General features: G+C 38.5%; 1 long non-coding RNA gene across 1 annotated transcript; it reads left to right on the top strand.

The window, feature by feature from the left end:
• Positions 1 to 30751: 30751 nt before the first annotated feature.
• Positions 30752 to 94138, top strand: LOC114228130 (uncharacterized). Its single transcript, XR_003614307.2, has 4 exons — positions 30752 to 30842; positions 58878 to 59054; positions 82558 to 82648; positions 93983 to 94138. It is a non-coding gene; the product is annotated as an uncharacterized LOC114228130 (long non-coding RNA).
• Positions 94139 to 133282: the final 39144 nt, after the last annotated feature.

Genomic DNA, 133282 nt, shown 5'->3' with positions numbered 1-133282 from the left:
TCAAGAGGGATAATATTATCGGTTATCCCTTAGATTTTTATAGTGTGGTTTTTCATTCAGGATATTTTTTCCATCTTGCTGTGAGATTCCTGACCCATAGTCTATTAGCAAGGAAAAGGCATTTATGCTACTTATTTATGTCTTGTAACTCCTACAAATTGAAACCTCTCCCCTTCTTAACCTTGTCTCTCTGTCTGAGTCCCAAAACAGATAGATTCTAGGCCTTGATGGTGTTAAGTAACTGTAAGGAATTTCAGGGGGTTATCTCCAGCAATCTGTCTTTTGGGGGCTGTAGTGCAAAGGCCAAAGCCCGGTATTATAAAGGCCCTCTTGGAGGACTAAGGAGGAAGATACCAATTATGATAAAGGAGCCATAAAACTTTTAACCTCAACAGCATTTTTAACTTTGAAAAAGAAAAAATATGAAAACAGCATTAATTTTTTAAAAATTCCTAAAATAATGTATACATGGTTTAAAATTTCAAAACAAGTAACCTTGATAGCTCATTATGAGATGAATAGGAAAGGCTACGAATGCATGGTGAGAAACATTACCATATGTCTGTTTGAGAAACTAAAACAATGTGTCTGTCCATCGACTCATTGCAGTTCATATATTTTCCAAGCGAAAGCAGTGTGATTGCCTTTAGTGGTAAACAGAGTTGCTTTAACTCATCCCTAGTTTAGATGGGGAAAGAGTGTAGCTCTTGATGGCCTTTAAAGCAGCACAGCTGTTAGATGTTTCGGGGATTACTATTTCAACAGGATTTGCACAGGATGTGTCTCTGTTTATAGATATTGATAAGTTTCCTCATGCATTCTGTAACAGTTCATCAAATTAATTTTGATTTTTAAATTTAAGATTAGCATGAAGGGACATGAAATATTTCCAATAGCTAGATCTATAGAAGATATTTGTGTATGATATTGATAGATTGACAAAGACTTGGGAGAAGTCCTATGAGTACATCCCAGCCTTAGTGCTTGGTATAATTCAAGGAGGACAAGAGTTTTCCATCTTCAGAAAACATGGAAGTAATGATCTATACACATATGCATTAATAAGGAAAGCATTTTCCTTTTTGCTGTTGGTGGTTTGAGATGAAACCTTAATACGAGCATTATTAATCTTTTTTTTTAATTTAGCAATATTGTACAAATGCTGTTTCCTTTTGATTATTCTGTAAATATTAATCACATGTCACTTCAATGACTAGGCTTTTTATCATTATATTAAATGACATACATGCATTGATAATTATAATTATATATCTGTATTTTATTTTAAAAAGTGCTTAAGAAATTATATATTAAAGTGTGTTACTAAACCCTTTTATGACTTTAGAGGGTAATCATTTAAAAGGTCTATAAGTGTTGCTCCAAAATAAGCACACACATAGCATACCCCAAACACAAATTTTGTAGCTTTCCATTAGAAGGCATGGAGGAATGACCTTTTTTTCCTTTTTCATGTGTTAAATATAATTTCTTGGTGCTCTGACCATTCCATTGAAGGTGAAGCCCTGACAGAGGTTGAACACATGCAGATTCACATGTGAGGAAGGCAGTGTGGTATGTTTTCTTTCAGGTCCAGGGGAGAAGGGCAAAGATACAAGAATGAGCTGCTTGTACCACTGACCAGTGATGACAGATCACTTCTAGACCTTCTGACGAGAAAACATTCCAAGGGACATTGTGATGAGGTGAGGTTGCTGCTATCACAACCAGCCACATTTTGAAAATTAACACTCGCTTCCATACAAGCTCCCTCCCAGAGGTCAACAGCTTTTCACAAGTGTGGCACCCAGTTGCTGACCCCTATTTCTGGAATGTAGGGGGTCAGGAGACTTCAGTGGCTCCCAGAGGAGGTTGGGGCACAGAGTTGCTGATATAGCAAAGGATCACTATTTACATTAATTTACACTCACCACATTAGTTAAGGAAAATTTTGAACAAAAGGAACCTCACTTTAAAATTGAATTCCTCTTGAGACATCACTCCTCATATTTAGACCTATCAGCAACTTACCCTTTAATATGAAATAGATAAAAGAGAAGCTTTATAGGTAGCTGGAGGTTTTATTAGGATAAAAGAGTAATATTTGGAATAGGGTAATTCTGGGAAGATCTGAATAGGGGGAAGAAGGTGTAAGAAGAGAGATTTCTAACCAAACCGGGTATAAAGCCATTAAAAGTCATAATTTCATGAGCTTCTTTCAGGAGTCATGGTAGAGTCGGAGGATGCTACTTTAACGCGCTAATTGGATAAGTCTGTAAAGAATCTTTTATTTCAAATAAAACCATGCTGAGTTTCCTCCTGGGGTATTTATGGACCATCTCCATGGAGGTTTTCTTAAGCCTTCCATTGGAAAGAAAATAATTTTATTAAATTACTAGAGGCCCGGTACATGAAAATTCAGCACTGGAGGGGGGGTCCCTCAGCCCAGCCTGCCCCCTCTCACAGTCCGGGAGCCCTTAGGGGCAGGAGGCGACCTGGCAATCAGGGGTAGGCGATGTCCCCATCACACCTCTGCTGCTGCCACTGCTGGCAGAGCAAGCCTCAGCCGGCCCTGGTTACCTGCACTTCAGGCCGGCCCTGGGCAGCTGGGGGGCTGAGGAGACTGGGGGACTCTGGAGGCAGGTGCACGGAGTGACCGGACCCGTCTGGGGGCGGGCCCATCTGTGCCGCACACCTGCCACCCCGGGAGGGGGGGGATGAGGGGACTGGGCACCGCCATCTTGTGGCTGTGGGCACTGCCATCTTTGAGGGCATGGTGGTCAATTAGCATATTCCCTCCTTATTGGCTGTGGTCACCACCATCTTTGTGAGGGTGTGACAGTCAATTAGCACATTCCCTCTTTACTAGATAGGATTACTACATTGTGTTTTAATCTTGTTGATTACCATTCTTTATAAGAGGTTCTTAGATAAGCTGAGAGTGAACAGTTAATAATGTAGACATACATGGTTGCAGCCTTCTAGGAGCTCAAGCTTAAAAACATTGTAAGTGCTATAACTGAACAAATAATATATATTCAAGTATAGAAACATCTAACAAATATATAAACTTAGTTTCCATCTACATGCTGATAGATTTTCAAATAATAAAGGAATTTTGGTATGGAGAGAACATCATTTCCTTGGGAATTAGGACACTTGGTTTCAAACCATGGATTTCCCAATATGATTTTGGACAAAAGCTTAGCCACTTTAGGTCTCAGATTTTTTTGTGTGTGAAAGGAGTAGCTGGGATGAAAACCTTTATTATTTCTTCCAGTTTCAAATTCATATGACCTTAGTATAAAAATAATATTCAGCTTAATAGTAGGAAAATAATTTTATAAAAATATACCTTTTGGAATACGGAATATATGTATTTACAAAGAATATAACACCACTAGGCTTATTTTATTTATTTGTATTTATTTGTTTGTTTTTTGTTAATCCTCACCTGAGCATGTTTTTTCCATTGATTTTTAGAGAGTGGAAGGGAGGGGGAGAGACAGAGAGAGAAACATTGGTTACCTCCCGCACGTGCCTGCAACCAAGGTATGCCCTTGACAGGAATCAAACCTGAGACCCTTCAGTCCATGGCTGATGCTCTAACCCCGTGATCGGCAAACTGTGGCTCGCGAGCCACATGCTGCTCTTTGGCCCCTTGAGTGTGGCTCTTCCACAAAATACCACGGCCTGGGCGAGTCTATTTTGAAGAAGTGGTGTTAGAAGAAGTTTAAATTTAAAAAATTTGGCTCTCAAAAGAAATTTCAATCGTTGTACTGTTGATATTTGGCTCTGTTGACTAATGAGTTTGCCGACCACTGCTCTAACCATTGAGCAACCTAGCTAGGGCACCACAAGGCTTATTTTAAATGTATTGGCCTATTTATAATTGATATTTTAAATGGAACTGTGCATTATTTAGTTACACTATGTAGGACATATTGTAATTTAGTATTTAAAGGAAGCTGAACTTAATATATTTCCTTCCTTTAGTGAATGAGAAAAGATTAATAAAATTGTTTTCATGATGCTCTTAATTGCATAGCATAAAATTATTTTACTTTGGATAATAAGTATGGCATCTAATAAAATATCTAGAGATAATTCCAAGTTCATTCAAAAATTCATTTAAATCTTCATCAAGAAAAACACTTGTGTTTGTCATTTGGAAAGGTTTTTATTCATGCTGAAGCTCAGATACAATAAAATGAAATAATTGATTACTCTGCATTTCTCTGTTTTTATACAAAGCTGAATCAATTTACATTCTATGTCCCTGTTTTAAATTATACTAATACTAGTAGCCCTGCACATGAATCCGTGCGCCAGTAGCTCGCCACCGCCCTGAAGTAGCTCTCTGCCCTCGTGTAGTTCACTCCTCCACCCCTCCTGTAGCTCTCCGCCACCCACTTGTAGCTCGCTGCCCCACACTCCTGCTGATCTGTGATCCGGTAGTTACGCGGTCGGTCGTTAACGCTTCACGGTGTAACGACCATTTGCATATTGCATCTTTATTATATAGGATGCCCAATAGAATAACTTAAGTCCAATACATTTTTCTAAATCACAGCTTTATTGAGATATAACTCACAAACTATGAAATTCACTTATTTATAGTGAACAATTCAATGGTTTTTAGTATAGTCAGAGTTGTACAACCATTGCCATAATCAATTCTAGAACATTTTCATCACCCTGCAAAAAACTCCGTATCCATTAACAGTCACACTCCATTTTCCCTCCACCCTGCTTTACCGCAAAATCTTAGGCAATCACTGGTCTACTTTTTGTCTAGATTTACCTCTTCTGGACATCTCATGTAAATGGAATCATACAATATGTGGTTCTTTGTAAGTGGCTTCCTTCACTTAGCATACTGTTTTTAAATGTTCACACATTGTAGAACTTATCAGTATTTAATTTCTTTTTATCATTGAATAATATTCCATTTTAGGTATATAACACATTTTATTTACCCATTTATCAACTGATGGACATTTGGGTTGTTCCCCACCCTGTTTTTTTTTGGCCATTATGAATAATGCTGCTGAAAACATTGGTGTACAAGTTTTGTGTGGACATATGTTTTCATTTCTCTTGGGTATATGCTTAGGAATGATATTTCTGGGTCCTATCATAATGTTTTGTGGAAATTACAGACTGTTTTCCAAAGTGGTGGTACCATTCTACATCCTTAACTGCAATATGCGAGAGCTCGGATTTCTCCATGTCCTTACTAACAGTTGTTACTATCAGTTTTGTTTTTTTATTTTTATCCTAGCCATCTTAGAGGGAATGAAATGGTATTTCACTATGGTTTTGATTTGCATTTTCCTGACGATATTATTTTCCTGATGATGTAGAGCATCTTTTCATGTGCTTCATTGGCCATTTGTATATCTCCTTTAGAGGAAGGAATCAGATCCTTCACCCATTTTTCTTTGGGTTGTCTTTATCATTGAGGTATGAGTTCTTTATATATTCTAGATACAAGTCTCATCAGATATGATTTGCATAACATCTTCTTCCATTAGGTGGCCTGTCTTTTAATTTATTGATGATTTCCTTTGCATCACCAAAGTTTATAATTTTAAAGAGATCCAATTTATTTCTTTTGTGGCTTGTGCTTTTGGTATGAGGGTCAAGATAGTTCTATGGACTTTTTGAGTTTGAGTTTTCATTTTTAGTAGAAGTAACAACAACAGAAGTGCACTTTAAAAGTGATTTTCAGGTGTATAAGTTTAATAGTACTTGATAAATTACCCCTCCTCCCAACACACCTGAAATGTTCTTGGATAAATAATTATACATTTTTCAGTGTCTTGAAAGGAAGGTAAAAGGATCTGAAAGCATCATCAAATTTTTATTACCATAGAAAAAGTTGGCACTTTCAATATTTATTCAATCAATAAATACTTATTGAGAATCTATTTGCTTGGCATTATTTTAGACATTTGGGGTACAGGAGTGAGAAAAACTTTTGGTGTCTTTAAATACCTTGTAAAAGTTGAAATGCTGTTTTCCTGGAAAAAACCTTCATAATGTAATATATCACAGTTGGCAAGGAAAAAGTGTTGCCTCTCGGCTTCTCTGTGAGTTGGTGCCCTCACCCTTATTACGATGTTACACATCCCAGATGGTCACTGCAAAATGCTTGCTCCTGTGCCAAGATACAACAGGGATGCATTATCGCCTTAACTCTGAGTTTGCTTTGTGGGTTTTTTTTTGGAAACCCTAACATCATTTAAATGCAATTTTCTCAATTTGGCTCTGTTTACGGAACTGTAATAAGATATTTCTCTATTAATAGCAGGAAGGAAAACCTTGCTTGTTTAGGGTTTTGGAAAACACATGCACATTTTTGTTAAAGGTATTTGGTGAAATGGATTGCAGAGATTTGCAGATTCTGGTTTATTAATTTGCCTAAATGCATTTCAGGGTAAAATTAGTTGAATCGTATGTTTTAAAAAACAAAATAGCAGCTCTCACTCAGAACAATAAAGAGAGGCATTTCAGTCAAGGGACTTTGCATAGTTCCAGTAGTCCCTTGCCTCAGGGAAGCTTGGCTCAGAATGAATGAACATCATGGTGGGTTCCTTGTAGCTTCTGCCCATTTTATTTTCTGAATTTGATGACTTTGTTGTGTGGGGAAGACAGGAACTAGAAGCTGTATACTAGTATATGTGAATGTCTGTCGTGTACTCAGTTTTACTTTGAGAATCCTGGCAGGGAAACAGAAATATAACAATTTAGAGCTAGAAGACCCTGAGAGATCAAGTAGGAGAGTTGTGTGTGGAGAAGCAAATGACCTTCAGAGGTAACAATTTTGACTCATCTACAAGCTTCAGGCAAGATATTCAGCAAATTCAGTGATAGTCTCCACTAATCACATTAAACATTTTCAAGCTTCCTTGTCTTTGTTTTTCCCTCTGGTCTGAATGTCCTTCAAACCTACATTCTCATCTTTTTGAGGACTTACTCAAATCTTTCCCAGTTTCCATTTCTTCCACCTTACTTTCCCCAGGGAAATACATTCTCCCTCTAAAATGTTGTCACAGCACTCTGTACATGCCTGTCTTGAAAGAAATGTATCTCAATATAAACTTTTCATGCAAGTCAACCAGCCCAGCTATAATGGGAGATCCATACGGAGGGAGCTGTATCTTGTTTATGTTTGCCACAGCATATGCTAAAGATAAAAAGTGATTCTTGAAAGAATGGATACATGGATAAATGTGTGAATAAATGCATTCTTATATATATTTTATTTATTTCAGAGGAAGAGAGAGGGAAGGAGAGAGATAGAAACATCAATGATGAGAGAGGATCACTGATCAGCTGCCTCCTGCATGCCCCACACTGGAGATTGAATCTGCAGCCCAGGCATATGGCCTGACCAGGAATCAAACCGTGTAGAGTGATGCTCAACCACTGAATCATGCTGGCCAGGCCAATGCATTTTTTTAAAATAAAATTCTTTATTGTTTAAAGTATTACATTGCATTTTTAAAATGAGTAAATTTTGTAGACTCAGGATGGAACCTCAAATTGGGTAGCTCTGAAGGTTTTGCTTGGTTAGTTGCCAATTTGCCATTATCAGTAGAGAAATAAGAATGTAGCTTCCTCATGAAAAGATGAGAAAGTGCCTCTCTCTCTCTCTCTCTCTGCCCGCTAAGTCTTATAAACAGAAAATTGTGGTTGGCATCCAAATAAGATGCTTCTCCCACAAACTGTAGGTATTTTATTATGAAGATCTTCGAAAGCTGTTAGGATGTTCTGTGAATTCAAAGGGGAAATACCCCTAAGGCAAAAATGTATTACATGCAACTTGGAGATTATTTAATTTAGGGAGCTTCAACAGGCTAAGCTATAGTTTCAGTAATTGACTGTTTCTGTTGCAGGCACCCCCCTACAGTCTAGAAATAATAGGAAGACATCCTAGGACATCTAGCTATACGTTGGGCATTCACAGATACATTTTTATTGCAGTGAGATAGAGTGATAGAGAAGCTCAGGCTTCATAAGAGATGGGCATATTGCATCATGGGAGTTATGGGCCCAGTGGATCTAAATGGGTTGTTGTATTAGGTTACAAACATTGTCACTTCTAGGTTATTAGTTGTATATTTGTTCAAGAGAGTTGATATTGCAATCAATACTTTATCTAGAAAACATTGCTTATTTTATAATACAGACAAGGACCTAGAGATCTCTTCATTTCCCATGGATTAGGGGTACTCTGTCAGGAAAAAAAAGATTTTTCTCTCTTGGTGGAGACCCAAGGCACCTTGGAGAAAACCTTTGTTATGAGAAAGCCCATAAGGTTGGCTGTTGACCCAGCAGCTGGTGCCATCTTTGGGGTGAGCAGCTTGGATAAGTGAGGCATGGCACATTGGGACACACATGCTCCTTCTCGCTATCCATTTCTTTTCCCCTGGATACAAGAGAGTACTTTGGCTTGATTTTTATTCAGATTCTAGTGGTAATATCCATCTAAAAGGTTGGGGTACAATAGGCATAGGCTCAGGAAAGGGAGTATACATAAACTAGAGGCCCCATGGATTCTTAGAGTATCTTTTACTATAGTTCTCCTTTGGGGAAACCAGATCAAAATCTCTCCATATTGATAAAACAGTATTTTGTTTCTACTTTTTTTCTTCTTCCATGTGTGGTTGATGCATCTGTCAGAACTCCAGGGAGAAGGGTGTGAATGCTACTCTAAGCTCCTAACATGTGTTTGTTTATTTACATGAAGCACAATCATTCATGCACCCCTGCATTTAGCATTTGTTAAGCACTTGCCACATGCCACATGTTGATGGGGATGTGGTGATGAGCAAGAGAAAGTTGTTCTTTTGGGGGTGCTCAGAGCTTCATCAGAGGGTCACAGGTGCGAACACGTAGTTACGACACAATGCAATAAATGTTAAAATAGAGGAGGTAGTACCGGGAGTGGTGAGAAATTGGAGGACATGACTAAGGTTATATGGGAAGAAGAAAGAAATCAAGGAAAGCTGTGAAGATGAGACTGTTTAACCAAGACCAGGGAGTCCCGGTGAAAGTGGGGGATGAGTATTCTAGAATAGAATTCTCCAATAGACCAATGGAACTTTTTGCAAGAGTGTAAGTTTTTCTATCTGCACTATCCAATTCAGTAGCCACATGTGGCTATTGTGCACTTCAAATGAAACTAATGTGATTAAGGGACTGCATTTAAAATTTTATTTAATATTAAATTTAAATAGCTGTATGTGACTAGTAACTACTGTGTTGAACCGTGAAGCTTTAGAAAAACTCTGCAAAGCAGAAAGTAATGTGTGTCCTTAGAGAGTTATGTATAACGGGTAATAGGGAGAATGAATACACACTTCACCCATGGTGCGGATAATGCTCCTGGGGGTTATGATGAGTAGGCAAGTGACTCTGTGGTCTCACGAAAACTGACTAATGCTGCGTGACTCTGCCAGGCAACTCATTTATGATGTACGAGGGGCCCAGTGCACAAATTCGTACACCTTGAAAGGAACTGTGGGCCGTGAGGCTGCGGTAGGCACAGGGGTGGGTCTTGGCCCATCCTCTGTGCCCCTGCCCGGCCCCTCCCGCCGCAGCCCCCGGTCCCCTGTCTGCTGGCAGCCCCCCTCCCACCACCGCCACTCCCACGCACTGACTGCGCAAGCCCCACTCACATCTGCTGACGGCGCCAAGCGATTGGGGCCAGCACCGGGCACAGGCGCCAGGTGTGAGTAGGGCTGGCGCCAGCAGCAGGTACAAGTGCTGGGGAAGGACTGTGGTGTGCGGGAGCAAAGAATTTTCAGTAAACACCAGAGGCTTGCCCCGATGACAGTGACCAGCACCTCACCTTGGTCTGGTGCCCCCGCTCATCTGCTCCACCATCCAACCACAGCTGATGCCCGCCATATTCCGCGCATGGCCCCTGGTGGTCAGCACATGTCATAGCAACCGGTTATTCAGTTGTTTGGTTGTTCAGTTGTTCCACCATTCAGTCTATTTGCATGGTAGGGTTTTATATATATATAGATATATTTATTAATCACCTATGCGAGAGATTTTCAACCAGTGTGTCACAGCACACTAGTGTACTTCTAGAATTTTTTAAACATGCTATACCTGACTATTTAGACAGGGGCAGTGACCTCTTTTCCCTTAAATTATCAAATGAAAAAATGACAACATCCAACCCAATAGCCATCCAATGTGAATGAATCAAAAGTATACCTTTTGTTTTTGGTCATATTTGGCAAACGCTATAACATTTTTTGGTGTGTCACAGAACTATAGTACTTAGTTTATGTGTGCCACGGGATGAGACAGGTTGAAAATGGCTGACCTGTGCAATTCTCCTTTGTCCTCCACATACTTGGTCCTGCCACACAACCATCCAGGATGATCCAGGCCTCAGACTACTCCCTTCTGTCAGGCAGAGGCCAAGATAGTCCTTTCTGGGGAGATTACATGTCTCAATTCCCTTTGACAAGGTTTTCTTTGGGAAGAGCAGTTAATTCTGAAGCAGGGAAGACCATCTACAGTATCAGTGGCTACCTTCCTGCTGAGGCAACTCTGACACCCTGGCCCCTTTCTTCTTTCCCTACTCCTCACTTTCTCCTTGCAGCAGCCAACATTGAACTACAGGATAAAATGTTGTCTGGTGGCCTGGCCACCATGGCTCAGTGGTTGAGTGTCGATCTATGAACCAGGAGGTTAAAGTTTGATTCCCAATCAAGGCACATGCCCAGGTTGCAGGCTTGACCCCCAGTAGAGGGCATGCAGGAGGCAGCCGATCAATGATTCTCTCTCTCATCATTGATGTTTCTATCTCTCTCTCTCCCCCTCTTCCTCTCTGAAATCAATATATAATATATATATATATATATATATATATATATATATTCATACATATACATATATATACACACATATACATGCATACACACACTAGAGGCCCGGTGCACGGAATTCGTGCATGGTGGGTGGTGTCCCACAGCCCAGCCTGCACCCTCTCTAATCTGGGACCCCTTGAGGGATGTCTGACCTCCCGTTTAGGCCCGATCCCTTGTCAAACTAAAGCTTAGATAATCATTGATTTGTGAATGTGATTCTTTCTCTTGCCTTACCCCCATTAAATGAATTAGAAGACAATACCTCCCAGGGAAATATGGGGGAAATCAATGCAGAATTTCCCCCATATCAGGGATTAAAAAAAAAACAGCTAGAGTCTATGCGGTATTTCATAGCACATACTGCATATTCACATACATTTTTTTCACTTAGTCTTTACCACAATACTGAGATGCCTTTCCCTCTCACTTCTTGAGGAAACTGAGGCTCACAAAAGTTAAGGACTTGCCCACAATCATCCGGCCATTAGGTGACAAGCTGTGGCACAGCTTAAGCCTCTGATGCCCAAATGGTGTCTGGAAGCATGGAAGGAAGCAGAGTGAGCAATAGAAATGACGGCGGGGAAATCGTGATTGGGAGGGGAGGGGAGTAGAAAAGAGGAGAAGGAAGAGAAAAGGAGAAAGAAGGTGCTCCTTGCCGATTTTATTAATTAAAATGAGAAGCTCTTGCCAGGGAAAGCAATTGGTTGTCAGGACCAATCACCAAAAGATACCCTTCAACACAACTTCCCTTCTTCCCTACTGCTTCCTGTGAACAGCTCCCTACCATGAATGGGTGGCTTGGGAGGATTAAGACTTGGTAAGAGATAATATGAGGCATATTAAATACTTTGTAAGAGTTTTTGTGTATTGTTTTTTTTTTTTTTTGAGCAAAAATCGATTTCTAATAGGCAATGCCAAATCAGAAGTGGTTTGAGCACTCCACAGACAGGAGCTTGGGGACAGACTTTTCTAGAGAAAAGACAGGGAAGTAAAGTAAGAGAATAATTGATTATCTAAAGCATAACTGGCTGTTTGTGATTGGCTGTCCTTAGACTTTGGATTTCATAACTTGAAACATTTATAGGCTTAGATTTTAGTTTGCTTATATAGGTGAACACAGCATTAGAACCCCCTCAATCTAATGGTTTTCTTGTTTAATTGATTTAACAGAATTTTCTATTAGAGATTAGTAAAAGGAGAAATGAAATTGTCAGCTTTCCCTCCTTTGACCCCCCTGGGAAATGTGTACAAAAGTCAAAATGCTATGGGAAATTATTTCTAATAGTCATGTCTTCATTTGAGAATTATTTTTTCTATACCTCTTAAAAGATGAGCAAATATGTTGACATAATGAAGATCAAGAGACGAATGATATCAACTTGTTCCTTGAAGAAAAAGTTTACTTTATACCAAAGTTTACTCAACTTTTTTTATGTAATAAGTTTTTATTAATTTTTTTTTGAGAGAGAGAAGAAGGGAGAGGGATAGATAGAAACATCAATGGGAGAGGATCATCAATCAGCTGCCTGCTGCACACCCCCTACTGGGGATCAAGCCTGCAACCCAGGCATGTGCCCTGACCAGTAACCTCTTGGTTCATGGGATGACATTCAACCACTCAAGGAAAATCCTACCAGTTTGAGATCTAAATCTTATGATTATTGCTGTCATTGCCTGATATTCTTTTAGCATGAATTGTGATCCCGAAGTTCCTTTACATATTTTAATCTCCAAAATACAAACAAATATTATCCTATATAATAAAGAGGTAATATGCAAATTGACCATCACTCCAACACACAAGATGGCTGCCCCCATGTGGTCAAAGATGGCTGCCCCCATATGGACACAAGATGGCCACCACAAGATGGCCTGCAAGGGAGAGCAGTTGGGGGTGATCAGGCCTTCAGGGGAGGGCAGTTAGGGGTGACCAGGCCAGCAGAGGAGGGCAATTGAGGGCAACCAGGCCTGCAAGGGAGGACAATTGTGGGGGACCCAGGCCTGTAGGGGAGGGCAGTTAGGGGCAATTGGGCTGGCAGGGGAGTGGTTAGGCATAGATCAGGCTGGCAGGGGAGTGGTTAGGGGGTGATCAGGCTGGCAGGCAGAAGCGGTTAGGGGCAATCAGGCAGGCAAGGAGGAGAGTGGTTGGGAGCTAGCAGTCCTGGATTGTGAGAGGGATCCAAAATTGGAGAGTGTGCAGGCTAGGCTGAGGGACACACACACACACACACCCGTGCACGAATTTTGTGCACCGGGCCTCTAGTTTAGTATAATCTTATAAATATGCATTATATAAGACTGACCTACCCAGGGCCACCCAGCTGGAAAGGAGCAAAAGCAGTATTTGAACTCAAGTCCATCTGATTCCAGAACTGCTTTTACAACAATTGTGTTATGAAACATAATGCTAGGCAATAAAAGGAAAATAGATAAATTGGACTTTATCAAATTAAAAACTTGTGTGCATCAAAGGTCACCATCAACAGAGTGAAAAGGCAACCTATAGACTGGGAGAAAATATTTTCAAATCATATATTTGATAAGGATTAATATCCAGAATATATAAAGAACTCCCACAACTGAGCAGCAGCAACAACAAATAAAAATACAACCCAATTAAAAAATGGACAAATGTCACAAATAGCCATTTCGCCAAGAAGATATACAAATGGCCAATAATTACATCAAAAGATGTTCTACATCACTACTTATTAGACATGCAAATCAATATCAGAATGAGATGCCATTTCACATCCATTAAAATGGATATCAGACAAAAAAAAAGAAAATGTATTGGTGAGGATGTGGAGAAATTGAAACCCTTGTGCATTGTAAGTTACAGTGGTGCATCCACTGTGGAAAACAGTATGGTGGTACAATAAATAAAAAGAAAGAACTATCATGTAATCCAGACATTTCATTTCTGAATATATATAAAAAAGAATTGAAAATAGAGATTTGAACAGATTTCTTTAGCCATGTTCACAGCAACATTATTCACAATAGCCAAAAGGTAGAGTGAGCCCACTCTCCATTGACAAATGAGCAGATAAACAAAATGTGGTTTAAACATACAATGAAATATTATTCAACCTTAAAACAGAATGAAATTATGATACATACTACAACATGAATGAACCTTGAAAACATGCTAAGTGAAATAAGCCAGACACAAAAGTACAAATCTTGTATGATTCCATTTACATGAGTTACCTAAAGTAGTCAAATTCAAAGAGACAGAGAGTGGAGTGGTAGTTGCTAGGAGCTAAAGAGGGAGATATGGGAAATTAGTGTTTAATGGGTACAGAGTTTTAGTTTGGGAAGATGAGTAGTTCTGGACATGGATGCTAATTGTACAACCATGTGAATATACTAAATCCCTCAGAACTGTACTCTAAAATGGTTAATTTTGTGTTATACATATTTTTCCAAAATTAAAAATTAAAAAGTGTAATGTTAGTATGTTCATAGCACTGTAGTAATTCTAGTAAAAAAAAAAGACTAAAAATCATCCCGATAGCTTTCAGAAAAATAAATCTTACCATCGTTTATGCATTTATTAGTTCAATCTTTAACAAACATTTATTGAACATCATTTATGAATAAGGCATCATTCAAGTCACAGAACTGCCCTGCATGATCTAGCAGAGGAAACAGACAATCAAATAATAACCCTAATAAATATAAAGTCACCATAGTTGTCCATGAATAGTACTATGAGAGCATGTACTAGGGGGGATGTGATTAAAGGAAGGACACTCTTGGCCTTGGTTTCAAGTTTAAACCATAAACACATACACTTGTGTACTAGACACACTATACTGCTGCCCCTCATTTAACATGAGTTGCACTGGTTTTTCAAGTTCTTCGTTTCTGAAAGCCAAGTATATTTGTGATACTGCTTTACTACAAAAGACGGGGGAATGCTTCTTGTGAAACCTCTAGAGGATGACATTAAAAACATAAGCCTGATACACTAATGAGCCTGATGCACAAATGCAACTGGTTTGGGTCTCATCTGTCATCTAACTAGCAAGCAATCAATTCTTCTGGCATCATTCTATCAACATTATTTAGTAAATCTCTATGGCCATATCTATTAGGCCTTAAGTAAGAAAAAAGGGAAGAGTATTCTATATACAGGCAAGGGGATATTTCATCATTTCTATAATTGAATGTTGCTCACCTATAAAAACCCAAGTAATTCATATTTTATTTATTTTTTTGTTTTTGTGTGTGTGAGGTGCGGGGAGATGTGAGATAGAAACATCTATCAGTTGCCTCCTGTATTTGCTCTGACTGGTGACCAAACTCACAACCTAGGTATGGACCCTGACTGTAAATCGAGCCCACAGCCTTTTGGTGTATGGGATGATGCTCCAACCAACTGACCCACCCAGCCAGGGCCCAAGTGATTCATATTTTAAAACAATCATTAAAAAAAAGGAAGTACATACATTTTATCCAAGCAATCCCTGGTTAGAAGGGAGAGCAGGGGACAACTTACTATTTACCAAAGACAAGGAAGTCCCTTAGGAGTGTATTACTGGGGCCCAAAATAAACTGAGGGCACACGCTCTTCAATACTCTCAGTTTGTATATTTACTTTCATATTGAATTTTTTGGAATCGAAGATGTCCATTTTTTGAACCACTAAGGAAGAAAACATGATGCTAATTATACTTGAGGCAAGGCTTTGTGTATCATTCTGTGCAACACATGAACCAATCACACAAGTCTTTCATTGCTTTGCAATTTCTTCTGCATTCCTGATTGCATTGTTTGATATGCAGTAGGCTGTCCTTCTGCACATGTCTCCAACCATCTATATGGTGACTTCTTTTACTTGTTTGGTCCCATAAAACACTTGGTTATTGCTCATAAGAAAAGGTGGGACTGATGCCATTCCTCCAATGATGACCTCACTGATGTCAGATTTATGCTCCATCTTTTTCTCTCCATGTCTTTGTATGTGCACAATAGCCTTTTGTCTCAATGCTCTATCCTGATGTAATCTTCTTAAACACATTTTATTTTGTGGTTAAACTCAACCCCTGTTGCACTGACAGGGCAAAAAACTCAAAGGCAGTGATTAAAATAGGGCCAGCATGACTGAATGGGCACACAGCGTGCATGAGACAATGACCTCATCATAGATGATGCCTGTGTACTGCAGTGACTGTGAGATGTCATTGACTCTAAGGTGCATTTCTGTTTGGAAGATTTTAAAAATGTAACGTTACATAGCCTCGGATCTTTAATATGTGGCATATTATAATTTACTTAAAATATTCTGTAGAATATTTGTGGAAAGATGTACCCAATTGGGAGTTAAATGGAAATGAAATTAAATGTGATATCTGATCTCAATTTACTTGTCCCACATGTTCTCCCTCCACTTTGCCTCTCAATCTCACCAAGACTTTCCTCTCCTTCTGAGAAAGCAGAGGATTTGAGGGTACCTTCGCGGGGTTGTCATGAACATAAACCTGTTGCCAGACTTTTGCTCAGTGAGAGAAGTACCTACAGTCAGTGCTGAACAGCTTTTCCTTCCTGCTCTGTGAACACTTGGCAGAAGCATTGATGACAGTTGCAAGAATGTGATGCACAGCAGTATTCTTTACAGCAGTGTAATCTGTGTCATCAAATCCCCAGAAACCATGATTAATAGCAGCACTTGAGTTTGTTCTCAAGTTGTATATTTGGTAGTGATGAACTTTGATCTACGGTTTCACTTTAAAGAATCGCTACGACGCAAACTTTGCCTGTAATCCTTCCATCTAATTTAAGCTCCACATGGATACCGTGTAGGGAAACATTTCATGCCATTGCTGTAAGCTGTGTGTTTATTACACCGTTGTAAGCACTTTGATAAGGGGAGCGGAGTGTGCCACGTCTAGGCACTGAGTAGTCAGTTGTCACACAGAGCACTCTCATCACCCAGAAGTGGCCAGTGCAAGGCTTTCATTAGAAACATGGAATGGAAAAGTAACTCTGCAGGCATTTAGGAGTCAGTGACTTAGTCTCAGATAATGTTGTTTTCTTGCATTTAGTGAGATGGGCTCAATTAGTATTTTCTCATGCTCCTCACTTCATCCTTCTCCCTCCCCATTTCAATGTAGAAACTACTCTTTACATTCTCTTTATAATTTCTTTTTCTAGAGCATCGCTGCTTATTTAGAAATATAAAAAGAGCCACATATGATGTAGTTTTAATTTTCTGGTGACCCCATTAAAAAGAAACAGGGGAGATTAATTTTAGTAAAATATTTTATTTAACCCAATATACCCTAAATGTCATAATTTCAACCTGTAATTAATATAAAAATTATTCATAGGAGATTTTATGTTTTGGGAAGACTAAGTCTTTGAACTCCATTGTCTATTTTATGTCAGTAGCACGCCTCAACTTGGATGCTAAATTTTCCAACTTTTAGTGTAAAACAATAAATTTGTGTTTACTGAAAAAATATTTTACATCGCTTATTTTTAAATTTAAAGTTCAATTCATTAAGGTTGAGTAAAATTAAAAATCTAGTTCTGCACTCACATTACCCACATTTGAAATGTTCAATAGCCACCAGTGTCTAGGGGCTGCCATTCCAAAGAGGAGTGTCTTTCATGCTCCATGAAAATGGTTACTGGTTTATGATAAATAAGCATTAGGTATATCTGGTATGCTAGATTTGCATGCGTTTTGGAAAGAAGATATAATATGAGATTGGGTTTTGTATTTATTGGTCACTATAATAGAAGCAGAGGGTTCAGGGTAGGGCAAGTGATATGGAAACAAATGAAATTACTCAGAGAAATGTGGACACGAGTGGGCTGGCCAGTGGAGCCGTTCCCTACGGCTGGTTCCCTACCCCTTGGACAGGAAGTTTTCCAGGATGGCCTGTCTTTGGCTTCTCTCTCTGCCACATGGTTTTAGATACAATCCAGGTTTTCTGAGAGTGTCTCACGCCAAGGTTTCCAGGCTGGAGGATAAGACAGTAACTTCTTCTGATGAAATGGGACCAGCCTGCGTGATACAGCAAGTTGATTAGTGATGTTCAAAGTACTAAACTACCATCATCTGTAAGTCGCAGGAAGTGAGTCTCCATAAAGAATGTTGAGCGAATGGAAATCCAATAAAAAGTAAAGTTGAGTTGGCATTAGAAAGGGGGTGGGGGGAAGGGGAGCCTATCAAAAAGGGGAAGCTGGACCTCTTGTCTGTTTAGCTGACCCATCATAAACTTCAAAAAAATTCTTCTGGGCCCCGACACCCTCTTTCCTTCTGAAGTGAAAATAGGTTGGATAAGGAGGATTATCGCTGTGGCTTCTAGAGATCATGCTTTCTTTCTGCTGTTACTGAATTTATAAGAAGAAAAGAAAAATGTGCTGTTCCCCAAATGACTCATTTATGGGAGTCCACATTGGGATTATTCTGCAGGCCCTGAAGCCTGGGAACCTGAGCTGCTGTCCCAGGGACTGTCACTGTTAGAGACTGGAACAAATGTGATGGCTAAGATTATGATCCTATAAAAGTTGTTCTTTAATTCCTCCTGCTCTGTTGGCATATTTGACTTGTGTGTATATATGTGTGTGTGTGTGTGTGTGTGTGTGTGTGTGTGTGTGTGTGTGTGTGTGTGTTTCCACTCACAAAGAAGTGTGGTCATTGACCTTTTGAAAACAATACTTTTTTTCTAAATCCTTAGAAATTTGGTCTTCATGTTGATTGTATAATAGGTAAGTCTCTGTTTTTCTGAGTAAACAGCCCAGGGTTTCTTAGCCCACTTCCTTTCTATCAAGCAATGAGGAGTCAGCTTTTTCTGGCACTGTTAGCATCTGTGGTGTCAAATGAAGACAGAGCGCTGGGAGGTTTCCCTTTTTCTTTCTTCTTTATCCCTTTTCCCAAACTCTTCCCTAATGTTGATCTGAGGTTGTGAGTTGAGTCTACTAAGGGCTGTCACACTTCTGCCGTTACGGGCTTTGGAGAGAGGGGGGTGGGGCGGGATTTCTCTAGGGATAAGGATTCTGTTTGGAAATGGTATAGCTAATGCTTATAATCACAACTGCTCTTTATTAGGCACTTACTATTTTTCAAATATTCTATTAAGTCCGTTATCTACTTTAAATAATGCAATCCATGTAACTGTGCCGGGAGGGAAGTAATATTTCCCATTTTATAGATGAGGAAACTGATACTCAGTGAGATTAAATAATTTACCAAAGTCACACAGTTAGTGAATGCTCAAGCCAGGACTCACACCAGGTCTGATTCATCCGCAGCCCACTTTATCAAGCATTAAGTGTTGGTAGGTATTGCTAAGTGAGCGTCTTAAACTTCAGGTTCCTCAGCCCCAGTGCCTTCCTCTACCCAGTGCTTCTCTCCAGGCTCCATGCTTCCTTTGCCTTTTCTAATTTGCATGTACAACAGGCCCTTTGGGTTCTGCTCCTGCTTGTGTTTTGGGGGTGGAAAGCTTCCAAGCTTTATAATACATAAAAAATCAGGAAACGAAGCTTATCTTGATGAAAAGATACACACAAAATGTTGGAAAAGCAAGGGAGTCAGGAAGTGCAGGGCAGAGTTTGGCCAAATGGGGCTGAGAAGAGAAGGATGCAGAAATGAGAGGAAAGTTTTGGTTTTCACATCTGATGGTTTCAGTTCTAAAATAACACCTTTCATGTATGTGTATGTAGGGGGCAGTGCTGTGGACATGCATATGTGTGTTTTAAAGACGCAAATATTTATATAATGCTTTCTATGTGCCAAGTAAAATTCTAAATGCATCCTATGTATTAACACATTTGCTCCTAACAACACGCTCTGTGATAGGTTCTTATTCTTACTATTAGTATCATCCCCATAGAGGTGGACGCCGAGTATTGAGAGGTTGCACAATGTGCCCGAGGTCACACAATCTGTAAGAGGCAAAGTCAGGATTTGCACCCAAGGGTTCTGGCTTCAGAAACCGGGTTCTTCAGCCCTGCCATCCCGTCACCTGGTCTATGTTAGTGAACCTCAGGGTTTCCAAAGCACCTTGTAAATGCTTTCCAAAGCATCTCGGCAGCAAGTGGGGCGCAGGGAGCTGGCAAGCAGCCAGGCTGCGGTTCAGTCCCGGGTCTTCTCTCTGCCCAGGACACTTTCTACTGTATGTAGCACACGGTAATTTCACCATAATACTTGTTGAATAAATGTATATTCTAGAAAGGGAAAAGGTTTTTTAAACATCGTGATACTGGGAATTGGGACTGGGATACTGGGAATATATATTCTTAATTCTCAGTTGTAGGACACAGTCTCCTCACTCCCTCACCACACATGCGCGCGCACACACACTCACACACACACACACACACACACACACACACACACTGCACTATTTAGTTTCCAATTTGAACAATATCCAAAACCAACTGATAGGTGTCAAGTTCTTGCACAGATGCACCCCTTGAGAGATTCTTGCTGAGAAAGAATAAGTAGTTTTCATGGATTGGTGAGAGGTATTTCTTATTTTAGACCCTTTTCAGGATCACCTGCCCAGACCCCAGCGCAAACCCACTGAGCTAGCAAAGTGGATGGAGAACGACTGTCCCAGAGTGTCCCTCAGATTCCCCCGCTGAGTGGGGCCCTCCACAGTGACCGAGGAAGAAATGTGTGAGCCAAAACACATGAGCTCTTGAATGCAGCCTGTTTCTTTCCCCACAGCTCTGTAAAATCAAAGTTTGAGGCACCGCAGGAGCTCTTTTAAAATGTCCTGGCCAGCTTGCTGCAGCCCAGATGTTGTTCCAGTCACTGCGCTGCAAGCTCCAATAATCGCATGACTTGCACCGCTCGGCTGCAGACCCGCTTGCCTCCACTGGCACTGCTCCGTAGATGTTACAGATGCCACAACTCATTTCTTTGAAGTCAGTGTGTTTTTTAAAAAAACACCCCTTTCGACAGATTTGACCCAACTTCTCATTATATAAGCTGATCTGTTGGAACATCTGTCACCATTGCGGCTTCGGCCCCCATCCTCCACTGAAGTATAATAACTTGACATTAATAAATAATGAGGCGGTGGTGAGTTTAACGCACATATTATGAGGCATTGGGGCTAAAATGGCAAGCTTTCATCTTTCAGGAAGACCGAAAGCCTAGATTAAGCAAACAAGGGAAACGCAGCGAGGGCCCAGATGAAAACTTCCAACTATGGCTTGCGTAAAAAAATTATAATGTATCTCCCGTAATTGACTGTCTCTTAATAGTACAGATTGACACAAGGTTAATGGGAAGGACTGGAGCTTCATAGCTGGAGACATATTAACACAGTCACTTCCATTCTGCACCCTCTTGGCTACTACATCTCTCAATGCCCTCTTCTGCCCAGAGAAACCATTTTCTTAGCAGAAAAATATTATAATTCATTCTCATTATGACCTGCACCATAAGGAATAATGCCGTAGCGGTATGATGCACTTAGCTAACACCAGCGCGTGGGGACTCGTTGGTGTTGTGAATGCTTGAGCACTCCTTATTCTTTCTTCTTGTGTACCTGCTATGTGAATACCTTCTGGGCATGTGCTAGTGACTGCCCCTTGGTGCAAACAGAAAAGATGGCGAATCTAGTTATGCTTTAGTGTGAAATCCAAAGTTTTTGAAATTCAAATATATTTCCATTTATTAATGGCCAAAGTTAACCTAAAATCAAGGCAAATACATGTAGTTAGAAATATGTCAAATGGGATATGGTTCTAGCTTTTATTCTTTAGTACACACACACACACACACACACACACACACACACACACATATCTGTGCACTCTTACCCTGTACTTATGTGTCCAGATCCTGCCTGTCTTTTGCTCTATGAAAACTCTCTAATAACAGAAATAGCACCTGTCTGGTTTAGCCTGTACAGCTCCAACATTGTGTCATGCATGTGGATGCTTAATAAATATTTAATGACAAAGGAAACAGTGCCGTAAGTGAGGATGGCTGCTATTACTCCCACTTCAGAGATGAATGGAAGGGTAGAGATGAATGGTTTGAAGCCCACACAGTGAGTCAGTTGCAAAATGCAGGTTGGAAGGCTGAGTCCCTAGACTGGGCCTGTGTTTTTCAGATTTCTGCACAGAACCCTTATCTTTGGTGTTGGATTAGAAGCATGCTAAAATTAAAACAAACACACAAACAACCCACAGATCTCTGGGAGCTTACATTATAAAGAGGAGATGGTGCAGAAGCCAAAACTAAGAGTACCAAAAAGTGAGACCTGCCCAACTCAGTAGATACTGGTGACAAAGTGGAAAAAGATGAGAAGTTTATCTGCTGGTGCCAGCCCCAGAGAGACTTCCCTTAGTTCCTTCGAGGCACACTTTCACATAGTTCACTGTGGTTATGCAAAAGCTTCCTTTCCTTCTCCCAGAAACAGTTCAGCATTGCTTGCCAGAGTTCTTCGAGAATGCGACTTAATAGAGGCTGTAGACCGGGTCACTACATCCTCCCCCAGGAGTTCACCTGAAAGTGATTGTAGATAATTTTTTAAATACTCCATACTTGCATTTAGTTTCCATTTTATTGCAAGTTCTCAAGTAGAAACTGATTTATTTCAGTCCCTTCAGACTGATGCTGCATGTAATTTTTTCTTGACTCAACACAAAGGTATCAGTCCCCTTAATGTGACTGGACGCAAGCTGCTTGCTAAAATGCTGGGTAATTTTGATATTCATTTATATCCCCAAACTAAGTTTATTTTAATTGGAATAGTTGAGTTGTCAGTGTTCTGGTAACTTAATCTATTTGGTATAGCACCTTCTGTTTCTTAGCAATTCTTTTTTTTTTTTTTAATATATTTTATTGATTTTTTACAGAGAGGAAGGGAGAGGGATAGAGAGCTAGAAACATTGATGAGAGAGAATCATCGACCAGCTGCCTCCTGCACACCCCCTACCAGGGATGTGCCCGCAGCCAATGTACATGCCCTTGACTGGAATCGAACCTGGGACCTTTCAGTCCGCAGGCCGACGCTCTATCCATTGAGCCAAACCGGTTTCGGCTGTTTCTTAGCAATTCTTAACTTGGCCGCAGAACTCAGAAAAGAGAGCAAAAATATTATAAAAGATATTTATATTTGGATGTAATAATTTGGGATAGTTTATATCCTACCTGTCTAGGGTTGACTTGTAACAAAATCCTACATAATTTCATATGCTATGAGGCAGAACTTAGCCTTGCACCATTGACATTTTTGTCTAATTTCTGTTATGGAAATACATGTAATCACTTTGCACTATTGGCTTTAGGCCCTTTAGATGTCAACCCAATAACCATTATTCTTTTCTTCCTTCCTATCAGAACTTCAATTTTGTTTGGGGAATTATTTACCTTCTGTAACTCCCTTGCAGCTCTTGGGGACTATTTAATATCTATATATATTCTCTCTATATAAAATACTAAGTGACCAACCATATGTCTGTCCGACTGTCCAACTGACCGGCTGGTACATATGATGCGCACTGGCAATCTATATATATAAAAGCCTAAGTGACCGAACGACCAAACGACTAGCCAACTGGTTGCTATGACATGCATTGACCACCAGGGGGCAGACCACTCAACGCAGGAGCTGCCCCCTGGTGGTCAGTGTGCTCCCATGGCCAACTTCCCATGGTTTCTCCTCCCAGCCAGCTGGCGCCCCCTCCCGATGGGGCCCGATAGGGACTGGGCGAGATGGCCCTGATAGGTCCCAATTGCCGGCCAGGCTGAGGGACTCCACTCTCATGATTTCGTGCACCGGGCCTCTAGTATAGATATAATCCTAGAGATGGAAGAGTCATTTTGTGAGCCTCAAAATCGAGACACAGTAAAGATAAGTTGAAAATTGAGGATTTGAGCCAGATGAGATGGCCTTGTATATGAGAGCACGAACTCTGGACATTTTTCAGTGGGTCAGGTAGAGCCACTGATAGATTTGAGCATAAAAGTTGTAAAAGTGGCTTGTGGGGTCAGTTGTATGTAAGGAAGGTTCTCTGTAATAATGGAGATTGGAGGCAGGGCTGTGAGGAGGCTGGGCTTTAAAAAACAACAACAGCTCTCTAAAATAGATTCCTGAACCATATTATAATGAATTACTGAGTCAGTTTTGGGATTCATTTGATGTGAAATTGAATGTTAATAGAATCTGGACTCTGACTTTTAGGTAGAGATGAACGATTTAGCTGAATAGCCAGTGTATATGGATGTCCTGTTTTTCCTTCCTGCTTTCCCCTTCCTCTGCTCTCTCTACCATCCACCCTCCCTCCCTTCCTCCATCCCTCTCAACCTCCCTCCCTTCTTCCTTTTAACCATTCCATTTGTGGCTTTATTCCAGTCCAAGAATGATCAACTTTGGGGAACTTAGAGGTTTTATCATGTATGCGTGCATGTATGTGTGTGTGAGTGTGTATGTCTTTGTGTGCATGCACACATTTAGCCATTTAACTAAGGTAAAATCAATGGAGAGGGCACATTGAAGGACTATTATCCAGAGCAATAGTGGCTTATGTGAAGTTTCTCATTAAATCAATTTGCAGCTCCTACATTCTTCTTTGGCTGCATGATATTAGGAAACTCATTGTTAGAGGGAACCATAATCCCTCAGTGGTGAAAGTTTGGCAAGCTAACTGATAGATCTTGTGTTCTACTTTCTAATGCTCCAATTTGGTCTGGAGTACATTTTTGATGGGAAATAGCCTGGATGTGCATAAACTAAACTGAATACTACTTCCTGCCCTCCCTCCAGATTAAGGAAAATCAATTAAAAAAAATTTGTTTTGCCTGCAGTATATTTGGAAGACATTCAGCTCCTTCTTGGTGAGCATTCAGCTGATTGCTATTTGGGAGGTGGGGTTGGGAAGTGAGAATGTTTGCTATTGCCCTTTCTGTAGACAGTCAGAAACAAACAAACCAAGAAAATCTATAGGCTCCTAACAGATGGGTTTTAAAAAGTAGGTCATGTTTTGAGCCCACCAACTTTGATGACATCCCTGTAACAGAAACTGGATTCTTAAGTGTCAGGACAATACAAATGAGGTTCTAAAATGGTCTCTGGATCTGTTACAGCTTCCAAGTACAGCTGGGAAAAAAGTTGTGGAGGGAGGTCTCTAAGGAATCTGGAAAGTAAAAACCATGCTGGAAAGCCCTGAATTCATTGTTCTGTCTTCTTATTCCCCCTTGATAGAAGATACTGGGATAGACTCAGTCCTAAAGGAATTAAGATGATACAGAGATTTTAGGAGGGGGGGAGGGAGGTTGTGTGTGTGTGTGTGTGTATCAAAGTGAGGATCAATTTTTTCTTTTTTAGTGAGAAACTTAAAGCATATGGAGGCTAAAGAACTAAGCAAAGAGGTTGCTGCTGCTTTGTTTTAACATGGTCTGTTTCTGGTAACTGAAAGCTAGAAGGTAAGGTGTGTGGCCTGTCAGGAGGGAAGAAATCCACCCATCTTCCTTTTGGCCTGGTGTGTTGCAGGGAACCATTTTTGATAATAGAATTATGTACAGATTAAGTTAATGAGCTTGAAGCTCAGAGGAAAAGGATTATAGATCTATGAGAACTCACAAGACTAAGATAAACTGCCTATTTTCAACTCTACAGCGCTGGAGAGGGAAATAAAATACTTTCTTAGATCCAAATATCTGTGGTTTCCCAGGCTTCACGCCTCATTGCTGTGTGAGAACAACAATTGGAAACCAGGAGGCACATTTATACATCAACACGGTTTTGCCTCCAGCAGAATGAAGGACGAAATGGCCTCCCCAGATTACCTCTTATTGATTGTTTGGCTGACCCAAATGCTAGTCCACCAGAAATCTGTTTCCTAAGCTTAACTCTCACAAAATGTTGCTGGGTTAGAAATACTTTTCCATTACTTTGTATCTTTTCTAAAGTGTACTTGCTTTTCATCCCTTCCTCATGATCCATCAATGTCTGAGATACATAAATGTATTTTCTTTATAGCTTTTTCATCTTGACTATAAGTTTTGATTGATACAGAAATTTAGCATTACAGGCTATTTACCAGGCCCTATTAACACTTTTTGCCTATATGTTGATATTTGTACTATAAACTTTCAAAATTGATTCTTCAATAGAATAGGTCCACACTTATGAAGATGCATGATTTTGTGTCATCAATTCTATCATTCCCTTCCCAGTCAACCTAATGGATGTTGAGCATTTCATGTTCATACTGGGTGAGGAAAGAAGGGGACAAGACAATACAATACTACTAATAATGATTATATTTAATTAAAAATATATATATATACCATATATTGATGATGTTTGAATATACTGGAATTATTCTTAATCAACTTCACCCTGCCTCTTTCCTTTTATATAAAACTCTTGTGTGGGACAGAGGTTTATCTGGTTTACCTATTATTCAATTGAATAGAAATAGAATGGCTCATCTTTGATAATCCTAAAGTATTTCTGCAATTATGTTAATTGCTCTTGAACTACAGACAACAATAAAAATTATTAACATGAAGAGGTTAGCAAGAAAATCACATGCCTAGCATACAGACAGCTTCTGGGCAAACTCAAATAATCTATCCATAGCACATATCTTGGGACTTTTTATTAAGAGAAAGAACTTAGAATGAGGGTTTGAGGATTGATGTTCAACTTACTGGAGCATCATTCTGAAATAGCTCTTTAGGAAGAATAAAAATGTTGTAAGACAACTAATTTTACCCCAACTTTCAACAGGAGATATGTATTTTGTTTTTCAACTTCATATAGATTCTTTCAGCTTTCCTATTCTTAGAAATACAAAATAGAAGTGACCTATTGTTTTGTTTTACCATAGTCAGTCACATTGTACTTCAATGCTGTCTATGTGGACAGGGCCTGTATTAGGTGAGATAAAGACACAAATGCACATATACATCAACACACAAACACACACAGTTCAGTGGTTTCAGCACACATAAAAATAGATTCATATTGAGTGGTGAAGTGTACCAAGGCCTGGATTGACCCAGAATGTAGGCTAATCAAAATGGTGCCTGTATGTTTCACCAAACTCCAAAAGACTGGAGTAAGAGAAATCTAAGAGATCTTTTAACCCAGTATTAATCAAAACTTCTTAAAAACATAATATATGTAATATTTACAGCAAACCATAATTGGGAGAAAAACAGTATATAATAAGAATTATGTTTAACAACCCACACACAACCAAATAACTGAAACAGAAGTCTCATAAAGCAATATGTGAGAATGTATCTTTTATCCTATCCTATCTTATCCTATCCATTCCTATCCTATCCTATCCTATCCTATCCTATCCTATCCTATCCTATCCTATCTTTTTAAAAATTGCCAGTTGCAACCCACTAAGCTGATATTATGTCCCTCTAATGGTGATAACTCACAGTTTGGAAAATAGTTTTCTACCTTATTTACTAGAAGAGAAAACTGAAGCCCAGAGACCTCAAAAGAGTTATCCAAAGTCACCGGGTGACTGCAGAGCTAGGACCAGAGCTCAGGTCTCCTGGTCCAGAGGGTTATGTTTTCCCCTGGGCTCATTTGCACCTCCTTGACTCCCTGGGAATAGGAATAAATGTAAGGAGGTCACATACACTCTGCCCCACCTTCCCTATTCAGCCTCTGCCTGGCAAAGGGTGCTGGAGAATGAGGCCCTTCAGAGCCGGTTGGGCTCTCCTGATGAATGCTAAGTGGTTCCTCATCAGACCCCCTGCTCCAGGAATGCAGGGACATGAAGACAGGCCGGCTGCATTTTTCCTAAGCTGGAGAATTTAGTCTCAAGGCAAACTAAATTGTAGCACAGAATGTGAGGTGAGTTTGCCCTAGCCCCTTCATTTATCTTCCTTTAATCAAACAGATGGAACGTTTTCATTGGAAAGAGGAGATTGTTATCCTTGGCTTTCTGGTGTCTCCAGCAGTATTTTTCTTAGGAATGTGTTAATAGCTGCAAAAATTTTAACACGTCTTCAAGTGCCTCTCATGTTAGGAGATTCTTCTCAGTTGTGGGAAAGTGGTTGTCAGTTTGTCTGGTATTTAAACGAAATCAAATGTTTCTGACAGGTAGATTAGGCTCTTACTTCAAATGTCCTGTCTTTACTGAATGTGCAGCTGGAACCTTCAGAGGGAGAAATTTTTTTCTTGCCAACTCTGATTCCTTCAGTCCTCATTCACTCTCTAGGCAGTTAAGCCCCCAAAATGGTTAACTTCAGAGCTGGTGTAGGAAAAGATTTGGGAGTTTTTGATTTCAAGATCGTGTGTTGTTTGGCCCTTGTGTGGAGAGCAAATTTGCCTGCCGAACAAACTTCTTTATTTTATGTGTTATTTGAAGACACAAGAACATTTAAGTAACAAATAAGAAATATATTATGTAGAAGTCAGTTCCAGAAGATGTTGAGAGCCAAATGTACACACACACACACACACACACACACACACACACACACACACACACAAAAGAGGAGGTTCCTAAATACAGCCATTCAAGTTTTTGTTACCCCTCCAAAATGTATTTATTTAATGGAATCAAAAGATTGGGTGGGGTGGATCCTGAATTCATCCAAGGTTACAAATGCCTATGTATTCCATTGAAAGACAGATTGTCCTCTTTGGACATAACAGAATAATAATTGGCCTTCTGTGTGCCTACAGCATGTTCCTACTCATAGTGCCTTAACAATGAATGCTGTGGGAAGATGCATAAATGTTTCCAAATGGATTTAAAAAAAATTTTGTGGGTCAACCTGGGCAGTTTTTTTGGCCTCTGCTGAACTCACTCCTCCCTTTTCACCTTGTGGTAGGTTGACTGATGAGTAGGTGATCCAGGATGGCATCATGTACATGTGTGATAGGCTGTTGGAGAAGGTGATGCTGGCAACTGGATCATGTTTTTCTAATCATGCAGCAAGCTAGCTCCGGCTTCTTAGGGAAGATGCAGGGTTCCAAGAGCAGGAAGAGAAAGCAAGCTCCAATTCCAAAGGGCTTCTTGTATTGTAATTGCTGTTGTTCCATAGGCCACAACGAGTCACATGGCCAACTCCCTGAGTCAGTGTGGGAGGGGACTACCAGACATTGGATACAAAGAGGTGTGAACAAATTGGGGGCCATTACTGTAAAAGTCTGCCACACCTGGTGAAAGATAATACAGTGGTATCCTCCAATTAATGTGTGCTTTTAGTTCCAACTGCTTTAACCCATGTTCTCAAATGAGGGTTATAGGAGAATTTGTTCAATTACAGAATGTGAACAAAATTTATAGACAACCTAGTCTTGCCTTGTCATAAAATGAATTATAAATTTAGTTTTTTAAAAAAATCTTTATTGTTGAAAGTATTACATATGTCCTCCCCCCCCCCCCCCCCCTCCCCGCATTGACCCCTTCTAGCCTGCCTCTCTCCCCAGGCCTTCACCACACTATGGTGTGTGTGTCCATGGGTTATGCATATGTGCATACAAGTTTTGACTTGATAGGTATTGAATACCTACTAGTACAAGCCCCTAGGCTTGATGGTAGGGATATCAAGATGACTGGGAAATGGTCCTTGCCCTCAAGGAATTCACATTGTAGTAGGGCAGTTAGGCATATCCAAGTCAGGTCTGATAAGTCCTGTCATTGAGATAAGAAACCAGTTTATTGAGTTCAACTGGTTGAAATAAAAGCATAAAATTATTTCTTTTAATAATGTATCACTCAACTGTATTCTGTCCAAGCTGCCTTTCCTGCTGTGTATCTACTTTCTGGAAGACTAACCTGATTCTCTCCCTGCATGCTTTTTAAGTTACCAGAACAGTCTTGTGTGATGTTCAATACTCAGCCCCGTTCATTTTAGAACAATCATCACCTCCTATTTGGGTTAAAGCTCTTCTCCTCCCACTCCCCCACTGTAGGCTTGTGGTTGGGCTCTAGCAACGCAAAGTGGAAGCAAGTGCAGTCGGTTCTGACACCGGGAATTCCCTCTCCAGGGCTCTCACTCCTCTCGTGTGGGCTGCAGAAGAGGGAGAGAGGAGAAAATCTTCTATCATTTCACAGGGCAAGGCAGCAGTTCTCACTTTGGTTGGTGGTAAACTATTGTTCTAGTTGATGGTCTTTGGGCATGATGGAGAAAGCAGTGTACTAATGAGCCCCTGTTCATCTCATGCAATTCTATATACGAATCTATAGTCTCTTTTGAGTTTGGGCCACATCTTCCAGCCAATACCGAGGTGGTGGAACCCCACTACATTCCTTTATTTTATGCCCTTATGTGTCCCCCAACAATCTCCTCATCCTGTGGCAATCCCAGAAAGACTATTTCAAATCTCACTTTCTCATTAATGTCGATGCTGGGTCTTTATGTCCACATGGAATCTATTGTATATAACTTTGAGAATGCCCCAAAAATGCTCTTTGTGCCCCCTCCACCTAGCAGTCCTTTACCATGCCATTTCCTTTCTCATTTCAGAAGTTAGGGTCACATATTATGTTCAACCAGGAAACAAAATGCTAGTCTGTTTTTTCTATGAGCATCGTCACATTTTAAGAGTAATTCTCTGAGGCCTCCATCCTCCACTCTTCTTTCTTCGTGAATATTGAGGATATTACAAGGCCCCTCTCCTTTTCCCCAAGATCTTCCTTAGAATCACTGAGTGGTGGTGGTGCTGGTGGCAGTGTCTGTGTTTGGTCAGTTTTGGTGTCTCTCACTATGAAAGGTGTGTGGTGTCAGCCTCCAGTCCCTAGTGATTCCTTAGAGTTTTTGATACTTAGACTCCCCACCCCCACCCCCTTAGGTATGGACTCTAATTACAATAGGGACAATAGGAACAATGGAACAATAGGAAAAATTCTGTCTTATAACAGATCTGAGTCCAGTGCTACAGTAACACAAGGGGAATCTTGTTTTTTCCTTGGAGGCTGGGGAAGATCTCACAGAGGAGGTGATATTTCTCTGGTGACTTTTCAAAGCCCAAGGTGAGCTCATTTATGTTTAGACTATATCTCAGCAAACCAATATTACGAAAAGAATAAATCACAGGGCAGTGATCGGAATGTGGATATCCCAACAGTGCACATAAGGCAATCGGTTTTATACTTTATTATTCTTTCCTTTTGTCCAAGCTGCTTTCTCTCAATTGTCTTTTGTCTTGAGCTCCTTTTCCTTTTCTTTCCTTCTTCTTCTCCACTTCACGTCCTCTCTAACTTCATTACATTCAGTTCTTTTCTCTTGACTTTTCTCATCTATTGGGTGGGGCCCCATTTTTACCTGGGGTCCTAGCTCAGCTCCCAGGAGGTGGTTTGCAGGATTAAAGTGTTTGCTGAGGACTGAGAGCATAGAGCATGCGTGTCCCAAAGATTTGTTTATCCAAGTGGGATCACTTTGCCCTGAGTGGAGAACAATCCAGCAAAGCCATTTTTTCCCCTTTGTGCCTTCTTGAGAGGAGTTTTCTCTATGCTGTTCCATACTCTAGTGTCAATACTGTTCCCATGACCACATCCCCTATATTCTTGTTCTATCAAGATAGGCAGGAAATAGGGTGGAATGAATGAAATTCTTCCCCTGAGCAAGATTCTACCACTCATTAAGGGCTTTAATTTGTATGTGCCCTTTGCAAGTTAAGCAAAGTATTGCCCAGAAAGTGAGCTTTAGCCGGCAGTTCTGAGGACGGCAGTTCTGAGGGATCTGAGGACAGTGTTCATAAGCTCAGTAAGAATGAAATGTAGGCTTTTGGCTGCTGGACAGTAAGCTCTTTGAGTGCAATTTTTATCTTTTTTTTTTTGGTTTTAGTTTATTTTTTTCACTTAGTTTATAAGTGAATTCACATGGTATTTGTCTTTCTGCATTTTTAATCTTTATTTTATTCCAAGAACTGACCAAATGTCTTATACCTGGTATATGCTCAGTAAATGTTTAAATAAATAAAAAATCCTGAATGAATTGTTATAGATCTAAATCTTATTTATATCTTGTAGCTGTGTTCTTCCTGGATGACTTTGCCTCAGGCTATTCAAATTGACAGCTTGGAAAGTGGATTTCTGATGTGGCCATTTCATCACTTTAGTCAGAAAGCAGGTTGCACATGGACATGCACATCAGTGCCTCCTATTTCAAGACCAGAGTTGGTCCAAAGAGAGAAAAACATCTCTGAATCAAGTGTTTGATCCTAATCCAGAGATGCATCCTAATCCAGAGATGCAGCCCATCCTAAAATGGGCTCTTGGCTCATTCTGTATCCCTGAGTGATACAGAAACAAACAAAAGAAATGTGCATTTTAAAAAGTGTTCATGCATCCACTAGTTCCCTTGCAAACTGGCTCCAGAACCTATTACAGCAACTTATGTGGCCTTGGGCAGGCCAGGAAATAGTTTTAATTTGCTCAGGCCCTAAATTATAGACTATGCATTTGCAACTGTTCTGAACTAGTCAGCAAAGTCATAGTTTTCAACAAGTTTTAAAAGAGGCATTTTAGTTCACAGGTTAGAGTGTTTTAGATTATGTTGTTGCAAAATAAAACAAATTTAGGTTTTTCCTCCCCCGAGGAGTGGTAAACTTGAGCAATATCCAAAAAAAGAAATGAATAATGCTCATCCTGTATTAAATTGCTCATCAGAACACATAATTATTTTTCTTTTCCTTTCTTTCTCTCTCTCTCTCTCTCTCTCTTTCTTCTCTTTCTTTCTTTCTTTCTTTCTTTCTTTCTTTCTTTCTTTCTTTCTTTCTTTCTTCCTTCCTTCCTTCCTTCCTTCCTTCCTTCCTTCCTTCCTTTCTTTCTTTCTTTCTTTCTTTCTTTCTTTCTTTCTTTCTTTCTTTCTTTCTTTCTTTCTTTCTTTCTTTCTTTCTTTCTTTCTTTCTTTCACTATCGGTTGCAACAGGTACTCAAACTGGCCCAACAGAGTCTGGAGTGGACGGTGATCTTTGTGAGAGATATATTGGGCAAAATCCATCTCACAAAAACTGGAATCCAGTTGTTAGACATATGGTTTTAATTAAAGTGCTGAAAGATGTGCAACTAGAGCAAACAGATTGTAGCACTTTGAATTGAATAACTGAGTGCTTTATGTGTTAGGCTCCTCACAGTTGCATTCAAACCCTTTGCTACACATATGTATAATGTACCTGTAAGCCTTTTAAAACTTTGTGGTCTCTGAAATTCATCTTGTGTTCTAACATCTCACCTTTTTTAGTACCTGGTAAGTGTTTGTTGAATGCATGTATGAACTTCCTTCAGCAATGTGTTGAACAGGTTTGTTCCGCTGAAAACTATTCCTGCAATTCCAGGCATTTCCACCAGGTGGACAAGGAAGCCGCTGCAGTTTGGTTAGCTTTAGGTGAAGTATCTGAAAAGGGAAATAAAAACATGAATGAGGCCGGTTATTATTTTTTTGAAAAACTGCACTACTCATTAATATGTTTCTATAAATTATATATGTTGTTAAGAGGTGAAATAAACACAGAGAAGGTCTATAGCAAGATTATTTAAAAAACATAATATTTAGGCATTGTATGTTAACTCTTACTCAACCTGTACAATAACCACTAACTTTATTATGGTTTCCTCCTTTTCCTCTCAAGATATTTTACAAAGTAAGTACTAGCTTTGGCTTATCTACAAGCAAATTATTCTGAGATTATTTACAAGATGCTTTTAACTTTAAAATTAAAACTTCTCCAGCAATTTCCCCTGCTTGTTCTAAGACCCTTTACTTCCCAATTACTACTTAAGGGCATTTCTTCACTCAGCCTCTACTTTCAGATTTTGCTACTTTCTCTCTATTTATTCTCTCCTAAAGGAACACCAGAGTTTTTGTTTTCAATAATACTCTAAACTTTCAAAACACTGTTAAAAATGATAGCCTTTTGTTTGTTAAGCCTGTGAACTATGTCTTCTGAATATATTTTAAAGAGAGGGGAAAAGTCTCTAAATAGACATTATTCTTTTCCATGTAAAATTCCAAAAGTGATTTCATTAAAGAATATTAATAGATCCTCTAGCATTATCTATATGTTGTTTGATTGTAGGTTATCCATGGAATAAATGAGATGGCTTTACTTTCTGTATATCAGGCATTAGACCATAATATCATTCTGTACTAAAATATGTCAAATAAAAAGGTCTTCTTGTGATCAAGTCACAATATTTTAAGACTTAATTTAAAATTTTGTGTTTAATCTAAGTGCCCACAATATTTCAGGAATTTTATTAGGTTCTGGGGACATAAGACAAAGTTCAGGCTCCCTTGGAATTTACAATCTAGTGGAAAATGAGTAATAGAAAAATGGGTATAATAATAACCTCACAGTGAAGTGTTCAGGATTAAAATGAGATAGCTGATATGATAAATGCTTTGCAAACTCTATAACATTAATTGAATACTTCCTCTGCCATCTTAAAACAATTTCTTGCCTTTTTAATAATTCATAGGAGTTTCTTACATATTTCAAATAAATTCTAATTGGTTTTAGAAGAATCAAGTATTTTCTATCAGTCTGTCAGTGATTTGTTACCTCAGTGATTTGTTTCCAAAAAGCAGCTACTGAATAGTCCACTGTTGTGATGCTACATACATCATCCAGCAAGTTGAATTATATATTTATGAGTTCTTTTGTTTCATTTTTCTTTTAATCTGTTCTTGTGCCAATAATATATTGTATTTATTATCATGACTTTAGAAGGTGTCTGAATATCTAGTAATAATAATATTTTTTACTCAAAAATTTTCCATGAATATTAGAATCACTTTGTCAAGTTCTCCCACAAAAAAACTAAATATAATTTTTTATTTTACAGTTTTATTAAGATATAATTAACTTACAATAACTACACATGCTTAAAGTACATTTGATAATTTTTGACATTTTTATAAGGAGTTGTATACAACAAGCACCTCAATCAAAATAATAAATGTATCCATCATTCCCCAAAGTTTTCTTGTGCTCCATTATAATTGCTCTCTCCCAATGCTTCTGCTACTCCTCCGAATTCCAGGCAATCACTGACCTGATTCCTATTAAGATTGGTTAGTTTGTGTTTTTTAGACTTTTTAAAAATACAAAAGAAGTTAAACATGTGCTCTTTTTTTAATGGGTTCTATCACTTAGCAGTTATTTTGGGGTTTCTCTCTGTTGCCGTGTATATCAGTAATTCATTCCTTTTTATTGCTAGATAGTATTCATTTGTACAGATATACCACCAGTTGCAAAGTAAACACCTGTTGAAGGACATTTGAGTTGTTTTAAGTCTTTGGTTTTTTACAAATACAGTCTTTGTATGGACAGATACTTTCATTTCTTTTGGTTAAATAACTAGAAGTGGAATGGCTGGGTCTTAATGGGTAACTTTCTTAAAACTGCCAAATTGATGAAAAAAGGGTTGCACCATTTTATATTCATTCCCACCAGCAGTGTATGAGAATGACTTTAAATTTGAAAAAAATTAAATCAGAAAGAATGAATGGATCTGACTGCTTAATCATCTCATCCATGAACATGGTATACTGGTATCTTTTCTTTACTTCTAGATTTCTTTTATATCTTTCAATGGAGTTAATTTTTATTTTAGTATAAATAAAGCATTTTCAGTTTCCTAGATATTTTATTAATTTTGTTGCATATTGTATTTTCCAGTTGCTTATTGCTGATAAGGCATATTTTTGCAAATTGATCTTACCATATTTTCTGGTGTATGAGATGACTTTTTAACCCAGGAAAATCTTCTATACACTCAGTCGTCTTATACACCGGAAAATAAAGTATATCTGGCAACATTATTGAACTCTAATGCCTGTTGATTTCATTTGGAGTCCTATATAGAGTTAATATCTGCATATCTACAAATACCTACTATTAGTTTTTCTTGTCTCATTATATTTGTGAGGATCTCTTTTGTTTCCATGTTTTATAGTAAGTAATAATAAGCATCCTTTTCTTATTCTTGACTTTAATGATAATATTTCTAAAATTTTCCTATTATGTCATTTGGACTTTTGGTCTACATTTTTGGGTAGATTGCCTTTGTCATGTTAAGAACATTCTGTTCAGTTCCTATTTTTGTGAGTTTTTTTTTAATAAACTATAAATATCTGCTGAGATTTATTAAATATTTATTTGTCTATTAAAATAATCATGGGATTTCCTCTCTTTTTTTTCAGTAATATGCCAAATATCTTGATAGATTTTCTCATGTTAAACCTTGAATTCTTAGAATTATTTTTAATGTATTGTTGGACTTAGTTACCTAATATTTATTTTAGAATTCTTACACCTAACTTCCCAAGTAAAATTGGCTTACATTTTCTCTTCTTAATTTAAAATGAATAGTTAGTTTTGGAATACATTTTATACTAATTTTATAAGGTAAATCAGGCAGATTTCCTTTTTTTTGCAATAACTTGAATAAAATAGAAAATTTCTGTTTCTTAAATGTTTAATAGAATTCACCTTTTAAACAAATTGTGTTTGGCTCTTTTGTAGGTGGGGAAATAATTTTTTAAAATCACTTTGTGTCTGTAGAGATTATTGGTATATGTATTCAATTGTTAAAATTTCTCCTTGTCCCAATTATGACATTTTATAGTTTTTGTAGAAATGTATCCAATTTTTTCTGAGCTTTCATATTTATGAGCATGTAGTCATTTATAATATTCTTTTGTGATTTCAAGAGTCTATTTATAGTTATCTTTCATTTTTATTATGCATTTATTTACAGCTTATTTATTGTAATGGCTGGTCTTATATAAAAGTTTATCATATTGATTTTTGTAAGAACCAGTTTTAGTTTTATTAATCTTTTGTTATTGTTTACTTCATTGATTACTACTATTTTCTTTTTATGTTATTCTTTACTGTTTGTTTGGAGGGAGGATAGCATTTTTGGGAGTGCCTTACTCTACAAAAAACTTGAATTTATTGTTTTCAGTTTTATTTTATGATAAAAGCATTTGAATGTTTAAATTTTCTATCTGTTTTTTTTACAAGTTTGACATATAGTGCTTTCTTGTTTTTCAGTTTTCCATATTTTATATTTTCTTTTTTAAAATATATTTCTTTATTGATTTCAGAGAGGAAGGAAGAGGGGGAGATAGAGAATCAAACCTGGGACCCTTCAGTCCGCAGGCTGATGTTCTATCCACTGAGCCAAACCGGCTAGAGCTATATTTTCTGAATATCCTTTATAACATAAAATTTATGTTGTAGTATTTTTTCTAAATTTCTGGATTATTTTAATGATCCTTTGTTATTGATTTCTAATTTTATTGCCCGAAGGTCAAAGAATATAGTCTGTATGAATTCAATACTATATAATTTATTCAGGCTTTACATATTTTCTAGTACAATTTTGTGAATGTTTTTTCCTCAAAAAGAATATGTTTCTCTGTTTATTAGTTGTTTAACTTATTGATAATGAAATATATTTTCTTTATTTGTTTGATCTATCACATTCTAAGAGAGATGTATTGAACTTCCAAATCTCTATATTATTAACCAAGTAATTTATTTTCATACTTCTGCCTCTTAAATACATATATATGTACATATATGTATATATATGTTATGTATTTTATATTACCAATTTATTTTTATTTTCTAGTACATAATATCTTCCTTTATACCTTATAATGCTTATCTTAAACTCTACTTTTTTATATTAAAATAGCACAGCTTTTTTTTGCTAATATTGACCATTAATATTTATCATATTTGCTATATTAGGAATTTCTCTATCTCATTTTTAAATATCAAACTGTTTAACTTACAAAATTTTATATATTTTAGTGTACTATTTGACGAGTTTTGAAAAATGTATTGCCTATGTAATGACAACTCTAATTAAGATACAGATCTTTTTTTCACCCCAGAAAGTTTTCTCATACCCCTTTGTAAACATCTATTTCCCACCATAGCCCCCACTCGCACTGCCCTCAGCAAAATGATCTGATTTATATTACTATACACTAGTTTTGCCTGTTCTAGAGCTTTTGTGCTGGCTTCTCTGATCAATATGACATTTTTGAGATCTATGCTATGGGCATGGACTGTCTATTCTTTGGCTGTATTATATAGAGGAAAATTATTGCCTTATGAGGATATATTTAAATTTTTCAAAGCAGCAGGATTTGTGCACTGGTGGGGGCCATGGGCTGCGGGGATCGGCCCACTGCGGGAGCACCACTTATCCCGGTTAGCCGAGTGGCTGTGGACCTGCCCTCTGAGCGGCTGCTGAATGAGGAAATTAGTCTGAGCTGATATTTCAGGGTAATGTCTTGGGTAAAGGCGTGTTCCGTGTCCTGGAGGAAGCTGGTGGAGAGCTTTGCATCCCAAAGCCACTCGGTGAATGGCCTTGATGTGTGATGCCAGGTCGGTGACACCATCAGGGATGTTCAGGGCAGCCATGCTCCAGGACCCTCAGCCATTAGGACAGCCTCCCTGGGCGGGTCCACAGTCACATCCCCTCTTGCCATCTGCCTATGCCAGCTCTTTCTAGAACACATCTTAGAAGTCCTGCATCAGCTGGTGGGGTCAGGTCAGAGTCTGGATTGTCTCAGGTATTTGATAGGTGCAGAGACTCAGCCTCACCCTGGGCCTGCTAGCAGCTGCTCCCACTGTGGGAACAGCCGCTCATCCCAGACAGCCAAGTGGTGCTCCCACTGTGGGAGCGCACTGACCACCAGGGGGCAGCTCCTGTGTTGAGCATCTGCCCCCTGGTGGTCAGTGTGCATCATAGCGACCGGTCATTCCACTGTTCGGTCACTGGGCTTTTATATATAGAGAGGAAGTGGGTGAGGAGGTGGTCAAATACATACTTGGTGCACAGCACATTTTTGACTTGGATGTTCTCTAAATGGAACATGATATAGAAAGAGAACATGAATTTTAGAATAGACAGACCTGAGTTCTGATCTTAACTCAACTGCATGATCTGGGTGACCCAAAGAAAGTTGTTTAACCTCTATCAACCCTGGCAATATATACTGGCAAGAATATTGTTAGGTTAAGTTAAATAATATTTGGAAAGAACTTGACACTTGGTGCTAAAATGCTACTATGTTGAATTAATATAATAAATTAACATAATTTTAAAAAATAATGTCTAATGCTTATATGTTTGTTAAATTTTTAAACATTACAATTTATTACTTTCAAGATGCATGGTCCCTAAAACTAGATTGTAAACCTATTTCAAAATAATAGACCTTGAGAAATTGGTAATTTAGAGTTAGCATATTAATTTCCCATGCATGAATGGGTATTTCTATAATAATGAAACTAAATTTATTCTAAAACTTAATTAGATATGTTATTGTCCATGCTATTAATTTACTTAGCAAAGCTTCTTCCCATATATTTGCAGTGATAACTCTCAGCCTTGTCTTATCCAAATGATTACTGATGAGGGCCTAGTAAATCACTGAGCTTTTTCCACTTTGCTGAAGTGAACTATCCACATGGGGCCAGTTTTTCATTTATTGTAGAAACTGATGTTTCTTCCTTGGCAAAGGACTTATTAAAAATATATGAGAACATTGTTGGAGATCATTTCTACCTGATGCCAGAAATCTTGATTGCTTTTTCCCCATCTAAGTATATTTACTCTCTTCCCTGAGCTCAGACCACCCGCCCCCCTCCAATCCTATTGCTTTGGCATAAATAAAATGATAATAACAATGGCCGACATTTGTTGAGTTCTTTTTATGTGCATTATTCAAAAGTACTTTACATACATCATTTCCTTTAATTATTGGAAAACCCTCTGCAGCAGGTACTACTAGTATCCCTATTTTCCAGAAGAAACAACTGAGGCATAGAAAGGTGCAATAATTTATCCAAGGTCAGGCTATCTGTATCAGAACCTAGATTTATAATAACAATAACTAACATGTATTGAGAGTTACTACATGCCAGGCATTAAGTGCATTTCTTACGTTATTATTATCTTCTCAACAGCACTATGACACAGGTACTATCATTTAACAAATGAGAGTGCTGCAGAGGGGTAAATAACTTGCCCACGTTACACAGATAGTAAGAGAAGGGGCTGGCATCAGGCTGGCTCCAAAACCTGTGCTATGTTGCCACTTGATGTTGTCTCTCAACCCGGCAAGAGTATTGACCAAGCACTTAGTGTGTGTACAGTATTCTGAGGACCAGAGAAGAAACATAGCTTTGCTTTCTTTATTCAATGAACCTACTGACTTAGAGAAGTAAAATAAAGACAAATGAAAACGTTCGGTCAAAGGGAGGGTGATGAACTCTTAGAGAAACTGGAAGAGTTTAGAGAAGAAGAGATGGATATGGGCTGGATGATTCTGTGACATCTCAATGAGCTAGGTGTGGCTGGGGCTGGACCTTTAGGAACTCTGAGTGATGAGGAGGAAGGAAGAGAGAGAACATTCTGGAATGTGGAATAACCTATGAACTCTCCAAAAACAATCTGTTTCCAATTCCAGGGTTAACACTCATTTATCTTGGCATTTTTCCTCATTAGGGGAAAAAAGAATCAGCCTTTCAATATTGTGCTCTATAGCCCTTTCTAGTAAGATTAAATTAACTCTGTACAGAGTTTTTCGAAAATCTTCCAATTCTTCATTCCATCAGAGTAAAAATATTTCATGTCCTATGACATTAACTAGGAAAGCTAATTTCCTTTGCCTTTAATTTTGGCAATACTTTCCTTTACATAAATAATGACAGGAAGAATAAAAATTCCTTGTGACACTTCAAATATAAATTCGATTAAAATGACATCTCTTTATGCACACAGTACATTTATATGTTTTGGATCAAAGACTTCTTTTGGCAGAATAAAAGAGAATTAGCAGGTTGGTTTAATGGAGAGTCATCTGTTTTTAAAAGCTTATAATAGAAGATGGTTTTTCCTTTAATAACACCTAACTGGAAGATAGATTAGTTTAATAACAGATTCACTCAGCATGTTCAAAACTGACCTAATGATCGTCCTCCTCAAACCTGTTCCTTCTCCTGTGCTCTCTCAGGTGGCTGCCTCTCCAGTTGCTGGCTCCTGAAGCAGAGCCTGCCCCTCTCCCTCACTCTCCACACCCACCAACCACCAGGGCCTCTTGGTTTTCTCAGATTATCTCTCAAATGCCTAGAGAGGCCCAGTCGGTCAAATAAAACAGGCCAGAGGGACATGGCCAGGTGGAGAGGGCATGTCTGTCTAAAGAAGAGAGCATGTGTTTCTTACAGCCAGGCAAAGTGTGATGCCGCATTGTGCCTCAGTACCGCGGATCTGGTATTTCCAAAGAGGAAATGGAAATTTCGATTTTATGTGAATTCTCTAGATTTTAAATTGTTGACAATGAAGTCAGGCAAAACAAGCTTACATTGCATAGTTCAAACAAAACATTTATGACAAGGTTGGATTTGCAAGCTGTCAGTTTGTCTTTTTTTCTGATACAATCCTTTCCTTTCTCTGTTCCTGTTCCAATTTAGATCTGTATTATCATTTGTCTAATCTATTACAGCAGCTTCCTAACTGATCTCCTTGACTTGTCTTGTTCCCACTAAACCATTCTTCATCCTCGCTCCTGAGAGTTTGATCGTGTTACTTCACTGTTAAAAAGATAAACTAAAACAAAATACTCTCAATGATTGCCATTGCCCCCAGGTTAATTCTAGACTCTCAGGCCTACCTGGGCCTTCCAGGTTTAACATAATGTAGACCCTCTCATCATTCCTGTGCTCTGTCCTTGTGGTTTCTCCAGCCATAACATTGGTTTCCACACACTGGGCCACGCATGATTCTCAGAAAAACATATCAGTTGCTTTTCTGTATTGCATGTGTTGGTCTCTCGGCACATAATGTCCCTCTCAAGTCCTGCTTATTCTGCTCAATTAAAATACAATTTTTCCAAGAAGCTCAGTTCTGGGTATAGTGTGTGCTTAATAAATTATTGTTGAATGCATGACCAGCCAATAATTCTTCAACCCTGCTTCAGGTCAACCACTACTGCTGTAGTCAAAACTAATCTCTTCATGTTTGTTCATACTATTAGTTTAGCACCTGTCACTCTGATTATGGTTAGAGGTACAATGTGAACGTTTATTTCCTGTATTGAATTGTGATCTTTCTCTATTCACAGATCATAGGGCAATGCTTAACACATGTTAATACTACATAAATACTGGGGAATATCAAGGTCTGGTTTATGATCCAAGAGTTCACTCTATTTCTTTTTGGAAGGATGGATTGTAGGGGGAAAAGGTAGAAGCAGCAAGACTGGGTACAAGGATATTGTGGTGAGAGATGAAAATAATTTTGGCAAAGGAGGTAGCAGTGAAGAGGGCAAGAAGTGGTCAGAATCACACTATGTTAGAAGTAGAGCTAGCAGAACTGCTTGATGGTTTGAAGATGGGATGTGAGTGGAAAAGGGGGATTAAGGATGACTTCTGGGTTTGTGGCCTGAGCAACTAGATGGATGGTGGTGCCATTTATCAAGAGGGAGAAGACTTAGCGACAGTGAGTTAGGGGAGAAGAATGAGAATTGATCATTCTTTTTTGTCTATGTTAAGTATACAGTGAAAATTAGACAACTGGAATTGTCAAGCAGCAGTTGGATATATGAATCTGAAGCTTAAGAGATTGGTCATGCAAAAAATATAGTTTTGGGAGTCACTAGTTTTGAGATATTATTGAAAGGCATGGACTGGGTCAGAATACCCAAGGAAAGAATTACAGAGAGAAGAAAGTCGAGAGTAGAGCCCTTGGGCACTCCCAGATTAAGACTTATGATTACTGAGGAAAAGCCAGCAAAAAGACTAAGAAGGAGGGTCGGTGAGGTGGGAGGACAAGCCAGCAATAGCAGCGTCGTGGAAGGCGATGGCATAAAATGTTCAGAGTAGGATGGAGTGATGAACTACATCTGATACGTCTAGAGGCTAAGAAAAGATAAACTGATGTTGATTCTGACAAGATGTGTTTATTTGTGACCTTGGTAAATGCAATTTCATGAAAAACTTAGAAATAAAAGCCCAAATGGGGTGGTTTAAGTGAAGAACAGGAGATGAGGAAAGTGGGCTTTGCTAAGAAAAGGAAAAATTATTTGAGATTTTGAACAATATTTGAATGGAAAACACATAAACTCTGCCCCACTTACTGTCAAAACATCTCACAATTCACACAAATCTTTATATAGGACTATGTCAGTATTTATTCCAAACATGAATTATCCATATTTCACTTTTATGAAACTTGCATGTTGGGAGACCCAGACTTGTAGACCACACATCTTAATCATTTCCAAACGAATTGACAACAAAAGCTTAAGACACAAACATAATTTTGAAGCATTCTTAAATTTTGCTTCGAACAATGCGTGAGAAATTATTAGTATATAAACTCCAGAAAGACAGTTTTATTAAATGTCTTACATGCTTAAACTTAAGCAATGGTCTCTTTCAGTCAGTATGGTACTTTTTTTCAGTTTATCTTTATTCTGGTTTCTCTGTTCTTTTCTTGGCAGCATTGTTTATATCATAAGATACAGACCCAACATGCCCTTTGCCCCTCCAACCAGATAGTTGCCGTTTTGATCTGCCAATCAAACTCAAGGGTCTGCCCTCAAAGTTGAGACAACTGATCATAGTTTGGACACTTGGGCAGTGTCAACTAATTTTAGTCTTCAAGGCTGGGATGATGGGAGCAGTGACTGGCAAGGCACTTGTCCAAGGCCCAGCAAGGGTTACGACTGTCCTTATGGTTAACAACTGCACAAATAGAAACAGGCTGAGTTTGTGAACGTAGTTTCAACAAATTATTTGAAGTATGAGGATACTTCCTATCTGTATTTATTATTCCAGCTCTTGGCATAACGAGGATGAAAAACTCTGTTTACTTTAAGCTTTTCCCATTAAAGGATCAGTGATGCTTTTACTTCCCCACTCTCTGTGTACATAACATCCATATGCCTGGTCTAAGACACTCCCCAAACAACCCTGCGCTCCCACCCCAACATGAGGTCTGCATAAGAGCAAGTCTCATCGGCTTTACCTTTCCGCCTTCATTCATTTTTGGGAGAATAGGGAAGGAAAGAGCGAAACGCTACCTTGAAATTGGAATACATGCATTAAAAAACAAATATAGGAAGTGAACGTTTCAGACTCTTGGCAAGTCTTTCCCCTCCTCTGTGAAATGCTTCTTTTGTGAAGGAGCCCACCCAGGACTTTAGACAATGCAGTGTGAGTGAGTGTCTAGCAATCTTTGCAAAATGTTCTGGATGGGAATGAAATAGCCTGTTCACTACCTTTCAGTTGCCTTACGTGTTGGGCACTGGCAGCACGGGATGACAGACAAAGAGCTGTATTCAGGTTTTACTGCCCCTTTTGCTTGGCATGCTCCCACCTGACTGCTATTGGTTTGGAGGCTGGCGAAATGTCGACATGTCAAGGTTTTATTGGGTCTGGAGTTGCCAATATGAAGCAGCTTCCCGGTTTTCCAGGTTTTGTGCCCAGAGTCTCAGTAGTTCAGTCTTAACCCACAATTTTCAGGGTCCCTAAGTGTGTCCCTCATGGCAATGATGGCCCCTCATCTATTCTCAGTTGGAAATTGACCAGCTTTTATACTTGGCTGAAGGAATATTTAAATAAACTCAAGGTACTAAGAATGTTGACCCTTACAAATAAAAAAAGTCAAAATGTGATTGGTGAAAATTACATTTTAAATCTTTAATTTTTAATTACAAAAGATAACAAATACTCATTGCAAAATTTTAGAAAATATAGTAACACATCAAACAAAAGATTCCCTTTGTCTCAATCCCACTCTGCTACTAGCACCTTAGAGGTTATCCTTGCAAAGATTTTATTCTCCTTATATAATCCCATATATTTGTAATTATATGTATACATACTCATATTCTAGTCTTTAAAAGATAGAATTGTAGTATCATCTGCTCTGCAAATTTGCTTATTTTTACTTAAAGTTGTCATAAACATTTTTCAATGACATACATAGCATGTCAGAGATAGATAAAAGCTATTTGTTCAGTATTTTGGTTATAGTGCTATACAAATGTACAAATGAATGTGAGATAGAGACCTGGAACATTCATATTCATTCACAAACATTTACTGAGTCTCTTCTATGTGCTGGGCAGAGATGAATCAGCTTGATTTTTCAGTTGGAGGAATTATCTATTCACTTTGTACTATGAAGGATGAGAATTTAACTCTCTAGTTACTTCCAACACACCACACACACACACACACACACACACACACACACACACACACACTCAGACATACACACAGACTCTCACTCACACTTCACACATCTCAAAATAGTTATATAACTTTTGTTAAATCAGTATTCAAGTTTTCCATTATTATAATCATGTGGCTATTGCTCACAGCTGAGCCACACGTTATGCTTTGATTGCCTATAATTTCTCTCCTTGGTTTTGGAGGGTAACTGTATGAGGTCAGTAAGAGCAGCAGGCTGCCAGATTCATAGCCCACGTCACCCATTTACTAACTGGGGTGGCCATGGGCAAGAAATTTAACCTCTTTGTGCCTCAACTTATTTAGAATAGTTCCTACTTTACAGAAATTCTGTAAGGATCCAGTGAGTCACTATATATAAAATGCTTAAAACAGTACAAACACTGAACATTATATAAAAGTTTGTTATTGTCATCATTTAGCCTCCAAAGAAAGGGCATAAGAGAGATAATTTAAAAAAAAAATCTTACCTTTATTTTCCACCCTTGCTTGATTAATAGTTGCCTGTACACAGAAATCTAGGTTGAAAATTATTTTTCCCCCTTAGAATTTGAAAGCATTTCTCTGTTACCTTTTGTTTAGTAGAGTTTCTTTCTATGAACTCCAGTGTTATCCCATGTGCTCTCTTTTGTATGTAACTGTTTTTATTTCTGTTTACTTTTATCTGTTTAGTTTTGTTTTGTTCATCTCTCTGAAATTTTTAGTATCTTCTCCCAATATCTGGTTGATCTACTATTTCATGATATTATGCCTAAATATTATGTCACAGCTATTTAGGGCACTTGGTGGAGAATAACATCTTTTAGTTTGGAGAAATTCTCTTTTTTTAAAATTATGTATTTTCCTTTAGTTTTTCTGTTTGTTCTTTTTGGAACATCTGTTAGTTACATATGATCTCCCCTTGATAAAACCTCTTATATTTCTTATCTTTTGCTTCCTGCTTTCCATCTCTTTGTCTTTTTGTTTTAATTTTGGGGCATTTCCTCAACTTTACTTTCCAACTCTGTGAAGGTTTCTATTGCAGTTTTTATTTTAATATTTTTTAAATTTCAATAAGTTTATTCCCTGAATGAGCCTCATTATTTTTCAGCAACCCTATTGTTTCACGACAGTAATATTTTATCTTATCTACAAAAGTCAGTGTTTTACAATGGTCTCAGCTCTGTCCATTGCCGTTTCCTCCAATTCTGTGTTTAGTTTTATTTGTTCAGATCTCTGTCTTTCATGTGAGAGGCTTCTCCGGAGAATAAACGAACACCTTCCTGGAGGAGGGAGGACTGAGAATAGCCTCAGATAGACTTGTAACCAATCGTGCTGTTCTCACTTCTGCCCCTGACCTTGGCTTCCATAGATACCTCAAACCTCCAGTTCTTGGGCCTGTTGCAGTTCAGTGGCATTCATTGCTTATATCTTGATGGCTTCCTCTCCTATAGACATATAGATTTCTGAGTTTCCCACTCTGTTAAATCAGTTTTCATTTTTCCTTCTTCAATTTTTGTTGATGTTTATATTTGCTTTCATCTTCTCTGTTTTCTGTGTCCCTGTGGGTTATACTTATTTTATTTTTGTTTTAATCTCATTTTAGCAGAGTTTCAGGAGGGACTAGAAGGAAACATATGTGTTCAGTCTGTCATGTCTAACCTGAACTGTACAATATTTTCAATAGATATTTTTAAAATTCCGAATACTCACTAGATGCCTACTTGTATACTAAGCCCTTGGGTAAGAAGCTGCTTCTTGAAGTTTTGTCACTTACAACTATTATTTGAAATATGTTTCAGTCTTCATTAAAACAAAGTGCTAAGGATTTCTGCCAAGCAATAAATATGTTCAATAAATGATTTCTTTTGGCCTGTTGAAGTTATTGAATGTGTTTAAAAAGGAAAATTTAAACAGTATTATGTCATAAAATTTTCGTAAGTCAGATTATAATAGAGGGTTTTTTCTTTTAGGTCTTCATGCTTGTGAGTGGGTATGTGGGTGACTATGGGTATTTCTATTTGCAAGTATATGTATGTGAATGTATATGTGTGTGTGCACACATGTGTGTGTACTTGTGTGACTGTGTCTATGCATGTCTGTGTTTATGGCACAGATAGAAAACAACTCCGCTGACGACTCTAACACCAAGGTAATATCTCCATGGTCCTATTTCTCCGCTTATAAAACCAGAACTACCATTCATCTTGTAGATATCAAAATGCATCCTAATATAAAACACTTGGGAATAGCTCTATTAGACATAAACTGCTGCCTATAAAACTGGGATTAATGAAACATTAGAAGCAAAGGTGTTTTCGCTCGTGAGGCTTATGTTCCACTCAGGCAGGATTACTGGGTCTGGATTTGTTCTTGCTTCCTGGAATTATACTGCTTTTCCACCTGAGAACCCAGTCACCAGCTAAAGAATGATGCCGGTGAGCTACCTCAGCGTTGCCTTTGTTCTTTGCCCAGAGGGCTGGTGGCAAAAAGGAAAGAAATTGGAGAGCAGCTCATCTTTAGTCCTAAAGGCCCTCCAGGGACATCATTATAAAAATTAAATAAAAGGGAATAAGTGAAACTTCCTTTAAAACCTCGATATGCAACTTCAGGAATGTTCACATAACTAAGCAGCTATCTAGTCTGCCTTGAGAGATATAAATAAAAGACTTCTTTCAACCTGATATCACAACGTTTTAGATAGCAAATATGCCATCCTTCAGCCCGAAGTAAAGAAACACTTACTTCATTCAACAGTTAAGCAAGCTGCTATCTGGCCCTCATTATATCCGTGATTTACAAGGACTATACAGGCCTGTGTTGCCCACGTCAGAGACCACCAATATAAAATGCAGCAAATGGGATTTTTATCTTTCAGCACGCCCCAGAGTTGTTGCACAAGATACACTTCTCAGTCTGCATATAATCAATCTAATGTAAACCATTATCTCTGCCCCAAAGACTAAGCTGAAAGCTCCTATGCTCAGGATCATACTTAAACATGTCTGACATTCACAGCTCCCTGGATTCCTTGCAAAACCCTTGGCCATGCAAGATGTTCCACATGGAGACAAAGCTGGGCTGGATGTGAGAATTAAAAGGACACTATCTCATGAGGAGTTTGTTGACAAGCTGGGGAGTGAACATTTCACCAAAAATCAAAGGGTGATTTGTTCCCAAGCTTCCAAATTAACCGGTAAATACTGGCCTATCAGGAGTGGGATTACCCTTAAAGTTCAAGTTGAAGGACAATACTCTTTGTTTCTTAAAATTAAAATATACACACGGAGGCCTCGTATTGTCTTTGTTTGTTGGCAATATTATTTAATGATTCAGAAAGATGATTAAATGTAAGCCTCTTTAAAACGTAACAAGAATGATAATTTTTGGCAAAGGCCAGAATGGTGGGCAGCTTATGCTACCATTTTGGCTTTGTATATTTTTTATGCATTATTTTCCTTTTTAAAGTCCTTATTTAAAAACCTTCTTCAGGGTGAATGTTCAACACCTTTTCTCACCTCTAATTCTTAGTATACTCTCATCCCTTCTATTACTGTGCTCATTTCCCCTAAGGTAACGAGCTTTGATAATTACATTATCGCATCCATTGCATCTATATCTAACTTTCACCAGCACTCACTTTGTAATGAAAGGATAAACATTTGATTTCAACAGTAAATGGCAAGTGAGGCCTGTGGTTCCAGCACAGTGCCAGGGAAGCCAGGCCACATATTCCATGTCCCTCCGGCAATTAGCTTGTCCATGAACTGCTGGGACAGGATCTCTGGTCTCAGAAATGCACTCACATAGACACAAGAGAATCCAAAAACGTGTGTGTGTGTGCACGTGTGAGTGCATGTGTGCATGCATGAGTGTGTGTGTGTGTGTGTGTGTGTGTGTGTCTGTGTGTGTGGTGGGTGTATAAAACTTATAAATGAAATTACTAAAATTTTGTGTACTCAATATGTGCCTTCTTTTGAAAAAAATAAGTGATAGCACATTACTTTTAAAATCAATTTAGTTCACTTAAAGATTGAAAATGTAAAGGGAGAAATTGGTCACTACCATAGTTTATCTGTTTCATATAGAGCACCTGGGTTCATGTTGATACCATAAACATTAAGAAAAGGATTATTTTAAAGAATGAAAAGGGAGTAGATGAAATATATTAAGTTTCTACAGATGCCGGGAATGTTAAATCAAAGAATTCAACATAAGTGAGATAGTGAAATTGTTCAAGTACAACACTTAACACCTGTGAAAAAAATACTTTACATTTTTCCAATAATCTGAAAAAAGTAACTTTTCAAATAACTTGTATCAATTCCATTGTCTCCTGGGCATAACAAAAATAGACCCCACAAAACCTCTTTGGCACTTGTTTTCTGCAGCCTTGAAGAGTCGTGACCACCGTGGGTAAGTAAAAATGCCACAATATTTATTCCCAAATAGTTAAACTTGTTCTGGCCAGCTTCTATTTTGGGAAATTGCATGTTGCCAACATAAAGAATTTCTCACATCATTTCTGTTATAAAAGCTATTCTTCATTTCCTGCCCTGAAGTAGAACTGTGCTTTCATTTTTTTTTTAATTTTTACCCATGAAACTGGCTGTCTTGTACTGAGTAGGAGGAGTCAGTGATTTCTTTATTTTGAGGCCATTTTTCAGACAGTAAGCTGCCAAATCCATTTGAGTATTTTCCAAGAACCAACATTCTTATACTTCACCTTGTAGCTGTCTAAGAGATATCCCAGAAACTTCATTTATTGGGTACAATAAAACTCATGGCTTCAACATAATTCTTTTCCTATAAAAGTAAAGGTATGTAGTAAGGCAAGACATACTGGGAACAGCAAATATGTGGATAAAAGGCTCACAGAAACTTCTCCTTCTCTTTTCACTCCATTATAGGCATCATTTGTTAGAAAACCATCATTGCTGGGATGCTCAATGGGACCACGGCTAGATTGTGACAATTACAACTCAATTTTGGGTTATTGAAGTCTCAGTGTATATTGTGCTGATAGAGCTAAGAATGAAAAATAATTTCTGTCCCAACCCAAACTGCCCAGCCACTGTGAAGTTGTGTTCCCCTTTAATGGCTGAATCCCAGTGGCCTGATGGAAGCAAGCTGGGAACATCAAACTGAGGCAGAGGGTAGGCAGCCTTTATCCCAGGATCAGTACTCATAAACCTGTTGCAGTGCTAAGACTGTCCCTAACATTTCTGAGGCCCTAGCAAGACTACAAATGGAGGTCCATATACTATATGTCTAAGTATTTAAAATATATAAAGTTAATAAACCAATACATCATATACTGCTCTATCTTCCTACTTTGACAAGAATAGCTTCATGGTGACATGGAAGTTGTAGACTTTGTGGAATTAATTTACACTATAATGTGAAAGGTAGATTTGAGGGAGTGGCTTTTAATGGGAAGGGGTGGGGATGTATCGAAAAGTCTTGGTAAATGATGCAGAGTGGAGATATAGAAATAAATACTGGGACAAGTATGATACTTTGTTATTTTGTCAACTGCTAGTTTTGCTGTACTACTCAGAATTAAATGTCAGACATGGAAAGACCTCTACAGATCTTTTTCCAGAGGTCTCCTTTGGACCATGGTTTAAATTAGGCCCTCAGGTATGTTTACTTTTTGGCTAGCTCAAATTCTAGTCTTTCCACTCACTTCTCTTACTGCTTTCCTCTGGGTTGCTGGTTCCAGGCAAATTAGACAGCTCCTTCTTCTCCAAGCCACACTGTTCCCTTCACTGCCTGGAGTTCTTTCTTACCCACTACTTCTCTATGTCAAATCTTCCAACTTCCCCCCTACCCATTCCTCTCATATTCAGTTTGAATAGGGAGAGCAAAAAGCTGGTTTTTCCTCCAGGCTTTCCTTGACCAGCCCAGAATTGACTTCTTTCTCTTTGTAATCCTAAGCCACTTTCTGTTTCTCTATACTGCCTTACCCTGTTGATCCTCATGTATTTGTCTTAAATTCTTGCTAGACTCATTGCTTCCAGTGGTGCACTCTAGGTACACCCCCTAGATCACCCTCTATAGTTCCAGGAACATATGTATGTACAGAGAACATGTTTTAAAATTAAAGATGAATAAATAGTGAAAGTTGGTGTTTGACCTTCAGAACCTCATCTTCTAGTTGAGGAGAAATGCTAAAACTCAAGGCCGTATAGAATTAAAACTTTGTTTCATCATCACTACTGTTATCACATGTGATTAAAACTGGTTGGAATGTCTATGTTTGGGATTTGAGAAGGAGAAGGTCTCTGAGGGCTGCCATGATGGGAAGGCTTCATGAAGGAACTGGTACATGAAGTTGACCTTGGAGGATAGAACTCAGCACATAGTAATAATATAGCAGCAGCTAATACTTATTGAAAACATACTTTGTGCCTTTCACTGTATCAAGCCCTTAACATTCCTGCCTGATTTTATTTAATTTTCATAATATTTTATTTTTATTCCCTTTTAATTTTTGAGGAAACAGATACTTAATGACTACTTTAGCGGTAGTCATTCACTATTCCAAGGTCAGGGAAGAGATGGAATTTGAACTGCTATTTTATGTTGCTTTCAGGAGTAAGTGCTAATAAATAGGAGGACAAGGATGGTTTGATGAAAAAATAAGCAATGAGATAATAGCTAAAGGGAAGGAGAGGCCAAGATTTGGGACATTGTAGTGAACCACAACACTAGACTATGAGATGACTGGCTTTCAAGTCACAGAGGGTTTACAATGGGAAGATTAGGGAGCAAAGCTTTATTCCTGACACAAAAAGATATTAACTGTGGATTCTTATTCAACCCTCACCACTGGGGACTCTGAACCACTGCTTTTACTCTCAGGCTCAATTAGAACTCCCAGTGGGATCAGGGATTTCAGGTGTTCATTTCATTACAGTTAAATTCCAAAATTCAGGGCCTAAGAAATTCTAAAAAGATTCTAATGGAGTGTCGTGTGAATGGCAGCTAATAGAACTTCTACTACTAACTGTTGACGACCACCATTACCTCACTTTCACAAAGAACTTTATAAGCATTATCGAATTCTACAAATATTAATGATAGCAATAATCACTATTAAGTTTTGAAAAGTACATTATATTTGTATCAAGTTTGTCATTTTCAAGAGAAAAGTTGCTTTTTTTGTTTTGATTATTGTTCAATTTTATATTCTCCTTTGTATGTTATGATTTCACCATGCTGGGTTCCTCTGGTCACTCTCCTCATTGCCCAACAGTATGTGTTAATATAAAGTTATGTACTAAAAAAATAACTGTCACCACAAATCCACCAGCCAATACCATAAGCAAGAAAACATTATTTGTTACTATGGTAACTAAGAACCACTCTTGTTTCAAATATATATTGTTGGACTTACCAAACCATCCTTTCTCTTTTCTTTAACAAATGCTTTAAAAAAAAAACCCCACCTAGAATAATGCTAAGGTATCCCCGGATCCTTGACATATCTTTGGGAAAGTAACACACTGTATACAAATGCAAGTAAAACTTCAGGTTACAAGCAGTATTTATTGTACAAGGAGAGAAAAGTACAGTCATTTCATTTTTCCAAGTTTGCCCTGTGGCATCTTGTTAAAGGGCATCTGGTTATTTCTGTCATTGCATTCCACATTTCTGATGGATGACTTAACATGTGTCTACTTTGAACATTTCAAACTTGGAAAAGTAAACTGCTGTAAGTTACCCAGCACCTACCCATCCATCATGGGGCGAGGCAGTTGTGTTTCACAGTATCATCTCTTTCAGAGCACTGCCAGACGCTGGGGCATGGTGTGCAGCTGGGGAAAACAGATAACAAAGGTTTCCTATAAAGTGCCAGTTGATAATGCACCTTTAATTATGTTTTCAGTTTAATGTGTCAGATTCTTTAAAAGTGTCCAAATTTAGAGGAGAAATGTGATGGAATTAGATTTAAAAATTGTGACACTCCACATGATTCGTTTTGGTATAGATTCATATTTATCTGCTCTTAATTTGGGACCAAGATTTAAAAGAGAAAAATCATGACAGTCAAATACATACATTCAGGATGTGAAGTGAATGGAGATTTAGGGGATAATGATTAAAGAGTAAAAAGAGAAAACAACTTTGGGGAAATAAAGAGGAAAATATTGGAAAGGAAAACTAGATTTATGCCTTGAATTCTTTATCAATATTAATGATAGGTAACACTTATTGAGGGTCAGGTACTAGTTTAAATGCTTTGCAGGCAATATTTTATTTAATCCTCACAAGAGTTCTCTAATCATTATCTCTTTTTGATATATAAGAAGACCCAAGCAGAGGGAGATCAAAGAATTCATCTTGATTCACACAGTTAGCAAGTGATGGAGATGGGGGCAAACACACATGGCTGAATGATGGCAGCTCCACTCACAATCACTACCTAACACCACCTTAGGGCTCCTCAGAAGAAAGTCCGCTTCCTAAAAGAAATGGTTTTCTATGGTCCCAGGCTCTGGAGTAGGATCATTTGCCCCATACATGGGAAAAACCAAAAACTGCTCTTCTGGAGCTGGACCTAATGTCTCAGGCCAGGACAGACAAAGAATGACTTCTGTGTGGACAGCCAGGGTCTCTGATGCTGAAAGTGGCTAACAAGGGTGTTCACTGGTTGTTGCTTAAAATCTCCAGAGCGCTCAAAAGAAATGTGTGTGACCCCTTCAGGGCAGAGGCCACTTTGCATGGAGAAAAGACAGGAGATAAGCTCTTTTGTGATGCAAATTTTTAAAAATAAAAAACTACTTCAGCAATCTTGAAATCATAGATATAAAACTTCTCATATAAATAAGGAAGCAAATGCAAACTTCTCCTCTCTTCATAGCAGCTCCTCCCCCCTCCCCTTGATTGGATCATAGTATAGCTATGTACCTACTACAGAGTAGGTCAAAACTATAAGAGACTATTTCCTGTAAATGCATTTCCCCCTTACTTTGAGGGTTTTTTGGAGTTCCTACGCATGGAAACTATGTACTCATACTCGCAGACCCACATTTGAGTTTATTGCTCTGTAGTTTATAAAATTCTTGCTCAGGACAATTTTGTTAAGAACATTACATATTATCTCCCACTTCCCCCGGTTTCATCTTCTGCTGCTTCCTTTTTCCCTTTCCATATATATTTTAAGGTAAGGAAGTAAAGCAACATAATACAACACAATAAACTCGCAAGGATTTCCCATTGGCTTTTTTTGGTTGGTTCTTTGTTTTTTGGTGTGTTTTTTAAATCCTCACCCAAGGATATTTTTCCATTGGTTTTTAGAGAGAGTGGAAAGACAGAGAAAAATATCAGTGTGAGAGAAATACATTGATTGGTTGCCTCCTGCACGAGCCCCGACCAGGGCCTGGGCCAGGGAGGAGCCTGCAATTGAGGAACGTGCCCCTGACTGGAATTGAACCTGGGATCCTTCAGTCCACGGCTGAAGCTCTAACCACTGAGCAAAACTGGCTAGGGTTCACAAAGGCTTTGAAGTGAGACACAAAAGTTTGAATTTTAGCTCTGCCCTTCCTAGCTCTGGGACCACAGGAAATGTCAGTTTGCTTATCTGCTAAATGGGGCAGTTGTGAGGAATATTTAAGAAAATCTACAGAAAACCTGAACATGTATGTGCCCTGCACAAAGAAGATACTCAATGAATGACACATATGTAATACCTTAATCACTAAAGAAATTTTTAAAAAATGACTGTCCATTAGTAAGGAAGTTAGGGGCCAAACTGCATTTGGATCTCAACACCTCCACATTTGCAGGCTCCTGCTAAACCCCATGAGGCTTGTTTTCCTAAACAAAGCAATGTATTGGGGGTGATGGGTTAATGACAAGTCTTCTGACAGTGCTGCAGCATTAAAATTTCTTTCTTCCTACATCTTTTTCCATTTTGTCTTGACAAGCGCTGCCTCCCAAGTGATGAGTAGGTAGCACATGATCTATGAAAGAGCAGGCTCTCCATTTCTCTCACCACTGCATTTCTCTGGAGGAGCTGAGGAAAAGTTGGTGTTTTCAGGCAGGGTAATTAATATTGAGACACAGCCACTGCTTCAATCACCTGCATATCAATCAACTTCTGCAAGGCCACAGTTCAATTAATTGATGACACCCCGGAGACACCCAAAGCAGTTAACAAGTCTCTAGAACTTAGTGAAAAAACAAGCTGCAAAATCCAATCTCCCATAAATTCCCTTTGCGGCCCATCTCCAAATTTATCCTTCTACACCAATATTTCTTCTGTTAAGAAATATTTTGCAAGAAGAAAGCAGAGAAGCCAAGTACTGAAAAGTCACAGCGTCTCAAAAGGAAGCAATAATACCTTTTATCTATGACCATCAATGAATGCCATTTGGTTTTAAATCCTAAACTAATCAATTTTTAAGAAAAAGCGTATCTTATCTTGGAAGTTTCATAAAGTAGCACTCTTCTTGCCAGCATGCATTTTAGTGTGTCAGCAAGTCAGAGTTCATGTTGTTAAATATGGTTTGTTGAAAAGCTGGAGCACAATGTGCCATGACTGTAAAATGGCCTGAGGTATTATGGAGAGAGTAGCCTAGAGAAGATGTGGTGTGACAGTAGTGATGTTGGAATGAGGTTTGCTCAAGTATTTAAACAAGGAGGCTGTTAGACTGGGGTGGCTTTAATGTCTTGGTAGCCTATGTAAGCAAACCAGAATCTAAGCTAGAGTCATTGTACTTGAATCTAAGAAAGTAATAACTTAATAACAACCAATCACAAACAGCCAAGGCTTTCCCAAATAATACAACTGTTTAAGCTATAGCCAATCAAATAATTTCTTTGTGTTGCTTCAGCATCTTCTTTATACAACCCTTGCCCTAAGCTACTGTCAGTAGAGCACTACTAAACTCTTCTGGTTTGACACTCATTATCTAATTGGAATTGATGTTTGATCAAATAAACTTCACAATTTTAATGTGCCAGTTTATCTTTTAACAATTCATTTATATCACTTGGCTGGGGTGGGGAGGGAAACTGGGTACATCAATGCTGTTCTCTGGTCACAGAATCTGAATCCAAAGTACTTTGCTGGAACTTCCTTTATGACAATCTTTCTGGAAAACTCCAAAGGGTCTAGAGGTAGGGCTTCTTTTGCAGGTGGAAATTATTATAAAGGAAGAGGACTTATGGTCCAGGGTCAAGTACAGTTTGGTTCTTTCTTTTCCATTAGCCTGACCAGCATCTCTAGGTAATAGCTTTCACAAGACTCAACATAGTAACCACACACACTTGATGGGATCATCTCCATATCTGTACCTGGGGGAAAACTGGGGAACTTTCCTTGCATTCACCTCTCCTCCCACCCTACAGCACAGCCTTCAACCTGCTGTTTTTCTGTCTCATAAATATTTTGTTTATTGGTCTATGTGATGTTGGCCTGTCTGACCCTCACCTATGATATAAGCCCCTTGAGGTTAGGGTTAATGTCTTTTCTATTCTTTATTTAACCAAGTGCTCAGAACCATAAACAGAGCTTACTATCAGTTTTTCCCAAAGTTCTTTCAGGGTTTCCATGTAGGTAGCATATTTTATTCTTCAACTTGTATTTTAATTTTATTCCTAGTTTAAGAGAGAATACTCTTCATAGACTCATTTGGTCTGTCACCAATTTTGGATCCACACTGCCATATAAACAAAGCCAATTTTTCTAATCCCCAATAAAGTAAACTTAAGTACAAAAAAGTTCAATGTGCTTCAGCTTACACTGAAATATATAAATACTTCTGTGTCTCATAAAAAAACCAGCACTAGGCATGTTATAAGCCATTTGGATTTGGCATCATTCATTTTAGTGTTAGTGTTTCATTTAGAGACAGATTTTTGAAAAATAGAACCATGACAAGACACCTTTTATAAATCAAAGCCATGATGTCACAAAACTATGGAATTGTGAAATCCAGTAAGAGGTCAATGGGCAGTGGTGAGCCATATGTGGACTTTCAAAATGTAATGAGGGTACCTCAGGTTCCATGCCATGTTTCTATCCTGGGCCCCACTAGGAAAAGCCCTTCAGAACCAAGGTGAAATCCAATAATTTCATCTGTGACTTTTAGAATAGGCATTTTGTGAGTTTAACTAAAATAAAATATATTTCTTCCATTTTTTATTTATTATAAATCATGGAAATATTTAATATACCCAGACTTATATTACATAACAACTGCTAATTAACCTTTGGCTAAAAAAATATTTTGAGTTATACCACTTGTCCACTTTTCAGTCAAAATTTTTTTTTTCAATATAACATCCTCTTTACCCCAAAGCCCACTAAATAAACATGCTAGAAGTCATATATTGACATTATGATTTCAAGCAAAGACCCATTCACCAATTTACTTGGCAACAGCAGTTTCTAATCGGAGATGTCATATGGAACAAATTTGAATTGTATGCCCTAAGTAGATGAACCCAAAATGTTTTGCTTTGCAAACACAGATCAAATGAAAGGGACAAAAAAGGAGTATCGTCTATGATTCTGCCATTTATTGTGCATTGAGCTATTTCCATGTGTTTCAAAGCCCTCTTGTGCTTAGCATTTATTTTGTTCCAAAGATGTGTTTCTGTTCTATAACATATTTTTGTGTGCAGTGTGGTAGTTTGTTGCAGTAATCATTCCAATTTGTTCAGACTTTCCTTGGACGGCACCTGTAGGGAGTCTCCTTCCGCATCGAGAGCCTGGGTATGTGACTTGCTCTGTGCAATGGTACAATAGCAAATATATTGTAACAAGAGGCTTGGGAAGCATCTGCACATTGGGGCTTGCCCTCTTCTGCTGTCTTTGGAACCCAGAGACCTCCTGGAGAATGAGAGACACAACACATGGAGCAGAGATGAACCATCCTAGCTGATACGTTCTAGATCAATGGTTCCCAAAATGTGGTCCCCAGAACCAGCAACAGCAGTATCACATGTGAACTAGTTACAAATGCAAATTGCACATTCTCCAGCTTAACCCTAGTACTACTGAATCCTTAACTATGGAGATTAACATAGCAATTTGTGTTTTAAGGAGCTCTCTAGGTTCCCTAAGACATGAGAGAACCACTACTCTAGACCAGTGGTCGGCAAACCGCGGCTCGCGAGCCACATGCGACCAACACCCCCACTTCTTCTAACGCCACTTCTTCCAAATAGACTCGCCCAGGCTGAAAACCGACTTCTGCGCATGGGCCACGAAGTTTCAGTCGCACTGTACGTGCGACTTTCATTTGTCATTTAATTTCACCTGAGTAGGCACCAGAAAGTAGTGCCTCTTTGATTTGGCAATGATACATGGAAGTGAATGAGACCCCACCCTAGGGAAAAAGAGAAAAGAAAACACACGTGGTATTTTGTGGAAGAGCCACACTCAAAGGGCCAAAGAGCCACAGGTGGCTCGCGAGCCGCGGTTTGCCGATCACTGGCTCTAGACCAACCATCCTGCCAATTGCCAAACAAACGAGTGAGGTCCACCTAGACCAGGAGGAGGCAAGGAACACAGCCACACCCATGTGCCTACTATTGTGCTGGCTGCTTTCTACTACAACAGTAGAGCTGAGTAGTTGTAACAGAGACAATATGACCTGCAAAGCCTAAACGGATTTAGTTTGTGATCCTTTACAGAAAAAGTTTACCCACTGCTATCCGTACCAACCAGTTCCAGCTGAGTCATTAGCTAACAACAGGAATCGGCTGGTCTGGAAAAAAACACCAGCTTAATTAACCCACAGAATCATTAGAAATAACAACTGTTTGTTATTTTAAGCCACTCAAATCTGGAGTGTTTCGTCTGCATCAAAACGTGCAAGATAACAATGAATGCACAAAAACTGTTGCCTTTTGTGCAAGTGGATCACAGACTGTCACCACCTTCCAGGAAATGACTCCTTTGAACTTAGCTTCAACCTTCCCACCTACAATCAAGGCTTCCCTTTCTCCTTTGGTGAGTACAATAAACCTTCATTACATTATGTGTGGCATTCAAACTGCATTCATTTAATTTTAAATTATTGTTATTTATAGAAAACATTTTATCATTGATTTGATCTATTTTTCTGTCTGCAAAAAGTCTTTTGGTATCTTGAGTTGGGATGGAACATACCACTTTTCCCATTAAAATTAATGAAAATATTTTTGTAATTTAATGTCTTTTCACTTAGGAGCAGGGTTTGCAGAAATGAAGTTGTTAAAGATATAAAATCTGGAAACATAAGATGTTAGTGGCTATGTCTGTGTAGGGAGATTATGATTGCTTTTAGTTTTTGCATGTTTGTTTTTAATTTTCCCATTTAAAAAATAATTAAGACATTATTTTGAAATACAGATCTCTCCCTGACCCCCCCCCCAAACAGATATATACACATTTGTCTTAGAATTTTTATTTAGACTAAGTTGTGTTTTGTGTTCCAAAATATTGTATATGCAATATTAAATGGCTAATACCTCCAGGTTTTATCTTACTACTTTATTATTTATTGAGCTTGGGGTATTGTGGTGGTGGGAGATTTAATTTGATATAAAGTGGATAATTTCATTTACCATTTAATTTCACCCGATTAGGCACCAGAAAGTAGTGCCTCTTTGATTTGGCAATGATACATGGAAGTGAATGAGACCCCACCCTAGGGAAAAAGAGAAAAGAAAACACATTCCCTAGTTGACTGTGTTATCCAGCTCCAAGGAAAATGGAAAAGGAAGAAATGGGCTTTAATGGGCATAGGAGGGTCATAGCAAAATACATTTGACTGGAGAGGGAAGCGCAGGTACAAACCATTGCCAGGATAGGGGTGAAAAAATTTCTGCATCCTTTTACACTTAGATTAGACTGCTATCCACTTGGTACTGTTAGAGGAAGAGCCTGCCAGAGGCAGAGGAACGGAGAGTATGACCCCTTGAATCTTCCAACCTTGCAATTTTGTGAAAAGAAACCAGAGTGTGAGCTTTCATAAATAAATTTCCTCCCTTTGTTTCAAGTTAAATGTAGTGACTCCTAATTATTCAAGGAAGTGTGTGAGCAACTGAGACTGAGATGCATTCCCATGCATGGGCGGGTACCTGCAGAGGATTTAACAAGGCAGCGTCTCTGTGCAAGCATTACTGGAGAGATAGCTGGTTGCATCAGCCAGCCTGCTCAAACATGCCATGAGTCCAATCAGATTGTACCAACCAATTTCAGAAAGTCCAGTTAAACCTTGTAAACTCTGGCAGCAATAGATGTGGTGTGTGAGGTTTAATGCTAGAGGTTATACGAAATCACATTCTGTACCACTCTTGAAATGCATGCAAGTGGAAAGGAAACCTAAAATTTTCAATTAAATTAGAAAAAAATATAAGCAACTTATTCAGAAACCTTTAAGATAAGGCCAGCCTCCTTCTGCTTTGGTAAGGTTATATGATTTTTATGAGGCAGAAGATCTCATCAGTTTGCTAGTACCCCAGATGTGGATCCTTGGGCCTGATTCAGAGAAAATGCCTGGAAGGAGTCCAAATTCCAAGCTGGGGAAATAGCAGGGATTGCTTTCTCCTGACTATGTTCAGTGTTTTTAGTATAAATCACTTATCAGCCAGAGGTCCTTGTAACTTATGTACTAAGGTATTTTTTGTATGTAGAAAAAAAGTATCAGGGGAATAATGAACTAATCTCTTTCATAAAACTCTGGTATTCAAAGCTCTTTTGGACACAGTTGCCGATGATTTTCACCACCCAAGATGAGGTGACCAAGCAAGTCTATTGGTCCTAATGGCCTCACATCCTTAGAGCTAAGATGACAGCTATCACTAACATACGAAATCTTCTATTGCTACAGTATACCCTGAGTTATCATTATTTATGAAAATAAATTCCAAGGGTTTTATTTGATTAACAATAATATTTCTGGGCTTAATATTTGTGTGAAATTACCTGGGACTATTCCAAGAATACCCTAGATACTCTTCTTTTCCTGGAAATGACTTTTCTCAGTTTTTCTTAGGCACCTACTTACGCTAAGATTACTGGGGGCTCTTGGGCTAGCAGGGATCCATTTATTGGTTGTTCTGATCTACAAACAAAGCTTCTTCTCTGAAACAATCTCCAGCCTTCCTAAGAAGAGTGTCTTGTGGTGAACTTCACAAATCTCATCAACATGATAGAGTGGTGAGTAAATCACTGCTAGCAGGTGCCTGGTAGACCCAGCCAGGTACCTCTCAAAAGCCAATTGCAATGGTTATGTATCTCTAACTGAAGGCAGGAGCAGACCTACTGCTTGGCTGAGAAAGAAGGAAGGATGCAAATGAGCATCTGACCTCAGGCTTGGTGTCCTGGAAGTGCCTTCATACTGATTCAGCACTGCTCTGAAGGTCTCCCCTGATCAGTCCTGACTGGTGTTAATTCATTTAGGCAAAACAAACCCAGGGCCAGCTCTCTTTCTCTCAAATCTTTATTGTTGAAAGTATTACATAGGTCCTCCTTTTTTCCCCATTAACCTCTTCCAGCCCACTCCCATCCCCCACCCAGGCCCTCACCACCCCATTGTCTGTGTCCACAGGTTATGCATATATGCATACAAGTTCATTTGTTGATCTCTTCCCACCCACCCTCCCCTGCCTTCCCTCTGAGTCTCTTTCTCATTGCAGGTGGAAAAGTCTACTGTAGTAGACTTCTTTGTGGGAGCACTGTGTCCTGTATCATAAAGAATATTAGGCATTATCTAAGGAAGAAGGAAAAAAAGAGGTCTTGAAAAAGTGCAAGTTCATGCAAATGGAAGGGCTAACTCTAAAAGAAACTCCAATTCCAGTGCTCTCTGTCTAATGTCCATACTACCTTCATCATGGGTTTAGAGTAGAACTATGGCCCAAGTAGACATGAGATCCTTAGGCACCTACCATGTACAAGGCATGTTGTTTGTTAACAGAAAGTTACAAGAACCAGGCCCAGGTCTCAAGGAGAGGGACTAAGGGTGATGGCTAATGGTAGTGGGAGTTTGAAGGAAAGATGGAATTGGACAAGATGGGAGAATTAGTGACCTCTTAATATGTGAGGACGTGTTTCTCTCAGGTAGAGAGAGGGCACTTTGAGCTTGAGTTTCAAAGGTGCCTATAAAAGCCTTATGGTTTGGCTCTTTGCTTTAGTCTTGCCTTTAATTTTATGAAAAATTCCTTCTGTAGCCCATGATGACAGAGAGGGTGATTATTGATCCATTTACTGAGTAACTCTTTGGGTTTGCCCATTCACATTTGAGTGGCTTTAGAACAGGAAAATGGAACAAATCCCAAATCACTTGACTTAATTTCCAGCAAATCAGTTATTAGAATATTCACGTTTATTGGCTTATGCAATAAATTTCTTCTGCCTTTAATGACTTAAAATTCCTTCAGGTGCCTGGTATTTTCTATTTGTATTTCCAGTGACATGCTGTCTTTCTCTGGATTATTCTAAATCTCCTCTGGACCGAGTCAAGGATGGTTCCATATGAATAGGTCAGTTATTGGTTACAAATTGAAAATAGCTCTTTTATGTGAAGACAAACATTTTACACTATTCCTCTCTGCCAGGGCTGCTATCTACTGGATAGCAGCTGTACACTGGACAATTGAGCAAGCTATACACTGGGCAAGTCCACAGGCATTGCAGGGGTTATATAATGCTGCAGCCCTAGAAGCAATTTATAAAATTGAAATGGCTCTATTAACTTCTAATTAGCAAACACCTCACGATAAACCATAGAGTGGCCTTCCCAGACTGTCTTCTAATACTCCTCTACTTTAACTATACATATTATATAGAAAGGCTGGGGCAGGAAAAGGTGGTGACCTGTACAGGTCTATCAGTTAAGATTTGATCAGGGACACAGGATCACTCTGAGTGATAAAGAATAAAGGAGCTAATATCAAGATTAGATCTCACATAGTAATGGAAGTTGATGAAGAATTCTATGGAAGACAGTTTTCTCTGTATCTGGTGTGAACCTGAAGTCACTGCAGGCTAGTGGGTCCAGTTGTTGGATTAAAATAACAGACATGAAGTGAAGGAGAGCGAGGACACACCAGAACCTGCGAGGATAAACTAGAATCTACCTAGACAAATTGGGACCTGCATCTGTCTCTCACCACCTTCAACCTCAATACCTGGGAGACTTGAAAATGAAGCCAGTGCCTTCACCATACAATTGCATAGGCAATGGGCCCAGGACTTGGAAAAATAGGAGATCCAGCAGGAGGAGCTGCGAGCTCAACTGTTGCCCAATGAGTAAGCACACGGGGCACAACAGGTGGAAGCTGCAACTGCACCTGGGGTTCTGCACCAACCTCCAGGTGTAGCACCTGCTTCAATTTTGTCTTCTAAATATTGTGCAAATTTCTCTTGTGGCCCTTCCTTAATAAGGAGCCCTATAGCATAGAAATTTTGTGAAGACCCAGGTACTAACTTTATATTTTTTGTTAGAGAGGTAAAAACTAGGTGGCACAAGTATAAATATGTAAACTTGTTGTTCTCACTAAATGATCGAGTTATAGTAAGAGAATAACTGATTTGAGTAAATATGTGTTAATGGTATATTTTTATTTTTAAAATTGCCATTCTATTCACCTTCAAAATGGAGCCAGAGCTTAATGTTCCTATGATTCTCAATTCTATCTTAAAATCAAAACATTAGAGAGACCTCAAAAATTCATCCTGAGCACTCCTTTGTCACTTGCTCTGAGCCAGATTACTCTCAGCAAACACATGTTGATAGACCATCGTTCCACATTCTGCAGCTACAAAGATGATCAAAACACAGTCCCCGGCCCCCTGACATTCAGCCAGTGCCCAGAGAAGGCAAGTGATTGGACTCACTCAGGGTTGGGCTCTGCCAGGCAAGCAGTTACAAGGGGATGAAAGGATGGTTTGGTGCCTTGATCCATGTCCCAGATAAATTTTATATGCCTCACTCTGGAAGTTCATTACCAACATCTCAACAAACACTGAATTTCAAAATGAAATATCTTTTTTTCTCTAACCTCTGGACAAATTGTAAATGTCCTTTCCTAAAATACAAAAGAATGGACAACTAAATGCCAAGATTTCTTGCTGAGCTTTAAGATTACTTGTTTCTAAAACACTTGGGTTTTGGAGGAAAATGTTCTCATATGCAATACTTTGTAGTAGTTCTAGCCGTTTTGTAACTTGGACCTTCTTTAGAATCTAAAGAAAACTGTATCCAGGTGTTTACAAAAATTGCCAAAGGAATTCAGTGATGAAGTCCAGGGTAAGACCCTTTAATGACATTAATTGGTATTTTTGCCTCTAACATTAACTGTCTTTCCAACAGCATGGTGATTTCATTTTGGGGAATAGCCTCTCACCCCTTTTGGGTTCTTTTGGTGGGGAAGCAACCAAGCTGTAGTCACAAGGTCCAAGCTAGAACAATCGGATTTTTTCTCTCCCTGAAAAAAAATTAGCTAAGTTACAGAGATGACAATGGAGAAATGTGGTAGGTGAAATAGCTAGAAAGCATTCTTTTCTCACAATCGGTAAAGAAAATGTACATTTTTTTTTACTTTGAAATAGTTTTATTGGCTCATAAGACCTTTGCATATAAAAAAATACCCCAGAACACTATGCAGTATTAAATCACAATTACATTTTTCACCAATTAAAACTACCCAGAATATACATTTTAAAGGGAAAAAATCCTACAGAACTGAATTCTTTTAAAAAAATATATATTTTATTGCTTTTTTACAGAGAGGAAGGGAGAAGGATAGAGAGCTAGAAACATCGATGAGAGAGAAACATCGACCAGCTGCCTCCTGCACACCCACTACGGGGGATGTGCCCGCAACCAAGGTACATGCCCTTGACCGGAATCGAACCTGGGACCTTTCAGTCCGTAGGCCGACGCTCTATCCACTGAGCCAAACTGGTTTCGGCCAGAACTGAATTCTGAAATGACATTATGATTTAAATACTATGACAAAATAGATAATTCCTTATAACATTAATTCATTGCACAAAGCTGCCAGACACTTCCACACGCAGAGTGCAAATGAACGCAATTCAACATTACACTCTTAGCTGAAGTAGCTGTGCCTCCACTTAAGAAACTCTCAAATTTCTGGCACAAAAAGTTGGGCTCTTTTAACTTTTACCAGGAAACCAACTTCACAATCCATTTACTCTCTTTCTGGCCATTCCTATTAAAGAAGAAGAAGAAAGAAAGTAACATCCTTCTGCTGTCATAGCCTCAAAGAGTCAGCATCGCCTCTGCTTGAAGAAATCCACTCCTCTCAATTAATATTAAGTTTTAAGAATTATAAGTTTGAAATAATCATTCATTTCCTCATTTGACAAACGACTATTGAACGCCTACCCTGTACCAAGCAGTCCCTCCAGGGAGGAACTCAACCAGTAAAGGGACAATTGTAATCCAACATGCTAAGTTGTGCTGGAGGAAAAGAGGTGCTATGGGAGCTCAGAGTAGGGGCAGGAACTAGGTGCTCATAGCTCAGATATAAAAGATTGAATTAAGTAGCAACCTTCTGAGTCCAGTTTATGGGAAAACGTAGGCGGCAGGCATTACAAAGATAAAAGATGAAGCCCAGGGACCAGACTCAAGGGGAACGCCCAGGAAGGTAACAATGGCTGGACATTGAAAGTGAAGAAATAGGTGAAGGCAAAGAGGAAAACAGCAGTTCTCAGGCTTTACTATGCAGGAGAATCTGGGAAGCTCATTTAAAATGCAGCTTCCTGAATCTTGCTCCCCAAAGTTCTGACACTCTGGGGCAATGTCGAGAAGCTGCAGTTTTCAGCAGTCCAAGTGGCTGATCAGGATGATGCCTTCTGGTCTCACTTTGAGAAACACCTCGTGTTGTCAAAAGTCCCTGTCACAGTATGGTCTTCTCTGCTGGCCCACTTAATCCAGATCTTTCCAATAATCATATTTACCCATCTTTTCCTAGCACTGAAGTGAATAGATTTTTCATACATTTCTTTTAAAAGAATGCTTTCTTTAAAAAAAAATCTTCAAACATCTAGAAGACATGATGTGTTGGTGTCTGAGGCTGTTGCTAGCACCCCTCCATCCTTTGCTGCCTTGCCCTGTCCTAGAAGAGCAGGCTCCGTGAAACCCAGATGTGGGCTGCCCCTTGGGTAACTCGGATGCTATCAACAGGATAGCAATTGTGACCTTTGTCCCAGAGAGTCCATTTCTCAGCTCATATTCCCTTTTCCCTAAGTACCTTCTGTGACCTCTTTGAAGCATGTGAAAATCTCTCTGTAAGTAAAGTAGGCTAGTGTCCTGGCTTTGATTGGACATTGGACCAATGGAAGGCATACTGTGAAGCAGTAGCTTCCCACAGCAAGGGCAGATGCTAAAGTATGATTTATAGTGACACCGCTCTCTTCTGTAGTTACAGCCCTCTTTCCCTGAGCAGCAGGTTAGACATGTCTTATTAACACTGACAATTTTAGCACTTCCTTCCTCATGTCATAAGAGCAACTTCTCTAAGGTTTCTTGTTACGGAACAAGCAGAAGATATTGACTGCTGAATCTCGCTTTCTCGGGGCTGTCCATTAATTACACTGATGGAGCAAACTTGGTGAAGCTTAAGATTCAAATACGTTTTAAAACATGCTGCTTTTTAAATGTGCTTTGAATGCATCAGATCTGTATTTCAAGAGACACTTGACTTTAAAAAATAAGCAAAAATGGATTTATTCAGGAATAGCAGAGAATTGCAATTCAGGACGTGAGAGCTATGGTAAAATTACAGGCAAGTCCAGAGAACAGAGAAGGGGAATGTTCCTTTATAAAGGAAAGGGGAAATTGGAGCTGTTATAAACAAAGAGTCCATTGGAGGAAACTGAATTTAAAGTGTACTGGCGTTTCATTGGCTGGGCTGTTACAGGGGGAAGAGAAGATTTTTCTTTCTCTGTTGGGTAGTAAGTAGAGTAGAAAATACCTTCCAATTGGAGAGGTAAGGCACTGTCTCTTCCTGTTTGGGGCAACTGATGATGAGTGATAGGACGGGCATAAGTGCTCCCTCTACAAGCCCCCCTGACCCCAATCTTAGTTGAAGTTTCTTTTATTAATTTTCATGACTTTAGTTTTAAAAATGCATGAGCCATTGTAAACACACACACACACACACACACACACACACACAACACACACACACACGTGTAAGGAGAATTATATAATAAACCCCCTTAGACTCATTACTCAAATTCAAGAATTACCAAATTTTTATATTTTACTTGTTTCTTTTGATTGTTTTTGTCCTATTTTGCTTTACTAAAACATTTGAAAACAAATCCTGCCTCCCATGTTGTTTCACCGTTACATATATTGAGAATGTCTTTTTTAAAATGGGCATTTTCCTGACTAACTACAGTGTCATTATCACTTTTAACAACAATAATTCATTGTGGCCCTAGTATCTGGTCCATAATTAAAATTCCTGAAATGTCTCAAAATTTCTTTTTGCAATTGGTTGGTTTAAATCAGGATCATAATGAGATCCACATTGTAGGAACTTCATTTTTAGTGAGTGATTTTATTTTTTATGTTATTTTTATTTTATTATTTTTAAAAATTAATTATTTATTATTGAAAGTATTACACATGTCCCCTTTTCCTCCCATTGTCCTCTCCCAGCCTGCCCCCACCCCCTAGCCCAGGCCTTCACCCTCCTATTGTCTGTGTTCATTGGTTATGCTTATATGCATATAAGTTCTTTGGTTGATCTCTTACCACTCCCCCTCCCACCTCCACTCCCCTGCCTTCCCTCTGAGGTTTGATGGTCTGTTTGATGCTTCTATGTCTTTGGATCTATTTTTGTTCATCAGTTTATTTCCACAAATAAGTGAGATCATGTGATATTTATCTTTTTCTGATTGGCTTATTTCACTTAGCATATGCTCTCCAGGTCCATCCATGTTGTTGCAAATGGTAAGAACTCCTCTTTTTTTTTTTTTACCACAGCGTAGTATTCCATTGTGTAGATGTACCACGGTTTTTTAACCCACTCATCTGCTGATGGGCACTTAGGCTGTTTCCAAATCTTAGCTATTGTAAATTGTGCTGCTATGAACATAGGGGTGCATATATCCTTTCTGATTGGTGTTTCTAGTTTCTTGGAATATATTCCTAGAAGTGGGATCACTGGGTCAAATGGGAGTTCCATTTTTAGTTTTTTGAGGAAACTCCATTGTGTTCTCTACAGTGGCTGCACCAGTCTGCATTCCCACCAGCAGTGCACGAGGGTTCCTTTTTCTCTGCATCCTTGCCAGCACTTGTTATTTGTTGATATGTTGATGATAGGCATTCTGACATGTGTGAGATGGTACATCATTGTCGTTTTGATTTGCATCTCTTGGATGATTAGTGACTTTGAGCAGGTTTTCATATGTATCTTGGCCTTCTGTCTGTCTGCTTTTGAGAAGTGTCTATTTAGGTCCTTTGCCCATTTTGTGATTGGATTGTTTAATCTTCCTTTTGTTAAGTTGTATGAGTTCCCTGTAAATGTTGGAGATTAAACCCTTATTGATGTAACATTGGCAAATATGTTCTCCCAGGTAGTGGGCTTTCTTATTGTTTTGTTGATGGTTTCTTTTCCTGTGCAGAAGCTTTGTATTTTGATGTAGTCCCATTTGTTTATTTTCTCCTTAGTTTCCATTGTCCTAGGAGATATATTGGTAAACATATTGCTACGAGATATGTCTGATATTTTGCTGCCTATGGATTCTTCTAAGATACTTAGTGAGTGATTTTAGAGTTGGCTTTATGAAAGTAGCCAATCTAATCTTAAGGTTTCATTTTTCTGAAGAAAGCACAGAGTACTGCATCAGTTCTTTCTGCTGCCTTCTATTCTCTTTCTGCCACAAAGCTTGGGATCAAGAAAGACAACCACTTTTTCTCATGCCATCCTGCATATCATGTCTGTGAGGCTTAATTCTGAAGACAGAATTGATATGAAGTCAAATGAAACCACTTTCCCAGGGCACCCAGAACCTTATTTGCAGTTTTTATGATGAAAATGGAGGGAGTTGGATGGGAGGTTTGTTGTTGACTCTGTATCCTGTGTAGAACCTTAGCAGCTATTCCCTATAACCCTCTCCCTCCACCACATTTCGCAGGGCAGTACAAACCTGATGTTCTCTTTATTAGGTTACACTCTTCAGAAAAACTCTGGATTGCCATCCTGTTCAGACATGCCTAAAGTCAGTGTCAGGATGACATAGCACCAGAGTCAGTTCTCCTTGATTCAAGTACTGACCCTGTCCTCACTAACTGTACTAGAAAACTACTCAATGTCTTTGAAGTTCAATGTCCATATGTGCAAAATGGGTATGTTAGAGGTTACTTTGTGAGGATAAAAGTGGGGTAACCTATGAACCACCTTGAGGCACACTGCATTGTGGGCACATAAATGCTACTTTCTTCCTCTTCCTCTCCCTCCCTCTTAAACTGCTAAAAAAAAAAAAAAAAAATTGGAAGCCTTTCACAACTTCTTACAAAATGTATTTTGTGGCCCTGGCTGCTATGGCTCAAGCACTAAAAGGCTGCAGGTTTGATTCCCAGTCAGGGTACATGGCCAAGTTGCTGGCTGGGTAGGGGGTGTGCAGGAGGCAGCACATTGATATTTATATCTCTCTCCCTTACTCTGTCTCTAAAAAACAATAAAAATATATATTTAAAAAGTATTTTGTGGTCCTTAACCTACTTTGGAGCACTTTATTTTAGGCATTTCTCTTCACTGTTTCTTTCCCCTGGAAAAGTTACCTTAAAATTGGCAACATTGACATGTAAATGGAACTGCAGTTACTGGTTTGGGGAGATAATAAATGTAGACGTGTGGATGGTTTAGAGACGATTTACATGCTGGTTTAACAGACAAGCCTCCCGAGGCCTCTTTATATCCACACTGGCCAACTGCAGCTTAATCTGACAAGGATAATGTGCAGAATGTAAATATTACCATTTGCTCCATGTCATCTCAGATCAGACACTAATTTGCAAATGTAATTTATCATGTCTAAAGAAAACCAAAATGACAGCTCTTACCAGTATTTGGTATTTTTGTGTTAACAATAGTTCATTTATGATTGTTATTGTTTCAGGCAGAAAATATGTCTCAATATGTTCTGCTGACAATGTGGGCTTTTGCAGCCCAAACCTCTTCTAGGCTTTTCAATCTTCTTCCTGTTGCATGCCATTACCTACATTACCAATGGCTGGTCTTTGGATTGTTGGCTCCCCTTCATTACACTTTTCATGCAGTTGAAGGAATTGTTCTGATAATATTCCAAGTTCTGGGATCTGTTTTACCAGTGGACTGGGTGGCCAATGTGAAGACTGAGGGCCCCATTTGATCTAAAGTGCATTTTGCCGGTTTTCACTAAGGATCTCCATCACAAAGAAAATATCTAGAGCAACAAAATTAGCGAAAAACTAGCCAAAGCCAAATTATAGATGAATTATAGGCCAGTGTGTGATACTGAGCTTCAAGGACTTGCCAAAAGTAAGCTGGCCAATAAACCACAATATCCAACTTGTCAGGTTCTTATGGACCATAGAAGACTAAATCTCTCCCCAAAGCAAAACTATCTGCATAAAAGGAGAGGGTTTATGCACTCGTTGGTTTGGCTCAGTGGATAGAGCCTCGGCCGGAGGACTGAAGGGTTCCTGGTTCGATTCCAGTCAAGGGCACAGACCTTGGTTGCAGCCTTGATCCCCAGCCCTGGTTGGGGCATGTGAGGGAGGCAACCAATAGATGTGTCTCTCTCACATTGATATTTTTCTCTGTGTGTCTCTCCCCCTCCCTTTCACTCTCTCTAAAATAAAAAAATTCAATGGAAAAATATTCTGGTAAGGATTAATGGGAAAAGAGAGGGGGGGTTCACTATGTGTTTTATAGTAAGTCATTTTCATTAGTTCACAATTTGTTATTCCTTCTTTCCCCTCTTCAAGACTATTGTAAGGTTAGCACAAGACTCTACTTTGGCAAGTTGATAATCCCTTTTATCTTTGTAAGACCACTGCGGTGCATTGCCCGACAGTCTGTAGTGAGATCAGTATGTCCTCGCATGGCTGCTGGTGAGTTAGAAGGATGCCAGGAAAGAGGGAGGGGAGCCAATCACCACTGGCCCTGACGGTCAGCATTTCAGAGAGGAGACCTGCCAATCCCAATAAAAACTCATGGCATTTCAGAAGAACTTCAGGATCTTTCTGCCTCATTTCTCACACAGAAAAGTAGAGAGATACAAGTATCCCCAGCAGGAAAGAATAGGTTGTTGCTTATCTTTAATGGAGAACAATGTCCCACCACAGAACTTACACCAGGTCTTGTGCTTCTCCCCATGGTGAAGGCACCGGAGATAAGGATAGAAAGTGTCTGGAGGGACCCAGGCCTGCAGATAACACTTTTGTTATCCTGATTGGAAAAGCCTGTACAGCTGCTTTGATTCAGTAAAGCTGAATTTCCAAGGTTCCCTTGACCTTTACTTAAACTGCCTTTGAGACAGACTATTTTTGTTATCGCCTGATGAGCTAGAAGGAGCTTATACGTTAATTACAGTGTGAATAAATCATTAAAAAGTGCAAGGTTACTGATGTGGAGTTCTGAGCTGAGAATTATCACCTGGTTGATGGCAACAATGTAAACACTGTTCAAAGAGCCAGAAGTTGGATTTTGTATATTTCCTGCTGATTCCTTAACTGCTGTGGGCTCTGGTTGTTTCAGACTTGCATTTGGAAGACTCGGTAGTATTAACCCAACTTATGTGAAGCTCTTCTGTGTCCTTGCATGAAAAGGCTTAGCTTTGGAGGGGGTTGAATTTTAGTCCTGAACATCAGTGTCCACGGGGGCTTTCCTTAGAGCCTGGCAATGGTTTTTTAAATGAAGTTGATACCACCATCACCATCAATGAGCAGAAACAAAACTTCCACGTAACACCACAAGGCGAAGGATGGAGGAACATGGTAAAATGCAGATTACAGCGAAATAGAGAGAGATTTCAACTTTACATTTCTGCCAAACATAACTGAAATTCAGTCCCTTTATTAGCCTTAGTGGGGTAGCTTGTTGTAAAGGATATAATTTGAAATCCACTCAAGAGTATTTGGGATTTGTGCCATTGATTATGCATTCAACCTCAATTTATTGTTAAAAGATGTATGTTACATAGTCTTCCTGATGTGCTATTATTTGTTAGACCTATATTACCCTCAGTTATGTAAAAATAAAACTCAAACCTCCCAAGTATGAATTTTCCCTTAAATGATATTATATTCCAATCATCAATCATGTTACAGATTCCAATCCTTTTACATTTTATAGATTTCTTCCATAGCTGTTTAATTCCCACAACAAACACATATTGAGTGTCTGTGCCTCAGTTCCCTCTGAAAAATGGAGATAGAAATAATATCTACCTTGGCGTGTTTTGAGTTTTAAATGAGCTAAAATCTTTAGAGTACTTAGAAAAATATCTACAACATAGTAAGTGCTATAGATGTTAGGAATTTTTATTATTTATTCTTTGCCCAGCACCATTGCCAGGCAGGGTAGGGGTGGGCTGCAGATATTAAAAATCATAAATCCTGAATACTTTTCTCTGTGATCTACCTTGGTGGGATACCAATAAATGTGAAATAAGTAGGGATCATGACCTGGAACCAGCTGATTATTGTAAGAAGCTGAGGAGCAGCACCTGGGAGTGGGGAATTACTCTCAGTTGTATATTTAGGAAAGGCCTCTTAAAAGGAAGATACAGGATTTTTCTAAGGGATGGGCTGGATTGAAAAGGAAAGGACAGGGATGCTGCAGACCTGGTAGCACAGAGTCAAAGGCTTTGTATCAAGGCTGAATGTGGCATTTTTAAGGTCAGAGAGAAGCCCTAGTTGAGTGGGGAGTGCATTGGGGGTGGGAGTACAGGTTAGGCCAGGAAGTAATGGGGGAGAAGATTCTTTGGATAGGCATGTTGTGAGACTTTGCACGCCAAATTGAGGAATTTGGACTCAAGCCTAAAGACAGTGGAGAGCTATTCAGAGAATTTTGAGCAAGAAAGAAACCAGATAATAATAGTCATTTAAGAAAGTTACCGTGTGAAATGAGAGACCCTAGAGGGAGGTGCAAAGATATATGGGTAAGTGAAGGCACAAAGGGATCAGGGTGTAGATTTTAAAAATTATATTATGGGATTAATGATGACCTCTTTTCTAAAAATTTCTTAGGTCTATGTCTTTGAGACCACCCTGTAACTTATATAAATTATTGTCCAGATCTTACAGATGAAGAACTTTAGGTAAACAGTTTAAATAATAAAGTCATACTTAAACATATTCATTAGATATTTATTGAGTGCCTGCCATTTTTCTGGGTATATGTTACGTCCAGTGATGAAAGAGAAGCAAGAGTATTTACAAAGTCCAAGAAAAATTATGATGTGAGTGTAGACAATGGGTATTTGTGAAATGCTTTGGAAAGAGTGATTGAGTAAAAGAATGAATGGACCACATAACTTATAATGCTTTGGAACAATTCCATATCAAAAATAAGAAAGCATGCCTTTAGGTTTCTAATTCATCAAGTATGCACACACTGTTCATAGTTCTAGCCAATTCAGACCACAATAGGTCAAGTGTATCTACTTGGAGAGTATATTAGTTTTCTGTTGTTGTTGTAACAAATCACTACAAACTTTGTGACTTCAAACAACAAACATGTAGTATTACCTCACAGACTCAGGTCAGAAGTCTAATATGGAACTCACGGGTCTGAAGACTAGGTGTTCCCAGGCCTGCATTCCTTTCTGGAGGCTCCAGGGAAGAATCTGTTTCCTTGCTCATTTAAGTTGTTGGCAGAATTCAGTTTCTTGTGATTGTAGGATTGAAGATTTACAATCTGGCTGTCAGCTGAGAACTGTTCCCAGCTTCTAGAGGCTATGCATTCCTTGGCTCGTGGTGCCTTTCATTCTCCTCAAAGCCAGCATTGGCGGGTTGAGTCCTTCTCACACTTTGAATTGCTTCTACCTCTTCTTCCATCACATCTCTTGGACTGATTGATTTTTCCACATTTTAGGAGTCGTATGAGTACATCGGGCCCACCCAGATAATCCAAGATAATCTGCCTATTTTAAAGTCATTTGATTAGTAAACTTAATCACATCTGCTAAGTCCCCTGTGACTGTCACCTAACATCCTCACAGATTTTGGGGATTAGAGTGGGAACATCCATGGGGATCCATTATTCTGCCTTCTACAGAGTGGAATGAGCATAACATTTAATGGTTACGATTAGGAGTTAGATGCTTCTTTCATTTAGGATTGCTGAAGGCATGTTTCTTAACTTCATGTCTTTTTCCTATCCATAGGCTATATCATATTTGAGGGAGAAAAAAGACAGAAGCACAAAAGCATATATTGCAAATATGAGGTTTTATGGAACAGGCAGAATGTCCTTTGTGTGAAGATTTTTATGTTCAGGTCAAATATTTTCTGCTAAAGTCATTGCTTTGTACTAGCCACTGTGGAGATATACAAAGAAGAACCCTTTCTCTCAAGTTGACAAATTACTAGATGTGATTATTTGGGCAGATAAATTACTACAGTACAAAGAAGTCCTTCCTATGTTATTATGCTGCCATAATGGAAGTACAAAGTACTGTGGAGAACAGAGGATGGAGAGGTTTTATTTCATCTGAGTATTTCATTTGGGTATTGAAGAATAGGTAAGATTTCAACAGAGAAGGAAAGAGGCATTTTGTTGGAGTAAGATTGGCCAAATAAAGTTCAGAGCTGGAAGATTATTATTGTGTATCTTCAAGTACTTGGAATTCCTTCAGACTGAAAAAAGGTAGGTAAAAAGGGTTATTAGGATAAAAAATGAAGTGTTATACAAATTTGGAAAACCCCTGAAAGGGTCACATTTGTCAGGAATAAGACCTTGGACTCCCCCCACCCCCGCCCCAATAGAAAATTGGGAGACACCAAATGCACTTGAACAGAGAAAGAACACAGTCAGTGCCAGGCATCAGGAAGTTACCAGAGACCATAACAAGCCAAGTAGAGAGGAGGAAGAGCCTAGAAGTGGGGAGACCTGCCAGAAAGCATTTCTTATAGGTCAGGAGAGAGATAATAAATGAATTTCTAACTAGAATGAAGACGGTGTGAACTTAAGTAAAGAGTAAATGAGAGGGACACTGAGGACAGAGAATAAAGAGGAATGTGGCAGTGACGAGAGGTGAAACAGACTGAGAGAAATATTGTATTCAAGGTTTAGAGCCTGGACAGGAAGCCCTAGTAGAACTGAGATGCCATGAATAGAAAGAGGGAAGTCAGGAGGAGGTAAAGTTTGGGTGGAGGTGCAAAATGGAGAGATTGGTTTTGATAAGTCTGAGAAGCTGGTAGAAAATTCAAGTGGAGATTTTCAGTGTAAAGGAAAGTCTCAGCAGAGATGAGATGAGGGCCAAGGAGAAGAATATCCACAGTTATGGGGTGAGAACAAACAGATGATCAAAGAAAATGGAGGCAATTCATTGTGGGCACAATGGCATGGGTATCTTATCTAAGATGCTAGGAAGGCACGGAAGAGAAAAGCAGAGGTTATATGTTAACATCTATCTCCATATTATATTTATAACTCCCCTTGTGGTTGGCAGGAACCTTTGGGGAGGAAAGAGTCAGGGTATAAGACCAATTTAAAGGATACTTTTTTTGTTGTTGTTGCTATTGGGAAAGCATTCTAAGAGTAGAAGTTAACTAGGGGAGATAGACTAGTGGATTATTGACAATGTCATGGCAAGTAGTTTAAAGTCATTTTGGTGAGATGGGAGATTTTAACTCTTTAATTTTATTTATCCTTTAAAACCTCATTTTAAAGTGATTTAAAAATATATTGGTTTTAAAGAGAAAGGAAGGGAGAGGGAAAAGAACAACAATTATTGTTCTACTTATTTTTGCATTCATTGGCTAATTCTTATATGTGGCCTCCCTGGAGACTGAACCTGCATCCTTGGTATATCAGGACAATGCCATAACCAACTGAACTACCAAGTCAGGGGCTTTAACACAGGGCCTTTAGACTTCCTAAAAGGATAAGTACATGTTTTGTTTTAGACTAGAAATTTTAGCTGTAGGAATCATATGTATGTGAATCTCCAATTTATATTCTATTTTTAAGTAACTTGTACTATACATAAGCGTAAAATGCCTAGCCCTGAATATTAACTGACAAGGCTATGGATTTGCCCATGGCATCACATCTGAGAGAACATTTTTCTAATTATTAGTAGGAGGCCGGAGGCACCACCTGAGCCAAAAGGCTTCATGAGATTCACTGGCGTTGGACTGCAGACTGCTCTTCTGAAATTAGTGAGCGTGAAAGGAATGATGTGCTGTGAGCCCCCATCTACTGTTTATCTGGGAGGGCCCAGCAGATAGTGAGCTTGACAGTGAAATTCTAACCCCCAAACTCACGAGATGCCAGCGTTTCCCTGCCTGGCTGGGACTGCCGGGTGGCTCTTCTTACTTCATAAGGGAGTGACTGGTATTTGAGCACTGATAACAGCAATCTCAGTGGTGGGGCTGAGTCAGGGAGGACATTCCAGAAAAGCAAAAGGCTGGGAAGACCTGGGCCTGCGTGAGGACAGAGGTGCAGGACCTCACTCCAGCTGCCAGTGTGCGGGCAGGAGGGCAAGGCACCATGTGGGGATGGCAGGCACATTTTCTGGAGGAAGACCAAGCACTCATGAGCTTATGTTTTAAATAGGACTGGTGAGAAGCAGAAGGAAATATGTTTGGGCTCTGGCCTAGAATCACACTAAATTTCACAGAGGAATTTTTCAGGTCACTGATGGGCAGCTGGAACGGAGACCCCAGGCTACAGAAATGCTGCTTGGAAACTGTTGTCTCTTGAAAAATGAGATCTATATGAATAATCAACAGGATCACCAAAAGGAAAAATGAAATATTCCCCCAAGCGTTCTCACAACACTACCCCTATGCTGTGTTGACTTTTCACAAGCAGTTATGTTTCTGTCCCTAGTAACTAAAAACTATAGAACAATCCACAGTGACCAAACCTTCATTAGAGAAAAAAAATTTAAAAAATGTAAGTTAAAACGCTGCTTACATTTTCCCCGTGGGTTAGGTTAGACCTGAATCTGTAGGGGAGGGAACATCACGACAGAAGAAAGTGAAGGTTGTTGTAGTTAAAGAAAGCAAAAACAAAAAATAGCAAGTCCAACATTTAGTGAATGTGTTTCTAAATTCTAGCTTCATTTGTCGTCTTTAGAAGAATTTTAAAGACATTGTAAACCAAGCATGTCAAAATCAAAGGCTAACATGGGCCAAAAAAACAAGGCATGCGGCCCGCAGGCTGCGAGTTTGACATGCTTGTTGTAAACCCCTAAGGCCATCAGCAAGAGATACAACCGTGCTCTCTGTACACAAGCAGTGACAGGAGGGAGAAGCTGAGGCTGGGGCCGAGTGAGATGTGGCACATGGACTCGGAGGAGTTCAAATCAGCTCAGTGGACCACACCACAGACTGAGAAATGCCTAAGAGATGGAACAAATTTTAATCTTGTGCCATCATTAATGCCGTAGTGATAGAACATCTCTAACAATGTTACACACTCCAGGGTTGCACATGTGTTATCTTTCTGAGTAGTACTTAACCTTATCCTCTGATGACACCATAGTGTTCATTGACAAATTGTACAACTGGCTTGGGATTCCCAGAGGCTGCACATCACCCACCCCTCTTCCCCGCCCCCCCGCCACCCCCTTCCTTTCAACGTCCCAGGATGAGCCTGCTCCATTCCAGTGACTTGGGAATTTAGTCACAATTACTTTCCCTAATCACTTTACAGAGTTTCTTTGTGCGTGTGTTGTTGTTTTTTTTTACAGTGAAAATTTTTTAATATTTAGAATTAGCCAGCTGAACTCAGTTTAGATGATCCCAATTTTGTTGGCAACATTCAAAGCACCATGGTCAGGAGTCAGTCAAACTTATGCCTTCTTCTCTCCATCAGGCCTGATTGGGGTGTTGACCTCGGCCCCGTCAATGTCATAGAGCTTCTTCACAGCCCGTTTGATCTGGTGCTTGTTGGCCTTGACATCCACAATGAACAAGTGTATTGTTGTCTTCCATCTTGATGGCTGACTCAGAGTCAGCGGGAACTTGATGAGGGCACAGTGGTCGAGCTTGTTTTTCCTGGGGTGCCCTTTCAAGGATATTTGGATTGCCTCACAGCTGCAGTGTCGTGGGCTGTTGGAAGGTGGGTGGCTTACTATTTCTTTTTTGTGGCTGTGGACACCTTTCAGCACTGCTTCCTTTGCCTTCAGAGCTCTCCTTTGGCTTTGGCTTTGGGAAGGGCAGGGGCTTCCTTCTTCGCTTTCCGCAGCATCTTTGCAAAAAGCACTTTCCAGAGTTTCTTGTCTCTTTTACTAGTAATTTTGTAGCTGAAAGTGTATGACTTTCACTGACATGGGGCTTGGCACATGTCAAACACGCATGGATTGCATAACTGTTGAATGGCTTCATGGTGCTTCATTCTCCAGAATTTCTCAGAGAGGCAGCAGGCATTTGCTTTTAATATGTCAGCCACTTAAGTTTCTGGGCCATATTGTTTCCCTGAAATATTTATACTAATGACAAAGGAATAAAGTTAAATTCCTTATTTATAACATTTATATTATTACATTTTTACTAGACTCATTAATTTTCTCGTGTTGATAATGTTTATGCTGCCTTTCCTGAAATCTGCACCCATTTCTCAGAGAGGTTTGGTAAATACTCCCTTATTTGCTATGAAACTCAAACCCAAGGCCAGACGTGGTTTATCCACCAATCAGGTTTAGTAACTTCTCCTTAGATCTCCTCGTGTCCGTATAACACACCATGAGAGACATTTCCTAGGCAATTACTCTGTTTCTAGGACTAGATTCAATTAAAATGCTTTTGCATGGAAGCACTGAGGATAGAGCTTTAGTTAAGTTGATTTCCCAGATAAAAGAAAGGATGTTAGAGATGTTTGGTTTATACTTGTGTTAGCCCTATATCAAAAATATTTGTAATATTAAAAAAATACACAAAACAGATTTTACATATATTTGCCTGCTTTACCAAAGAAAATGAGAATCTTATTTACATGAGAAGGAAAAAATAGAGAATTTTTAATTCTTTAGAGCAGAAAGCATGTTTTGATTGTGGATTGGTATGAATTGCTGAATTAATCTTAAAATAATTATAATAACAATTTCTATTATGTATTAACCATTTACCTTCTGCTAGGCATCATGCTCAAGAACTGAGTGTTCATATCATCTAAGGATTGTATGTATTCTATGTCATTGAATTTGTACAGTGATCATGAACTAGGTAGCATTATTTTCATTCTACATTGAGGACACTGGAGTTTGGGAGGAGACTTGACTGAGTATTATAAATGGCAGAGCTGTCTGAATGAAGACCCATCCATCCCAGAGCCTCTTCTACCATAGATTGCTGCTTTAGAAGCAAATGACTTAGAAGATACAAAGCTATATGTATGAATAATTCAGTGTACATTCTTTTTGGCCAAAATGAGTTTAGAAACTTATTGGTGGAAGGGTATCTTATTATTAAAGAAATTGTCAGACCATTTCTTTCTTTTGCAACTAGGAAGGTATTTGAGAAATAAACATTTCTTTTCATCCCACACTGGGATTCTTTCCTTATGGTTTCAAGAAATATCATTTCTTGTTTCTTTGAGCAAGAGAAAGGGAATGGTAGTTGGCAGGTTTGCAGCTAGGTCAGTGGTCGGCAAACTGCAGCTCGCGAGCCACATGCGGCTCTTTGGCCCCTTGAGTGTGACTCTTCCACAAAATACCACGTGTGGGCGCGCAAGTACAGTGTGGTTGAAACTTCGTGGCCCATTCGCAGAAGTCGGTTTTCGGCTCTCAAAAGAAGTTTCAATCGTTGTACTGTTGATATTTGGCTCTGTTGGCTAATGAGTTTGCCGACCACTGAGCTAGGTGAATTAATCAGTGGGATGTAGTGGCTGCTCGGCTGCAGATGACTCCTGCAAGGCTATTATAGTGCAGAGAATCTGCTGGTGAACTTCCTGCTCCATACTTAGTGAAGGTGATCTCTCTGTCTCCTTCCCCAACTGGGTCCACTACCTGGAGCAGAGGTGAGACCCTCCCCAGTAAGTGCGGAGCCAGAGTATTACATTCTCTTTGATTCTAATTTCTATAGGAGGGCCTTACTTTGTTTGAAATAGATAAATTTCTGAAAAGTTGAGTTTAATCACATTTGGGCTTATTGATTCATATTTGAAATTTAGTTTGCTGATTTACTGTTTTCATTTGTCTTCTTAGCATTTTAAATAATAAAATTGCAAGGAAGTTAGTATCTATGGATACTAAGATACTTAAATTAATTAAAGACAGAGTCAAGGAATGCTTTGGTAATTGCTTTTATGTGAGCCTTATGTAAGGTGAATAACCTTTAATTTTTTAAAGCTCATTTTTCACTTAGAAAGATATCTTAAAACAGAATGTATCTATATTAGAATTACACAGAACATAATTACTAACACATTCTCCTTACTTCTTAGTTTCCTCTTCTGTAAAAAAGTAGGCTACATAAGTCACAAGATTGTTGAGAGGATTAGATAAACTATAATGTGGTCAGTACTGGGTCCTTGAGGGGAAATCAATATGTGATTGTTCTTCATGGTAATCAGCTTGGAATACAGAAATCTCTGCTGGAAAGTACAGAGGTCTTCAATTTTGGTTTCAATTCCAGCTTCAACTAACTCTCTGTGTGACCTCTGTTACTTCATCTTTAAAATGGGAATGACAATGAACTTGACTATAATTTAAAGGACTGGACCAAATATCTTTAGAGGTTTGTTCTAGTTTTAAATTTATCATCTGTACCAAAAAAAAAAAAAGGGTTATTTCAATTAAATAGTTTAATTTAGTAATAATCAGCTGCTTGACTAAATCCAGTACTTGTTTTTTAACCCGTTTATATATCCAATTTCATGCATGCTCATATACATGGATGATCCTCTTGTGTTTTTTTCTTAGTGGCATTTTTCTTAAGAACTTTATTCCTTTAAAATTAATTGTATTTCTTTCTCTGTTTCTCATTCCTTCCTCCCCCCCCCCCCCCCCCCGCCCCAAGAAGGCTGACTTAAAAAATGAGTTTGGCATCTCAGCAAGCTTTGGAGTTGCAATTAATTCTGTGCCCTTGCTCGTTGACTAGGAGCCCTCATTTCTTTCTCACCATCCTTTCCCTCCTGATAGATTTGCCCTCCTAATACTCTTTAACCCTTTGGGCTTAACTTATCTTCCTTGGCTCCTTTGCTTCTCTTATCTCTATCCAGTTAGCCTTAACTGATGTAATTTGTTTTCCTTGGGTTTCCTCCTTCTCTGTAAAGACATTCACTCTGAATATTTCTCACCTCTCACATTAGTCTTTGTCAGCTGAATCTCAGTCTAACATACTTTTCACGAACATTCATAGTCAAGTTCAGGCTTTTCTCATAGTTCTGGATTTTCATTTCTCTTTGCAGAGTGTCATGTTATACTCGACAAACCTAACTCCTGCTAATATGTTTTAGATGCTATTTCTCATTTTCTGATATAGAATTGGTCCGGTATCAGGTTTGGGCTGAGAAGTTTATCTCAATTTTGAGTAAATATTCTCCCCAGTGACTTGGCATGTACACTATTGAGCTAGAATTGAGATCTATTTTATGTCTACATTCTGGTCTACCTTGCAGTCTCATCTTGGGCAGGTCACCATATCTCTATGATCTTCAGTAAAATACAAGATGGGATATATCATTATTCTTCAGATCTAGACACCTAAACATTCTTTAAAACAACAGATGGGGTCTAAGATAAATTCTAAATTTTATTTATAAGATTTCATAGACAATCTCCAACTTTCCTTTAGGTTAGAAATAATTTCAAGTCATTATGGGTTGGAGACTTTGGGTCAGAAGCTTAGACTATATATATTTACATGTATCTTAGATGAAAAACATTGGCAAATATAGGTAATTATATTTCACATATACAGTTCAGTTGAAAAACTTTTTCCAAACCCATGGCCCATGGCTGAGATGAGGGGAGGAGATAAATGGAATATTGGCTCAGGAGTAGTGGGGAACTGCTGGGCTAGATGGTCCCAGAGGTCTCTGCTGGTTATTTGGTTTTGTGAGTACATGGCTCATTTGGGGCAGGCTGGAATTTATCTATGGAGGAAGCTGTCAGCTCTCAGGATCTTGACTCTGAGGTTGAGTGGTGGGATGGTAGGCAGGAGGCTTTTCTTTAAGAAAGGGTCAATTGTCATCCTTTCCTTTCACAACAGGCTTGACCTCACACAGGCTAGTACAGTCCATGGGAATTTATTGAATACTCTGGAGTTAAATGTAAAGAAAATGTTGCTTCAAGCACATTTTGACCTTGTATTTTCTTTCAGTTTTCAAGCTACCAGGAAAACAACCCAGGGAGAAAGTTTTTTTACTGCAAGTTCTGTTGATTGGGTTGACAAGACTTTGAAAAGTTACAAGGTAACCACAGAGTCTGATATGAGCTATAGCCTGGAATTCAATGCCATATGGTTTCTCAGGAAATCTTAAAATTGTAGGGCAAAAACTTTTGACTCATCTTGAGAACAAGGTGCCATAGATCTTATTAATGGCCTTATGAAACTTCATCTTGGAGTAAAACAAGAAGGCAGAGCAAAATGATGATGTTTTCCATTTTTTAATTTTTAGAAAACTAAAATAAATGATCAGATAACATTGAACTGGTGACATCCATATAGCGTATACATATTTGCAACATAAAGCCAAGAGTCTACGTGATAATTATATAATACTGAAGGCCCAGTGCACAAAATTCATGCACAGGTAGGATCTCTAGACTTGGCCAGTGATCAGGGCCAATCAGGGCCTTCTGGCTGCCGCTGGGGCCTTCCTTCATTCTGCGCCACCCCCTGGTGGTCAGTGCACATCATAGCAAGCAATAGAACTCCTGGTCTTCTGGTCGAACTCTCGAGGGGACACTTTGCATATTAGCCATATATATATATATATATATATATATATATATATATATATATATATAGAAAGTCTTTATATTAACATGAAAATGATAGAATGTTCTACGACATAATTTCCAAACATATTTCTGAAAACTAAAGGAAGTATATGGAAGTGTCATAATGAATAGCACCAAACGTTAAAGGTAAAAATGAAGATATTCATTTAAATATCTATTACCATAATACAGAGGTTAAGAGTAAGGAAGGCCTGCCCTAGCCGGTTTGGCTCAGTGATAGAGCATTGGCCTGCAGATTGAAGGGTCCCGGTTTCAATTCCTCTCAAGGACACATGCCCAGGTTTCCGGCTTGATCCCTAGTAGGGGGCATGCAGGAGGCAGCTGATCAATGATTCTCTCTCATCATTGATGCTTCTATCTCTCTCTCCCTCTCCCTTCCTATCTGAAATAAATAAAAACATATTTTTTTAAAAAAGAGTAAGGAAGGCGCTATAAAGAGAATACCTGGGTACAAATCCCAGCTTCATGACTGATGAGTATATGACTTTGAACAAGTTGCCTATTATTCTGTGCCTCAGTTTTTTCACATGGTAAAATGGGGAATATATTAGCAATAGTGCCAACTTCATAGATGTGTTAAATTAAATGATAAATACATATAAAGCACTTAATACCTGGCACAGAGTATGTACTCTATAAATAGAGCTGTGTTGACTATGCAAATCTTTGAACAATCAGAGAAATTACCGAAGATCCACTGATGAAATATAAGTTTTTAGGAATAATTAAAGTCAAATGACCTGTTTCTGTGGGCAACACCAGCTTCTCTCAAGCAATCATATTTAAAAATCATTTGAAAATGTTGAACAACAAATATTTTGTTATATTAACCAACACATTTGTCTAAATATATATAGAGATTTTAATATTGAACTGAATTTGTTTGGAATCATTTAGCTGTTTCCTGCCACAAGCAACATATGAAATACCAACATGATAGATATGTACAAAATACCAATAGAGTAAAATGAAAACCTGATGTTACTGAGCCAAAAATAAACAAGCTAAGAAAATATATAGATATCAAAGTTTTCATGTATAATTTCTCTACAAAATTTTTGTAGGCTGTAAATATGCCTGTTTTAATTAAAAGGACACTATATGTATTAATAATCATCTTACTAGTTATTCATGCAAATGAAATTACTGATCACTATGGTCTAGTGCCTGGAATTACAATTTGTTTTCCTGTTTCTGGAATTACAATGTTTCTATTGCTCTTTTGGACCTCTAAAAAATTATATCCAATATATCTATAATCATGGATCTTCTCTACTTAGGGTTTATATCTGACACAGTAATATTCATTCATCCATCCACACATCCATCTATCCATCCAATATATGAATATCCACTACGTGCCAGGCACATGGGAATATAATAGGTATGTCGATATGACAGACATTCCCTACCTTAATGGGTCTTACAGTTAAAGGGGAAGATTAAAATATCAAAATTTTATAAATAATCAGATAATTATGATGCTATAAAGGAAAAGTCCAAGTGTTATGAAGTTTATTTTCATTGAGATTGGGAAAGGCTTCACTGAAGAAGTGACATTAAATTAAGCCCTACAGAAGAATGAGGAGTCAGTGAGGTGAAGGGTGCAGAGCAGGGAGGAAGACGAAGAGGAGAGAAAAGCATTTCAGGAAAAGGAACATGTGTGAGGGTGCTGAACTGAGAAGGAACCACAAAGCCATATGGCTGCATGTAGTGAGTGGTGGGAAAGTGGTTCAAGGTACGGCCTTGAGGGCCATGTTAGGAATTTTAAATGGTTCTAGAAGCAATGGGAGGTATGATGATCTAAGTGGGGCTGGTCTTTATCAGGCTAATGGTTTACAGGGGTCACCTTGGTCGTTGAAAGACAATTTAGAGGCCATGGTAAGAGATAAAGTAGGGAGAGAAGTAGGGAGAGAAGTGAAGAGGCTAGTTTTGCAAACCAAGGACAAGACTTGGGGGATTGACTGGATGTGGAAATAAAGAGAAAGGGGGCATCAGGTTGACTTAGCTTTCTTCACGAGAGGCTGAGGGGTGGTTCTGTCATTTACTGAGGTGAAGAGTGTTTGTGCAGAAGAAGGTTTGGAGGGATGATCAAGGGTTCCATGTCAACATGATGGTGAGATGCCCAAGTGGATCTGCAAAGTAGACAGCTGAATATGGGTTTAGATCTCTAGGTTGGTAAATAGCCAGATGGAATAAGGTCTGAAACGTTCACTGGAAGTAGTTACTTAAAAAGTACTAAAGGCCCTGATGAGAGAAGTTTTACTGGAAATGGTGGTTTGACAAAATTGGCAAGGTATGATAATTTAAGTTAATCACAATTTTTAGAGTAAGAAAGGAAAACTAAATTATCCTTTCTAGAGTTTGTTGCCCATTTTAAAAGTCTGGGAAAATGCTCATATTTCTTATCTCTTTTTATAACATTTTAAAAATTAAATTTATTGGAGTGATTAATAAGATTATATAAATTTCAAGTGTACGATTTATAATACAGCTTCTGTATATTGTACTGTGTGCTCATCACCCATAGTCTAATCTCCTTCCATCACCATATATTTGACCGCCTTTATTTACCCTCTTTAGCCTCCTCCCAACCCTTCTTCCCTTCTGGTAATCTCCATACTGTTGTCTGTGTCTGTGAGTTTGTTTGTATAGCACATTTTCATTCCATCCAATTTAGTGTGCAGCTAATTCTAAACTTTGAAGGTGTGGATCTTGAACCATTTAAACTGTACTCTGTTTTATTTTATTCCCATTGTTATTTAATTGGGGCTTTGCTGTTTCTTATGCTGAAGTTATACCTTCCAGATTTGATGGCCAGGTTAATGGCTTCCTTTTATTCATGGGGGTTTCAAACTCAAAGTCACGGTCAGATATGTCCTCAATGGTTTAAGAAAGCCCACTTAGAGAAGTCAGGGGAACTTTACTGCCAGCTAGGGCTTGCATACCCATATAAAGGGTCAGCGGGTTCTCAGCATCAGCTGTTTGCTGACATCATGCTGAAATCTGGGCCTCCCTCATGTTGCCAGACTCTTAATTTTAAGAGGAGCCAGATATCTCTATTTTCATACGAACAGACTTTTAAAAATTTTGCAAGTAAATATTTTGTTAAACCCTCACAGCCAAAAAGAAAAAAACAAAACAAAAATAAAACATGTCTGCTGGAGTGATTTGGCTGATAGGCTGTCAGTTTGCTCACCCATGTTTAGTATTTCCATACAGCATCTCATTTACGGCTCTAAAGAGAGCTTACTCATCGGTACAATCACCCCACACTCTGCCAGTGGGTAACAGTCAGTGCTCAGTCTCTTAAAACGTTCGAAGTTTTTGATAACCGTGTAAAACAAACCTTGTCACATTCCTCTGTAATCAGGAATTTTACTCTGTTGAAAAACGCCTTGGTGATGATGAAACCTAAATGCTCTTACAGTCCATCTCCCTGGGACTGACTATCAAAATGTGTCTCCCCCCCATTCAACCCCCCCGGCCCCCGGCTGCCCTAGCTCAGCCACACTCAGCTGCCCTTCCAGTAGTCACCAGGAGCAGGGGACGCTTTCCTGTTCCTGGGGACGCAGAGTGTTGAGACAGTTTCTTCCGAAAACCCATAAAACAAATGATTTCTTTTTTATAGTGTTCTCAGACTAAAAAAGAAATTGCATAGCCCGAGTCTTGCTTTAGGCCAATTTGGAAAAATTGCTTTCACCTTTTCCCCTTCTGGCCTTCTCTCCCCCACACGTGTTCTGGTTATGGTTCTCTTCACTTTAGGAAAGTGGTGATAACACTGTGTATCTTACAACCCACTAGCACTTGACTGGTCCTCCAGAGGGTCACGGAGGAAATAGGTGTTTGATTAAATGTGTGTCTGAAAACACTGGAAGCCTTTGAAAGATAGTGTCAGAGGGCTGGACTTGTGCTTCTAGGGAAGCTTGTTGCAACAGGCCATGTACTTTCTCCTTTCATCAACTTCCTTTAATGACGTGATAGCATTTCTAGAAGTTCATTTAGGCGAACCATATGAGTAAGGTTTTGAACAAAATCGAGGCTATTTTTCCTCCCTTTCAGAAGATGATGTCTGTAGGACTTGCTAATTAGAGAGTAGAGCAACAAAGAGATGCCTGAGTCAAAACTGAAGACTAAAAGGTTGATTTGGAAAGGTTCACAACTTAGTCACCCTGTTTAAAACACAATGGACAAAACCTCTTTCAGGCCTCTCCAGAAACAACAGTTATATACACGAGTCAAGCTGAAGGCTCATTCTCCTCAGTTTGTTGGGCATAATGGGGTAATAGCCTAGATGGTCATCAGACGGTTTCTGTTTTCATGGTTGATTCTAAAGATCTCAGGTGGATTCAGAACTTCTTTGGACAAGTGTTTGAATCCTCTGTTCACACAAAGCACAATTTACCAACAGCAAAGACTTATTTTTCAAAAGGGAAGCAATGATTTTTCTATTGAAAAAAAAACACACCAAAAAACCCTCAACTTAGAATTAAAAGAACTGAGTTGGAAATCTGGAAATGAAATCCTTGTTAGCTGTGTGTCCTTGGGCTCCTTATCTAACCTTTAGAAGTCTGTTTATATATATGCTGTATGTGTAATCTTGGCATAGTAATTCCTGACAGGATTGTTGTGAGGATTAAATGAGGCAATAATTATGAAAGTGCCTAGTTCAGGGCTTGGGGAAAAAAGTACACATTCAATAAATGCATATTCATCAATTTATTCATTTATATGCCAAACAAACAGTATTTCTAAGCATAAGCAGTCAATATTTGACCTTAATGAGTAACATAAGTTATTTACTGCACTTCAATTCCTTTCCATAGGAATAGATTTCCATCGTTATTGTAAGAAGGCTCCTTCCTTAAGAATTATCCTCCCTTCTTGATGCTCCATGCTCTTGTCTTCCTTCCATTTGCTCTAAGTGTTTATTTTGTTTTTTTTTTTAATCTTAAAACTACTGATAAATATCAAATTAGTTTTATATCTCCTGGATATACTTTCATTTTCAGGGAAGTCATTGCTCAGTGCACCTTTTAGAGGGTCTTCCAACTCCTCTGACCAGGACTGTCTTAACAATGAGCTGTGCCATCATTCCTGGACCTGGGAGGGTGGGAAAGTGCCCAAGCCATCCTCACCAAGTCTGGGTATTCTCTTTGAAAGATTTTCAGGAATGCTGGTGCCATACTCTTCTTCAAGAGCGATTCCAATGTTTCAATTTCCTGATAGACACGTTTCCTTTGTATCTTAGATGGTTGTCCCAAGCTTGTCCTGGTTACTGAGTGTTTAACGCCTATTGATTGGATCACATTTAGTTGAATTTTAGATACATAGGATTCCTAGGTTCATTTACCTACAGATATGTTCTGCTTCAATTGAATTATTTACTACTTTGTGTTTCATGCTCTGATAGAAAGTGGCCCTGTTTTCTTCTCTGTTCCCATGCCCCCATCTGAGTGGGGACATAGAGAAGGGTGCCCTTTATTACCCATCTTGGGTGGTGACAGTACAGGGTACACTTCGCTGCTTCTTGTCATCACGCTTCAAGAGTCATTTTGCTGGTGTTGAGGTCAGAAATCAGATACCAAAGTGACAACTGTGAGCTTTAGAGTTGCTTATGGGTGTGTTTTTTCTTTGTTTGTTTTTCAATCTTTAAAATCTCCTCTCAATCAGCACCTTCTACTTTTATTTTTGTTATTTTAAAAACTCTTGTAACCATTTACCAATGGATCCCAATTCTATATAACCTTTTGACTATGCAAAAATATGTGAAAAATGAATACAAAACAGTGACTATTTAAAAGTTAGGGATGTTTTTCAAAAGTAGAGAAAAATAAGAAATAACCTTTCTGCCTTTATTTCATGGCACATTTCCATCCAGGAATTCTCTGATGTGTATGGTGACATGTTAAGAACATAGTACAGATGAGTTCAAACACCATTCATGGCAAAAGAGTAGGAAGACTGAACTATACGTTTTCACCTCTGTTCCCCTCCTCTCTAAAATAACCTACCTAATAATTTCTGTATTAGTCAAAGAATTTTTTTCTTTATCTTTATTATCTTCATTTTCATAACATGGCAGAAATGATACAGTTAAAAAATCTTTCTGATAATAACTATCTAACTTTTTGGTAATCACAGAAGCTCATGAACATTTATTGAGAACCAATAGGTACAAGGCATTGCACTATGGGGAATACAAAGACAGTGGGGCCCTGTCTTCAAGCAACTTATGATCTTCTTGGGAAGATGTGAAACACAATATATAAACTCCTGGCAGGAGATGTTTTTATAGACCTGAGGATGAATAAAAGTTTGGTGGGCTGAGGTAAATAGATATTCCAGGTAAAATTAATAGAATTATCTGGATAATAATTAATGGCTGAATGAATAACAAAATAAATAACTTTTGAATAGCTAAAAAATAAATTTAATGTAAATGCTCGGAGAGAATTTAATGTTGCTGCTATAATTTGAATTTTTAAATTTCAATGGAATTCATACTTAGTCATGATGAAAAGAGTGCATACTCCAAAATGCACAAATATAAACAAATGTCAGATGATACAATCCAGATGATCAATCCAGGCCTCCAACGCTGTCGTCTTTGGACAGCAAGAAGAGTTCAAAAATCAATGCCAAAAAAACCACCTCTGAAATTCAGCCAGTTTCCCCTTAAAATGCTTGCTAGCTCTAGGTTATTTGGAGGTTGAGGGATTTTTGATTCTGGACACTTTATCACAGATAATTTAGCTAATATCATAGGCTCATACTGGGTAAGAGTTCACAATCCCCGAGGGAGATATATCTGGTTGAGAAGATTTGTATCTTCCCTGACAATTTTTTTTTGGAATGTAGAATACTCCTCTGTTAAGGCTACCAGGCACCAGTCCCATGGAGCAGTGCCTTGTGCATAGGATTAATTGGCTTTGCAAAGATTAGTGTATTTCAAGATCCTAACTGTCATTCATTGAAAGCTGCCCAAGTGCCAGGCACTAATCTAGCACTTCACACACACTCTCATGCTTTTCTCCTCATGGCAATGCTAGGAACCTAATGCCATTCCCATCTTACATATTGAAAACCAAAGGATGAGGAGATTCAAGATGGATGTGGAGTAGGTGGAAGCTACATTCACCTCCTCCCAGTGCCAAACTGATTTATGATTTACAGCTAAATTATAGAGCAAGCAACTCGAATAGCCAACTGAGGGACACAGCTGAATTGAAGTATTATAACCAAGGATTTACAGAAGCCACATAGAGACTGGTAAGAAGGGTAGTGACATAGAGAAGGGCTGGCTCCTGCACCCATGTGCAATGGCTGAGAAGCCAGAGGGATAGGTCAGCTGAAACCGTCACCCCTGGGGAGCATGGCTACTCAAACCCATGCCAGGATCTCCCATCCAGAGTACCAGACCTGGGAGAGGAGTCTGCATAGCATCTGGCACTGAAAATCAGCAGGACTCTGTTTGCCCAGAAGAGGGAGTCTGCTAGAAACCCAGGTACACTTTTAAAGGGTCAACCCACAAGATCTTACTCTCAGACACTCACTGGGGGCTCCAGTAGAGGGAAGGTGACTCAGGGCATATGGGAGTCATAAAGAGAAGATATTGGTGGTGTGGCCCTGAGGAGAGATTTGGAGGGTCAGTCACTGAGGTCCCTGTTCGAATCCTACAGAAAGGTCTGTTGGCTGTACCCCACAGGGACCTTTGGTGCACAGCTTTTCTGGAGGAGCTCTTAGCAGATGCTCAGACAGTAATTGAGCCGTGTAGCTTTAGAACAGGGGCCATTCCTATCCCACTCTTGCATGCAGCTAGCTCCTGTACTCCCTGACCTGGTGATTCTGTCAGCCTGTCCTTTGACATTCTTGGTGGCCCTGCCCAGCTGAGTTCAGTTCCATGGGGATGATGGGGGAGGGTAGAGTAGGGGCAAAGGGGGTGCTGCCCAGAGCTAGAACTTTTGGACCCACTGCAGGCTCAGCTGCAATTCCTATCCAACTACAAATGGTGTATTTCACAGAACTAGAACAAATATTCCAAAAATGTATATGGAACCACAAAAACCCCTTAATAGCCAAAGCAATCTTGAGAAAGAAGAACAAAGTTGGGGGTATCACACTACCTGATATCAAACTATCCTACAAGGCCATAGTAATCAAAGCAGCATGACACTGGCTTAAAAACAGCCATATAGAGGAATGGAACAGAATTGAGAGCTCAGAAATAAACCCATACCTTTATGGTCAATTAATATTTCACAAAGGAGTCAAGAACATACAATAGGGTAAAGACAATCTATTCAATCAATGGTATTGGGAAAGTTGAACAGATATATATATATATATAAAAATGAAACTAGACCACCTCCTTACACCATTCACAATGATAAATTCAAAATGGAATAAGACTTAAATGTGAGACTCAAAACCATAAAAATCCTAGGAGAAAACATAGGCAGTAAAATCTCAGATGTTTCTTGTAGCAATATCTTTTTTGATAAATCTCCTTGGGCAAGGGAAACAAAAGAAAAAATAAACAAATGGGACTATATCAAACGAAAAAGGTTTTGCACAGCAAAAGAAACCATCAACAAAATCAAAATATAACCCACTGAATGGGAGAACTTATTTGCCAATGATACATCTGATAAGGGTTTAATATCCAAAATTGATAAAGAACCTATACAACTCAACACCAAGAAAACTAACAATCCAATTAAAAAGTGGGCAAAGGACCTGAATAAACTCTTCTCCAAAGAGAACATATAGATGGCTAATAGACATATGAAAGGATGCTCAACATCATTATCATCAGAGAAATGCAAATTAAAACCACAATGAGATATCACCTCACACTTGTCAGAATGGCTTTAATCAATAAATCAACAAACAAGTGTTTGTGAGGATGTGGAGAGTGGGAACCCTGGTGCACTGTTAGTGGGAATGCAGACTGGTGCAGCCACTGTAGAAAGCAGTATGGAGTTAGCTCAAAACATGAAAAATGGAACTGCCTTCTGACCCAGCCATTCCACTTTTGGTAATATATCCAAAAAATCCTGAGACACTAATTTGAAAGAATTTATGCACCCCTATGTTCATTGAGCATTGTTTACAATAGTCAAGATTTGGAAGCAGCCCAGGTGCCCATCAGTAGATGAGTGGGTAAAAGAGCTGTGGTACATTTACACAGTGGAATGCTACTTGGCTGTAAGCATGGATGGACCTGGAGAGTGTTATGCTAAGTGATGTAAGCCAGTCAGAGAAAGACAAATACCAAATAATTTCACTTATATGTGGAATAAAATGAACAAAATAAACTAACAAACAAAATGGAAATAGACTCATAGATACTGAGAACAAATTGACAACTGTTTGGGGAGCTGAGTGAAAAAGATGAAGGGATTGAGAGAAAACAACAACAACAACAACAACAACAACAAAATAGACACCAGTCAACAGTATGGTGATAGCCAGAGGGAAAGGGGGATGGGAGGAGGTAGAAGAAGGTAAAGGGGGATGAATGGTGATGGAAGGAGACTTGACTTTGGTTGGTAAATGCATGATATAATATACAGATGATGTATTATAGAGTTGTACACTTGTTACCTATATAATTTTATTAACCAATGCCACCCCAATACATTTAAAAAAAACACACACACACAAAGGATGAGAACAAAGGGTTAGGAAACCTGTCCAGGGTCTTAAGAGATTCAAACTCTGATTCAAACCTACAAGACTGTGCTCCTTTCATTTGGAATTGTGACAATTCTAAATAAATAGTACATTATTTGAGAGTGTTATTCACATTTGCTAAAGCAGTGTTAATGTTCAGCAAACAAACAAGTCAACCAATAAATAAACTGACCCTATGAACAAAAATTTACTTAGGAAATGCTGTCACAAGGCAAGACCTGAAACAATGCCTTAGGGAATGAGTTTGTTTTCCTTTTCTGTTGGTGTTGTTTGCAGTAGTAACACAGGAAAACTCTACTCATACCTACCCTCAGAGCTTTGCCAAATTCCTCAGGTAGGTTGGAAGATAGGCTAGGTTTTATTCATAAATATCTTAATTTAAGGAGCATTAATTTCTAAACCCTTTCTATTAGCTGTTGTAGAATTTTCAAATGAAGAAGTAGAAAGAGAAAGAGGGAAAGGAAGTTGAGATGAAGAGAACAAAATCTTATTGTTTAGTGTTATCTTAGAATTTTTGAAATTCCTTGCTTTTGTCAATAAATGCTTTTCATGAAATTCTTTTTCTCTTATAATGTCTCAATTGTTAAGAAATAAATTTGAAATTCAATGTAACTTTTCCCTGGACATTTCTCAACTCAATTATCGTCTCCAGAGGTGTGAAGCACAATGCCTTACTTATATCATTCTCAATCATCTCACGTACTGTTTATGAAATGATCATTGGTAATTTTGTACATTTAAGCATTAGATATAAATGTGATTGAGCAGACTGATGAACCCTAAGTTTTCCAGCTCAATATGTTGACAATAGTAAAAAGAGACCAAGAAAAGACTAAATTCCAAGGCTTTTACTTGGTTTTGAGCCTTAAAGCTCTTCTACAATTACATAGTTTCTCTCTTCCCTTCAAAATAGGCATAGATACCTATAGCTGTTGATGTTGTCTTTCATTTAAAATATTAAAGTCATCTTTATGCCATTGTTATATGCAAATACCATTTCTCAAGTATTGGCTACAGATACAATACACTTAATCCATTTAAGGGGAAAGTAAGCATTGCATGTATCTTTTTCCATTTCTCAGGAAGACAGCATGAAGTGTGGAACAGAAACCAAAGTCCAGAAAATGCCCTGCATTCATTTTTGTATTTGACCTTGTCATTATAACACTCTGCAACATAACCCTGGTAAGATAGCACTCAAATATTTTTTATTTTAACAAACTATTCAAATAAAGCATATCTGCATTCAGAGATTTCTGACTTAATAACTATAGTCATGCTTGTTAAAAAAAAATGGTGAAGTCTGGTAAATCGTAAATCATTGCTAAATCTGATAGAAAATTACCCAAGTAGCTGAGAATTGGAGAAAAAGTACCACCTCTTCTAAGCCCTATATAAATAGCATGTGAACATCCAAAGGCAGAAATGAGGTATTCCAGGCTAAATACATTTTTCTAAAAGAAAAAAAAAAGTAAAACAATTCAGAATAAGATACACTTTCATGTCAATAATAAATTGTTTCATGCTTTACCATGTGCACTTTACAGGTATCTTAGCTTTTTGGCCAAGATCAGAGAACTGTGGGTCATGAGCAAAGTATGTGTTGGATGAGCAAACTAAAACCACCAAAAGGTATTTCCATGGACTTGAAAAACATTTTTGAGGGGAACATTCAGAAATATAGCTCATTTGGACCAGATCTTTTTGATTTCCAGTTTTTTGTTTTTTTTTTCCCAAGTCATGGAATAAATTCTTTGATGGAACATACCAGGTTTGCACAGGCTAATGAAAAAGCCACATATACTTTAAAAAAAAAGTCTGAGGCAAAACTCCTGGTTATTTTGTTCAAAGAAGACAAGAGCCTTGCAATTAGATTCATTAGTGTAGGTTAGGGTCTGGTTTTCTTTATTCCAAGGCTTCTAGAGGAAGATCGATCTCTATCCTCGTCTAGTAAAAATATCAGTTTATAATGAAAACATAACTCTTTGATGTATTTCTTTGTAGGATTTGCTTTTAGAAACTTTTGATGCTTTCCTCTATATACTTCTATTAGTGCTTTTATCTAACCCCAAAAAGTCACCCACCAAAGCAGACACTGTGAAGTCCCACTGGGCTCCCATCAGTCCAGTAGAGAGGGCTGACATGACATATTAGTCTTAAATCTAAAACATGTGTTTGGAAAATGCCTAGTTTCCTGGCAATAATTAAGAATGCTACTTGGCAGATTGGCAGCCACATAAAACAATCGTTAGTAAACCCTATATTTATTATGTTCCCATTTTATGGAAATGAAACCCACATTACAAATATGTATAGGAAACTGGACCCAAAATGATGCACAGGTAGAATCCATTATGATGAAGATGAAAAGAACATCCACAGTTGTTTTTTTTTCTAATTTACTTTTGTTATCCCAAAGAGGTCTCTTCCAAAAGGAGCCACATCAAAACATTTTAAAATTTCTTTATGTTAACTTTTTAAACTGTCTTGGATAAGCTCCCTCATCAGTGCTCATTTGTCTGTGTGGTTCACTGAAGAGTTCTGGTGTACACCTAATTAAGATAAGACCCTATAGTCATAGCAGACTTTGCCCTTATAAATGTTGTAAAAAAAATTCCAGAGATTTAAAAAGCCACTTAAACTTGTTTTTTAATGTATATATGTATATACTATGTACACTTAATGTATATTAAAAGAGATGATAAGCATTAAGAATACACAAGTGTAGCTCCATTTCTGGTTAACATACTGGAATAATTCTGAACTAATGGAAAGTTTCCACTGCACCAAGCCTCCCATGTGTAACTCTATCTTTTCCCTTGGTACCTATTCATTAGACCTCCCTATAATGTAGCAAATAAAGAGTTAATGGCTCAGGCCTCTGCTCCATTGTCCTTTCAGTTCAGTGAATGCCTGTGTTGTACTGGTTGTTATACATCTTGGAAATCACTTCTGCACACTAGTCTTGCCTCATGTGTATGACCTGTTTACACACTAAGTGAAGAGACCCTCTAATCTGAACAGCAACGAAGTCTGTGATGTGGGAGCCTCATGGTCAAGACCCAGCCAACCAACAGCAAGTGGCCAAACATACACCCACATTATTTGGGTAATCAATGAATATACAATGAAATGCCAGCATATTTTTCCTTCTAAAACTTAAATAAAATATTATAGACTGAATTAGAGTGGCAGGTAGGTTCCAGTTCAGAAGCTGTTAGAAAAGTGGCTATGGTCATGAAGTGTATGTGGGACCAAAAATATAGCTCGAAAACTTTTCCATGGTAAATATTCCATCTATAAAAGCAAAGAAACAAAAGTTTTCATTCTTCATTTGCCTGATTCCATGTGAAATAAGCCAGGCCATCTAAGCAATAACATTTACTTTGTTTTCTAAAATGCTGACTCCACGAAAAAAAAAAAAATCTCTTTGTTGCAAAGTTCAAATTCCAAATAAAGCCCTGGGATGGGGAATTCAAAAAGAGTCTCTAGAGAAAATGTTTTAAAATTAGAATCATCTTAGAAATATGTTAGAGACCAAATATGACACTAATTGGTTTTTTATCTTTAAATTTTGTATTTTTATATTCTCCTTTGTCGGGATTTTCAATATAAAATTTAAAGCATTTTTTTGCCATTTAAATAGCAGTTTGTACATTATTAAACAATATTTTTTTCACTCAGTTGCATTCTACATGTATTTATTGATTATGCTTGGGAGTTTTATTTGACTTTGTAAGATATCTTTCCAACTCTAGGCATAAGTACATTTGATAAGAGATCAATAATTAAATTTAACAACCATACATTGTGCCCAGCATTTTGTCACATTCTAAGTATTAATTCAATGGAATTAAAGTGGTTAGCCATTTACCAGTGGTTTGTATGCAACCCTTTGTGAGCTCTAATTATGATTTGGAGGCTCTAAGGAACTTCACTCACAATTTTAATGATTAGAGCAAATGATGATGATGGTATAATCTTGTGCTTAAGGACAGAGGCTCTGAAAACAAACAAACAAACAACCACAAACAAAAAACCACAATAGCTAAGTTTACTCCTAACTTTCCATTTAGTAATAATATGATCACATGAAATTTTAACTTGTCTCAGTTTCCTTAGCTGTAAAATGTAGGTAAGGATTAACTAGAATGATGCATTTGTCTGACATATAAAAAAATAAAATGAATGATATTATTATCTACTATAGTAGCAGTAATTATCATAAACTATGAAGACAGATCTTCAGAGAGCTATGAAAGCACATTTCTTATTAGATCATTTAAAAGCTTAGTCTCATATCTATAATATAATCTCAACACTGAAATGCTTTCATCAGCTTGAAAGAACTTTTAACTTTGACCCTCTTGTTTTTATCACTTGCTGTACACTCTGTTGGTGACAGGGATTCCTGTCCTAAGGTTACGGGGATGCCTGAACACACAGCACCCAACATTGGACAGGTGAGATCAACAGCGGTTTGTTAGTCACACGTACTCACAGCCCAGGGAAGAAGGAAGGACACCACATGCCAGGCAGGGCCACATGAGGGTTACACTCAGGGAACAGAGTGACAAACCCAAGGCCACAGGAGCATCAAGAGGGTGGGGGACCCTTCGTTTCCACAGGAGGATGTGATTGTCTTATTTGAATAATTCCTTAGACTGGCAGAGAACTGAAGCTTACTACTCAGGAATAAGCAAGCACTGTGCCAGGTCCCCTTGATTAGGAGAATTTGGAGAGGAGACCTCACTCACAGGAACAGAACACAGAGAAGTTGTAATTAGGCCAGTGAAGACCCTCCTGATTGCACCAGATGCCAAGGCAGCACATAGTATTAGGTTTTAACATGGGCTCTACATCACTTCTCTTCTCCATGATATCTTAATTCTAAAAGAATTTATTTTTATTTATTTTTTTAAAAATATATATTTTATTGATTTTTTACAGAGAGGGATAGAGAGTTAAAAACATCGATGAGAGAGAAACATCAATTAGCTGCCTCTTGCACACCCCCTACTGGGGATGTGCCCACAACCAAGGTACATGCCCTTGACTGGAATCCAACCTGGGACCCTTGAGTCCGCAGGCTGACACTCTATCCACTGAGCCAAACCGGTTTTGGCTCTAAAAGAGTTTAAAAACAACAACACCTTAATGAAATTCAATTAAGTTGACTGACTGCTAGGTATAAGAGTTTTAAGACTTGCTGATATCATTCCTGTAGGCATTGCCAATTCTCACTTGTGGGAATGAAGATATCATCCATCCATGGCCACATCAATATGCTTCAGAGTAAAATGTACATCTGGCCACTCTCCAGGTATATTGGTACAGGCAAAGGTAGCAAGTCAGAGAATCCAGGACCACAGATAGGCAAATGCTCTACTTGTGCTCTGATGAATTCAGATCACCCATCTACTAGGGTATTATATGATTATCTGAGCAATATTTACATCGCTTTGTGGTTTAGACACCAGGCTGCAAAATAGCATTGCTCTCCTATTAGTCCTCTTCTTTTTTATTTGCCCAAGATTCTAATTCATGTGACTGCTCAACCAGCTATTTCTGGATGGCAGAAGAACAGAGAGTGAATTGCTTTCTCCAGTTTGGTATCTCATTGCTCTAAAATGTGCTTTCCCATTGGGAATAGTCTCTGCTTCAGTGAGTCAAAAGTTAGGTGTTTTCATTATTCTATTATTTAGGGAGGCATCCAAGAAAAACCATACTTTTCCTTGTAACCAACACATCATCATAGTTGCTTCTTTTATCAAATATTTCCATTTTTAAAAGATGAAATATTTTGAATGGCCAAGATATCATTGGATATTCATTTGTCAGTATTGTTTTTCTTGGGCATATGAATATGTGGACATTTAAATTTTTGTCCCAGAACTCTTGAAAGAACAATATTTAAATTTTAAGTACAGAAATTAAATTCTTCAACCCTCAGCAACCGGTCTTGAAGCTTCTGTAAAGGGTTGAACCCAGAGCAGCTTAGTGGGCCTGGGGGGGTGTTTACAGTCAGCGCCTCATAATTCAAAAGCCCAGGGGTTATTCCCTTTCTGCTCTGTTTTTACTCCTCTGGAAATACGGCGTTACATTGTCATTAGTATCCCCATCACAGATTTTGTAGGAGAAAAGAAAGAAGGAATCATTTAAAATGATTAATTTCACTATCTTAGCAACTCTGGTAAAAAAAAAAATTTAAAAGAGAAAATTTGAATTAAAGAATGACATTGGGTTATTGCAGAAGCCAGTTATAAATTCTTATCACCTATATCAGGTACATCTGATAAAGCTGGCTCTATGAAATGGTGTCATTTATAAAGTGACAAGTGGCATATAGGAAGGAGTAAGAATACATATAGCAATTTATTATTTAGATTGACTTGTATCAATTGCTATAATATTTAGCATTGACTATACACATAGAGAGCTTTGAAGATAGAGGGAGGGAGACATGAGCCGAGGAATAAAGGTGGGCTCTAGAAGTGGGAAAAGGTAAGGAGACAAACTCTTTTCTAGAGCTTCCAAAAAAGAGTGTGGCCCTGTGTTATTATTTTAGCCTGGCAAGAGCTGTCTAGAGTTTTAGATTTATAGAACTACCTATATATATAAAAGTCAAGCGACCGGAACTACTGGAACAACAGGTTGCTATGACGCACACTGTGGTGGCCAACTGGCCTGATGGGGGCCCTGATCAGCCCCCCCCCCCAAAAAATAACTCCTGCAGCCCCTCCCCCTGGCTGGCCTAGCCCTGATCGGCCCTCCCTCCACCAATCAGGGGTTGGGGCCAGCTGGCCAACCACCCACATCCCCTCCCCGCTGCTGGCCCGCCCTGATTGGCCTCCATAGGGATGGGCCATCCGGACCCCACCCATGCACAAATTCGTGCACTGGGCCTCTAGTACAATAATACATTTGTATTGTTTGAAGCCATGAGGTTGTAACCAACACAGGGGTAAAGAGGTAGAACTAAAGGCAACAACAAGAAGAAACATAAGGGGAATTCAAGAATTTGAACATTCTAAATCCCTTACAATGTTTGTGAAGATTATAAAGATATTGTGTGATGTTAGGTTTCATTGAGTAAAGTAGGCAAGTAAAAAAAAAAACTTAAGTGTACACTTTTGTATCTTATAACATACTTGATTAGATACTCAGATTGGTTCTCCCATTGGGGAAAAACCTAAAACATCTATATTAAGTATTTAAATTCTGTTGTTTTATTTTTAAGCTGAAAATATAAACAATATTTATGAGCCCCAAATCTAATCCCAGAGATAAGTGGAGTATTGAAGCAGTTTTGATTTGAGGCTATTTCTCAAACCTAGGTGACTTGTACTTTTAATTTTATTAATTTTGGGGATAGGGTTCAGAAGATATAGGCCAGGCCTTCTCACGGTGGGAGGCTAATAGCAGATCCTCTGCTTTTAAAACTTGGACTTTAAAATGCTACCTTCATGGTATCATGGTGAACAAGAAATAAATCTCTCCACTTTGTCACACTCAGGGAAAGTTGCTTCATCCCTATACAAAGCAATGTGTGGAAATGAAAAGTCATTAAGAAATTGTATTAATAATTCCTCCTCACATGGATTTTCAGCCCAAATTCACATCACTTTGGCAATCTAAAAAACTTTATTATAAGTTAAAATGGTCCCACACTTTCACCGAAACCGGTTTGGCTCAGTGGATAGAGCGTCGGTCTGCGGACTGAAAGGTCCCAGGTTCGATTCTGGTCAAGGGCATGTACCTTGGTTGCGGGTACATCCCCGATGGGGGGTGTGCAGGAGGCAGCTGGTCGATGGTTCTCTCTCATCAATGTTTCTAGCTCTCTATCCCTCTACCTTCCTCTCTGTAAAAAAATCAATAAAATATATTTAAAAAAATAAAAATAAAAAAATAAATGGTCCCACACTTTCAAGTAGTAATGACTATTAAAGCCATGTAGAAGCAAAACTAAAACTTGCCTGGAAGACTGAACTTAAATGCTAGGTTTCAAAGATTGCCAGTAATAATTCTCCAAAGAAAATAAGTAGCTCATGATAAAAAATAATTGAGCAGACAATTATTAGACAAGGCATCATGAGTGCAAATAAACAGAAAAGATAGTAGAAACAGAGCTGCAAGCACTTTAAATATTGATATGTTCAGCCACAGATGACAAACTTATATTTAAATAAGAGAATAGGAAACTACCGAAAATAACCTGCAGCTTAGATAAATTGTGGCACAGTGGGACCTGAAGGGCCGTAGCAAAGACATGGAGAGTGGTACTCATTCGCTGGCTGGCCCCAGAGCCTTGTTAACTGCTATAAGTCACAGCATAACCCCACAGGGACCTTGATCATCTCGGCATTCCATAGAAGCTTGCACTGGTCACCAATATTGATTACATCAGAGTAATTGGGTAGTCTAAGCAACAAAAACTATAAAGTCTCTCATAACATACCTAACAAAGAATGTGCAAGACCTTTATCGAGAAAATAATAAAACATTATTGTAAGACATAAAAGACTTAAATAAATTGAGCAGTATTCCAGGAAGAATCTATATTACAAGTACATCAACCTTTCCACATTTTATCTATAAGTTAATGTAATTCCTATCAAAATTCCAGAAGAGATTTTTGTGAGACTTAAAAAGTTCATTTTAAAATTTATATGGAAGAATAAAAGGTACAGAATAACCAATAAAAATTGAGAAAAAAAGAAAAAGGAGTCAAGAATTACAGTACAAGATAATAATTGAAACAGTGTGGTAGAGGTGCATAAGAAGACAAATAGGCCAATGGGACTGAGACAGAACTGAGCAGTAGACTCATGCATTTATGGAAACTCATTTTGTGAGTTACAAAAGGAGTAGGGAAAAGATGGACTCCTTATTTTTTTATTCTTAAACTTTTTTTAAATTTTATTTTCAATTGCAGTTTACATTCAGTATTATTTTGTATTGGTTTCAGGTGTGCAGAATAATTTAGACAATCATATACTTTTCAAAGTGTTCTTCCTGGTATCTCCAGTTCCCACCTGGTACTATACATGGTTATTACAATATTATTGAAGGATGGAATATTTAATAAATTATGCTAGGAAAATCAGCCATTGATATAGAAAAATGTAAATTAGAACTTTATTCCACAGAATACACAAAGCATAATTTAGATAGGTAAGAGCCTTAAATGTGAAAAGCAAAACTTAAACATCTTTAGAGAAAAGATAAGAACATTTTTATGACCATGGATAGGAACAAATCACTTAAATGACACACAAAAATAGAAGAATATATTTATTAAAATGACTATATTAAAATAAAACTATGTATCACAAAAAAACATAATAAATGAAAAATAAGCAATAGACTGAGGAAATATATTTGTGATAACATAAAAGCAATAATAATGTCAAGAATATATAAGATTTTCCTAAAATCAAATTTAAAAAACAGCCAAACAAACCAATGGAAAAACGGGCAAATATATATTTATGGACAATCCACAAAAGAAGAAATGCAAAAAGCAAATAATATGAGGATAGATGGTCAACTTCAGAGGTAATCAGGAAAATGCAAAATAAAATAAGACACTACTTCATTCTTATCAGATTGGCACAAATTTAGAAGTTTGACAAGGAGATAGGAACTTTGAACTCTCTAGGTGATGATTACATTGGCATAATAATTATGGAGCTTATTCATTGATGCCAATAAAAAATATTTAAACACACCCTACAACCATCATTTTGCTCCTAGATTTATATCCTGTACAACTGCCTATTGTACAAGGAGAGACATTCAAGCCATTTAAACTGTACATCTCCACTACTGTGACTGTTCTTAGGGATTCCTGAGGAATATTAACATAGAAGATTACCATCTTCATTGTCATGATGGCCATTACAAATCTAGATTTTATTTTCAGAGGTTCTCCTAGCACTGAATACAGTAAATGAGACAAATAGAGCCTTTATCTAGGAGGGCATGAACATTAGCAAACACACACACACACACACACACACACACACACACACACACACACACACACTGACCTATAAAAACTTTTGACAAACTCATAAACTGTTTATGTAGTGAACTCCTAATTATCAATGGTAATGGAATACAGACCTGATACCATCCTGGAGAGGGTGATTATTATGAAATCCAGACCTTATTTTAGCCAATAATTTCAACCTTCTTGCCTGTTGGATTCTGTGAACCTTTTATTTATTGGAAGCCCTATTGAGGACATAACCCTAGCCAGTCTGAGGTGTAAGACTGGAAAAACCAGCAAGTAAATAGCTCAAGAATTTAAGGTCCTCAGTTGTCTTTGCCTAATTACTTGGCCATTCTACAGTGAGGTTCCCAATTCTCTAGTACAGTGGTCGGCAAACTCATTAGTCAACAGAGCCAAATGTCAACAGTACAACGATTGAAATTTCTTTTGAGAGCCAAATTTTTTAAACTTAAACTTCTTCTAACGCCACTTCTTCAAAATAGACTCGCCCAGGCCATGGTATTTTGTGGAAGAGCCACACTCAAGGGGCCAAAGAGCCGCATGTGGCTCCGAGCCACAGTTTGCCGACCACGGCTCTAGTAAAACAAACAAAAAAACTATCTCAACTTTCTCCTTTGCTACATATTACCTATTGGGTTCCTTCCCCTTGAAGATCTTCTAAGTAAATAACTGAGCTCTTTATTAATAATACTACCAAACTGAGACTGAAGGTGGACATGCTGACAGATGATTATGAGGTCATGTCTATTAGTTATTAACCTACAAAACAAATAGTCTTTTCCAAATGTTATGCTGATGGGTTTATATTCTTGGTAACATTGGATTGGAAAAGTTTCCCAAAAGCTCCAAACTGAAACATTTGACATATTTTTGCTAACATGTAGTGAATCTGTGAACTGTAGGTGTATACCTGCCAGTAGCCACCAGCAGCATTATGCAGAGGTTAAATCAATGGTTATCTTTAGCACATAATTTTAAGACTCCAAAGAACTTCCAGTCAGGCCCAAATTTTCTCATCACCAAGCTGGCTGAGTGCTGAGTACTATTCAAAATTCATTTCTATCTCGGTTGGTGTGGCTCAGGGGTTGAACATAGACCTATGAACCAGGAGGTCGAGAGTTTGATTCCCAGTCAGGGCACATGCCCGGGCATGGGCTCGATCCCCAGTAGGAGGCATGCAGGAGGCAGCCAATGATTTTCTCTCATCATCGATGTTTCTATCTCTTTCTCCCTTTCCCTTCCTCTATGAAATCAATAAAAATATATTTTTAAAAATTCATTTCTATGGTGCAGGAGTTCCTTCACTGCCAAAATATAAAAATTCTCCAGGAAGTGAATGCAGTAAGCATCATCAGTCATTTAAATCTTAATAGGAATGGAAATGCAAAACTAGCTCTGTGTCCACTTTTACAAGGGATCAATTTTAAGGTCTTCAAAACTCAGGTATCACCCTAACCGGTTTGGCTCAGTGGATAGAGCATCGGCCTGTGGACTGAAGGGTCCCGGGTTCGATTCCAATCAAGGGATGTACCTTGGTTGCAGGCACATCCTCAATAGGAGGTGTGCAGGAGGCAGCTGATCGATGTTTCTAACTCTCTATCCCTCTCTCTTCCTCTCTGTAAAAAAATCAATAAAATATATTTTAAAAAACTCAGGTATCATATGTATTCAATAATTTTATTATATAAAAGCAATCTGGCTGGAGAATTTGTGTTAGGTTTTTATTTTATGTATTTATCCAGATCTCAGGTAATATTTACATTTGAATCCATATTCTTCTACATACCTTTTTGTGAGGCAAAAATTGGCGATACTAAAAAAGAAGTAAAAATATACATCAATGTGGTTATCCCAGGTTGGCACACACATGGAATATGCATTTATAGCAATCAAAGTTCATACCAATTATAGTTAGTAAAGAAATGTGATTTTTTATCTTGCCTTTGAGCAAAAACTTTATTTTTATTGTGAGAGTCATTCTAAATAGTCTTATTTTTCCACATAGTTCAAGACTAATTGCTTAAATTCTGAAAATGTAGCATGTTTAAAATAAAAATCATTGTAAAATATAATAAACATTTATCTGAATTATTTTATTAACAAATTATACAGGTTTCAGGTGCATAATTCTACAATATCATTTCTCACATACACATGTATTTTTATCATAGTTTTAATCAAAGTATAAATAAAAATTTCACACTGATTTTCACCGAACTTTCTAAGAGGAACAATTTTTCATGTTTTATATAGGCATTGTATCTGTATTTTTACTTAACAACAAAATATTACAAGGAATTACTTAATTCCCCTGTGGTTGAATATATAGTACTTAAATGCCAATTTTTATTTATAAGTGGTGCTGTGGTTAATATCTTCATTAATGTAGCTCTTTCTACAAATCTAAGATATATTCTAAAAATAAAATTCTCAGAGAATGAGAGCATTTAAAAAAACCCTTGATACATATTGTTAGTTTGCTTTGTAAAAGTTTATTTTAACCAATTTACACAGGTGCAGTAGTAATGCATGAGAATTACCACTACCCAACAGAGTTCACTACATATATAATATTTTTAAAATTAATTTCAGGGAGGAAAAGAGAGGGAGATAGAGACAGAAATAGCAATGATGAGAGAGCATCATTGATTGGCTGCCTCCTGCATGCCCCCTACTGGGGATTGAGCAGGCAACCCAGGCATGTGCTCTGACTTGGAATTGAATGGTGACCTCCTGGTTCATAGATCAAACACTCAAACACTGAGCCACACCAGCTGGGTGATAGTTTAATATTTTTTATCACTATTATGATTATCAGTGATAGAATGTCAGCACAAAGAGTTAGTCATGAACCTCTGAAGAAATTCTGGAACTTGGTAAAGCACTTGAAGATGAAAAATGTTTTATCTTTTCCTTTTCCTTTTCCTTTCTTTCTCCCTCCCTCCCTCCCTCCCTCCCTCCCTCCCTCCCTCCCTCCCTCCCTTCCTTCCTTCCTTCCTTCCTTCCTTCCTTCCTTCCTTCCTTCCTTCCTTCCTTCCTTTTGTCTTTTTCTTTTATTTCTTTCCATGGGGAGGAGGGGTAAAAATTCAAAGCTGAAGCAACCTCCTTTTTGGTTTTACTTTTCACCCTCTAGAAAATAAAATTTATAAGTAAGTTTTTGGGTTTGTTTGTTTGTTTATTTTAATGCTCACACAAGGATAGAGGATATGTTTTTATTGATTTTTTTAGAGAGAGGGGAAAGAGGAGAGAGTAACATGGATCAGTTGCCTCCCGTACATGCCCTGACCAGGGATTGAATCCACATCTAGGTATATGCCCTAATTGGGAATCGAACCTGAACCTCTTTGGTGCATGGGATGAAGCTCCAACCAACTGAGCTACCCGGCTAGGGCTAGAAAATAAAATTATTTTATTCATTGTTGCTATCAATGTGCTTTGAGTTGCAGCACCATTAAAAATATAATTTATGTTTACCAAGCAACTATTGGACTGTAGGCAGCTCCCTCACAGATTGCACCAGCATTCTAATGATTCACTTTGGCTTGTTGACGGAGCCAGATTCTAACTGCATTTCTCAGTGAGATGCTGTCATTGTGTCATAACAGAACTATTGCTACATGCTTCTTGTCTTTAGTAGGACTAATACATGCCCTTTGGGACTTCTTAGCACTAAATGAGAGTTTTCCTCCTAATCTTCAGAGTTCCGAACACTAGATTTCTTTATCTTTACTTTGTGTCCTTTCCTAAAGATATGCTTCTTTTTCTTTTTTTTAATCATCAGGCTGCTGGCTTCTCCCATCCTCTCCTCTGTGTCCAAATCCCAGGCCCATCACTTACTAATGGCATAACCTTATGCAAGTTACTTAACTTCAGACTTAGGTTTCCCAATCTATAAAGTAGAAATACTACTGCTTATCACATAGGGTGGTTGTGGGTGCAGAAGGTATGAATACCATTCTCTAAACTCATGTTTGCAAGAAATCTAGCTTTATTTGCCACAAAGCACATTAATTTTGGACTCCAAGCCTCACTGCCTGGCCTGTAATGAATTGCAACCCAGTTGTCATTGGATGCACTCACATCAGAACTGGGAAGCCTTGCTTGTTGCCTGGGAAATGGATAAGACAATGTGGACCATGAGTCTCCGGGGTCTCATGAGTGTCACTGACACCCTCTATGTCTAAGTCAGCAGTGGCTCCTGGAGCACACTAACACCCCACTTTTCTGTCAAGCTTAGGATGTGGTCATTTTTGACAAGTGAGGGACCCCGTTCCTGTGCTCCTCCTAGGTGCACCCAGAACTATTCCTCTTCCTCGTGGGCTTTTTGCCTTGGAGAAGAGCCCTTGATTCCTCTTGTTTGGGGACCACAGACCTCACCCTCCTGCCCAGTCTAGGGTGTGTGTGTGTGTGTGTGTGTGTGTGTGTGTGTGTGTAAAATGTTCAATTGTTCAATTGCTGTTTTGTCTGGGGCAAGAATTTCATTCTGGAATATTTGTGAAACCATAGCTAAAAGAGTATTAAGAAAAAATGGGTTAGCTTTTTAAAAACAAATCTGAGAGTCCTGCTGGCTGCCTCTGTTTTCTGCTCTTTCATGAAGAAATGACCCCCAGAGCTCACTCACTTCATGAGTGAGTGAAATGGGCAGGGAGAAAAATCCAGTTATTTATCATCTCAAAATATCAGCTAGCTGAATGGGGATTTATTGAGATTCTTCCTCCTCTCCTTTCTTCTCTCTGTATTTTCTTTCTTCTGCCCCTTCTTCTGTTCATTAGCAAAAAGCTGGTGGTAGGAGGTGTCTTCTACAATCTTTACAAGCCAATCAAAACGCTTGTTTCCCTTATGAATAATTAACTGATCAATCAGCATGTCTGGATTTTGACTCCTCTCTGTTGCCACTCCTTGGTTACTGAAAATTCAGGACTGCTTCTCAGAAAGTGTTAGTTCATTTTTCTGTCTATTTCTGGGCCTGGAATCATTCTAGGAGCCTGAAGGTCCCAGGAATCTAAACATTGGGAAGCTGGGGTTTTCTGTGTTAAACTTTACATGTTTTCTCAGGATGAATTGACCAAAAGATTCAATGTAGTACACCACTTTTATTCTGTGGGCACTTAGCAAATCCTTGTTGACTAATTGGCAACAATTCCTGATCTACTTGTGGGAACATAGGGAGGTAAAATAAATTAGCCAGGCCACCGTGCTTCCTCAGTTACCCGAGGGAAGAGTTATTAGTGGCTACACACAGTCACTGAAAATAGACATCTGGTCAGGAAAACCTGAAGAAAGAGGCACTACTGGGGCCACTTTCAGGAAACACTTACACAAGATATTTCAGTAATATGTGAAGGCAGTGTTTGAGGTAAGTTTTTTTTGGAAATCATCAGAAAAAGTCCTTATTACCAACAGAGCGCTCATTGAAATTTGAATTACGAGTTTAAAATATGATGTCAGAGGACTTTCTCTTTTCTAACTCAGAACGCTTTCTGCTCTACCAAACGGGGGCTGCTCCACGAAGTAGCTGAACTTGTTTCAGGGAAGCTGAAGTCCAGGGATAAGAGTCAATGCGTATTCATTTGTTTCTCAGCATCCCTGAAGTGATGCTTTAGTAAAAATTAACCTATAGCTAAATATCAGCTTATTTTGAATTTCTCTTTGAGTCTAGACTTTCCATTATTTTGGAAGAATAGGTGAACATCTGTTCCACTACATACTCACATATTTATGGTCTCTGGATGGAAAGCCTTTTTCTAAAATGAGGATCTTGCCTTGATGCCTTTAGCCAATGTTTGGGGTTCTAGCCAAAAGTCTCAGGAAAGTTGACAGCCTGGTTTATCCCTGTAGGGTATTAGTCACCCTATAAAACTTTAGAAGTATTTATATCGGCTATACAAAAACACCTCTTCTATCTGAGAGGGCAAGGCAACCTTTTTCACTTAACTTAAAAAAACACACAATCAAAAGCCAAACTGGGACGATGTAAACCTCCACATATGAAAGATCACCTTTAAAATGATCTGTAAATGCTGGGCCTTCTGATTTCCACATGCATGTGTAGCTCATGAATCATACACACTTTATTTCAGTTCATTTTAGCTTTTACAACAACCAGAAGAGCTGTTCTGGGGTCACCAACTGCATTCTGCTAACTACAGCTGATCAATATTACTAAACAAATGAGGAGGGACAGGAAGAATGGTGGGGGCGTCACAGGGAGGAGGAGAGAGCAGAGCGACCGAAATCTCCACATTTCTACAGTTCGAGGAAATGTTTTATGCCGATGCATGTTTTATGTCAATCAAACATATAAAAGTTACTGTGGCTGCATAAGGCCATAAAGATGCACTTTTAAACTCTTAAAAATAAGGTACCATAATTACATCTTATAGAACTGTGTGTCCCACGAGTCTCTTTGCTGTTTTTAAGATACCCATGGTGAATGAGGTAAAGGAAGGGGGGAGGGAACGGGGGCGGGGGAGGGGAGAAACCCTTTGAGTTCTGTGTGCAGAAAAATGCAAAAGCTGCCCAGATTTGCATGTAGGATCTCTCTCTTTCTTTCTCTCTGATTTATTAACTTTAATAACTGTGGGATCTCTCTCAACTTTGGGTTTGAGAACTCAAGTCATTACGGTTTAAGAATATGTTTTTCTCTGAAGTAGTCTCCAGGGGTGTCAGTCATCTGGGAAAGAGAAACAGCTTTGTTCCTTTCCCTTTCTTTCTTTTAACCCTTAACTAACATTCTAGAAATAGCTGCTCTGAAATTGAACTTTTGTGGATTCAGTGCAATGATATCTGTTCAGCCATAATAAACTTAAACATCAGAAATTTTTGCAGTTGAACTTACTGTTATTGAACAGCTCCAAGGGTTTCAATTCAGAGAAAGTTCACCCACAGGAGAGCTCAGCAGAGATGTTGTTGTGGGTGGGAAAGGGGCCCTCCTCCAGCCTCAGAGCTTGAGAGCTGGCTGAGCTAGCAGTGGTGGGACAGTGTCCTCTTTCTGAAGCAGAGAGATTATATGCCTGCCTCTCTCTGTCTTGTGGTTCTTGTCTCTCTGCAGGTTTTAGTTTGTCCAAGCTTGGCTGGGCAAGCACAATGACCTTAGACTCAGGGTTTATTGAGAAAGTATGGCTTTGCCTGTAATTAGTGATGTATACCGGACACTCCTGTTAGTTTCATTGTTTTCCTTCTGTAAAACAACTGAATTAGATTAGATGATTACAAAACAGCTTTGAACAAGTCGTCAGGTTCCCAGTAAAGGAAAATATGGGTTGGGAAGGGGAGGGGTGGTAGTGGCATGGGCCATGTCAGAGGTCACCGTACTGCTGGAGATGCAATGCTTCATGCTATTCATCTCATGTATGTATCTCAGTGGGGCAGGGTTCTCATCCGAGTTTGTAATGAATAGGCTTAATCAACATTTATCCCATCAGAGAGCACCTGCACATGGGTAACACTGGTTTATGCTACCGTCATAGAAAGCTATTGAAAATTCGGAGTCATCAAAGCCATGAGAGATTTCCACAGTTCAATTAGAATCTCACTTGTGTAGTCCTATAGATAGGAAGAAAATGAAACATTAAAAGCTTAAAAATCTATTTAAATTTAAGAATCAAACAGCATTCTCTGAGTTCATGGGGAATGAAGACTACCAAAAAAGGCTACAAGACCAACTTGAGGAATCAATTTATGAAGCAGTTCCTGCTATAAATCCATCCGTGTCACCATCAAGAATCCAATAGCATTTCTGGTCATCATACAATGCTAATTGAATAAGAAGGGATTCCTCAAACTCTGTTTGGTAAAGCACAATTGTTTTCTAAGTCAGTGGAATCTTTTAAGGTCACAATAGTTTGTAATAAAGTATAAAAATGTTTAAAAGAATAAAATACACAGCATTAACATTTTTCCTATTTAAGAATATGTGCATATTTAATAATTTATATACTTGCAATATGTAAGAGAATTTTACTTATTAAACAGGTCAGTTTTAAAAATTCTCAATTTAGACCGATTAACTGCTTTAGACCTGTGTTTTTAAGTTGAAATCTTACTAAGTTTATATAGAGTGTTATAAGATTTAAGAGAAATTAATTATCATCATCTTTGAAAGTTTAAGTCATTAGGACATGGGTTATATCAGTACTTGGGAAAGTTTTGTTTGTTGAGTCAAATAATTGAGCTACCCCACAAAAAAGAAATTAAATATATTAAATGTGCATATGCTATTTAATATATTTATAGGAATTTTTAAAACAAGTTTGTAAATTATTCAAAGTCTCTTAAAAGTGACTGCTGAACATTTACTGGACTTATAAATAAAATAATACGATTGCAAGTTAAACTTAAAAACTTAAGGAAAAACTAGGTTTTGGTTTTGTAACTTCAGTAACTCAGATAATAATTTTAAAGCTAAACAAAGCCTCACAAATTTTTTTTTTAAGTGCACAAAACACATTCTTAAGTTCACGTTTAGGAGTTAATACAGTTAAACTTAGTCAAATGGTAAGAGATTAGCCTTGCTTCAAAGCAAAATGCATTCAGCAGGCCCCCGTTTTTGTAATTTCACTTTGTGGGGTTTCAGTTACCCGAGGTCCACTACGGCCCGAAAATATTAAATAAAAAATTCCAGAAATAAAACAATCCCTAAGTGTCCAATTGCATGCTGTTCCGAGTAGCATAACGAAATCTCGCGAGACCCGCGAGGCTGGCTCGCGACTTGAATCATTCGGCGTCTCCACACTTTACACGCTCTCTGTCCGGACAGTTCGCACTTGGTAGCCATCCGGGTTATCTGGTGGACTGCCTGGCAGCGCATGCGTTCAAGTGACCCTTACAGCAGCCTTAGGCTGCCACGGTGCCTGCGTCAGCCGCCTCCCTTCATCTCGCCACGTGGCCTCATTTTACAGGGTCACAAGAACGGTGAGTACAGTACAAAAAGATACTTTGAGAAAGAATAGAGGACAGAGAGAGACCACATTCACATCACTTTTATTACAGTATGTTTTATAATTGTTATAGTTTATTCTTAGTTACTACTAATCTCTTACTGTGCCTACTTTATAAACTGAACTTTATCGTAGGTATGTATGTATATGTAGGTAGAAACAAACTATCTATAAGGTTTGATCCTATATGCAGTTTCAGGCCTCTACTGGAAATCTTGGAACGTATATCCCCTGTAAATAAGAGGGGGCTACGGTATTTAGTGAATGTCAGGTGTGCAAAGTCCAAGTGCACCTGCTTCTTTCTTCCCACGAGGTAGAACAGGCTGTCACGGTGATCCACTTGTTAGCCAGGTAGCTGCTGTTGAAAAACATCCCTCCATATCTCTGTGGTTTAAACAAAAACATCTACATCTCACTGATAATATAATGGGCAATCCTCTGGCACTGGAGGGTGGGAGTTTCCAAGCAATAAGTCAGGAAATCAGGTGCCATTGCCTTGAGGTTAACTCCTCTGGGTCCTGCAGGTCCAAGGTCACTGGAGAAGAGAGCCTATAGAGAATGGCCTTAGGTTTTGAAAGACATGCCTGGAAGGGAAAAACAACAACAACAACCACTTCCACTCCCTCTCCATTGGCCAGAGCTAGTTCCATGTTAGGAAATGGGCCACCCTTTATGTCAGGGGTCCTCAAACTACGGCCCGCGGGCCACATGCGGCCCGCCGAGGACATTTATCCGGCCCACCGGGTGTTTTTGCCGCCACTGCCTGTCCTGCTTAGCAGCCGACTTAGCAGTGTGCATAGGAATTTGTTCATAGTTTTTTTTTTTTAAACTATAGTCCGGCCCTCCAACGGTCTGAGGGACAGTGAACTGGCCCCCTGTTTAAAAAGTTTGAGGACCCCTGCTTTATGTCCAGGAGGAAAAAGAAATAGTTTGGTATACGTGGAGCATTGTCTCTGCCACATTTCATAAATTAATTTGTTCCCTGCCCCTCGACAAATCCATGATATAAATGTTATCATTGTCATAGAAAATACTGCTTGTGACTTGGGTGGAAGGAGATATTTCCAGAACAATGTATGTAGTAGTAAATGAACAAATGAGTTAGCAGTGACTTTTGCGCCCTTACCCTGAGGCTGTCGGCTTTTAAATATGTTGGTCTTATTGACACAGCAACAAGTGCAGGAGAGACTTGGCAGTTAGGTGGTTAATCAGGTATTCTTAAAGGATACTAGGCCAAACTGGGTACTTTGGGTTCTGACTTCCATAAAATTCCATTTTCTGTGAGTCTGTATACCCTAAATTGAACAGATAATTGCTATGTTATCTCTTTACTTTATGTCTAGTAAGTCCAGACTTAATCACAAAAGAGAGAAAATAAAGATTTCCCCTAAATGCCAGTATATGTTTTGGAACTATTTAAAAAAATAATAATTTAGAATTGATTCAACCATTTTCACTCCAAAAGATATTATTGCTTTGGAAAAAGAAACTTGAAAAAACAAAAAAGGGAATAATTTCGTTACATGTATAAACATATTTTTTCTTTTAATAATAGTATCTATACCATGAATGATTTACCCATTGATTGGTTATTTTAAGCCAAGGAAAAATTTGTTTGACTTTTCCATATTTTTAATAATAAACGTTCTTTAAACATTTACTCTGTGCCATATTATTAAGCACATATTGTGGGTCATGCATTTTTATTATTTCTGAACAAAATGAATGGTCTGGATATATTAAACTCAATTCTTCTTTTTGTCTGACGTATATCCAAACATTTGTAATACATAGTTAGATCTTGATTTATTCAGTCATTGACTAAGTATTTTGTGGGTGATTGCTGAGCATCACCTCCAGTGAAACACACTGTGAGAAAAGAAACATAGCCCCTATTCTTGAGAGTCTTCATTTCCAAAAATCTCAGAACTAAGTGCTCAAAACTAAAGAGCCCCAGTTTCTGTCCCAAATTACTCATTATTCTAGAATGTTGGTTGGCACAAGAGAGTCAAAATGATTCCTACTCCAAATTTGGGATAATTTAGGTGCATTAACTTTGGAAACATGGTCTTAAACAATTTAATTTACCAAATTACATCTAGGGAACATTCAAAGTAAGCAGCAGAAGAAAACTTTAAAATTCCCAACAGGAGGGGAAAAAAAAGTTTCGACTTTGTCATAAGAATTTCCACATTGCAGAATCCATTTGCAATAAAAAGCTCCTACAGCTATCAAGAATCCATTCACTTGGGCTGTTTCACTCATGTAAAAAGCTATTTATGGTTTATATTTCAAAATGTATCCTTTCCAGTGTCATTTTTAAAATGAAAATAATTCTGCACTATGACTATATCCTGGTAAACACAAAAGTACTATAGAATAAAATGACAATGTCCTCTGAAAAAATTATTAGGAAAATTATTCACCACAATTGGCAAATTAGTAGAAACCTAATGGTTGGTGATTTCAGATTAAGATATCAAAGTAAATTCAAAAGTTGATGTGTCTCTTTGTGCTCCAAACACATAGCAATGAGTGATAAACTCTGGAAAATAAAATAAAAAATGCATAAGTAAGCTGAAAAATAAGACCAGCATCAATCACTGTGGACCAGAAGTGGAACAATGCTCAACAATGTCTGTTGGGTTCCAAGCCTGAAAACAAGAAATAACAACCAGTTAGTGTTGACTAAAAGGGTCCAAATCTGCTCCAAGTAAGAGGAGGACAGGAGCAAACTCACTTTTATCTTTGAACTCTGTATCTTTGAAGTCTTTGATGGTACACTAATTTATTCAGGAATGTGGTATTGATTTTACTCTTTTGATTGGGAAATGCAATTTTAGTGGCTTCTACTTGTCCCTCTGCACAGAATAGCCATTTCTCTGCAGGTGGAGAAACTAATATGGACATCCTGCTAGTGTCTGGGTATGTCTACTCCAGTTATGCATTCAGGCACCCAGGAAATAACCTTAAAATAGGTTCAGGAACCTCTGGCAGACCCAGGTCAAAAGTCCATTTGTTAGTTCACTTCTGTGATGGCATGAACACTGTGTTGGGACCCCCTATGAATTAACAGCAGTTCAGAGCCAATATCCAGTATTACTGAAAGTCTGAAAATATCCATTATTCCTGTGTTCAGTCACACTGGTACATAGTTACAGCCGACTTTGGGAAAGAAGAGGAGAAAGATTCATATCAATTTCTGGGAACGTAGCTGAGTCCTTCAAGAGAACTCTGTCTTCCCTTCACTCAAAGGGTTCTGGGTCTGTGAACTGGCTCAGGTCTGAGAATTAAGTGAGATCATGGTTTTCTATTGTGGTGATACAGATAGGTTTCTATTCACCAGACTTAGAGTCTTTATCACTTATTAATATTAAGTAAGACTTGCATAGACTGTCCACCTATGTCAGTCATAGAAGCACTGTCACCAATTAACCACTACCAAAGCTCTATGTGAATAACTATTCTGATTGCTACTCCAGCCATACTATCCATTAGAATAACCATGCGCACCTTGTTTCTGGTGGTTAATTTCTGCTGATATCACTGAATACAGAATCCAATTATCCTCAAAGAATTCAGGGAGACTTTTCAATATTGGCATCTGCCACTGTCATCCATGGCCTGCAGAGAAGGGTCACTTCAGAGCCCATCAAGGATGCCAGTTCTTCTTTTATTATTGTACTAGAGGCCAGGTGCACAAATTCGTGCACGGGTGGGGTCCAGAGGGGGTGGGGAGGGGAATGGGACATGATCAGCCCGCTTGGTGGGCGGTGGGATGCCCTTGCTGGCCTGGGATCTGGATCTGTCCCACTGACGTTCACACTGGTTGTCAGGAACCACCTGGTGGCTGCTTTTATATCCTTTCTTCCTTGAGGAGCATCTAGGGAGGGGAAGTGGCCGCGGTGCCCGAGGCCGCCTTCCAGGAGGCTGGTGGTGCTGTCAGATCGTGCCTGTGGCGCTGGTCTGTTGCTGCCTGGCCCATTCTCCAGAGATTGGACCTGCAGGACTAATGAGGGAGTGAGTGGCTGCTGCAGGGTTGGTGGGCCGCTGGGACGGGTCTGTCAGCTGAGCAGTGCTTCCGCTGTGGGAGCACACTAACCACCAGGTGGCAGCTCCTGTGTTGAGCATCTGCCCCCTGGTGATCAGTGCATGTCATAGCGAACAGTCGACTGGTTGTTCAGTTGTTCCAGTCATTCCGGTTGTTTAGTTGTAAGGGTCACTCTGGCTTTTATATATATAGACTAGAGGCCCAGTGTACGAATTTGTGCATGGGTGAGGTCTGGCCGGCCCCGCCCCCGATCAGGGTGGGGGCGCTGATTGGGGACCAGGCTGTTGCGGGGGGGTGGGGGGGCTAATTGGGGCCCTGATCTGGCTGGTTGGCTGCCACAGTTTGCGTCATAGTGGCTGGTTGTTCCATCATTCTGGTCGCTTGGCTTTTATATAGAGAGATTTTTGAAAGTCTTGGTGAAAGGAATGTCTGCTGGACCCACCAAAAAACAGAGCTAAAGGGTGGTTGACCAGGTTGCACTTTAAAAATTTCCAGCATTCTTGCCTCATGATGCCTACAATTTTCTTCCTCAATAGTTTGTCAAGGAAGTTGTAGCATCTCACCCTTTATATGATACTAGTGACCCCGGCTCGTGAAATCACGCAGCCCCCCCACCCACCTGCTGCCCCACCTTGACACCCTAACCTCTCCACCCAGAGCTCAATTGCGCCTGGCCCTGCCCACGACCCCTCCGGCCTTCTCTGGCCGCTTCAAGCCCCGCCCTCCATCCCACGAGTTGCCTCGGGCTGGTCCCGCCTCCTCTGGAGCAACGCAGCGGCTCCACCCCGCTGCGCACGCAGCCTCCTGCTGAATGGTTGTTACGGCATGAGGGCATTACGACCATTAGCATGTTAGCGCTTTATTATATAGGATAGGCCATCATTGAAAGTAGGTTTCAATGAACCAACCAAGTAATTTGTTATGAGACTAGGTCTGAAAGCAGTGAAAGGTGGTATGAGGTCTTGAGGACAATCAGCTTTCCCCTGCAAGAAAATTAAATTACTCCAGTGGATGTCATTAACATTCTTTAGACAAGAGGAGGCTAATGTCCTCAGGAGAGGAAAAGCTCTCCTAATGAGAAAGAATGTTGGTGGGATTTGTTGATTTAAGTTATACAGATTCAGCAATATCTACCCAATAGTTCTTAGAGTTCACTATCTCTGGATCAGTGCCCCAACTTTAACATAAGAGGCATAGCAAGGTTGTAAATCCATCAGTGTTGTATTTGGTCACGTTAGTGTATAAGGCATTAATCATTAGAAATCTCAGCCATGCAGCTATAAGAAATAAGTATTCTTTCATAGCAATTAAAGAGGCTATTTAGTGTTCCTAACTGCTTTCAGTTGTACATTTAAATAACTAAACTTATTTTTATATTTTATATTCTATAGTACATAAATAGCCAGTCCACTCCCCAGTCCTAGATTTCATTTCATTCATAATATTCTATTAAAATGCTACATAGTTTCTCAAATTCTTAACTTTAATAATGACTCTGACAACTAATGATGAAATGTTTTTAATATAAGAGTTTTATAACATACACACAAAAAATATACAAATCATAAAGGACCATCTTGATGAAATTTTACAAAATAAACACACCTTTGTCATCAATACCCATGTCAAGAAACAGGACATTATCAAAATACTGGAAGCCCCACATAACCTGTTTCAGTCAGTCCAAAGATGAAACCTATCCTGATTTTTCCCCCTGTATACTTTATTTATTTATTTAATCTATTTTATTGATTTCAGAGAGGAAGGGAGAGGGAGAGAGAGATAGGAGCATCAATGATGAGAGAATTATTGATCGGCTGCCTCTTATCACACCTCACTCTGGGGATCAAGCCTGCAACCTGGGCAATGTACCCTGACTGGTTCATAGGTCCACGCTCAAACACTGAGCTACGCCGGCTGGGCAATTTTATTTTATTTTTAAAATTTATCTTTATTGTTGAAAGTATTACAGATGTCGCCTTTGTTTTTGTTTGTTTGTTTTTTTCCCATTGCCCTCCTCCACCCTGCACCTGCCCCTCACAGGCCTTCACCACTCTATTGTCTGTGTCCATGGGTTGTGCATACATGCATATAAGTTCCCTGGTTAATCATTCCATACCCACTCCTCCCTCCCTGATTTTTAAACTTATAGATTAGTTTCACCCATCTTTAAACTCTATATAAATCGATTATGCACATTTTAAAATCACCTTATATTCTTAGAGTACACCCTATTTGGATGGCTAATTTTCATTGGTAATTTTTTGCAGCTATGTTCACGAGAAAGACGGGTTTCTATTTTTTCTGTATTTTATTGTCCTTCTGAAGTTTTAGCACCAAGCTCATGCTGAACTTATAAAATTAATTAGGAAATATTCACCTTCTCTTTCTAGTATCTACAAGAATTTTAATCAGCTAGTGTTATTTTTCCCTAAAATATCTGGAAGAATTCATCAGTGAAGCAATTTGACCCTGGAGCTTTTTTGTTAGATTTTTTTTTTAATATATTTTATTGATTTTATTACAGAGAGGAAGAGAGAGTCAGAAACATCCATGATAGAGAAACATCGATCAGCTGCCTCTTGCACACCCCCTACTGGGGATGTACCCGCAACCAAGGTACATGCCCTTGACCGGAATCGAACCTGGGACCTTTCAGTCCCCAGGCCGACGCTCTACCCACTGAGCCAAACCGGTTTCGGCTTTTTTGTTAGATTTTTATTAACAGATTCAAATAATGTAAAAGATGTAAATTGTATTATTTTTCTGTGGCTGCATAACAAATTACCATAAACTTGATGTCTTAAAATAACAGAAATTTATTGTCTCACAATTCTGGAGGCCAGAAAGTCCAAAATCAATGTGTCATCATGCCCACAATTTCTCCAGAGACTCTAGTGGCCAATCCTTCCTTGCCTTTGTCATTTAATTTAGGGGTCTCTCAGATAATCCAGGGTGACCTCATCTCAAGGTCCTAAAATGAATTGCATCTCTAAAGACCTCTTTTTTTTTTTTCCAAATAAGGTCATAGTCACAGGTTTCTTGTGGACATATCTTTTGGGAGGGGGCTATCATTTCATTCACTTTATAGCTCTGTTCAGATTTCCTATTTATTCTTAGAATTTTACAGATTTGTGTCTTTATTCTTACAGCTTTAGTAAGTTATGTTTTCCAAGAAATATTCCATTTTTTTTCAAGAGTTCAAAATATATTTGTATAAAGGCATTCATTCTTTTTAATGTTTGCAAAGTCTGTACTGATGTTACCTTCTTATTCCTGTAGTTGATACTTTGTTTCCTCTCTTTTTTCTTCATTAATCTTGGTAGGGGGTTATCAATTTTAGTAACCTCTTTAAAGAATCAACTATTGTTTTCATTGATACTCTTTTCTAAACTTTGCTTCTTAGTTCAATGATTTCTTATCTATTATTTTCTTCTCTTGATATTTGTTTTCTTTTTCTAACTTTATGAGATAAATAATAAATCATTGATTTTAGTATTTACAAGTTTTTAACTATATGCACTTAAGGCTATGTATTTTCTTTTTTTTTCTCTCTTTATTAATTAAGGTATTACATATGTGTCCTTATTCCCCCATTGCCCCTCCCCCCCATGCTCTCACCCCCTTGGTGTCTGTGTCCATTGGTTAGGCTTATATGCATGCATACAAGTCCTTTGGTTGATCTCTCCTCCTTACCCCCACCCTCCACTACCTTTCCTCTGAGGTTTGACCATCTGATCGATTCTTCTCTGTCTCTGGATCTGTTTTTGTTCATCAGTTTATGTTGTTCATTATATTCCATAAATGAGTGAGATCATGTGATATTTATCTTTCTCTGACTGGCTTATTTCTCTTAGCATAATGCTCTCCATGTCCATCCATACTGTTGCAAATGGTAAGAATTCCTTCTTTTTTACCACAGTGTAGTGTTCCATTGTGTAGATATACCACTCATCTGTTGATGGGCACTTAGGCTGTTTCTAAATCTTAGCTATGGTAAATTGTGCTGCTATGAAAATAGGGGTGCATATATCCTTTCTGATTGGTGTTTCTAATTTCTTGGGATATATTCCTAGAAGTGGATCATTGGGTCAAATGGGAGTTCCATTTTTAGTTTTTTGAGAAAACGCCATACTGTTCTCCACAGTGGCTGCACCAGTCTGCATTCCCACCAGCAGTGCACGAGGGTTCCTTTTTCTCCACATCCTTGCCAGCACTTGTCATTTGTTGATTTGTTGATGATAGCCATTCTGACAGGTGTGAGATGGTACATCATTGTCATTTTGATTTGCATCTCTTGGATGATTAGTGACCTCGAGCATGTTTTCATATGTCTCTTGGCCTTCCTTATGTCCTCCTTCGAAAAGTATCTATTTAGGTCTGTTGCCCAGTTTTTGATTGGGTTGTTTATCTTCCTTTTGTTAAGTTGTATGAGTTCCCTATAAATGTTGGAGATTAAACCCATATCGGTGATAACATTGGCAAATACGTTCTCCCATGCAGTGGGCTTTCTTGTTGTTTTGCTGATGGTTTCTTTTGCTGTGAAAAAGCTTTTTATTTTGATGTAGTACCATTGGTTTATTTTCTCCCTAGTTTCCATTGCCCTAGGATCTGTTATCGGTCAAGAAGTTGCTTCGCATATGTCTGAGATTTTGCTGCCTGTGGATTCCTCTAATATTTTTATGGTTTCCTATCTTATGTTTAAGTCCTTTATCCATTTTGAGTTTATTTTTGTGTATGGTATAAATTGGTGGTCTAGTTTCATTTTTTTTTTTTTTTGTATGTATCTGTCCAATTTCCCCAACACCATTTACTGAAGAGACTGTCTTGACTCCATTGTATGTTCTTGCCTCCTTTGTCCAAATATTAATTGAGCATAGTGGGTTGAGTCAATTTCTGGGTTCTCTATTCTATTCCATTGGTCTATATGTCTGTTCTTGTGCCAGTACCAGGCAGTTTTGAGAACGGTGGCTTTGTAATATAGCTTGAAATCTGGTATTGAGATCTCACCTACTTTGTTCTTCTTTCTCAGGATTGCTGCAGCTATTCGGGGTCATTTTTTATTCCAGATGAATTTTTGGAGAGTTCGTTCTAGGTCTGTGAAATATGCCGTTGGTATTTTAATGGGAAGTGCATTGAATCTATAGATTGCTTTGGGTAGTATGGACATTTTAATGATGTTGGTTCTACCAATCCATGAACACAGTATGTTCTTCCATCTGTTTATGTCTTCCTCTATCTCTTTTTGCAGTGTCCTGTAGTTTTCTGAGTAGAGGTCTTTTACCTCCTTAGTTAAGTTTATTCCTAGGTATCTTACATTTTTTGGTGCGATGGTAAATGGGATTGTTTTTTAATCTCTCTTTCTGTAAATTCACTATTGGTGTATTAAAAATGCCATAGATTTCTTGGCATCAATTTTGTATCCTGCTACATTGCCTAATTCATTTATTAAGTCTAATAATTTTTTGATAGAGTCTTTAGGGTTTTTTATGTACAGCATCATGTCATCTGCAAATAATGACCATTTTACATCTTCTTTTCCCATTTGGATACCTTTTATTTCTTCATATTAAGGCTATGTATTTTCTTTAAAGAACTCATTTGACACCCCTCCCACAATTTGAATATGACACATATTAATCATCTTTAATCTAAACCACTTTAAATTTGCATTGTGGTTTCTTCTGGATCATGTGTTATTTAGATATACATTATTTAATTTTTGAGATCTTAGAAATGTCCCAGTTATCTTTTTGTTATTTATTTATAGCTTGATTCTATTATACTCAGAGAACATATTCTGAATGATTTCTTTCAGATAATTTTTCTTCTGTCTGAAAATTCTCCTTTCTTCTCATGCATGTTCACTAGTTGACAAATACTATTTTTGTCTGAAAATATTTTTATTTTATTTTTATTATTGAAGGGTATTTTTCTGGATATAGAATTTTAGGTTGGAGATTATTTTCTTTCAGTATTTTAAGGTTGTCATTTCACTGCCTCTTCTTATTTATTTTAGAAGTCAGTTCTCAGATTGTTGTTGCTTCTTTGAAGGTAATGTGGGACTTTTTTTCTGGCTGCTTTTAAGAATCCTCTCTTTGTCTTTGATTTTTAGCAGTCTCATTATGACATATATAATGTTATTTTATTTATATTTATCCTGCTTGATTTATCCTGTGGGGTTCACCGAGTTTCATGAACCTGTGAGGTGAGATATTTACATAAGTTTTGGAAAAGTATTGTTTCATTATCTATTCAAATATTACTTCTTTCCTTGCCTTTCCCTATGTCTGTATATTCTGCCTTTTTATTGTATTCCACACTCATCTCTATTATTCTTTCCTGTGTTTTTCACTATTTTTTTCTCTTTGTACTTCTATTTGAATATTTTTTATTAAGCTTTCTTCCAGTTCACTAATCCTTTCTTCTTATGTCTAATCTGCTGCTAAACCTGTCTAATGATTTCTTAATTTAGACATTATATTTTTTAGTTCAGAATGTCATTTGATTCTTTTGAATATCATATTTCCATTCCTTGGTTACTTTTATTTTTCCATATATTTTATCCATGTTTTATTCTATTTTCTTGAACATGTTAATAATAGTTATTTTGAAGTCCTTGTCAGATAACTCCAATATTTGGATCAGCTTTGGTTTAATTATTATTGCTTCATTATTTTCTTATTATTTTTATTTTGTTGTTATAAAGTCTGGTATGGTTTTTTTGTGTGTGTGTGTGTGTTTTTTTTTTGGTTTTTTTTGACAAGTAGCTGAATTTTATTTGAATACCAGCTGTATATATACAAAATTAGAGTCACCCTTCTCTTTGGCTAGTCTATCTACTGATGATTGAGCCCTTCTGTATATCAGGGATTATGTGAATCAACGCTGGATTGCAGATATGTTAAGAGACAGTCTATAGTTGGTGTGCTCCTGGCCATTTTAAATTCTCCATTCAGAGCCCGCGATTCTAAACTCTACTCATTAGCTTTTATTACTGTTGAATGCTCTGCTCTTCTTTGAGATGGTTTCCACATTGACTAATGTCCTTAGTGGAGCAATTGTTGAGTTTAAAGTCCCTAATTTTTTTCTGGTTTCTCTGTTCATGTGCCATATATTAAGGTAGTACAGCTTTAAACCCATCCTTAATATTCTGCTTGTAACACTGAGGACTCTCTCTATTTCTTTTTTTTTTTTTTTTTTGCCACCTGAAAGGCTGTTAAATGCTTTCAATAGAGCCAATAGAAGGTGCTATGAATCTAGGGAAGCAAGGGCTATGAATGAACCTAAAGTATAAATTTGAAGGATAATATTGGAGGAGAAGAAGAGACTTGATTATTCCTGTTTGCTTTATGTATGCTTCCTGTTTGCTTGTTATTCCTAACAGTGGCTCCCCAGCCTCATTTGTTGACACCAACTGTGGCAGTTCATTCCAGTCACAACTTGCAGTTTTTCAAACACTTGAAAGAACTAGATCATTTTGAGTCCTCAGACACACCAGAACCAGCCAGCTTGAATCATCTGCTCAAAGGTTGAGGTGATAGCCCCATGGAAACCTTCCTTACACTCATCAACAGTAACACCACCTGAGCAGCACTCTTTCCCCAGAGGTCTGAATTTCAATGTTCTGGGGCCCATCCTCTAAGCTTTTACATTTTACTAATTCTAACCTCTTCTGTTCTTTCCCCCAAGACTTGAGTGTGGTTGCTCTTTTCTGCTATCATCTCCATCATATGTTAGTGCTCTCTTTTTTGCCTTTTTAGATCTTTAATACATTAATGTTAAAATAATTGATACAGTTTCTGTTTCCTGACTACTATGAATGATATGGAACATTTATTTATTTGTAAATAGCATGATTGTATACTTAGAGAATCCCAAGGAATCTATAGAGACACAACTAAAATCATTAAGTGAATTTAACAAGTCACAGGATATTGGCTCAAAATACAAAAATCATTTTATTTTTATGTACTAGCAATTAAAATGGGGGGGGGGGGAGGCAGGTAAAACAGAAAGCATTTACAGCAGCCTCAAAAACCAAATATACTGAGGCATAAATTTAACTAACTATGTAAGTCTATAAACTGAAAGTTAAAGAACATTGCAGAGAGAAATTAAAGACCTAAATAAATGCAGAGGCATACTTTTGTGGTTTTAAAATATGTCTACAAATTTTTTGATACTTCTCTTCAAGAGGTGGGTTATAATTATTTCCCTCTTGATTGTAGCCTGTACTCGTAAGAATGTTGCCAAGAGGGCACTCAAGCCTTGGAAAAGAGTATGAAAGGGGTTTATGAAGGGTTAATAATGTTCTGTTTTTTGCTATGGCTGCTGGGTATAGATTGTTCAGTATTTGAAAATTCAGCACACGGGACACTTATGATGTATACTTTTCTTTATAGATATTATATTTTAAATATAAAAATAAATAAAAACCTACAGCAGATACACTTATAGGTAAAATCAGGTACCTTGAAACAAGAACGCTTACTATCACTATTTCTAATCAACATTGTACTAGAAGTCCTAGATAACACAATCAGAAAAAGAAATAAATAGTAGTTATTGGTATTAGAAAGGAAGAATTAGAGCTTGTCATTATTTATAAACAACATGATGACATATGCAGAAAATGCAAAATAATCTCAAATAATTTGTTAGCATTAATAAATGAATTTACAATTATATAAAAATGTTAAAACAACACTGTTTATGATATCAAAACACCAAATACATAGAAAAAAATCTAATAAAAATGTGTAAGACCACTACAAATAAAACTGTAAGTATTATTAATAAAAAAATTTTAAAGACCTTAATATATGGAGTAATATATGTTTCTGGATTGGAATGCGCAAGACAGTGTATAAATTTTCCTAAAGTTGATCTTTAGATTAATAGCAATAATCAAAATCTCAACAGGTCAGTGATGACTTAGATTTATTGCTCTGAAAGTTAGCTACATGATTATGATACCCACTGCCATTAGAAAGGGTATTCTGGCAGAGTTTCAGTGGTTATTGAGGAAATGGGTTTTCTTATTGCACAAGACATCTTGGATTCTGAGCTTGGCCTATATAATGCCAATCATATGGATGATTGGTCAGCTAATTTAACAATTTAGCATAATTTATGACCAATGGCTAATAACTGCAAATAAACAAATTGTTCAAGAACCCATGCTAATTACTAAATTGGGCAAATTAAATTCTAGCATGACCAGAATTCATTAATTTCAAAAAGTCTGATATATAGGTGCTGCTATTAGCTTGGCTTTTAGAATATACAAAATAATAATTATATTGTGAGTTTATGACAAAGAAGTGAGGATGAAAACCTTTGGATTTTTCACTGCATTGTATGTATTTAAGGGGACTTTTTAAAAAAGACATTCTTAATGAAGATGAAAATTGTCCTGGGTTACTTTGAACATTATTATAACTATTAAAACACTAAAATAATTTTCTTTGGTTTAGTTTTTATTTATATTAACTGTGATATCATCCAACAGAAATAGATTTCAAATGCTCCCCATCACTCTAAGATATAGAAAAAGAAACAACTTTCTTTTTCAAAGCAATTTAAAAAGCAATGATCTCTTCCAGCCCTATCTCTGGCATATTGCTTTATTATTCCCTCTTTTGCTCTTCTCTACAGACTTGCTTTTACTCTACAAACAGGTTAATTTTTCTTCCATCAAAAACAAAAGTTTTCTTGCTACAGCCCTATTTCTGTTTCCCTCTTCAACCAAGCTCCTTCAAAGAATAATGGAACATGTAAGTTAATATATCTTTATTTTCTTAATGGTTCTTAACCTTGGAATCTTTTATCTAACCCTGTAATTCCCCTTGCTTTTCAATTGTTTTATATGATAGACTATATTCAGTTTTTATTTGATTTCTCTATTCTCTATAACATTTGTTTTACCATTCCTTCCTCCTTGAAATTCTTTCTTACATAGGCATCTACTGCTCCATTCTGCCTTTTCTCCCACCTCTTTGTTTTATCTTAGTCTTCTTCACTAATTTTTCCTTCTTCACTCATCACTTAAATGTAAGTATTCACCGAGATTTATCTTTCATACTTTTCTTTTCTCAATCTATATGTCATTCATCTTCTTGCCTTTAATTTTTACCTATAATATGATAACTCTCCAAACTCTGTTTCTAACATAAACCTTCATGAAAATCTAGTTGCGTACTAAAATTTGCACCTAAATGTCCCATGAGCAGTCAAATTCAACATGTCATCAATATTTCATTATCTTCTTGCCCTCCTATTTTTTTAATAAATCTTTATTGTTCAGATTATTACAGTTGTTCCCTTTTTTCCCCCCATAGCTCCCCTCCACCTGGTTCCCACCCCACCCCCTTCCCTTACCCCCTACCCCCACTGTCCTTGTCCATAGGTGGACGATATTTGTCCAGTCTCTTCCCACACCCCCACACCTCCTTCCCCCTGAGTATTGTCAGTCCACTCCCTTTCTATGCCCCGATTCTATTATATTCACCAGTTTATTCTGTTCATCAGGTTTTTTATTCACTTGATTTTTAGATTCATTTGTTGATAGATATGTATTTGTTGTCACTTTGTTGTTTATCATTTTTATCTTTACCTTTTTCTTCTTCTTCCTCTTCTTAAAGAATACCCTTCAGCATTTCATATAATACTGGTTTGGTGGTGATGAACTCCTTTAGCTTTTTCTTGTCTGTGAAGCTCTTTATCTGACCTTCAATTCTGAATGATAGCTTTGCTGGGTAGAGTAATTTTGGTTATACGTTCTTGCTATTCATCACTTTGAATACTTCTTGCCACTCCCTTTTGGCCTGCATAGTTTCTGTTGAGAAATCAGCTTACAGTAGTATAGGCACTCCCTTGTAGTAACTAACTGTTTTTCTCTTGCTGCTTTTAATATTCTCTCTGTGTCTTTTGCCCTTGGCACTTTAATTATGATGTGTCTTGGTGTGGTCCTCTTTGGATTCCTTTTGTTTGGGGTTCTCTGCGCTTCCTGGACTTGTAAATTTATTTATTTCACCAGGTGGGGAAGTTTTCAGTCATTATTTCTTCAAATAGGTTTTCAATATCTTGCTCTCTTCTTCTGGCACCCCCATAATTCAGATATTGGTATGCTTGAAGTTGTCCCAGAGACTCCTTATACTATCTTCATATTTTTTTATTCTTTTTTTTTTTTTTTTTTTTGCTTTTCCAGTTGGGTGTTTTTTGCTTCTTCGTATTTCAAATCTTTGACTTGATTCTTGCGATCCTCTAGTCTGCTGTTGGATCTCTGTATATTATTCTTTATTTCAGTCAGTGTACGCTTAATTTCTAGTTGGTCCTTTTTCATATCCTTGAGGGTCTCACTAAATTTCTTGGAGGTTTCGAGAAAATTCTTGAGTAACCTTATAACCGTGGTTTTGAACTCTATATCCAGTAGTTTGCTTTGCTCCATTTCTTTCATTTGTGACCTGTTTCTTTGTCTCCGAATTTTGGCTGCTTCCCTATGTTGATAGAGTGGCTTTGTGTGCTAGGTGTCCTATAGGGCCCAGTGGCTCAGCCTCCCTAATTACCTGAGGTGGACATTCTTGGTGCACCCCTTTGTGCGCTGTGTGCACAGTCTTATTGTAGTTAAGACTTGATTGCTGTTGGTATCACTGGGAGGAATTGACCTCCAGGCCAATTGGCTGTGAAGATCAGTTGTGTCTACAATGGGAGAACTTCTGTGCTAGAGACACCCTTATGGGGCAAGACTTGCTTCAGTGGGGCATTGGTGCTCACTGAGTCTGCTCCCTGAGTGTGTCTCTAATGGATGTGAAGAGTTATAATCTGAATGGTCTCACTCTGACCATTGGGTACACTGTCTCTTGGATCTCCAAGGAGGTGCAAAGTCAGCCACTGCCTAAGGCCACCCAGCAGGAGCTACAGAGAGATCTGCAGATTCCTCCTCTTTATTTGGGGTTTGGAGGTGCCCAGATGAGGCCCAGCTGTGAAGCAATGCAAGCTGCTGTCCAGCCTTGGGCCTTCTTTTGGAGGCTCTCGGGCTCTCTGACCCAGTTGCAATTTGTTAGGTTTTAGATTGCAAAAGGCCAGGCCATTCATATGCAAAAGTCTCTGTGCACAGCTTGGGTGGGGTTGTAAATTGGGTGGGGTGGGGTCTCAGGGAGTCACCAGGGTGGAGCAAACAGCAATGGCTGACCATCAGCCCTGCCCCGAAGAGTTCCCCGCGTCTCTGTGTCCCCCCGCACTGTGCAGGAACAATGATCGCTACAAGCACCTCTGAGAGAAAGCCGCCCTCATGTTCCGGCCCGATGCCAGACAGTCCAGTTTCTCCCCGTATGAGTCTGGGTCCCCAGAGTCTTGCCTGGAACTGGAGTTCTGAGCAGTCAGGAGCTTGTATCTCCCTGCCAAATTGAAAAAGACAACAGCGTACCCAGTTGCCAGCCCTTTTCCATGTGTGCCTCTGTACTTTTGCACTTCACTTCCTCACCTCCTCCCAGTCTCAGTGTGCTTTTCTCTTTCCTTCTAGTTGTATAAATTCCACTCAGCCAGCCTTCCCGTGGTTCTGGATAATATCCGTTTTGTCTTTTAGTTGTAGTTTTGAAGTGGTTGTGTGAGGCAGCAAGTTCAGGTGTTTACCTATGCCGCCATCTTGGTCAATCCCCTCTTAACTATTTTACTCAGTTTTCTTGAACCAGTCTCCCAGGCCTAAAACTCAGAGATATTTTTAATCTTTACGTTCTCCCTCCCTAGATATATCCAATTACACATCAATTCTTATCTATTCCATCTCTTAAGTATCTCTTGAATATAGCCCTTCCTGGTCACTTTCATTACCTCTGTCTTAATTCTGTGTCTTTCCATCCCTTACATGAACTTTTGTGTTTATTTCCTGATTGTCCTGTTTCCAATCTTCTCCCTCTCCAGTTATTTTAGCTTCTAGGGGAATTTTCTTATTAAAATGTAAATCTGACACTTCTTTGCTTTCAACCCTAGCATAGGGTTCCCCACTTCCCTTGCCTAAGTTCAAGTTCCTTACATTTGCATTTAGGGCCCTTGCTGATCTGGCCCATGAATGTCTCTCCAGCTTTCTCTAGCAATAAGGAACTACCTCTTCCCTGAGCTTGCTATGTCCCTTATTCCTCTCAGCCTTTGCACATATTGTTTCTTCTTTTACTGTGCTTTTCTACTCTGCTGTCCCCAATTTGTTCATCTGATAGATTCCTATCTGTACAAGTACTTTAAACCTAATCTGGGAAACCCTTCACTTACAGAGTTAATCAGTTATTCCTTTGTTCTAACGTTTACCATTTCCATACTTCTATTACTACAGCTACCACAGTGGCTAGTGATTGCTTATTTACATTCTGCCTCAGACACTACACAGTAAATTCCTTGAGCACAGGAGGCATGCTTATATATTTCCTAGTATCCACCACAGTGCCTGGCACATAGTAGGTGCTTAAAATATTTACTGAATTGAATTTATTGTATGTAGATCTCTAGCAAGAGCATGGTATTTCACAAATGAAAAACAGATCTAATGGACCAATTAAGAAAATCTCATTGTCATGTGGTGTGTGTCAACTGTGCTGGCTGGCTTCTGGGGACACAAGATAGATGAGAAATCATAGTCCTTGCCCACAAGAGGCATAGCATCCAGGAGTTATCAGTGTCTTCCACTCTACCCTGCTGAGACTCTGGCTTCCTGCTCTCCAGGTTGCCCAGCTTTCTCTTCTCTGTTTCTTGTGGTTTGTTTGAATTTTGTGCTAATCTAAATTCCGCACAAACACCTTCCATCACCTGCTCACTGATCCATGACCTGTTCTTTTGACTGAATTGCATTTTAAAGGTCCCTGATTTGACTTTGCTGGTCCTAATGCTGACTGCTGTGAAATGACCTCTGTCCCAAGTGACTATCATTCATGTTTTCCAAAAAAAACCCACAATGTACCTACAGTGTTAACGCAAATAAGCCCCATGTCATATTACCAAATATGATAAATTCAAGACCAGTAGACCAGAAATAACCTGCCTCTTGTTATCTTATGCGGTCATGTGCACCAAATTGGAATATTTCTTTTCTCAAAGGTGGGAACTGAGTCAGAGGCCATCTGTGTGGCCCTGGCTCACCAGTCCTGAGCGACCAATAATTAATTTAGGCCTAATGTAATTACTCCCTTGTTAACAGTAGTTTTTCTGCACTTTCCTCAGTTGGCTCTAGAGACACACTATTGAGTGTGATGTATGACCCCTGGCACAGAATGAAATTCGAGCCCTGTGAAAGGACACAGACTGGGGATGCTGCTCTGCGCCTGGCTAATGAATTTATGGGCTCAACACTCTTATCTGAAGTGCAGCATGGAGGTGTTCTCAGAGAGCATGCATCAGGCTGCAAAGAGAGAGAATAGGAGCAGCTTCACTTTCTTGGACTTGTTGAATTCTATCACCCCGTTTCGTACTTTAAAAAAGTGTAAGGCTCCAAGGAAAAGTGAGCACTGTGTTTGTAGAAGAAAGTGAGGACCCAAAGGGAGAAAGGTTATTCATAGTGAACTGAAACTTTTTTTTAAATCAGAAATTATAAAATTAAGCCAGTTGACAATATTTTAATGTATAAAATTTTATTTTAAATGGTGAAAAGTCTGGTACCAAATCACTACATTTACACATTGTCATGGTCCTTTTGTATCTCCTTTGTATATACATTATGAAATGGGCAGTGTTTTACCCTGAAGAACAAAATTGAGAGTGTTTCATTAGCACTCATTCTCTGGACTGTAAGGGTATATAAAGGAAAGGAAAATGGAAGGAAGTGGGAAAAGGAGAGAGGGAGAAAAGAAAGTAAAAATAGAGAAAGGAAATAAGGAAGGAAAGAAGAGAAAGACAGGAGGGAAGGAGGAAGGTAATTTTTACTGTATACCTACTATGTACTAAAGTTAGGGGAAATGGCATCTGCCTGCCCCCAACTCCCACCACAAACTTCTACATAGGACCATGCACAACCAGGTCAGACCCTTCTCTCCTGAAGAATATTGGATGCAGCCTCTCAGACTTCCAAATAGACAATGTGGGCTTACTTTCACCCTTCTCCTCATCTTTGCCCACATGTCTGTGGGGCAGATACCCAGAGATCTCAACAGGTGAGGTGACTAATGTAAAGACCTGGTTCTTTTATTTTTTATAAAGAGTTACCAGAAACACAAGTTTGAACTATCAGAAATTGATTAGAAGCATTCTAGCATGGGATCTGAATTTCTCCACACAATATAACTTCTGAAAATTATTTTCTAACTAGAGGCCTGGTGCACAAAATTTGTGTACTCGGATTGGAGTGGGTGTCCCTCAGCCTATCCTGCGCCCTCTTGCAGTCCGGGAGCCCCACCATTTGGCTGGGTGGCCTGGGCCTCCCCCGAGCCGGGGCTCTGTGATCGATCGCCCCCGCAAAGGGAGACCCCGCCCACCCGCTGCAGTGCCACTGGCTTGGTAGCCTGGGCCTCCCTCTTTGGGGCGATCGCAGAGCGCCCCTCCCCGCCCCCCCCCAATCAATAGCCCTGCCAGCCGGTGGCCTGAGCCTCCCTCTGCAGGGCAATCATGGGGCAATGGCGGGGCCCCCTGACCAATTGCATCGCACCTGCCTTGGCTGGCCTGGTGCCAGTGCGTGTCATAGTGTGGTCATTCGGATGGTGGTTCTACTGTTCGGTGGATTTGCATATTATGCTTTTATTATTATAGATGTAAAACTATTTTAAAACATTGTTTAAAGCTAAGGTCTTGCTTATGTTAATGCCCTCCAGCCTTAGACCGCCAGAGACACAGATGGAGTCAGACAGATGAGATTATTGACTTGTTGCAATGAGGGAGAACATGCACATGTACTAGTAGATGGTGGGCATGTCAGTAAGAGGGTGTTAGAAATTATTAGAGGATCAGGCTTGTGTTAGGTAACCTTGGGAGAGTTCATGGAGGCAGGGCTTTGCTCTGGATTAGATAATGTCAGGAAGTGGGTAATTCTGTAAGCATATGTCTTAATATATCCTGTCTAATAGGAGGGAAGACCAGAGAGGGAAAGGCTGTAATTAGTAAAGAAATCACTCTTATAGGGGAATGTTTGGTCATGTTTGTGGTTTAGAAATATTCATCTTTTGTCTGTGTGCAGACAAGTTGAAGGAGTGCTCTTACTTTTGTCTTGATCTGCCATGGACACAGTTCCTAGGCTGATGGTGGTGTTTTTGGAAATTGTTTTTTGTTCATCAGGAGAAAGCCAAGGCCTTATTGGTGGTACCAGTGGAAAGCCAATTCCCAGATATCAGGGACCGCTTTTCTCTTCTTCATATGGAGGATAAAATTCACTGAAATAAAGGCAAAATATTAGAATTTTGGTTTATAATTTAAAAGTCAAAACAAAGAGGCACATTTATATTCATTTTCCAAAGGCATATAAAGGGAGTCTAGCTTTTAAAGTTAAATGTATATGGAATAAACTAGAGAAGCTGGTTATATTGAGATATATCTAATAAAAAAAGACCTAAAATATAATTATTACCTAGCTTTTCTTGGACATGTTGGAATAATGATATATTCATATTAGCATGTTTTGTTATTTTTAAATAAAGTTATTGAAAAAAGTTGGGATTATAAATAAATACTTCTGTGTAAGTCTTGTATTTACAATAGACATGGAATATATACGTCTACTGAAAATGGAATTAACTTTTATGTACTCTCTATATATAAAAGTCTAAGCAACCGACTGGCTAACTGGCCGACCACCCAATAGTTATGAAGCACACTGACCACCAGGGGCAGACACTTAATGCAGGAGCGGAAACCATAGGCATGGAAACATGGAACAGACTGATGAATCTCAGAGGGAAAGGGGGAGGGGGAGGATGGGAAGAGATTAACCAAAGATCTTATATGCATACTAGAGGCCCGGTGTATGGATTCGTGCACACTGGTGGGGTCCCTTGGCCTGGCCTGTGGGGATCAGGTTGAAACCAGCTCTCCAACATCCCCCAAGGGGTCCTAGATTGCGAATTCGTGCACCAGGCCTCTAGTATAGTATAAGGAGTTTTAAATGGGATAGAGTTTGCTGTTGTATCCTAGGATTTAGGACAAGTCTGTCTAGCAAAGTCTGGGTCAAAACATGAGCCAAACGTTGAGAACTTAGACAATCAGAGAATACTTGTGAACAGTTCGAAAAAAACTAGTAACTAGCAAAATAGTTTCCCTTTTAACTTATCTTCAAAAGTGCCTTCCTTCCAAATTCAATTTGTTAGTATGGACCTGGCCTTAGTTGTTTGAATATATATTTTTAAAAATGTTTGAAAGGTAGTTAGAGACTAGAACAGAGATAAGACACAAACTATGAAAACAA

Source organism: Eptesicus fuscus, chromosome 10 (genome assembly GCF_027574615.1).
Source record: "Eptesicus fuscus isolate TK198812 chromosome 10, DD_ASM_mEF_20220401, whole genome shotgun sequence".
NCBI lineage: Eukaryota > Metazoa > Chordata > Mammalia > Chiroptera > Vespertilionidae > Eptesicus > Eptesicus fuscus.
Note: the sequence above shows the minus strand (reverse complement) of the source record. Positions and strands in the feature narration are given on the sequence as shown.